This window comes from Odocoileus virginianus, chromosome 9 (genome assembly GCF_023699985.2).
Source record: "Odocoileus virginianus isolate 20LAN1187 ecotype Illinois chromosome 9, Ovbor_1.2, whole genome shotgun sequence".
Classification (NCBI taxonomy): Eukaryota; Metazoa; Chordata; class Mammalia; order Artiodactyla; family Cervidae; genus Odocoileus; species Odocoileus virginianus.
Window position 1 is genome coordinate 27,656,809 of NC_069682.1, and position 144,179 is coordinate 27,800,987.

Consider the following 144,179-nt stretch of genomic DNA (forward strand, 5'->3'; position numbering starts at 1 on the left):
TTGGACTGACTTATCATTTTATAATTATCTTTTGTTTATTACAGTCTTTGTCTGGAAGTCAGTTTTGCTTGATAAAATTTAGTTACCTCAGGTTTTTGTCTTCCATTTGTGCAGAGTATCATTTTATATCCCTTCATTTTCAGTGCGTGTCCTTACAACCCGTGAGTCTGTTTGCAGGCAGCATATCGATGGGTCTTGTTTTTAAATCTATTCAGCCATGCTGTGTATTTTAGAGAATTTAGTCCATATACATTTTAGGTAATTATTGATAGGTATGTACTTACTGCCATTTTGTTAATTGTTTCCTGGCTGTTTTGTAATTCCTCATCCTTCTCTTGATCTTTTCATCTGTGGTTTGATGATCTTCTATAGTGATATGTCTAGATTCCTTTATCTTTTGTGTATCTATTTTAGGTTTTTGCTTATTGTTTCCATGAGGTTTAAATTTATGTCTCCTTTTAAGATAATAATAACAAGTTCGAATGTACTCTTAACTCCTGTCTTTTTCATATCTAGAGAATTTTAAGCAATGTTCCCCTTTCCTTTTTTGGTGTTAATAATTTGTTTTACTTCTCATTTTGTTTTTATCCTTTTTATTAGTTCTTCCCTGCTCGCCTCCCCTCCCAAGAGGTCTTTTGTTGTTGCTGCCTTTTTTCATAGAATAGAACTGTTGTCTCATGGATCTCTCCTTTTATCTTACAATTGTGTGACTTTTAGTACATTCAGTTATGCAACCATCACTACTTTAAACATTTTTACTACACCCAAAGAAACCCCTATACACTAGCAGTTATTTCCCAATTCTGTTGTCCCACTCAATCCCCATCCTAGGCTCAGGCAATTGCTAACCCCTTTTCTGCCTCTATGGTTTGCCTACAGTGGCCATTTCACATAAATGGAATCGTAATATGTGGTCTTTTACAATAGGCTTCTTTCTCTTAGCAGGTGTTCAAAGTTCATCCATGTTGTAGCACGTTTCAGTAATTCTTAATTTTCAAATGGCTTTTCATTATATGTATATCCACTTATTTATCCACCCATCAGTAAACATTTAGATTGTTTCCATTTATGGCTAGTATGAATAACACCACTATAAATATTTAAAGAAAAGTTTTGTGATATATATATTGTTTCTCTTGGGTGTATACCTAGGAGTGGAAATGCTGGGTCATATGCTAACCCTTGATTTAACTTCCTGAAGAACTGCACTACTTTTTCTCTAAAGTGACTTCACCATTTTATATCCCCACCAACAACTGCAGAATTCCATTTTCTTCACATCTTTGCCAACAGCTGTTATTGTCTAGCTTTCTTATTTAAACGTCCTAGGATAGGTAAGGTGATATCTCATGACTTTTATTTGAATTTCCCTAATGGCTGATTTTGTTAAGCACGTTTTCATGTGTTTACTGGACATTTTTTATCATCTTTGGTAGTATCTCTTCCCATCATTTGGCCATTAACATTTTTGTGTGTTAAGATTTCTATATATTCTGTATACAAATTCCTCATGAGATAATGAGCCTTAAATATTTTCTCTCATTCTGTGGGTTGTCATCTCATCTTTTTGATGGTGTCCTTTTATACACAATGCTTTTAATTTTGATGAAGTTCAATATATCTTTGCTGCTACTGTTGTTTTTGGTATTCTAAGAAACACTGCCTAGCCTATTGTGATGGGGAAAATTTCTTTTATAGTTTTAGCCTACAATTAGATCTCTGATCTTTTAAATTTTTATACAGAGCGTGAAGTAGAAGTCTGAATTCATTCCCGTGTATGTGGATGATTCTTTTTGCATTGTTATTTACTTTCAGTTTGTTTCTGAGATGAAAGCATACCTTTTTAATTTCCCAACTTTCTATAAAGTTACACATTTGCATTTAAGCACTGCTTGGTTTCTATCCCACAATTTTTGCTATCTGCTATTTTCAATATCATTCAGCAAAAAATATGTTCTAATTCCCACTGCAATTCCACTTTTGACCCTTGGGTTATTCAGAAGTGTGCTGCTTAATCTCCAGACTTTTGGGGATTTTTCTAGGTTTGTTTTATGGTGTATGGTCTAGGGTTAAGTATCCCACATGGACGTGGAGAGAAAATGTTATCTGCAGTTGTCTGATATCATATTTGACAGTTGTCAGATCAAGCTAAGGTCCCAGTCATGGGAGTTAAGGGGCCTACACTCGCCTAGCTGGGCCTCCAGACTAAGAGGCAGACAAGCCACTCCCATCGTGTTTTGTTCAAACCCCTGAGCCATAGGCTTTATAAAATGATTATGTCATGAAGTTTTAGAATGGTTTGTTATGAAACAACTGTAAGAATAACAGATTATATTGTAGGCTCAATGTTTATGAATAGAATCTATGGTTTTTCATAATCCTTGTGGAATTTAGGAGCAGAGTTAGAGAACTAATTCTATTAATATTTTATATCCATTTGGAAATAAGCAAGATTAACCCAAAATACTGACATTTTACAGCTGTAACTGTAGTAGCTACTATCACACTCATAATACAGTGCTACCGAAAGTTGTTATATATAAAATTTGGGGTTTTCCTATGCTAAAATCTACTTTTTATCATTGTCAATGTATACAAAAATATAAATAAAACCCCCAAGAGATTTATATAGGAAATACCTGTTGTTGAAGGTAAAGTTCAGTTCTGAAATTCAAGAGGCTATCTTGTCTGCCTAAGTGAAGTATTTTCTGGGTATTCACATTTCAAATGGCTGGGCAACAAAACTACTGAAATACAGTAATTGCTCTCAAAAGTACAGAGGAAGGGGCTTCTGTAACTCTGTCCTCCAGATTTTGGTGCTTCTGACCATCTGAGTTACAGAGTTCCTAGGTAGGTGCAAGGTTTGGTCTCCCTGTTGAGGTGCTGTGTGAGTCCAGCAGGCATTTGTTCTGTGCTCTCAAGGCTACTGGGCAGACTCATTTAAGAGTATGTTATTTTGAGCTACGAATGTAAACAAATCAAGGGTAAGGTTAAAGGAAAAAATGTTTATTTAAGCCATCGACTAGGATCATAATAAATAATGCAATATACTAATGTAATAACAGATGTTCTCATGCATTTATCACATTTATAAATATACAAGAAAGCTGGCTTACAGGGCTGTTGGGACAAATTTGGAAATGTGTAATTGGCAATACAGTGAAAGTTAACAGTGTTAAGACTATCAAACAGATTCTCTTCCTCTATATATCTGTGAATAAATGGTAATGTTCCCTTATAGTTTCTACTTTTTATACACATGCCAGAGCTAAGCCAATTGTCAAAGATCCAGGTTGATAATTTGTTATTTATCAATATTTCTAATGGAAACCAGATTTTAGAAATAATGAAGGTAAAAACTCTTTTGCATTTCAATGTGGAGGCTGATGTATTGCATGCCAGAATTACTTAAACAATAAATGGTGCCTGAATGAAATAAAATCCCAAAGTAGAAGTCTATAAATAGTAACCTTGATACTCAATATAAAAATGCTATTGTAATATGATGTCTGTAATTTGGCAAATGACCAAATTATCTGACTGCAACAGTGATGAACTTTGATTAAAGCTTAGTTTTGCTAGTAAATTTCACATAAAGAATTTAAATAGGGTAACCTTTAACATAAAGCTTTAAAACAAATAATTTAAACATATCTTAAACACTGAAAATGTGTCTTTAATTGTTATTTACAGTTTATCAGTGATACCAGTGTATAGCTTCATTGGGCCACTCGCCAGTCTTGCATCCTTTTTTCAACATCTGCTATTACAATCTTCTTTATAAATACTTAGGCAAATCAGTTTAGTGAAGGAGAGCGATCTGTGGTCCAGAGTAATTCAATGTATGGCCATTTGGTTTGGAGACAGCGTTTAATGGGCGTGTCATCTGTCTGTAGCAGGGGGTCTTCAAACCCCATAACAACTGCGGTTCCTTCCACATACATTACCTATTGAACAGAAGCAAGCCACCGAGATCAATCAATACTCTTAGCAAAGTCTTATGAGGGACTTTTTCATAGACTAGCAAACAGGGTACTGTGTTTACAATTCGGGATTTTAAAAAAATCACAAAGAACGTACTGTTTCTGATAAAGACGACGCTATTTCTGAGAAAAGAAAATTCATTCTTCAAATGTTGCCACCTCATTCAAATGCTGCCTTATTTCAGATAAAAAGCTGTAATAAAAATACAGCTATATATTCTGAGAAGGACTTATGATGAAAGCAGAAAATAAAGTGCTGAATTTCCAGAACTGGAAGCAAGTTGAATATTTGTCAATGAAATTTTCTGTTATTGTATTAAATACTTCTGAAGTGCTCTTCATTTTGGTTCAGCCCAAAAAATCAGGAGAAAAAAAGATTTCAGTCAGAAACAGAAATCAAATAGCAGTAAAAGGCTGATGGATAAAAAACTACTGATATGCAGTGGCAGGTGGACATCAGAAAAAGGTTTTATTCTGATTAAAAAAACTTTTAGACATTATTTATGAAGCAACATACTGACAATGAGCATTTATAAGCACTCATGTATACATGAAAGCCTTGTCATTAATGTCTCTTGATATCAGGAGATTCTAATCGCATTAATTTGAAAGACAACAGAATAAGCCTGCTGTGTTGAAAAGTATGTACAGTGATTTTCACACTCAGTGGCTGATACACATGATTGTAATCATGTTCTTCCAAGATAAAAGCTATAAACTTAGCCTTAAGTTGGAGTCTCCTTAAAAAACATTAACTACAGGACTGGAGTATTTTCTATCACTAGGCCAGGTACTTTGGTTTCTTAATTAGGTTCTAGTTTTAATGGAGTTAAGTTTACTATTAAAACCCTAAGTAATCATGCTTTTAACTCTCTAAAGCAAAACTTCTTTTTCTGAAAAATTGTCCACCAAGCATATAACAGGTTATCATAATGAACAAGAAAGACAAGACCTCTTCCATGAGAAACTTTCCTTGCTCACAGTGTTACAGCAGAAGTGCTCGGGGCTGAGTACCATGATCATCTCTGTGGCCTCACCAGCCTGGGCTGCCCCAGTGGGTCAGGCTCCCTTCCACTTGGCCAGCCTTCTCCTGCTGCCAGTTTCCTCAGGTATTTTTAATAGCTCAGAAGTAACTTTATGTTATACCTTTGCAGCTTAATGGTATAACATATGCTCGGCATTCTAATTCTTATGTACTGTTGTCAGGTTAATAGTTCATCTTTGATTTCTGATCTGTTTGTTAGTCATGTCAGACACCTGTCATGAGCATGACTTAAAAACTTACTATACACATATAGCGTGGGCAAGCAGACCAAGGACAGGACTGGGTTTCAGGAACTCAGCTCCAGTCCCTGCTCTGCCAGTGACTGGCCATGTGACCCTGGGTGAGTTGCTTAATCTCCCTGTCCTAGAGGCTTCATTTGTAAAATACAGATAATATTTGACTGATGCACCTTGCAGGGATTGTGTAGGCAAGTAACTACTTTGTGACTACAAAGTACCTTCTAGGACAAGGCTACACAGAATTTACATCTAGATGAAGCACTCATTTACACATTAGGACCAAACATACAAGTTCTCTTATTGACAAATTTCTATTTTTCACAATAGGTATCAATCAATTATCCTCCTATGAAAAGATCTTTGGCCCTAATTTAGTAAAAGTTCTAATTTATATTTTGTTATGAAAACAAAAGTAAATTTTAGGGGCAGGTTTAGATTTGCTCTAATGCACATGATGATCTGTTTTCTGTAGCCATCCTCAGTATATCAGATACACATGAAGTCAGCATGGGTACTTGAGATTAAAAAGGCATGTTAGGCCTTACTCCTTCTAATATTAGCTATATCTACTGTGACTCTTACTGGAATAAATGCAAACAGAGTAGATATATCTTATGTGTCGCCAAGCTCATTAATCAAAGAGGGTGAACTGGCAAGACCAAACTTCTGCTGTAGATGAGTACATCTGGAAGTGAAGTACCGTGGGCCCTAGTCCGGATTCAAGAAGGAAAGATCAGAGCACAGCGGGTGAGCCGCAGGCTCGGAGGGAGACACCTAGCCTTCGCTCCAGCTCTGCTGTTTCCTGGCTGCCTGACCTTGGTAAGCTGCTTCCTTCTCTGTGCCTCAGTTTCCTCCACTGTAAAATGAGAATATGCAAGAATACTTAAGTTCATGGGGTGGGGTGAAACTTTGGAGAAAACAAAGTGCTGATGAACACAAAGTGTTGACGACAATTCTAGGTACATCCTCAATAAATGCTCGCTGTTATGGTTATTAATTTAAATCCTTTCAAATAGTGTTTTTTTTTTTAAATAAAAAATCTCCCTCTTATCCCTTCTTTCTTCATTTAAGTGGATCAGTAACTTCCATGTACTAAACTTGATTCTGTAATATTTGCACATCAAGGGTAACAACATGTATGTAGATGGAGCTACCTTCTCACAGTGAAACCACTGCTCCAAAATTCCAATGATGCTCTCACTGAGTCCAGGTCTCAGATAAGCTGTGACAGTAAAGAGACTCCTAGAACAACCTCCTTGCTTAGGCAGCAGTTTGATGGGACTCAGACACTGTTAATACATACTCCTGTATTTTATCAACTCAGGTGAAGACAAATTACACTGAGTTATCATACCTTTTCATTGTAATTTGACTGTTTCAATCCATTGTAGTGGTAGACAGTAAAAGACTCTGGACCACTGGAACCCTATATTATAAATAACCAACAATTAAAACTGTAAATCTGTATATCAGGCAATTTCTAACTAGCAATTGAAAGTAAAATGGAAGCTTCTTAATTCCACAGACTTTGATTAAGGAATCAGTTGACAAAGCAAGAAACTCAGATTTATGTACTTAAGTACTATAAAACGTAAAAGCTGAAATAGTCACACCTGGGGATGAGACTTGGCCCAGTCCCAGAAGCTCCTGGAACCCACCTTCCAGGCGCTACCTCTTCTATCCCTCAGCTATTCTGAGCTACTCCTTCCTGCTCACGTTTAGTTCACGGTGGGATTTGTAACCAAGAATCCTAAAAATGTAGGACCTAAAAGCTGCTTTTCCAGTCTTGTCACCAACCACTCACCTTTCTAAGTTCTCTAAGACAAGCGTATTCCTCATCTTCCCATGAAAAGACCTTATGTTGTCAGCTCTGTGCACATTTGTGATTTTTTTTTTTTCAACTTCTCTTGTTTTACAAGATCTAGTTCAAATCTTACTTTAAGTTTTCCTTAAATATACTAATTGGACTTCCAGTTGTCTCAATAATTTGTGCATCACATTTTAAAAGAGTTGATATTTTTAACTGTTTTTAACTTTTCATGTCAAGAATCTAAGCTGTTTTTTGTATCCCACACAAAAGCTTTATAAGACATATCAACCATCTTAATTTATACATGAGTCAGTGCAATTACTTAGATAAATGATTTGACTGGATTTTCAGAGTTAACATATTTTAACTTACAAAATAAATATTTTACTGCAGTTCTAGTAACAAGTGGTATAAAATAAATAGCAACAGAAGGTAGTGTAGCAGCGCTAAAATGCTTTGTCTCTGGGCTTAGACAACCTACACTGGATCCTGAATTGGCCTTGTGCTAGCAGTATAACCTTAAGCCATTTTTTAAGTTCTCTAATCTTCAATTTCCTCACTGGCAAAATGGGGGAAAAATAATACACAATTTAGAAGGTACACAGTATCTCATGCATAGTACATGCTTATTAAATGGTAGCTGCTCCTGCTATTCTTACTGTAAACCATGCTGGCATCTGATGAAATGATCACAACACACCTTGCTAAATAATTTGAGGGAGTGGTAAAACCCTGCACTCTGATAGCAGGAAAAGTAAGGGTAGGCTGTAGAATCAGCCAGTGACATAGACATGACTGGAGCGTACTGAGACTGGTATAGATGCTTTAACTGAGCTCAGGTTGCAGCCAGTGGAAGACATGTCCCAACATGAAACAGCACAGTTCCATTCAAAGGGTCTCCTTTAATGCAACTAAAATTCTCCTGGGACACAGGAGCACTGGTAGGAGTTCGCACTACCTACAGGCTACTTTACCTTCTTTGCTAGCATTGAGAAAGTTCTAAAGATACACACCAATCTATTGAAAATAGTTACCTGAGAGAAGTTACCCAGGGGCAGGAGGAGATTAAGAGAATCTTTCTCTTTTTATTCCACATATTTCTGAATTTGAATCTTCCTTTAGAAAACAGTATCAATGTGTCTGTATTGGTGTATATACTCTCTTTCACCACCTCTATCCTTTAATCAAAATTTTACATTACTGTATTGGAACACACATGCCCTTCTAGCCTCTTGGTCTGGGCAAGTATTTACATAATAATGTTTTCTTAGTCTAATATCTGCATGTTAGAACATGGTTAGTAGGAAAAAAAATGCTGAAACAATCATAATATGATCATCCCAAAAGAACAAAACAATAAATGTATTTCTTCAATTATGTTACCTGATCAGGAAAAAATTCTTGAAGAAATGGACCCAATAATATGATTCCTAATCCTTCTGGATCTAATTTATTCTTCATGAGATTTATACTATGGAGAGAGAAAAAAGAAAAACAGTGGATACCACAGGAAAAAAAAGCTTCTTTTTCTTCTTTCATGATTGAATTACTGGTACTGCAACACATCTGACTGCCCAAAATCCCAAGAGCTGTTCTTTTTTAGACCCTTAATGACAAATACACAGGAATGACATCTAATTTGCCAAAACTTGGTTATTTTTAAACCAGAGTAATCTGTTACTATTTAGAATTTAAATTATGATGATCACTTTGGAATATTGTTCCTTATTAGGTAAAGTAACTTAAAAACCCAGGCTCACAAAAGCAGGCCTACAGCCTCCCAAAGGCACATTCCCTTTTCTTCATAGGTATGCCTGAATTTAGCTACCAAATGAGGCATTTAGGCGTAAACATTTTTTTCTTTTACGTTAAAGAGAAAAGGGAACAGTGTCAAAGGCAGTGGTACATCAGGCAATCAAAAACATCTCCTGAAAAGCTTACTTTCAAGAACCAAATGAGGTGGAGGCTTAAAATTCTTGGACAGTATAAAATGAAGGTTAAAAAAGGTAAGACAATTCTCAAAGAGCTAATAAAGTATACTGAATTTCAGGAAGTGGCACGATTGTTGTTCCATGATCAGTTTGGAGCAGCGCTTGGCACAACCCTTACCATTTGGTGTCACTGAGTTTGCTGAAAGTATGTGAAGAAAGAAGGCAGAGAATAGTGGACTGCAGTTTAAAGAGTTTTAAAAACGATAATGGTCTTCTCAGAACATTTTTATTCTCCATATTACCTCTCAGGTTATAAAGATAACTTTTTATACAGCTGACCCTTGCATAACATGAGTTTGAATTGCCAGGGTCCACTTAAACACACACATATATTTTTCAATCAATATATACACATATCATAAATAAATTTCTTTCTTATGATTTTCTTAATAAGCTTTCCTTTAGCTTACTTTAAGAATACAGTAGTACATATATGTCACGTTGTGACATGAAACAAATGAAGACACAGTCATATTTACTATATTTGTTAATCCTTGATAAGGTCCAGTTAGTTTATGGCCATCAAATATTATAAATGTGACTGGACCAGAGGATCAAGTGAGTAACTGTCCAATCTTTCAGCTATTTCTAGAAAAACAATTTGACTCATCTGTGCTAACTTTAATAACTGCCTTTTTCTTCTTTCCCATCTTAAGACTTGCTAGTGACTGAAATTATCCAAGTCAAGTCTCTTTTGCGTAGTACAGCAACGTAAACAAAAAGCTCCCCACTTGGTAATCAGCTGAGAAGAAATACGGTAGTTACTATTATACCATTTATTGGACTGGTTCAACTGTCTCTGAATTTCTCCTCTTTAAGTTGGAATCACCAATTATGTCTACCAAGAAAGGGTAACATCCCAGCTCTAGGTGGTGAGATTGAGACATTATTTCACATGTGATTAGTTTGCAAATGTTTATACATATTTCATAGTTTCAAAGAAAATATAGCCAAACTAACTGAAAACAGAATAGGATCAAATTCTAAACACTGGGTATACCAATATGTTTTGGGTTGCTTTTGCTGAATCCTTTCCTTAAATGTTTGTTAGCTAAAGCTTGTTCACTGTCAGATACACTTTCAGAAGAAGACAAAAAAAAAGGAAATGTAGATCAAAGGTGATTTTTAATTACCTATATTTGATCAATATATTATGTATTTGATTAAAAGATGTGTCCACCTAACTAGAGAGATATCTTCCCATGGATAATAAAGATCCCAAATTTATAGAAGTTATAGATGTAATGATGTACATTATTAATGAAGACGATGGCCACGTGCTGCAGTAAGAGTCCCCCCTCCCTCCCTCCTCACTAAATAACACTTTGTATGTATCTTACTATTCAGGATCTGAAACTAGGTCCAATGCTTTCATCACATCTTCTAGAAGTGAGTCAGGTATGAATCCATTATCTGAGAAAAAATATTACAGAAACAATTTAGATAAAGTTTACTTCAAGAAATGTTATTATTGCTGATCACAGAAGCCAGTGAAAGGTCAGTAAGTGGGACACAAAGAGTTAAGGAATAGCATATTAAGTTTATTTTGGGAACAATGTCTATTATTATTAGGTTCTTTTTTTCTGTTAGTGTTCTTGAGCACAAAGGCAAAGATTTATTTTCAAGGTTAGTTTCAAAAATAACCACATGACTTCTACCTGAGAACACCAAGGAAATCTTAAAGTCAAATTACTTCTTAAACAGGCTTACAAATTTAAATGATGTAAGTTTTTCTACTTAAGTTTATAACAATTATTTATTAATTAGGTATATTTTCAATAAATTATATAAACCTTTAAATTCCCTTTAACAAATCCAATAATCCTTTACCAATAAATTCCTCTTTTTACAATGTTATGTAATTTTTTGAAAGGATGTTCATGATTGATTGCTATTTAGATCTCTAACAATATAAGATCAAGAAAAGATATCTCTTGATTTAAATCAACAGACCTGCCTTAAAGCCAAAGATTTAATAGGGAAAAAAAAAAGTTGGGACGCAGGGTAGAATCAAATGTTGATGAAGACTAGTCCATAGAAAATACTCCTTTTCTGGGGCTCAATGAGGATGGTAAATGGCCCAAACTCAGATGATGCAATAGAGCATGACACACAAAAAAAGCTTGTAGGGCTGTCTGGAATCACAGTGCTTTTAAACAAGCAAGTTGTTGATTCCCTTAAATGTACAATGCTTGAGGTTCCTCTACCCATTTACTCATTCCTGAAGACTGTCTTGGCTTTTGATCAGCTTCCAACACGATACCCTTTTTCAGGGATTATGATAATAATACCACCATACCCTTTTCAGGGATTAGAATAATAATAAAAATAAAAATCTTGTCCTGGAAAACAAGGTGTCCAAAAGTCCCGCTTCTGTCATCAAACCACAAAATAAAGCATAGCTGCTCTTTCTGGATGTAGTGTGTACTGTCTCTACCAGAAAGGAAATAGAGAAGTTATGATTTTTTTAAAGTCTTTTCGTAAACCTCATAAGCACATGCTCATTCATATGAAGACTGACTGGCCTTGACTAAAAGGCTGAGAATCATTTAGGATAATTAAAAATTTCCCTAAACGTAATTTTATAAAGTGGGGGTTTAGAATAATTCCAGTTTGTCAAGTTACCAATAATTTACAATATAGAGAATAAAGAACTTGTTTGAAGGCACCTGTGAAAATATTCCAGCTTTGTAAGCCTAACTTGAGTTCGAAAGGTAGACAAAAATCACTCATTTTGCTTAGTTAGGTCACAGCTAAAGGCTTAGCCTCTCCAAATGTAAAACAGGCTTTATCAGGTCACTGGCAGACAGAAACAGTTCTGTGTTTATGGGTCATCACATGTATCACTCGACACAGGCAGTGTGTATTACAATATTCTTCTGATGCACTGAATGAATGGCAGGCAGCCTTATCTCTTCTTACTGTAACTGAGACTCCTCTCCCATCCTCAGAAAAAGCTAACTGGCTGTATAAGATACAAACAACAACCAGGAAAACAACACAACGACCTCCTTAACTCAAACATCATTCACCTCAAAACTTAACCATTCCGAAACTTTTTTAAGTGGCCTATCAGATTTACAGCTTGTAAACACGCAGCACAGCAGTGACTAGAAGCCAGTGACTCTATTTTTTTTATACATACAGTATAACTAGAGACTGGAGAGCGTTTTTTCAATACCTCACAGACTTTTTAATATACCCAAAATCAGAAGAGGATATTTGGAATTACCTTTTTAAAACACTGATTTTGAAGATACTTTATTCTTTAGCAGTCATTCATATCAAGACAAGTTGTTTAGAAAAAGAAGCCTTAAGTCTAACCAGATGAAACTCATGCCATCTAGGATTTAGTTGGTTGGTTCTGCAGAGAATATGGAAATAGAGACACAATGATAAGATGACCTCAATACCAACAGCAGAGGAAACCTGAGAGTCAATTTGTTGACTTCTCAAGCTATTCTTGCCTGGAAAATTCCACGGACAGAGGAGCCCAGTGGGTTATAGTCCATGGGCTGCAGTGCTGGTGGGTTGCAAAGAATCAGACATGGTTGAGTGCGTGCGTGCACACACACACACACAGCAGAACTGAGAAGCACCAAAGGAAAAAAGGATTATGTGAATGCATCAGTAATTTAACCACACGAATATGACAGACTTGTGCAGGCGTTCTACCTCAGAAGAATGGGGAGGATGAGAGGGGGCACTGTGTGTGTGACAGTGAGCTGGTGAGCAGCTACAGAGCCAATATTCACATACAGTTAGGTTGTGTTTTAAGACATTTGAAAAGGAGGGGGAAAGCTGTTTGTTTACAAATTTAAAAGAGTTTTGCTTTTTAAAAACCAGTAAGTGCCCAGCTCCTAGAGCGTGAGAGGAGGGACAGCATCAAGCAGTGCCGGGAAGGAACGAGACAGTGGAGTAACAACCTGCTGGGTACAATGAGAGTCCATGAGTGAGAAGAAGTCAGAGCTGGACATGAAGGAAAAGGAAGCACCCACTGTGATTCCTGTTGAGAGAACCTGAGAAAGACAAGGGGAACCTGGCAAGTCTGTCTTAGCAGAGGCCGCAGCTGACAGAGAGCTGCAGGAGAAGAGAAGAGCTGTGTCAGGAGTTCAAGCGGGTGAAGGAGAGCTCAAGAGGAGGCAGGACCCAGCATTGGGACTGTAACATATTCAAAACTCTGTAGGTAAGAAGAGTAAAGTTTCTTAGGAACAGAGGAGAAAACCGAGAGCTAGTTATGTTTAGTCACCAAGTTGTGTCCGACTCTGTGACCCCATGGACTGTAGCCCACCAGGCTTCCCTGTCCATGGGATTTCCCAGGCAAGAATACTGGAGTGGGCTGCCATTTCCTAGAAGAGATCTAACTGAGGAGAATGTAAACACTGTTGGTTTTATTCAAGAAATTAATAAATAATTATTAAATGTTGTACTTTAACTATTATTATTATTATTCATGCTTTAATAACATAAACAATTTAGTAGAACTCTTAGTGGAGAAAATATGTGACTTTGGCCCTGAGGCAAGGTCTGGGCGTTTTTGTGGTTGCTTTTGCCCTGGTCTCCTGTCCCATGTCTCCCTGCTGCTTTGCTTCTCCGGCCCCTGGACGGCAGGGAAGACAGCCCCAGGACCAGCACAGGGCTTGACATAAGAAGCTGCTCAATCACAGTTCTGACATTCAATTATTCAAGCTAATCCTAACTTTAGACTTACATAAACTGCTCTGTTCAGGTACCATGGTTCAACCAAAAACAGCTTTGTGAACTGTACCTATAAGTTTGGAAAGAAATGAGTAGTTGATTTCTGGCCTATCTTGCAGAACCACTTCACCTTATGTGATGGGAAAGTTACAAAACAAACTAAACATGGTGCAGAATACAGAAAAGAGTACTATGGTGGGGGTGGGGGTGGGGATCAAATTAGTAAGTTAACTGTTTAGTTTGTGACTAAAAATGAAGAATTTTCTATCTTTAATCCAACTTCCTAGAGTGGACTCTATATAGCTAAACAATAAACAGTGATACTCAAATGGGAAAGTGGAGTTCATTTTCTCCATGGTAAGCTCCAGGAGCTGGTGATGGACAGTGAAGCCTGGTGTGCTGCAATCCAAGGGGTTGCAAAGAGTTGGACAAGACTGAGCAACTGAACTGAACTGAAGGTAAGTAATAGGAAGAGACAGCTTTTCTAAGATGACTGAACAAGTTTTGTTTACTTCTTAACTATTTATAGTCCTGCTAAGTTGTCCCACATAAAACTATATAGATGAAAACTACTTTATATAATTAATAATTTTCTCTAATTAAAAAACATAACAAATTTATTTTCCTATGTATTCCTCAGGACTCCATTCAGAAAAACCACCACTGATCATAAATTGTGTTTTCGTATTGACAATAAGATAGTCTAATTTTCCTTGTAATTTAGTAAAACCAAATGGAGTTTGCTACCTCATTAATGATGGAAAAAATTGAAATTGTAAAAAGCAAACAAATCTACTACTTGTGACTGTAGATACTAAACCTTAGTTTTAGTATCTTTGTATTCCTGATGGCTCCTTCCTTTAAAAACAAAACAAAACAAAACAAAACTCGCCTTCTAAATAACATTAGGCTTTTCAAGTCCAGCTCTCCTATGGCTGTGATACTCCTCATTCTGAAGGCATCTCTCTACACCTTTATCATCTCCTAAAATATTATGTTCAGTTATCTCCTGAAATATTCTGATACTTTCTGTGCACATTTCTTTTCTCAAGAAACTCATTCACTTATAATTTCAGGTCTCAATTTCTCACTAAGGAAAGAAATATATAGGTATCCAAAAAGGCTGAGTACAGAAAACTCATATGTTTGAGGTGAGAGTGGTTTGTGATGGTGGTTACACTGGGATAAGAGTATGCTTGATATCTTGGACCATCAATTCAAATCAAAATTACACAGCACTATTAAGACCTGACTGGAAACCCTGGGAAGATACCCAGTTCATCTGTCAAGTCATCTTACCTACTCCATCCTATAATGTATTCCATTCCAGAAGGAAACTACCTCTCACACAGTGATTACTATCAATCTGGGTAGAAACATGTCACCTAAAATGGCCTGAAACAGAGCGGGCATTTACATGTGTATGTGTCTATACCACTCCACACTTATCCTCCACTGGGATGTGAGGTATAGAAAAGGCAAACATCTAGAAGAGGGGTGAGAGATGGGAGGGAAAAAAACAAAACAAATACCTTAAATCCTTAAGAGGAAGGTATGTAACAGAAAATTGCTTGACTCGTTCTCTGAAATATAGCTCTTTAAAACATAAATCCTCTCAGAGCTCTGAGCTGAGTGTCCTGTGCTACACAGCAGCCTCCACTAGCTGGCTATTTTACACACGATAGTGTATATATGTCAATGCTACTCTCTATTCATCCCCCCTGCCCACCGCCCTGGCTCCTTCCCCTGCCCCTGTATAAAACGTCCATTCTCTCATGTCTGCATCTCTATTCCTTCCCTGGTGCAGGAGGGAGGGAATATATGCATACATAGCTGAAACTAAGACAGCAGTGTAAAGCAATTATATCCCAATAAAAGAAAGAGAAGGAAAAGAAAAACCCCATAAATCCAAGCCTTGACCATTAATTTCTTACCTTTGGCATCACTTTAGTAAATGCTACACGATTATTTTTCTTGTGCCTTGTCTTTGCACTCAAGTCAAACACTTTGCTGGCTACTGCCTGCATGTAAATTGCTATTTCCTACCTTATGTTCACAGATATCACTTTCTCTTCTTTATGCTTCCATTTGCAGCATGACCCTCCCCCCTCAGGTCTTCTTGATGGCTCTCTGGCTAATCTCAGTTCACGTCCATCACATTTCTTTTAATCTTATTTATGTCAATCTTATTTTCATTTTAACTTGCTACAGTTTCCAAAAACTCTATTAAGTTTGATCCCAACTCAAAAGATACTAAAAGCATTTAGGAACATAAATTATTTATTTCCCATCTTTTACATCAAAGGATTCAAAGAGGTAAGAGGATGCTTATTTTTGTCACCCTCCACGACACAGTTCAATGTGCCACACATAACCAGTGATTCCAGTTGAAGTTGTTAACTTATTAATACTATAAAACTGATTTCATTCAGTGGTGGGAAAATATAAAGATGTAAATTACTTTCACTTCTAAAGACTTAGAATGAAATGTTACTGGAAGTTTAAAAGATTATTAATTCCAAGAGGAAAGAAATTTTTTTTTTCCAAGTTAATAAAAAGGCACAGTGGAAGAAACTAACTGTATGTAAACTCACCAGTACCAGCACCAATTAACTTGAGGTGCAGAGAGAAAGGAATCACATTTATAAAATACCTACTACGTGTTAAGCACTGCAGGTGCTTTACACAACATTATTCATTTAATATTCATAAGGACTCTTAAATAGGCTATTATATGATACATAAGAAAGCAGACTTATAGACTGAAAGGTAACTAAAGTTATACGGGTTACCAAGATTCCTAGAATTTGTGTGACTGAAATTTTCAGAGATTAACATCTCCAAGAACAAAAAATTTCAGGACAGAAGAAAATGAATTTATAAAAATAACTGAAAGCATTCAGCAGTTGATAAGGACTCATCCAAAAACATAGGTTCCTATATGGTAATTTACAAGAGAATAGAAGGCACGACTCAGTTTTAAGGTTATCCTGGAAAAGTCAGTGAGTTAGTCGTGACCATCACCTAACTAAAGTACATAAATGCAAAGGTGATCAAAATCACCTAGCTAACAATGGAGTGGACAACAGAGTGATAGCTAAGAGTGATATCTGTCTATCTATCAATGAACTTTTCAAAACAACTTTTGTTAGTGTGGTAGAGAAGCTAAGATCTTGCTCAAAAACAAATTATAAAGATGGTTTTTCTTCTTCTGTATTTCCTTGCACAATCAATTACACAGAAATATTCTGGGGAGTGATGTCAGCAAGATGGGAGGGCTTGGATACCCCAACTCATGTCTCCCACACAAAAACCCAACAAAACAAACAACTAAAAACTGAAGAAAACAGCCCAAGGATAGCACTGGGCTATGAAGCAGCAGCAAAAACCCCACAGAGTTCCAAAACAGATTGAGGATAGTGGTGTAGAAAAGTACACCACTTTTTAAGAAGTATCTGTGTCTACCCATCCCCCAGCCAAGAGCAGCCTGACACCAGGAGGGTTGCCCTGGGAGGAAGTTCACCACCTGGGGAAAGGGAAAACCCCTGCAAGCCTCCCCCACAGCTGGGGAGGGGGGGGACCACGCGCCGCCCCAGCTGCAATGGTCTCCTACCGTCTTCATCAACGCTGCTCCTGCATCTCCTCCCAGAAGGTCTAGTCCCCCGGGTGCCCTGCCCTGTTTTCAGGTGCTGACCTAAAACAGTCACACAGATCAATGGAACAAATAGAGTCCAGACATGAACCTACACATAAATGGTCAATTAACTTACAACACAGGAGTTGTGACATACAATGAATAAAGACCAGTCTCTTCAACAAGTGGTACTGGGAAAACTGGGCCACTTGTCTTACACCACACACGTAATTTGATCCACTTTGAGTTAAGACTTGACTGTAAGACCAGAAACCTTAAAACTTACTAGAAAACACAGGTGATAAGCTCCACGACACTCTTGGCATTGATTTTTTTTGGATGTGACGCCAAAAGCAAAAATAAACAAGCGGACTGTATCAAACTAAAAAGCTTCTGTGTAACAAAGGAAAATGAAAAGGCAACCTACTGAATGGGAGAATATATTTGCAAATCTCACATCTGATAAGGGGTTACTATACAAAACATGCGAAAAACTCACAGAACTCAATACAGAAACCCCAAACACTCTATGATTAAAACAGAGGCAGAGGATCTGAATGCACACTCTCCTATGAAGATATACTGATTATATACAACAAGTACATGAAACAGTACTCAACATCCACTAGTCATCAGGGAAATGCACATCAAAGTCACAGTAAGAAATACCAAGTGTTGAAGAAGATGTGGAGAAAAGGGAACCCCTGTGCACTGATAGTGAGGATGTAAACTGGTACAGCCACTATGGAGTACAGTATGAAGGCTTCTCAGAAAGTTAAAAAGAGAACTACCACATCATCCAGCAATTCCACTTCTGGGTATTTATTTGAAGGAAGAGAAAACACTACTTGAGATGCATCTTCATGTTCAAATGCAGCATTGTTTACAAACCAAGATACTGAAACACTCTAAATGTCCATCAGTGGATGAATGGATAAAGAAAATGTGGTATATACACTAAATGGAATATTATTCAGCCAATAAAAAGGAAGGAAATTTTTCCATTTGCCTCAATATGGATGGAATTTGAGGGCATCATGCTAAGTGAAATGAATCAGACAAAGACAAATACCATATGATCCCAATTATATGTGGAATCTAAACAAGACTGAGGTCATAGATACAGGAACAGATTGGTGGTTGCTAGAGGCAAGGGGTGGGGAAGTAGGTGAAAGGAGTAAAAGGTGTCAGAGGTACAACGTTTCGGTTATAATATGAGTCATGGGATGTGATGTACAGCATGGTAACTAGAGATAATCATACTGTACTGCTTATTTGAAAGTTGCTAAGAAAGTTTAAATCAGAAGTAGTGTTTTTCCCTGTTTAACACCATCAGAAGATTCAAGTAACCATACTTAAGTAGCATGTAAAACAAAACCCTTCTACCATGTGAGAATATGATGATCACCTTTTTTTTGGTTCTCATTTCCACTGTTTCTTATTTAAAATTTTCAACTAGTACAAGATAGATTTCATTCAATAATCCAACAACTCTTTAAAAATAAAACTCAGGAAAGGATCAATGTATTTCAAATATATAAAGATATAAAACAATGCTAGTAAAAAATAAAATCTTTTACCTTCTGGATCATAAGTTTGAAAAACTCTTCTGGCTTGTTCTGAAGGAGCCTCAGGGGCAACTAAAGCCATATCCTGAAAACATAAAAAAACATGCTGTCAACAAGCTGCAATATTATGACATTAAAAACAAAATAAATACAAGGCTAGAGAAATGAAGACATCTGGAATCAAAATACTGTGAATTATGTTAATATTTATATCATAGCTGTATGACTCTCTGGGCCTTAACTTTACCTCTGAAAAATGTCAATACTACCTCAACCACAGAGAACTGCTGTGAGAATGACATATAAAGTTTTATATAACTCTTGAAAAAGTCTAATACTGTGTAAGTAATTACTATAAAACTGAATCTGTAAAAATGATATTTTTTGTTTTATAGTAATATCCAATGAAAAATAACAAAATATACTCTAGTTTTCAAATATCTAAAAATTAAATCGAGAGATATGATAACAATTACATAAGAATTCATTTGAAATTTGTTACTTTAGGAAGCACGTTATATCAATGACCTAGGGACAGATCGATAATAACTTCTGACTGTTTAGAATTTTAACTTTTATTAAAGGAAATATCCAAAAGGCAGGTTTCTTTTTCCTATAAAACTCACTCTCTATCATGATGAATTTCTTTTAAAGTAAGCCACATTACAACTTACCAAAAATAAGCACAAAATTCAATGTTATCTTGGACTCTTCACAAAGCTTTACTCCACATATTTTAACCATTATGAAATTCTACACTTAACCAACATGAAACTAGAATATAGGCTCTAATTATTTTCCTCTATTCATATATCTGGTCCAAGCATCTGCCTATAATTGTGTTCACTCAGACAAACCTCATCAGAGAGCAAAAGTTTCCCAAGCTTCCCTTTATACCATCTTGATTCCTTTTTGAGGAGTAGGTATAAAGGAAACATATCTCAACATGACAAAAGCTATTTATGACAAACTCTCAGCCAACATAAAACTCAATGGTGAAAAGCTAAAAGCTTTCCCACTAAAATCTGAAACAAGACTAGGATGTCCACTCTCAGCTCTTCTAATCAACATAGTCCTAGCCACAGCAATCAAACAAGAAAAATAAAGGGATTCAAAATAAAAGGAAAGAAGTAAAATGGCAATTATATGCAGATGACACATTATATGTAGAAAACCCTAAAGATTTCATATAAAAACTTCTAGAACTGATAATCAACAATATAGCAGGATACAAATTTAACATACAGAAATCTGTTGCAGTTCTTCACACTAATAATGAAATATCAAAAAAGGGAGTAAAAAAAAAATCCTTTTTAAAATTGCATCAAAGTAATAAAATACTTATGAATAAACCTGGCCAAAGATGTGAAAGACTCATATGGTGAGAACTATAAAACACTGATGAAGGAATCTGAAAATGATTTAAAGAGACAGAAAGACATCCCATGCTCCTGGGTGCAAAGAATTATTAAAATCTCTATACTGTTCAAAGCAATCTACAGATTTAAAGCAATCCCTATCAAGTTACCTATGACATTTTTTACAGAACTAGAACAAGGAATCCTAAAATGTATATGTAACCATTAAAGACCAGAACTGCCAAAGCAATCTTGAGAAAAAAGAACAAAGCTGGAGGCATAACCCTCCCAGACTTCAGACAATACTACACAGCTACAGTAATCAAAATAGCACGGTACTGGTACAAAAACAGACATACAGATCAATGGAACAGAATACAGAGTCCAGAAATAAACCCACACACTTGATTTACAGCCACATATAAATCAGTAAACTTAGAATACTCACCTCAGTGCCACACACAAACTCAAAATGGCTTAATGACTTAAATATAAAACATGACACCATAAAATTCCTAGAAGAGATCATAGGCAAAACACTCTGACATAAATCATAGCAATGTTTTCTTCGGTCAGTCTCCCAAGGCAAAAGAAATAAAAGTAAAAATAAACAAATGGGACCAAATCAAACTCTTAAGCTTGTGCACAGCAAAGGAAACTATAAACAAAGTAAAAAGACATCCTGAAGAATGGGAGAAAATATTTGCAAATGATGCAACTGACAAGGGCTTAATTTCCAAAATATCCAAACACCTCATACAATTCAAAAAATAAATAAATAAATCAAAACTACAATGAGGTATCACCTCACAAAGGTCAGAATGGCCACATCATTAAAAAGTCTACAAGTAACAAATGCTAGAGAGGATGCACAGAAAAGGGAATGGTTGTACACTGTTGGTGAGAGTATGGAGATTCTTTTAGAAGCTAAAAACAGAGCTACTGTATGATTTAGCAATCCCACTCCTGGGCAGATATCTGGAGAAAACCATGGTTCAAAAGGATAAATGCACCCCTATGTTCACAACAGCACTATCTGCAATAGCTAAGACATGAAAGAAACAAAGATGTGGTACACACACACACAAATATTACTCAGCCATAAAAAAATAAAGCCAAGCCATGTGCAGCAACATAGGCTGACCTAGAGATTATCATACGAAGTGAAATACACTAGAAAGTCAAATACTGTATGATATCAATTATATGTGCAATCTAAAATATAAAAAAAATGAACTCATTTATAAAATGGAAACAGACTCACATAGAAAACAAACCTATGATTACCGAAGTGGGGAGGGGATTGGGGAGGGGTAAATTAGGAGCCTGTATATAAAATAATCAACATGGTCTACTTTACAGCACAGGGAACTATATACAGAATCCTGTAACAAACCATAATGGAAGAGAATGTGAAAAAGAGTATATGTATTTGTATAACTGAATTACTTCGTTGTACAGCAGAAATACAACACTGTAAATCAACTATTCTTCAATTTTTTAAAAAGTGGGATATAAATGTTAAATAGAATTTAAATTGCTACTTCTCCATAGAAACAAATTTTTTAAGAAATGCACTAAATAACTTTTGTCCTAATCATCTTGCCCTTATCTCAGAGATGAAGGAATAAACTCTTCAGGGTCAGTTAAAGTAGTTCTCACTTGACCATGTCTGAGCACCTTAATAGTATGTCCCATTCAATAGGGAGCAGGTATCAAATGGGTATGGGAATCAAAACAAGGCAATATATACAAGCCCCTAAACAGTTTTAATAAAATAATTTTTAAAAATCTGTTACTTTATAATGTAGGTCTGGTAATGTACAATTATTTCCCTTTTACCATCCCTTGATACCAACTTTTAAGGTCTCCTTTTCCTGCATTTTCAATATTATTTTATAGATAATACACATGTCAAGGCCATGCTTTCATCTGGTTGAACTTTCAATGCCTTTCTGATTTTACAATCCAGTCCTTTACTGCTGGATACTTGGATGGTGGTAACGTTTTACCATAACCACAGCTGTACCAAATAAATTGGGACATGTGATTTCATACATGAACAGTCATATCTACAGGACATGAACAGTTTTATCTGTAGGACAGAGTTCCAGAGCCAAAGGAAAAAGGTGTTTGTAGTTTGGTACTACAGATACTACCTGATTCTTGGGTTAAATTTGTTCATTTAACCTAGTCTGAAGGGTATTTCTTAAAATGCTTTCCTTTCTCTAATACATTACCAGTAGAGCCTTAGCTCTACAATCACCTTTATATCAAGGCTACAGTGCTGGCTCTCAGATTTAGGGAGCATTTAATAGCATTGAGACTATTGTTATTATTATTCCTTAGCTTCCTTTGCCACTCCCAAACCTTAATTGCAAATGTTTCTACATGTATTCCAGAATAAGCTTTCGCCCCCTTAACTGTTTCCAACTCTCCTTTCTTTTTTCAATTGTCCCCTTGAGAACACCTGTTGGAATTTGTGGAGGAGCAGTCACTGAAACTCTGGCGGAGGAAAAGGTATACAGCTCTAGATGAGATCTTATGCAAAGGGGAGGGTTTGGAGGCACAAGATGAAGACAAAGTCATTCTTCCTACTCACCACCTATTGCATTTCAACCTCTGTTTCTAGTAAGTGATCAGGCAGAGTTTGAAATGAGTTTTAACACCTTACTTCAAATTTTCTAAATATTAATTAAAACTGTGACCTAAGTAGAAGGAATGGGCATAATGTTTTTCTTAAACAAACAAAAAGAATATTTTGGGGGTAAGAGGTGGCAGATAATATAAATGAAGCATCTTTTAAATCTTCCTACAAAGTGAAGTTTTGGGAAACTGCCACCATTTATAAACTTTGGGGAAACAAGGAAGATTCCAGTTCTAGTCAGAGGAAAAGGCTGGCATCAAGTTCTCTGACATTAAAGATTTCAGAAAATAAGGGAGTGTGAAAAGAATTTATTAACTATCTGATGCCTCATCTCTAAGTTTCAAGTGCTACAAATAAAAAAATACTATGCTTATGTAAAAAAAAAAAAAAAAAAAATTAAAGTAGACTTAATAAAACATTCACTGCTTATCTCTTGCCTCTGGTTATAAACATATAAACAATTTAGGCTTCAGAAAATCTGTGCTTAATTCTTGTTTGAACAAGCATGGCCTAATATAGAAAGATCAGATGACGCCTGGGCAAAAATCCTGGTGTACTCTGGTTTAACAAGTGTTCACTTAGAGTAAGGGTTGGCAAACTTTTTCTGTGATGGGCCAGACAGTAAATATTTTAGGCTTCACAGGCCATAATGTAGCAAGATAAGACAATGCATAACAGCAAGATAATATAATACATAAACAAGAGCACCTGGTTGTGTTCCAATAAATATTTCACAAAATAGGTATAGGGCTTGATTTAGCCCGTGAGCCACAGTTTACCGACCCATGATTTAGAGAATATATTTTTCCCCCCAATGCTCTAAGATGTAGTAAATATGCCTTCTTTTGACATATCTGGGGATATAATGATGTCTTTAATCACCTGAATAAATTTTACAAAGAAGGTACTCTGGCTCTCATGTGAGAGAGAAAAGAGGCTAGGAAATTCTCACTAGCCGGAATGGAATCATCAAAGGCAGAAACATGTGAATGAGCACAGCACAAGGAAAACTAGAAGAGCTGAACAGGATGGAGAACCGTGAGAGACAGGGAGCGGTTAGGGGAACCAGCTCTGATGGAAGAATAAACACGCAGTTTGGAGGTGATGGTTAAAAACCCAAGTGGAGCACATAGCTGTCTTGACACTAGGGCATCCAGTGGTTGCCAGTCGTAGGCCTCTTACAGGCCAGCAGAAAAAGGCGATGAGGACTAAAGGTGATCAAAGCTGGAGAGTCTGTCAGGTAAAATATGGAAACAGGTGAAAGGAGATTATGGCAAAGATGTCAGAATGGAGTATTTCCAAAAGGGAATTTAGAGAATTTCTTGTTTGACACTTAAAAGTTGAAACAAGTATCTCAAAACACTATGAGGAGACAACGAAAAACCCTCAGAAGTAAACTACCAAAACAGAAATTCCTTTTGTCTCTTAAAATACAACCCAGTGGTAGTGGTCAGGTTCCACATAATAAAACCATCAACTATAACTGTCATTACTAGTGAAGCAAACTGTGTCTTGAACGACTAAGAGAAAAAAAAATCTTGTTTTGCTCCTTTGGTTTCAGTGATATACTAATAGCTAATCTGCCAAACGCCTTACGAATTAATTGTTCTTAACTCATATCACTGATTTTAAGATGTGTTTATACTTGGGGGGGGGAGGAGAAAAACACAAAGCCCCCCCTACCAAAACCACAAAAGATTACCATAAATTCTAAAGAAAACGTTTCAAAAGTTTTCATCCATAAATTAAAAACAGTCTTCTAAATTGATTGTTGGCTTGCTTATTTTGAGTGTTTACAATGCTTTTTAGATTACTGTAGAAAAAGATCTCTTAGTTAAAGCTTGTTTAAATTTGTAATGTTTAAATGTTTATAGATGAAATCAGGACAAGTTACAAAACCACCTTCTATTCCCATTAAAGTGCTTCATGCTGAACTCCAAACTTTCTAATTTGGTTTAAAATTACAAATTCCAACACTCATTTTTACCAATTTATTTAACTTCAACACTTCTAAACAAGGTTCCCTGTGTAAAACCTGGAGTAGGCTGGCCCATGTAGTAATTCTGGCGATATGGTAATATTACATATATTTCATATCTGCACAACAAGTTTGAACAGCAAGTGTAGAGTTCCATTAATTGAGAAAGAGTCCTTTTCAACCTTAAGACAAGATATTTTAGTGAGATATAACTGCCAAATTTTTTTCATTGCACATAAAGGAAATGATTTAATTAGAAAGGATAATATAAAACAGAACTCTTAAAAAACTGTATAAATGTGAAGAATATGAAGAGGATTCTACCCTTAGATTTTCTACATCTACGACTTAAATGTGGCAATAGTTTTTAGACTACATATTTAACATATTTTCCCCATATAACTACCTACATACCCATAATGTTTTGAATACCTGTCAAGCCTATTAGATGACATAAAGACATCACAATCTAGTGGAAGAGAGAGAAATATGTTCCTATTTGTTCCATGAAATATTATTAAAATTCTCTTAAAATTATTTTATAAAATTTAAACACACATATCCCCCATCCTCAAAAAACTGCCGAGGTGCAAATAAACAGATTCCAATGATGTAATTCCAAATTATCTAAGGCAGCAAGGATAACTGTGAGCATTTTTTTCTTCCCCAGTTGCAGTACTTAGGAGAAAATTTCAGTATGTACTGCATCCAAAACTCTTTAAGGTACTCCCACAAGAGAATCTAAACATAAGAGTCAAATATTTTAATTAGCAATACTTTTAAATTCTGATTTATCATCAACATTAACTTTAAAAGTAGTCCTCTACATTAGTTAAATATAATCGGATGCTTTAATCACAGGAATGTTATAGCAAACAACTCCTTCTCAGCCAATTTACTGGTCAACAGAGACTGATAAACAATATAGCTTTTAAAGTTATCTGGCTTCATCCAACTTTCCTTAACCAGTAAAGTACTATAAGAGAAGAAAAAACCACAAAACAAAACCCTGAGGTGTAATGGGACTATCTAATATCCTACAGTCGTGAAATGAATAGCTTTTTTAGTGTAGCTCTGTCTGTCCACCATAAACCTTGTAAAATGTTGTAACATTAGCTATGCTTCTAAAATACCTACGGAAATATAAGGAAGGCCCGTGTTCAGAACAATGCATTAGCTAGATGTAAGTATGTAGCTCATTATCAGAAAGGTCTTTAGAGCTTATTTATTCCACACTTCATCATTATCAAGAGCAATCTGCTGTCATGAGTAATCAAAGAACCCCTGAGAACCTTATCTATTTTCAGGAATGATCACACACATATAAATTACATCATTTTATAGTGTTATTAGGAGTCCTTACACACACACACACACACACACAGTTAACCGGGATATAATTTCCCTTTAAACTTTAAGTAAAAATTTGCTTTAAAAATCACTTTATTATATGTTCCATATTGACTTTCCTCATTAACTACTTAAGGAAAATAATTTGGGACCCAGTAAGAAATAAGATTTTAGTATATGTGCTGCCGAAGCGAGCACAGAAATAAGATTTTAAATCAGTTATCAAATGCTCTCAAGTAGGGGATTCCCTGTGCTCCAGCGGTTAAGAAACCGCCTTCCAATGACAGGGACGCGGATTCAATCCCCGGTCAGGGAACTGAGATCCCATATGCGGCGGAGCAACCACTGAGCCCCCACACTGCAACCATGAGAACAAAAGATCCTGCCTGCCACAACCAAGACCTGACGCAGCCCAGTAACCAATTTGTTTAAAAAAATGCTCTTTAAAGTAGGTAGGAGAGGGGCCTTTGTTCTTACTCTCCCGTGATTGCTCGAACATGCAGCGGTCCCAGCTACTCAACAACAGCTCGCTGCTGTGTGCTGACCTGTGCTGTGTCAGCGGCGAAGTCAGAGTAGGAAATACACAAGCAAGGCTCTTCAAGATTCTTTCCGCACAGAAACACACTCGAAATGTGTGAGCAAAACCAGGCAAAGAAAGGAAAGTCTTCGATATGGTTTGATGCAATCTTTATGATGATTCATATTAACACTGGCTGGATTCTTCTTCTCTGCATCGCTATGACTGTACCACTCACTGCAGGGATCCTTCCAGCCTTCCCCACTGCTTTATGCCGAAGAATTCATCCCTCAGGCCTAAGGCGTCCTGCTCTCCTGGACATCTAGGATAACTTCTGGTTTCTCGTTTACTCTGAAGAACTGGGCCAAGAAAAGCTCTCTGCCCCTTTAACTACTATATATCATGAAGGAAACTGCTAACACAAGCTGTTACTCTCTAGGCACATGAATACCTACAAAATTCAAGAAAAATGATTATCTGGCTTTTAAAGAAATGGTAGATGTTCATATTATATTAAAAATCAACCTGATGGTCAAAAATTCCTCATTTCTAGGTTGACTCTTTATATCCTTTAAACAAACTGAAACTCGGTGACATTAGCTGGCCCCACAGTAGCCCAGGGTGGTAGATAGTATGGTCGATGTCAATTCCTTGCGCTTCCCTGTGAGAGTATGATCACAGCTTGTTGTCATGGGATCTGCAGTAGCTCTCTGGGGCAGGGGTCTACTCCTGAGCCCCACTGACATCACGGTCTGGTTAGGTGCCACTGTTGGCCAAAGAAACAGAGGCAGGAGAGACATTCTGCCAGCTCCCAGAAGAAGCTGTGAGGTCCTCACAGCAGGAGGCAGGCACCTGCGGGCCACATGCGGCCACGCTGGGAATTAAAAGAAGCTTCAGGGTGTGTGTCTGGGGAGAAGGTTAGAGTGTGCCTCAGCGCAGCAAAAAGAGGGTGCACTGTCCCCAAAGTTTAAACATAACAAAATGGACTTGGTCAAATTCCTCTTTATCATCGTCAGATGCAGGCAGTTCTAGACCACTTCAGTGGTCAAACGCCTGCTCTGGCCTGGGGTGACTGTTCTCACTGCCCCCACCCCACCCTTCTTGGATACTGCTGTGTGAATTGTTCAAACTTTAGGATTAGTTGTGACTTCAGGAAGCTGCCAACAGGAATTAAACCGTAACATTCTAGCTGAGGTTTCAGTGTGTTTATGTCACACGTACAATATCTGCCAGTCCTATTCATCCTTGACCTGCTTCTTCCTCTATTCCTCCATGCTACCCATTGATGTGAATTTTAACCACATAAGCTGCACAGAAAGAATCTCCATACAAATAGATACACTTCCTATGTTTCCTGTGAAAACAGAAGCCTAGAAAGATGACTGACACTATCGTCCACACAACACTGGTCATTTAAATTTCATAGTCCTGGATTAGTGTAAGTGCAAAGTAAGGAACATCCCTGACCCTAGATCCTCCCACATCCTCCTTCCTTTTCTACTATTTTAAACAAGGTTTGACTGTGAAATATACTGACAGTACTCAACTTCTAATACTCTGTAATAAGTTTCATCACAGCTTCAGAGAGAAAGTTCTTAAGAAGGTTGTTTCACTTCTATGAGCAGGCTTTACATTCATGACCTGGAAGTCCATGGTGAGCCTTTCATTCAAGATAAGCATAATATAGTGAGATGTCAGAACAGAAATGATTATGCCAGCTGGTGCTGTATCTAATCCCAATTTTTGCTTCCATCTTATCTATTAGCACAATGAATATAGTTCAGCCATCATGAATCAACTATTATTCTCCAAATACAGCAGAGTTTCACATCCCACATCTCTTTTTGCTTACTCTTTTCCCAAGCCTAGAGTACATTTTCATTTCATCTAAGTCTAATATACATTCTGTCCTTTAATTCCAATACCATCTCCTCTGCACACACCTCTCCCCTCTTTCAGTCTCTAGTTCACCCTAGTACAATAATTTGTTTTCCTAAGGGACAGAAGTATGTAAAAGCTCAGTGAACAGAATTCATGCTTTAGCCAGGAGGTGTTATTTCTTACTGGTCCCAGACTCTAAAATGTAGATGAAACTAGTACTTATTTCACAGGGGTGCACTGAGGCCTGAATGAGGAGTGCACATAAGATGCTGAGCATATAGTTGCCATGGGGTTGCAAAGAGTCAGACATGACTGAGCTACCTTTACTTTCACTTTCATCATACATTAAATATATGCTATAAGGCCTTTTCTGCAACCCACTCTATTTGCCACAATTATTTACATCAATTCTAGATGGACAGGTAGAGGTACGGACTTATCAATGCTGATTCTAAATGAAAACTCATAGACTTTACTGATTACAGAATGCCTTCAGGCATATATCAGCAATACTCTATCTTGTATGGACAATTATTTGGGTTCTAATGTAACAAAAAGCTACAAGACACAAATTCAAATGGAAAGAGTTTACTAGTTTCAGTAAACTGCATGATACCACGGACATGACTGAGATAATTAAGAGAAAAAAGATTCATAAAAAACCTACAAAAATATGACAATTATGATTTAAACTACAAACAGTAATATTTTAGCTTTTAAATCCATTTTCCTTTCTGAGGCAAATAAGGCATGAAATTTAAACAAACGCACAAAGCCCTAAAATTAGGATAAATGGATGGGATGACTAAACCGTATTAATACATAGGAAAACCGTATTACAAAATGCCCAACTGTGAATCTAATTATATTCCAAGTCCTAAGACTTTTACCAGTAATGAAAGATACATACATAGAAGTGAATTTTCTTTATGAGAAATAAAATATATAAAGCATCATTTTGCTTCTTTTCCTTAAAATTATGTTAATACACGTAAAGGAATATATTCATGATAAAGTAGAAATGTTCAACTTTTGAACACCCTAAAAAGGTTCCAACATGTAACTGCAGTAGTCCTGCTAATGTTACACCAAAGAGTAAGAACACAAAAAGAGCATGCTCTGTATAAAGAATTCTATCTCGATTCCCAGTAACAGATACCACTGTAAGAAGAGTCAGCTCATGCAGGAACAATTCAATGTTTTGTTTCTCCTTTGCATTAAATTCAGTTTCTCCATATACTTTGCATTTAAACAGAGATGTGTTTTCATGTGTACTTATCTAAAAGGAAACCTGTTTTCTCATAGGAAAGGTCAAAGGCAACACTCTGTACACAGTATACAAGGAGTCCTTTTATAACCATAAAAGAGAACAAAAAGGAATGTAAAACTCATCTTCCTGGCTTCAAAAGAAAGTTTGAAATGGATTACCAAAGAAATTAGTCATTGATCTTCTGAAGATGAAGCTAGATGTCACAGGTAGGTTCCAACTATTTTTATGTTGGATCAGCAGCTTCCATCCCAGAGATTTAAATGCACAATGAAAACAAAAACACTAAATTTATTTGTCTATCATTTTATAGATATAATTCTAATAATATTAAGGCATCATATTGTCAAATTTAGAGCATCATCTTGAATCTGCATTGAAAATTAGCTCCATAATTAGTTCCAATTCAAGAGGAAAACATGAAAGTGAGCCAAATGATTTTAATCTGAGACCACCAAATGTAAAAAAGGAAGTTAATGAGCCAAAGGGAAAACTGAGGATTAAAGAGAATAAAAAGCAAGAAAGTTCCAGAAAAACATCTATTTCTGCTTTATTGACTATGCCAAAGTCTTTGACTGTGTGGATCACAATAAGCTGTTGAAAATTCTGAAGGAGATGGGAATACCAGACCACCTGACCTGCCTCTTGAGAAACCTGTATGCAGGTCAGGAAGCAACAGTTAGAACTGGACACGGAACAACAGACTGGTTCCAAATAGGAAAAGGAGTATGTCAAGGCTGTATATTGTCACCCTGCTTATTTAACTTATATGCAGAGTACATCATGAGAAATGCTGGGCTGGATGAAGCACATGTTGGAATCAAGATTGCCAGGAGAAGTGTAAATAACCTCAGATATGCAGATGACACCACCCTTATGGCAGAAAGTGAAGAAGAACTAAAGAGCCTCTTGATGAAAGTGAAAGAGGAGAGCAAAAAAGTTGGCTTAAAGCTCAGCATTCAGAAAACTAAGATCATGGCATCTTGTCCCATCACTTCAGGACAAATAGATGGGGAAACAGTGGAAACAGTAACTGACTTTATTCTTTTGGGCTCCAAAATCACTGCAGATGGTGATTGCAGCCATGAAATTAAAAGACACTTACTCCTTGGAAGGAAAGTTATGACCAACCTAGATGGCATATTAAAAAGCAGAGACATTACTCTGCCAACAAAGGTCCATCTAGTCGAGGCTATGGTTTTTCCAGTAGTCATGTATGGATGTGACAATTGGACTATAAAGAAAGCTGAGCACAGAAGAATTGATGCTTTTGAACTGTGGCGTTGGAGGAGACTCTTGAGAGTCCCTTGGACGGCAAGGAGATCCAACTAGTCCATCTTAAAGGAAATCAGTCCTGGGTGTTCATTGGAAAGACTGATGTTGAAGCTGAAACTCCAATACTTTGGCCACCTGATGCAAAGGGCTGACTCATGTGAAAAGACCCTGATGCTGGGGAAGACTGAAGGCAGGAGGAGAAGGGGACAAGAGAGGATGAGAGGGTTGGATGGCATCACTGACTCTACCGACTTGAGCTTGGGTAGGCTCTGGGAGTTGGTGATGGACAGGGAGGCCTGGCGTGCTGCAGTCCATGGGGTTGCAAAGAGTTGGACATGACTGAGCGACTGAACTGAACTGAACTGAAAGAGAAGAAAAACACAGTAGGACAAATATCCAAAAATTCTATCAGGTAATATTTGGATATTTAGAGTATATCAACATGTCTTGGATTTTCCTGATGGTTCAGTGGTTAAGAATCCACCTGCCAATCCTGCAAGCCCCAACTACTGAGCCCAGGAACCCCAGAGCCTGTGCTCTGCAACGAGAGAAGCCACAGCAATGAGAAACCCACATACCGCCAACTGAGAACAGCCCCTGCTCGGTGCAACGAGGGAAACCCTGTGTGTAGCAACAAAGACTCAGCACAGCCAAATAAACGAAACTCTAAAAAAATAAAGAACTGACATGTCTCAGTATGAAAAGGCCTGGCTTGTAAAAGAAGGAAAGTTTAATATTAATATATTGTAAAACAAATGTTACACCATCTGTTTTAATGACAAGCTTCTAAGTTCTTTAAGCATCTACTATTCAAAATCATTTCTTTTACCTGTTGTAGTTGGTTTGCAAGCTTTCACCTAACTCATCAAGAGTATCACGGTAGGATTTCCAAATACACTGCCTATGCCCACCAGGCCTGCTCCCACACAACGTACAGATCAAAAGGTTTTATTCTGCCATAGCTCAGAAGGTCTGCTTGGAAAATTCTCCATCCTGTTTCACAGGAATTGTTTCCTTTTTTGAGGAAGTCCATGCATAACACATAATGCATTTCACCTGACCCACATCCTCTTATTAGAGGGTTCTGTGGGACCCCTGCTGCTTGATGTCTTAGTTCCTAAAAGGTCCCTGCAGTTAGATTCTGTGCTATTCCCCCCTCAACATTAAGTGTAAAACTTCTATTTACATAGGATAGCAAGCTATACATTTTTTCCAACCACATCAGAGTACAGTATCATTTTTGTTGTTTCACACAAATTTGGCTAAGATTAAAAAAAAAAGAAAAGACTTTGTCTATACTGGATAGAAAAGATGATTTATAAAACACTGCAGAATTAAATTTAAAGATCTGAAGGTTACATAGAGAAGATGATTATAAATGATCAATCTCAAGTTTTATAACCTATTAGATTTCTTTTCATCATTGATTTTCCACTAAAACTGAATTGTGAAAAATCTCTTCAAATCCTACAAAATGTGTTCAATGAGTCTCCATGGGTTGGGAAGAGGGTTCCAATAAAAATAATAATTATTTTTGGGCCATCAGTTCACTTCAGTCATATCCAACTCTTTGCGACCCCATGGACTGTAGTAAGCCAGGCTTCCCTGTCCATCACCAACTCCTGGAGCTTGCTCAAATTCACGTCCATCGAGTCAGTGATGCCACCCAACTATCTCCTCCTCTGTCGTCTCCTTCACCTCCTGCCTTCAATCCTTCCCAGCATAAGAATCTTTTCCAATGAGTCAGTTCTTCAGATAGCTGGCCAAAGTACTGGAGCTTCAGCTTCAGCATCAGTCCTTCCAGTGAATATTCAGGGTTGATTTCCCTTAGGATTGACTAGTTCGATCTCCTTGCTGTCTAAGGGACTCTCAAGAGTCTTCTCCAACACCACAGTTCAAAAGCATCAACTGTTCAGCACTCAGCTTTCTTTATAATCCAGCTCTCATATTCATACATGACTACCGGAAAATCTGGGGGCCATGGGATATCTCAAATAAGTGATTTTACTAAGCATACAGCTTGGCACTGACATTTAAAATCAAAAACTTATACTTCTTTAAAAAAAAAAACTGCAATTACTTGAGTCCTAAAAATATACTATTCATTTCAAAAAGAAAAAGAAGTTATTTCACTGAATAGAAACAATTTTCTTATCCATCCTCAAACCATGAAGACAGGCTTTTAAATGATTATTTATGACTATTCAAAGAGGTTTTTTTATTCACTCATTTGGAGAAAGAATCTGTGTATTTATGTGTATTTAAGTTAATAAGGCCAAAGAGTACAAGCAAGTTCTTCTATTTTTGTCTCCCTATAGGATACTGCAAGCATTAACAGTTATTTCTTGATTTCAAGCTTAGGGATCTATTGAATTCTTATGATAAAAGACAACTTAGCATATTCAGCTCCATTTTCCCCCTTTATCAAGTACCAACATGGTTTCATCACAATGTGAAATAAATATTCAGTGTATTCTGCTATTTATCTGTTTAACAAAAATCTATAGAGCACGATCACTGAACCTGGCACTGTTCTAGGTGCTAGAAACAGTAAGAGACAAAATGGACAAAAATTCTGCCATCATTGAGCTTACTAGTGAGATAATACCTAAAACAAGTAAGTAAAATATATGTTATGTGCCTAGTAACCAGAATATATTAAAAATCTGACAATTCAATAAAAAGACAAACAGCCCAATTCAAAATCAGGCAAGGGACATGAATGGATAATTCTTCAAAGAAGATATACAAATGGCCAAAGGGCATATAAAAAGATGATCAACATCATCAGTCATTAGGAAAATGCAAATCAAACCACAACAAACACTTAACACCCACTAGGATGGCAATACTAATAATGGGACAGTAACAAGTGTTGGCAAAGATGTGGAAAAACTGGGAACTCTTGTTTACTGCTGGTAGGAATATAAAACAGTATAGTTGCTGGGAAACAGCTTGGCATTTCCCCCAAAATTAAAACATAAAACTGCCATATGACCCAGCAATTCCAGTTCTAGATTAATACCAAATTCCCAAAAGAATTGAGAACAGGGGACTCAAACAGGTCCTTGTGTAGCAATGTTCACTACAGCACAATTCACAGCAACCATAGGTAGAAACAAACCACACCTCCACTGATGAATGGACACACTGTGTTACATGCACACAACGGAATATCATTTCTTTCAGAAAACGGGCTGAAGCACTGAGACACGTTAAAATAAGGATAAGCCTCAAAAACATTATACTCCAGACAAAACGTGATATGTTGTATGGTTCATTTACATGAAATATCCAGTATAGGTAAATTCATCGAGGCTGAAAGCAAACAGGTAGTTGCCAGGATTCCAGGCAGGAAGAATAGGGAATAACTGCTAAACAGATCTGGGGTTTTACTTCAGGATGATGAATATGTTTTAGTACTAGATACAGGTGATGGCTACAGAATATTGTGAAATGTGCCAAATGCCACTAAACTGTTCATTAAAAATGGTTAATTTTGTCACATGAATTTTACCTCAATTAAAAAATGTCTATTTTGAAAATAAGTGGGAGAGAGACTGTTAATGAAAAGGGAGGAAGGACTGAGATTTTTATAAAGGGTCCCAGGGAAGGCCTCACTAAGAAACTGACACTTGAATCCTGATTTGAAGTATGGAGCTCCATACCAAGGTCACAGGTGTGAAGCTTTGTACTATAGCCACAGAGTCCCCCACCAAGGCCATCTGCCAGAACTGACTGAGCCCCACAGCAACCACTGCCATGAGTCCCCTCATCCTTACCAGCCAGTTCCCTGACTCCGTATTAGGTAAAAATGCCCACTCGAGTACTCACCCGATAGCACCCTAACCAATCACCTAATGCCACCCTTTCAGCAAGAATTCTGTCTTGAGGCTATAAAAACTGACTAGTAACCCACGAAAGGGGTCGGCTCTCTCGAGCTGGCCCACAGTTCTAAGTCAGCTCTCCCTGGTCTGCCAGGTGGTCAGTCTGCTGTGCTCACAGTGCCCTCACATTCCTGCTCTTTGTTCTGAATAATAAAATCACTCCCTTCTGAAATGCTGGAGATTCTTTTCCAACCTGCGCTCAGACTGACATGCACGACATGAAGGTAGGGAGGAATCCTTGATACAGATGTCTGCTCCAAGATCCTAAAGGCAAGAGCAGGGGTGGAGGGCTTGCCTCCCTTCGGAGGCACAGGAAAAGCCACTGTGGCCAAGCAAGACAGGAGGGGAGAGGAGCGAGAAACATGCTTCAGGGCAATGGGGAGTCTGATGAGCGGAGGAAGGGCCGAGGGGGTCACTCTAAGGACACTGGCTCTTACTGTTAGTGAAAAGGGAGCCAACGACATGAAGTGACTCCATTTAATGGGCTCATTCCACTGCTGAATTGAGAAGCTACTAAGCTCCATGAAGGGCAACAGCATGGTCGTCAGTTAGGAAGCTACTGCCATGACCTAGGGCAGAGAATTCTCCAATCTGTCTTTCAGTTCTTTCAGGAAGTTTTTGGTTTCTCTTCTGTCCTTCAAACGTCCTTTCCTCCCAGCTTCCATAGTTTCATGGAGTTCATCATAAATTTTCTTATGGTTCTTGGTTTTTTGAAATTTTCTTTTGATGCCTTCATTGTCCTACACTGTCTTTAAACTTTTGAGCTCCTTTTCCTTATTTGTTCTGATTTCTGTTTTTCACATTAACATTTCTCAAATGTCTCATGATCCTTGGCGGTCTGTTAATATGTGAGAGACTAAAAAGCACTGTCTGTGTGGGCAGGCCTTGTAAACCTCACTGTGGCGTTATTTTGACTGGGCCGTCTCACTGCAATATCTTGACCTTGTCAATGTAGCCAAAGAAAAATAAATGGCCTTAATCATGAGTAGGTGCATTTGACAAGTGCAAAGCTGTGGAGTTTTTTGAGGGTCTTTGGTCTAATTATTAAAAACACACATCTCATTAAACTTCTCACTCCTCACCTATCTCAATCTATCACCAAGTTCTGTCAACTCAGGAAGAAATCTCTCAAATTTATATACAGCTGATCCTTGAACAATGCAGGGGATGGGGACATGGACCCTCAGCACAGTCAAAAACTCACAGGAAACTTGATAACTGGCCCTATGTATTCATAGTTCCTCCGTATCTGTGGTTCTGTATCCACAGATTCAACCGACTGGAGATCCACCCAACCAGGAATTGTGTAGTATTTACTAATGAAAAAATATATGTAAAATCAGGTCAAACCCATGTTGTTCAAAGGTCAGCTGTACTTCTATCCATGTCTATCGTTGGTACCTTGGATCAAACTACGCTGTGCTCACCAGGAAGACTACAGGAGTCTTGTTTATCTAATCCCTAGGACACCCCTCAATGTCTGCTTTCTACAGTTAGCCAGAGTGGTTTTTTTCAAAATGTACTTTTAGTCCTGTTCCCTTCCTTCCTCTCTCTCCTCAAACTACTCCCAACACCGCTTGTTAAATTCCAGTGGCTGCCCTTACTCGTAGAAGAGAGCTGCACACGCTGTCTACTTGTGCGGCTTCCTCCTGCCCCCACCTCCAGTTCTCAGGGCTCCCCCTCTTCTCTTTCAGCTGTTCGCACCACAGTCCTTCCTTCTGCAGTGATTTGCTTGCTCCAACTATCTCCCTTGTAGGGAGTGCTCTTTTTTACCTCTCCGTGTAGCTTAATTTTACTGATGGCTCAGGGCTCATTTTCAACATCAACTCCTCAAGGAGACATCCCTAATCTTCCTCTAATCCGCCTTTAGAGACCTGTGCTTTGTCAGCACCCATCACAGCTCCAATTTTTTAAGTGTGACTCTTTGATTAATGCCTCCTCCATGAGAATGCACACATCCATAACAGGCACCTAATCTATTTTTTCCTCACCACTGTATTCACAGCACCTGGCATAATGCCAGGCACATAGTAAATAAACCCTGTAAATATGTAAGAAATGGGTACATACATAAAAGAAGCGAACTGCAACTATAATCACCTCCAGTGTATAAGTCACATGAGAAAGTCTATTGCTTTTCAAAGGCATTTTATTGGGTTGGCCAAAAAATTCATTTGGGTTTCCTGTAATAGCTTATGGAAAAGCCTAACAAACTTTCTGTCCAACCCAACACAATGCCAAATTACAGACTGCCTTTAAAATTATGACCTTAAAACATGCTTTTTAAATAATATTTCATCATACTCAGTACAAAGAAGTCAGCATACACAAAATACTTTTCCTGACAAACACACAAGTTTTGTAGAAAAAAGTATCAATATTCACTTTAAGCTCTGGGGGAGGAAGAGAGAGGGGAAATTGTGTTATTTCAGGTCAGGAACACACAAGTGAGTAAACCCATCAAAAACAAATCAAAAACAATAACATATAATTCACAGCCAAAATCACTTACTCAAGTATATAAATATCCAAGGAAGTATGACCAAATAATAGATCTTATTCTAATGCAAAAACCAACAAAGTTTACAGTATTATCTAAATGGCAAACACTACATGAATAGAATTTTGAAAAATTTAAATTTGGACCCAGTAAATATTACCAAGTATTATTAATACTGGGCTTCCCTGGTGGCTCAGATGGTAAAGAATCTACCCATAATGCAGGAGACCTAGGTTCGTTCCATCCCTGGGTTGGGAAGATCCCCTGGAAGAGGGCATGGTAACCCGCTCCAGCATTCTTGCCTGGAGCATCCCCATGGACAGAGGAGCTGGCGGGCTACAGTCCGCGGGGTCACAAGGAGTCGGACACGACTGAGAGACTGAGCACTTTATTAATATCATTTACCCTTTACATGTTCTTCCAACTGTGTGACAGTTTATTTCAAAGGGAAAAATTCTTTACATGTAACTTTTTTTTAAAGATAGCATGTGCAAGCAATCCAAATCCAACTGCTCTAAAATTCACTGGAAAAGAAGTACCCATGCTCTTAAGAAGCTTCAGAGTGAGTCATGAAAAAACATTTTTAGAAGATATAAACGTCACTGGAACCTAAATGTGGAAAATTTGTGCAAAGGCTTTATTCATGAAATTAATGAATTCCCTATACTGTGATGGACAAGAAAGCCTGGTGTGCTGCAGTCCATGAGGTCGCAAAGAGTCAGACATGACTGAGCAACTAAACTACACAAAGGTTAAGTGTCAAAACAATTAGCACAAAATTTAAGAGCCCTAAAAGAGAGATAAGGTATTTGAAATATACAAATTTTATAATTTGTAACAGCAGAAAGAACCTAAAATCTTAACATAAACTTCTATAATCACTGTAAATTTACATGCACTTTCCTATTAGGATTATCAGTAGCTTTGAGGATGCATGTAAATGAAGACAGATTTAAAAACCTTGACTGGACTTCCCTGGTGGTGCAGTGGTTAAGAATCCACCTGCCAATGCACGGGACATGGGTTGAATCCCTGATCCAGGAAGACCCCACATGCTGTGGGGAAACTAAGCCCATGCGCCTCAACTATTAAGCCTGTGTTCTAGAGCTCGGGCTCCACAACAAGAGAAGCCACTGCAAGGAGAAGCTGGCGTACCCCAATAAAGGGTGACCCCAACTCATCCCAACTAGAAAAAGCCAACATGCAGCAACGAAGACCCAATGCAGCCAAAAACAAACATTTAAAAATATTGACTGATTTCCAGTGCACACTGTGTTTTGAGGCCTACATACAGCTGGTGTTGCAGGGGTCTTTGTTTTTTCTCTATATATGTACCTCATGGCTCCAATTCAACTTTTCACTGCATGTGGCTGAGGTCTATGGATAAGAAAATCAATGAGAGAGTCCCTGCCCCACATAAGGCTCACTACTGACCAGGAGCCATGCAACAAAAGGCGTGAGGAGGAACAACTGTGCATCTCGGAAACAACAAAGGGAACTTCATTGGAGACAATGAAGAAAACCAGGACAGGTAGGGGACAGCGTGTATTTCACAGAGAGGTGCGGATCACTTACTCCTATGGCGCCCTCAACATACCTAATATATCAGTGCTTGAAAACAGAACGTCTGCACTGTTACATAGCTCAACTGACACTGTTCCTTGTATTAATCTCCCATGAAATTTTTTCTACTGTTTTGACAACAAAGTCATTTCTTAAATATCACTCATAAAATTTACGATTTAAAATAGTTTTATCTTCAAGGTCTTACTATAGGACCTTGGTCCTACAGGAGACTCTGTAGGTCCACGGGAAACTCGGCTCAATGTTATGCGGCAGTCTGGACGGGAGGGGAGTTTGGGGGAGAATAGATACATGTGTATGTATGGGAAACTCGGCTCAATGTTATGCGGCAGTCTGGACGGGAGGGGAGTTTGGGGGGAGAATGGATACATGTGTACGTATGGCTGAGTCCCTTTGCAGCACACCTGAAACTATCACAACATTGTTAATTAGCTATATACTCCAACACAAAATAAAAAGTTAAAATTAAAAACCATTGTATCTGCCTTTCATATTTCATAGAATTTAATAGTTTTCCTAATGTTAAAGAAAAGGGCTGTGATAAAAATAATTAATAATTGGCTTGAAAGCACATTTCTGTATGTGAACTGGAACTGATTTCCTTTTCTGGAAATTTATAGCACTTGACACTAAAATAAGTCAAATGATGAAATCTTCAGTCAGGGAATTAGGTGTTTGGTTTCTGCAGGTTATACTTGCTTTTAACTTCTTCCTCTCTACTTCAGGAGGGAAATGAACAGCAAAAGCTGTCAGATGAAATACAACAAATCAGAAAGATCTGTACTTTTTAACTGTATTTATAGCTTTCCCTGTAAGGAAAGGTTAAGCCTGTATCTGCCACTAAACCCACTTGCTGGATGTTTGCCAGTACAATAAAAGTAAATGCAGTAATAAATAATGAAATAGATCCACTAAACCTAGCACTGTCAGTTTAGTCTTTAGTATAATTTATATAATTCATACTTCTTACAACACACACAAATAAAGAACACTAACAAGTACAAGCTGAAAGAGCACGCTGAGTAACCAGCAAAGTGCAACAGGATCAAAAAACATCAAAAATAGAATTCTTTATTTTCTCCCTTTAGTCCAACATCTAGCAAGTCTACGCAGGCATACCAGAATAATGAAAAAGGCAATGATGATGATGATGACAGCTAAGATTTACTGGGCATTTAACGTGTACTAGGTTCTGCTAAATGTTTTACATTTAAGCTTGACAACAATCCTAAGAACAAGACCCTATTACTAAACCCTACTTTAAAGACATGGGCGAAGAGGCTGAGCCATGTTAGGAAGTGGCAAGGCTGGGATGCTAACAAAGGCTTCTGAATTCAAAACTCTAAACCACTCAGTTGTGGGAAGAGAAAGATTATAAAGTATGGGATTTAGCAACAGTTTTCTGGGGGCAAAAATTTTAAACATATTCAAATGTATTTAACCTAGTTCCATGTTGTTATACTATATACACTAAAACTGTGGAAATATTCCATCCTAAAAGAGCAACTGACTTCTAAATCACTGAACTATTAATAAATTTCAAAATATTTTCCTAGATGTTGTAACTAAAACTATTTTATATCACATAAATTAGATTTTTATCCTCTAGAAAATAGTAACTCAAAACATTTAATTTCAGTTATTTTCACCATAACACAGTGATTTCTGAAAAAAATCAGAAGTCAAACTTGTAAAGTTGGTAAAGATAAAGAAATTATAACTAAATCATGACAGACTTGACTGAAATGATTCCAAAACTAGAGCAGGACAATCGTACAAGCAGTATAATCCTTTAGTATCGCTTTTTTAGATTTTGAAACAATCCACCGAACTCTGTATAAAGATTCAAACTAAATATGGACGTAATATTATTTGTTTGCCTGATGTAAAACTTAAAAACAACAACAAAGAGATCCTGCAAAGCGTACCTTGGCAAAAAATACGGTGAGGTGAGTTTCACTGCCAACAATCCAAATAGGGAATTTTGGAGATTTCAAGTAAGAGCCAACCTAGAACAAAGGTAGTAAGATAAGTAAATGAAAATTTTATATTGCCTGTTAGATATTTACCAACAAATGCTTGAAGCATCACTAAAGTGCCTAATTCATATTTAAATGGAATAATGGATTGTGCCAGAAAGCCTTACCCATAAGGGTCAAATGCTAAATGTAAAAATGAGTGTTATAAAGACTGTCAGGGTGAAGCTTATACTGCATCTTTCCACTAGAATAATAATACAGATTTACCACAGCAAAAAAGAAATTAGTTTAACCCTAAGAATCATTTTCATGTTTCACTGAAGATCCTAGATAAAATGACCACTTCTAGAATTTCAGCTTGGTACCTCAAACTCTAAAACTATAAATCTGATGATAATTACTTTACCAGGGAAATAATCATAAATTAACGAGTAGATACATGAATAAATAAGAGAAAAAGCCTTAAGAATATCCTGTCTTCAAAGAACCTAGAGCAATATAATAATTTCTCTAAAGCAAAATACATACTTCCATCTAGGAATATTAAAGAATCCTTCACTTGATTCTTGATGGCAGGAAGTAAGTTCAAAGTTACACAATATTAATTCTCTCTAAAATATATTAAAAAGTTATACCTTATAGCCTGTCTTCAAGGTTACATACTTAACCTATAAAAACAATAGCACCAAAAATTTAAGGGTATGATTTTTGTGTGACAGAGAAAAAGCAAGCTTAAAATTCAACAGGTTAAAAACTGACTTGTGAAATCTGACCATGTTCACATCAGTCACACACACTGTTAGATGGACAAGGACTCTGAAAAACAAGTAACCTTACCAGTAGCATTTGCTGAATTTTCTTTTCTCACACAGACCTTCACCCCTACCCCCACCCCCACTGGAACTGGGAAATTCCAAGTGGCTACTTGCAGCAGCCAGTTAGGGTCAACTATTCATCACTAAGCAGCCAAAAGCCTCACTATGGTGTCCTGTTTTCAACCACATTTGAAATGTATTGTGATCATTAGGAGGGCAGTGGGGAGTAAAACTATCTTTTGACCTGTGATGGAGACATGAGCCGGATGTGCTAATCGCAATGAACAACCAGTAGAGGAGGAAGGGTGATCCGAGGACTACAGAGAAGATAACAGTAAAAGGACAAAGGAGAACACAAAACTTATCAGAGATTCAGAATTGAGGGATTTTAGAGGTTTTCGGCCAAGTCCTTCCATTCTACATAAGGAAACCGGAAAATACACAGGATCAGTGCCTGGTCTGACTTCAAACAGCTAACTAGTAGAGTCAGAATTAAAACTCATGTTTTCTTACACATAATGTGGCAGCTCTCCATCATGCTGCCTCACATCATGATGCTCTCACATCATGCTGCTCTCAAATCATGCTGCCTCTTGTGATGCAAAGTTTAGACATCGTTTAATTCCTCTTCTAGAAAAAGTGTGCATGTATCTGTGCAGGCGTGTGTGTGTGTTTAGTTAAGGTAGAAGTAAAAAAAATGTGGACAAAATTATATACAGTGGGATCAAAGGGTAAATGAGTGAACTCATACAGTGTTTTGTAATAATAAAAATAAATCAAAAAGCCATAAATAGTGCAACCACTTTGGAAAAGTTTCCCAGTTCCTCCAATAATTATGCATATACCATGTGATCAAGTAATTTCATTCCTGGGTACACACCCAAGAGAAATAGAACCATGTCCACAAAACATTAATGTTCACAGTAGTATTATACATTACTATGTTAATATTATAATGTTCATAGCAGTATTATTCATAAAAGTAAAAAATCAGAAACAATCTAAATGTCCATCAACTACTAAAGAGAAAAACAAAATTGATATAAATTGATAAATCATACAAAAGAATATTACTTGGTCATAAAAAAGAAACTAAGTACTAATACACAGGAATGAACAATGGAAACATTATGCTAAGTGAAAGCAGCAGCCAGACATGAAAAGCCACATACTGTAGGATTCCATTTGGATGTACTGTCCAGAAGAGACAAAGCTTCAGAGACAAAAATGCGCTAGGGTCTGGCAAGGAATGAGGATGTGACAGCTAAAGGGGGCAGAGAATCTTCTTGGAGTGAGGAAATGTATTAAAATTAGACAGTGGTCATGATGGCAGAGCTTTCTGAATATGCAAAAAAACCCCACTGAATTATATACTTTAAAATGGTGGATTTTATGGCATAGGAGTTCTATATCTTTTTTTTTTTTAAATATCTTTTTTTTTTAAAGTGCACACCCCAAAGCACTCAGTCAACCTTTCATCTCAGTACACTCTCATAGACACATGCACGCTGGAGATGGGGACAGAGAGAGAGAGCCAGAGAGCCCATGAGAGAGACTGTTTCCTTTGTCTTAATAAATGCATATGATAAAAATAATATGAAATTGATCAGTTTAACTGTAAAGGGCAATTTCCTACACTATCAAAAAGGAAAATGTTCAGACTCCAAAATCCATACCACCACAATTATTTCCTTACTGATGTTTCTCTAAATGTTTGATGAAAAGTATATAATTCCAAGTATATATATATTTTCAGAAGGGTAGCTATAATTATATACAGATGAGCATCACAGTGTAGGAGTTTTATTTTTCTTCTTTTTTAAATGCTTGTCTTCACTTAGTTTTGAGGTCCTCACTAGGGGCTGATCAGCTTCCTTTAAAAAAGGCAGCTGATGAAGTCCAAAACTCCCTGACATGTCTCCCACATTCTAGGCCACCATGCATGGCCCTAATCGCCCTGCAGCCCGGTACCAGACAACAAGGGAACGACTCCTGAGCGCCAGAGCCCACTGAATCTATTCAAGCCGGCTAGCCCACAGCAGGGCCAGGCATGGGTTGCATGTACCCCAGCCAACTCTATCCCAGTCCCCATAAGGAAGCTGCTCCTTGGGGCTGCAGCCTACTGGCGCCTTGTCCATGGGCCTCCTTCTCTCCTTGGCCCTGTCTCAGAGCTTTCTCTTGTTTAGAGCTGTAAATAACAAAAGTGTTCTGCCTTTCATCTATCTGAGCATCTGTGTGCTGTATCATACCATAAGAAATAACTTTAAACCCTAGAAAACCCACAGTTACTGCTAGAGCACCAGACTGGTAACACTAGGGTAGTGCTAGAGCACTAATACTAGGGTAACAGGAGAATATACAGCAGCTAATGACTTCCCACTATGAACTTAGGCAGAAGACAGACATTCCTCTGTTCTACCTAACAGTTAAAGAAAAGCAAATGCACGCATTTAGAAGAGCTCACCATTCTGGTGAAACTGCTCATTCATTCACCAAATGTTTACTGAGCATCTAATATGTACCCAGAAAGCCAATGTGACTGCTTTCATAGAGTTAATATTCCATTAAGGATAACAGAAATATTGATGATTAAAAAAAAAAGATAACTAAGCCAACAAAAAAAGGTCATTACAAAGTGATTATTCCTACAAAATAATGTGAAAAAGAGTCAGTGGGAAATGGTCCTGGAAAAGGCCTTTGAGGTATCATCTGACGTAGGGCCTGAAGGGGAGAGGAGTGATCCATTCAAGAGCTGGAGTATTCCAGGCAGAAATGAAAGAAGTATAAAGGTTCATCAGGTTAGGGCTTGTTGTCCGTTGTTTAGTTGCTAAGTCATGTCTGACTCTTTGCAATCCCATGGACGAGCCCACCTAGGTCCCTCTGTCCATGGGATCTCCTGGTCAAGAAAACTGGAGTGGGTTGCCATTTCCTTCTCCAGAGAATCTTCCCAACCCAGGGAAGGTAAGGGCTTGGCACGTATGAAGAACTGACAGAAGACAGTGTGGCTGGAGGACAGAGAATCCAGACCATCAGGGCGTTAAGGCCACAGGGTGAAGATTTCAGAACATATCACCTTCACACTCTATCCTCCTGCAAAACACACACCGCACACTTTTCAGAAAACAGCTTCACTGAAACATCTTTGACATACAAAAACTAAACATATTTAAGGTGGAAAACTTGATGTTTTGATACATGTATATACTATAAAAAGATCACCACAATCAAACTATTTAACATCCATTATCTCTATCAAGTCACCATTTTTTTATGTGCATACACAGTCACACTTTTTGGAATATGAATGGTTGTTTGTGGGTGTGCTAGGGAGGAGACACGGCTTGATTCTGTGGTCACTAGAATGCCTCCAAATAACTTTCGTTTGTGTAACTAAAGTCACTAAAAATGTACGAGTTGCTACTGTTTGACAGTACAATTACTATTAATGAATAAAGGCAGGATGAAACCATTTGATCATCATGTCCATAACATCCCTGTGCAAGTGTTGTCACAAAAGAGGAATGTTGTCTAATAAAAAAGAAAAGGAAATAGAGGAAGGAGAGGAGGGAGGGAAGAGAGGATGAGGAAAAAGAGGAAGTAAGGCAGGCAGGAAGGAAAGAACTGTTACTGTTACTAAAAATAATCACCACCATTAGAACCACTGCTATGGAACCGCCATTCTAAAATGGAAAAGAATAGGAATCTACTTCTTTATCCAAAATCAGAACATCTTATTAAATGCAAATCATTAATGATTTAAACTCCATTTAAAACTATTTGGAATATCCATAATAATTTCAGATTATGCAGGAAAGTGATGAGATATGTATCAAAAAATGAGAGCTTCATGGTAGCTCCTAATCTGAGCATGTGTTAAGAGTTTAATGCTATGAAATGCTTGGGTTTTTCTTCTTTTAGTGTGAAATCATTTTTTAGATGAAATAGACAAAAGTTAGAATTTCAGGCATTTAGCAAATTGTTTTACTATGCCTGACAAAATATTACCAGTTGTTTTGGTGAAACATACTGTTAGTATGGAAGATCAAATAGGACATTCTTTCCCCTCAGTTTATCAAAAACTTTATTTATATTCAATAATGAATATCTGTTTTCATAAATTATTTCAAAGTGGGTTCTGCCTCTGACCCTCAAAAGGAATGAGCCTAAAAAAATAGGAAACTCAGCATGATCAGCCAGCTTAACTCTATCCTTGATAAGCCTGTCAGTTCAGAAAGGGTGATGAAAAAGGAATTGAGAGTATACACTATCAGTAGTACACTAAAATATGCTGTCATAGGAGAAAAATGCTCTCTATTACAGTGGACAAGTGAATAGAAACCATTCAAACTACCTTAAAAACCAACTTACCTTACAGTATCTTAAAGCTTCCATGAGTGTTAAGAATCCTACAGCAGCTTGTTCATGTATACCAAGAAGTTCTGCAACAAAACAATTAGCAATGTATTAGCATACAGATCTGAAAAGCACTTCAATATAAATACATATGTACACACACACATATATATTCTACACCAAAACTTTTACCCAAAATTGTATTTAAAAGCCTAGCATAGGAGGAGCCAAGATGGTGGAGGAATAGGACGGGGAGACCACTTTCTCCCCTACAAATTCATCAAAAGAAGAACGCAGAGCAAACTTCACAAAACAACTTCTGATCGCTAGCTGAGGTCATCAGGCGCCCAGAAAAGCAGCCCATTGTCTTCGAAAGGAGGTAGGACAAAATATAAAAGATAAAAAGAGAGACAAAAGAGGTAGGGACGGAGATCCGTCCAGGGAAGGGAGTCTTAATAGAGGAAGTTTCCAAACACCAGGAAACCCTCGCAGTGGTGGGTCTGGGGGAAGTTTTTGAATCTCGGAGGGCAACCTAACTGGGAGGGGAACAATAAATAAAACCCACAGATTACGTGCCTAAAAGCAACTCCCAGTAGAAAAGTACCCCCAGACGCCCGCATCCAGCCACTAGTAAGTGGGGGCAGAACAGAGAGGAGCGGGCGGCACTGCTTAGGGTAAGGACCGGGCCTGAGTGCCCTGAGGACAACTGGAGGGAGCTTTTGTGAGTTACCAACTTAAACTGTGGGATAGCAAGAGAGAGAGAGAAAATTAACCGGCCCAAACACACTGCCGGCAGTTCACAGAACAAAGGGTCTGAACAAGTCCAGAGAAGAGCTAGCAGGCTGCGGACCACCCAGCCCCGCTGGGCCAAGGGGAAAGGGGCAGGCTCGGCCCCAAGGACTGCATCCCCTACCGCAATGCAAACAGGCCTCCAGTTTCTAACCAAAGACGTCGTGAGATTCTGGATAGTCAACATCCACGGATGGGGTTGCGGCTAGACACAGGGCGCACGCACTTGACTGGTGCGGGCGGGGACTGGGGCTGGGGACGCGGAGGGGAGAAGGCGCATGCACTCGACTGGCGTGGGCGGAAACAGAGGCTGGGGCAGCGGAGGGGAGAAGGCGCACTGCACCGGGGAGAGTGCGCCCGTCAAGCTCCTGGCTGCCTGAACCACTTGGGTGGGGAAGGCACAAAACGCAGGCACAGCCGAGTCTGCGCTTTTGTGGAACATCCGAGGGCTGGAACCGCGTGCAGCGCAGGGCACGCTCCATATAGACCAGCCGGGAGCCTGAGCAGCGTAGACGGGGAAAGCAGCGCCAGCCCCTCGCCGCAGTGCGACGGAACTAGCAACCTGAATAAGAGTCCACCTCCGCCCGCCTGTGTCAGGGCGGAAATTAGACACTGAAGAGACCCGCAAACAGAAGCCAAATAAACAAAGGGAACCGCTTCAGAAGGGACCGGTGCAACAGATTAAAATCCCCGTAGATAACACCAACTACAAAGGAAGGGGCCTGTAGATATCAAGAAGTGTAAGCTGGAACGAGGAGCTATCTGAAACTGAACCGAACCGACACTGGCCGCAACAGCTCCAGAGAAATTCCTACATATATTTTTACTTTTTTTTTTTTGTAATTAAAAAAAATTTTTTTTCTTTTTTCTCTTTTATTTTCTTTTAAAATTCCCTATTACTCCCCCATTACTCCTTAACTTTCATTTTCATAGGTTTTTACGATTTTTTTAATTAGGAAAATTTTTTTCTTTTTTTTCTCTTATTTCCTTTTAAAGTCCTCTATTACTCCTCTACTACTTAATTTTCATTTTCATTTCACTATAACCTTGAAAAAAAAAAAGAGAAGCCCTATTTTTTAAACCAAACTTCATATATATTTCTAAAATTTTTTGTTTTTGTTTTTAATATTGTATTTTTAAGAGTCTAACCTCTAGTCTAGATTTTTAATCTTTGTTTTTCAGTATGTGATATAAATTTTGGACATTTAAGAATCCAATATTCAGTTCCCATTTTTATTCAGGAGTGTGTTGATTACTGTCTCCCAATCTTGACTCTCCGTTTTCTACCTCAGAACACCTCTATTGCCTCCTTTCCCCTTCTCTTCCCAATCCAATTCTGTGAATCTTTGTGGGTGTCTGGGCTAAGGAGAACACTGTGGGATCAGACAACTGCGTAGATCTGTCTCTCTCCTCTTGAGTCCCCCTTTTTCTCCTCCTGCTCATCTCTATCTCCCTCCTCCCTCTCCTCTTCTTCATGTAACTCTGTGAACCTCTCTGGGTGTCCCTCACGGGGGAGAATCTTTTCACCATTAACCTAGAAGTTTTATTATCAGTGCTGTATAGTTGGAGAAGTCTTGAGACTACTGGAAGAATAAAACTGAAATCCAGAGGCAGGAGATTTAAGCCCAAACCTTGAGAACACCAGAAAACTCCTGACTACATGGAACATTAAGTAATGAGACCGGTCAAAAGCCTCCATACCTACACTGAAACCAACCACCACCCAAGAGCCAGTAAGTTTCAGAGCAAGACATACCACGCAAATTCTCCAGCAACACAGGAACATAGCCCTGAACGTCAACATACAGGCTGGCCAAAGTCACACCTAACACAGAGATCCATCTCAAAACTCATTACTGGGCACTCCATTGCACTCCAGAGAGAAGAAATCCAGCTCCACGCACCAGAACACCGACACAAGCTTCCCTAAGCAGGAAACCTTGACAAGCCAATCGTCCAACCCCACCCACTGGGTAAAACCTCCACAATAAAAAGGAACCACAGACCTCCAGAATACAGAAAGCCCACTCCAGACACAGCAATCTAAACAAGATGAAAAGGCAGAGAAACACCCAACAAGTAAAGGAACATGAAAAATGTCCACCAAGTCAAACAAAAGAGGAGGAGATAGGGAATCTGCCTGAAAAAAGAATTTAGAATAATGATAATAAAAATGATCTAAAATCTTGAAAACAAAATGGAGTTACAGATAAATAGCCTGGAGACAAAGACTGAGAAGATGCAAGAAATGTTTAATAAGGACCTAGAAGAAATAAAAAAGAGTCAATTAAAAATGAATAATGCAATAAATGAAATAAAAAACACTCTGGAGGGAACCAAGAGTAGAATAATGGAGACAGAAGATAGGATAAGTGAGGTAGAAGATAAAATGGTGGAAATAAATGAAGCAGAGAGGAAGAAAGAAAAAAGAATCAAAAGAAATGAGGACAACCTCAGGGATCTCTGGGACAATGTGAAATGCCCCAACATTCGAATCATAGGAGTCCCAGAAGAAGAAGACAGAAAGGCCATGAGAAAATACTCGAGGAGATAATAGCTGAAAACTTCCCTAAAATAGCCACCCAAGTCCAAGAAACCCAGAGAGTCCCAAATAGGATAAACCCAAGGCGAAACAACCCAAGACACATATTAATCAAATTAACAAAGATCAAACACAAAGAACAAATATTAAAAGCAGCAAGGGAGAAACAACAAATAACACACAAAGGGATTCCCATAAGGATAACAGCTGATCTATCAATAGAAACCCTCCAGGCCAGAAGGGAATGGCAGGACATACTTAAAGTAATGAAAGAGAATAACCTACAACCTAGATTACTGTACCCAGCAAGGATCTCATTCAGATATGAAGGAGAATTCAAAAGCTTTACAGACAAGCAAAAGATGAGAGAATTCAGCACCACCAAACCAGCTCTTCAACAAATGCTAAAGGATCTTCTCTAGACAGGAAATGCAGAAAGGTTGTATAAAGGTGAACCCAAAACAACAAAGTAAATGGCAACGGGACCACACCTATCAATAATTACCTTAAATGTAAATGGGCTGAATGCCCCAACCAAAAGACAAAGACTGGCTGAATGGATACAAAAACAAGACCCCTATATATGCTGCCTACAAGAGACCCACCTCAAAACAAGGGACACACACAGACTGAAAGTGAAGGGCTGGAAAAAAATATTTCACGCAAACAGAGAACAAAAGAAAGCAGGAGTTGCAATACTCATACCAGATAAAATAGACTTACAAATACAGGATGTGAAAAGAGACAAAGGACACTATACAATGATCAAAGGATCAATCCAAGAAGAAGATATAACAATTATAAATATACATGCACCCAACATAGGAGTACCGCAATATGTAAGGCAAACGCTAACGAGTATGAAAGAGGAAATTAACAATAACAGTAATAGTGGGAGACTTTAATACCCCACTTACACCTATGGATAGATCAACTAAACAGAAAATTAACAAGGAAACACAAACCTTAAATGACACAATGGACCAGCTAGACCTAACTGATATCTATAGGACATTTCACCCCAAAACAATCAACTTCACCTTTTTCTCAAGTGCACACGGAACCTTCTCCAGAATAGATCACATCCTGGGCCATAAATCTAGCCTTGGTAAATTCAAAAAAACTGAAATCATTCCAGTCATCTTTTCTGACCACAGTGCAGTAAGATTAGATCTCAATTACAGGAAAAAAATTGTTAAAAATTCAAACATATGGAGGCTAAATAACACACTTCTGAATAACGAACAAATCAAAAAAGAAAGCAAAATATGCATAGAAATGAATGAAAATGAAAACACAACAACCCAAAACCTATGGGACACTGTAAAAGCAGTGCTAAGGGGAAGGTTCATAGCATTACAGGCTTACCTCAAGAAACAAGAAGAAAATCAAATAAATAACCTAACTCTACACCTAAAGCAATTAGAGAAGGAAGAAATGAAGAACCCCAGGGTTAGTAGAAGGAAAGGAATCTTAAAAATTAGGGCATAAATAAATGCAAAAGAAACCAAAGAGACCATAGCAAAAATCAACAAAGCTAAAAGCTGTTGTTTTGAAAAAATAAAATTGACAAACCATTAGCAAGACTCATTAAGAAACAAAGGGAGAAGAACCAAATTAACAAAATTAGAAATGAAAATGGAGAAATCACAACAGACAACACTGAAATACAAAGGATCATAAGAGACTACTACCAGCAGCTCTATGCCAATAAAATGGATAACTTGGAAGAAATGGACAAGTTCTTAGAAAAGTATAACTTTCCAAAACTGAACCAGGAAGAAATAGAAGATCTTAACAGAGCCATCACAAGCAAGGAAATCGAAACTGTAATCAGAAATCTTCCAGCAAACAAAAGCCCAGGACCAGATGGCTTCACAGCTGAATTCTACCAAAAATTTAGAGAAGAGCTAACACCTATCTTACTCAAACTCTTCCAGAAAATTGCAGAAGAAGGTAAACTTCCAAACTCATTCTATGAAGCCACCATCCCCCTAATTCCAAAACCAAAGATGCCACAAAAAAAGAAAACTACAGGCCAATATCACTGATGAACATAGATGCAAAAATCCTTAACAAAATTCTAGCAAACAGAATCCAACAACATATTAAAAAGATCATACATCATGACCAAGTGGGCTTTATCCCAGGAATGTAAGGATTCTTTAATATCCGCAAATCAATCAATGTCATACACATTAACAAATTGAAAGATAAAAACCATATTATCTCAATAGATGCAGAGAAAGCCTTTGACAAAATTCAACATCCATTTATGATTAAAACTCTCCAGAAAGCAGGAATAGAAGGAACATACCTCAACATAATAAAAGCTATATATGACAAACCCACAGCAAGCATTACCCTCAATGGTGAAAAATTGAAAGCATTTCCCCTGAAATCAGGAACAAGACAAGGGTGTCCACTCTCACCACTACTATTCAACATAGTTTTGGAAGTTTTGGCCACAGCAATCAGAGCAGAAAAAGAAGTCAAAGGAATCCAGATAGGAAAAGAAGAAGTGACACTCTCGCTGTTTGCAGATGACATGATCCTCTACGTAGAAAACCCTAAAGACTCTACCAGAAAATTACTAGAGCTAATCAATGAATATAGTAAAGTTGCAGGATATAAAATTAACACACAGAAATCCCTTGCATTCCTATACACTAACAATGAGAAAACAGAAAGAGAAATTGAGGAAACAATACCATTCACCATTGCAACAAAAAGAATAAAATACTTAGGAGTATATCTACCTAAAGAAACAAAAGACCTATACATAGAAAACTATAAAACACTGATGAAAGAAATCAAAGAGGACACAAACAGATGGAGAAATATACCGTGTTCATGGATTGGAAGAATCAATATTGTCAAAATGGCTATACTACCCAAAGCAATCTATAGATTCAATGCAATCCCTATCAAGCTACCAACGGTATTTTTCACAGAACTAGAAAAAATAATTTCACAATTTCTATGGAAATACAAAAAACCTCGAATAGCCAAAGTAATCCTGAGAAAGAAGAATGGGACTGGAGGAATCAACCTGACTGACTTCAGACTATACTACAAAGCCACAGTCATCAAGACAGTAAGGTACTGGCACAAAGACAGAAATATAGATCAATGAAACAGAATAGAAAGCCCAGAGATAAATCCACGAACCTATGGACACCTTATCTTTGACAAAGGAGGCAAGGATATACAATGGAAAAAAGACAACCTCTTTAACAAGTGGTGCTGGGAAAACTGGTCAACCACTTGTAAAAGAATGAAACTAGAACACTTTCTAACACCATACACAAAAATAAACTCAAAATGGATTAAAGATCTAAATGTAAGAACAGAAACTATGAAACTCCTAGAGGAGAACATAGGCAAAACACTCTCCGACATGAATCACAGCAGGATCCTCTATGACCCACCTCCCAGAATATTGGAAATAAAAGCAAAAATAAACAGATGGGACCTAATGAAACTTAAAAGCTTTGGCACAACAAAGGAAACTATAAGCAAGGTGAAAAGACAGCCCTCAGATTGGGAGAAAATAATAGCAAATGAAACAACAGACAAAGGATTAATCTCAAAAATATATAAGCAACACCTCCAGCTCAATTCCAGAAAAATAAATGACCCAATCAAAAAATGGGCCAAAGAACTAAACAGACATTTCTCCAAAGAAGACATACAGATGGCTAACAAACACATGAAAAGATGCTCAACATCACTCATTATCAGAGAAATGCAAATCAAAACCACAATAAGGTACCATTACACGCCAGTCAGGATGGCTGCTATCCAAAAGTCTACAAGCAATAAATGCTGGAGAGGGTGTGGAGAAAAGGGAACCCTCTTACACTGTTGGTGGGAATGCAAACTAGTACAGCCACTATGGAGAACAGTGTGGAGATTCCTTAAAAAACTGGAAATAGAACTGCCATATGACCCAGCAATCCCACTTCTGGGCATACACACTGAGGAAACCAGATCTGAAAGAGACACGTGCACCCCAATGTTCATTGCAGCACTGTTTATCATAGCCGGGACATGGAAGCAACCTAGATGCCCATCAGCAGATGAATGGATAAGGAAGCTGTGGTACATATATACCATGGAATATTACTCAGCTGTTAAAAAGAATTCATTTGAATCAGTTCTAATGAGATGGATGAAACTGGAGCCCATTATACAGAGTGAAGTAAGCCAGAAAGATAAAGAAGATTACAGCATACTAACACATATATATGGAATTTAGAAAGATGGTAATGATAACCCTATATACAAGGCAGAAAAAGAGACACAGATGTACAGAACAGACTTTTGGACTCTGGGGGAGAAGGCGAAGGTGGGATGTTTCGAGAGACCAGCATGTATATTATCTATAGTGAAACAGATCACCAGCCCTGGTGGGATGCATGAGACAAGTGCTTGGGCCTGGTGCACTGGGAAGACCCAGAGGAATCGGGTGGAGAGGGAGGTGGGAGGGGGGATCGGGATGGGGAATACATGTAACTCCATGGCTGATTCATGTCAATGTATGGCAAAAAGCACTACAATATTGTAAAGTAATTAGCCTCCAACTAATAAAAATAAATGGAAAAAAAAAAAAAAGCCTAGCATATATTTACTGTTAGGAGTTCACATCAAATCATCATGATAGTCCTATTCATTATAAAATACCATTAGATTAGGTAATAGAGCCTTTGTATATATATTCAATGCATTTATAAAACTTTATATTCAATGTTAACTTTTGATGCACATTTGATATCATCCCCCTCTCCTATAAATAAATACAAGCAGCATGCTTAAGACTGGGGAAATAATGAAGAACAGAACACAGTACCGGCTTTACAAAGGCTAGTGTTAGTAGCTCAGTCATGTCTGACTCTTTGTGACCCCATGGGCTGTAGTCCACCAGGCTCCTCTATCCATGGGATTCTCCAGGCAAGAATACTGGAGTGGGTAGACATTCCCTTCTCCCAGGGATCTTCTTGACCCAGGGATCGAACCCGGGTCTCCTGCATTGCAGGCAGATTCTTTACCCACTGAGCTACGAGGGAAACCCTTATGAAGGCTAAGAGCTTATCAAAGGAGACAGATGAGAAAACTTGTGCTCTTTGTTTAGATGAACACACACATCTTACAGTGGTGTTAAGGGCATCTGCTTACTGTGTTATGGAGGTGCATGTAAGTGGTAACATCTGAGTTGAATCCTGAAGCATCTGTAAGAATTTTCCAGGCCAAGAAGAGGACAACAAGAAAACTTAAAGCAGAAGAAATGGCAAAGAAGTATGAAAAATCAATGTATTCAAGGGGTGAAGAATTTGTCAAAGTTTCCTTAAAGTTTTCTAGCCTGGGGAACCTGGTAAATGGTGACTGACTGAGAGAGAAAATAAAGAATTATGTTCTAAAGTGGTATGAAGAGAGAGTATGAGTTTGGTTTTAGACAAGCTACGACTGAGTGACTTTGAGGACTTCTAGATAGAGATGGGTACATTACTAGAAGTAAGGTTCAGGAACACAGAAAAACAGGTCAGAACTGGATGCAAAGCTTTAAGGAACCACAAGCATGATCATGGAAATGGATAAGAAAGAACAGAAAAAGCACAGAAAATGAAAAGACAGATTACTCCACATCAGAAATGTAACTGTAATGGTAATAAAGTCTTTTCATAGACTACAGCTTTCAGCTAAAGTACGTTAAGTATCAGGATAAAAGTAATTTGGGTAACAGTAATTTGTAATAGTAATTTGGGACCACACATATTTCTAAAAAGAATCTTTTTTCTAGTTAAAAATTATGGTCCACTATACACACAACATATATATAACTCTACATCCTTTTTACTATTTGGTTATGTATCGTCCATTTTCCGGTAGGATATCATGTTTTTCTTATCAATTAATGTAATAATATCAACTTATTTGCTTTGTTGTAAATATTTGACTATGTATCCTTAAGTATAACATCTAGATGGTGTAAACCAAGAACTGGTTGTTTACGCTTTAATTTTTGTAAATTCAAAATTAATAGAAGACATGTATACACATAGTCTGTATTTTTCACTAGCTTCTTATAGAAACAGAGGAGACACAGCCACAGTTTCCAAGTTTTGCTTAGAATTCTTAGGGATGTGTAAGTCCTTTTTAGACTTATTTCTCTATCTTAATTTTTAACAACCAAAAAAACAGTAATCATTATTTTTTTATAAACCAAATAAGCAAAAATTTTTTTGGATCCTCAATAATGTTTAATAGTGTAAAGGTCATGAGACCAAGAAATCTGAAAATCTTTGGCATAGAATTCAGATCAAAAAGAGAGAGTGAGGGTGAAGAGGTGGTACCCCACAGCCTTTCAGATTTTTTCTTCATTTTCATTCTGAAAATTAAGGAGCACTAAATATTCTCAAGTTCAAATAATACATGTTAAGAAACAGTTTCACATTTTAATTTCTAAAATCAGTTACCACCACCTAGTGTTATGACTTGATTACTACATCATCTATTTCCTTACAGATGTCTGGAATACCATATTTATAATATCATGCTACTAAATACACCAAATTAGCTTTCAGAACTCTTGAATAATGAATTATTCAGATGCAGTCAGTATTCACATGTTTAGCCATGTTGATTGAATGGCAGTATTTTTAAAATGCATCACTCCTATGTACTTAAAATTTTTATCTTATTTTGATAGCTGAAGTGCATCATTAATATTTATTGTTGTACAGTGAAGACATACTATTCTCACATATTAAAATTCAAAGAATTTAGTTACACTAACTATACTTTTCTCGGTAAGTCTCCAAGAAATCTGTTTAAGTTTGCAGAAAATTCTAATAATTCTGTCATTATATTTCACAACTTTCTTCTTGTTCTTAGCCTAGCAATTAAGACTAACCATGATTAAGTGTCTATCCACCTTTATGTTCAGTCAGACTGTATCAAAATGTAGAGTTTCATATATTCAAGAGTTTGCTTCTCTATACCCTCCTCTGTTCCCAACTATCACTTCTCACTACTGTCAGGGTGCCTATAGAAGTCCTTCTTATGCCTTTCAAACTTGATACTCACTTGGAAAGCACATACTTGCACTACATTTATTTAACAAATGCACCCTGAGGGCCAAGTATTGAAAAGAACAATGTTAAGCACAGTGTGGGAATACAAAGGCATCACAAGGACTAGGAAGACAAAGCAGAACCTCTCTGCAAACTATGTATCTAATGAGGGGTTAACACCTAAAACATGTAAGAAATTCCTAAAACTCACTGTAAAAAAAAAAAAAAAGTAACTCCCCAAACCAAACAAAATGCTAAAACAAAAAAATCTGGGCTAAAGACTTGACATTTCTCTAAAGAATATATACAAATGGACAATAGTATATGAAAAGATGTTGAACATCAGCATCTCCAATCATGAGGAAATCAAAATCACAATGTTAGGATAACCATTCTCAAAAACAGAAAAGATAAATAAGTATTGAGGAGGATGTGTATTGTTCACTGTTGGTGGGAATCTAACATGAAAAACAGGATGGAGGTTCCCCCCCAAAATTAAAAACAGAACCACCATATGATCCACTAGTTCCACCTCTGTGTATTTAACTCAAAAGAGTGAAATGAGGATCTCAAAGACATATCCACATTCCCAGTTCATTGCAGCACTGTTCACAACAGCTGAGAAATTAAGACAACCTAAATGTCTAGCAACAAATGAATGAAGAAAGTGGGCAACATCCACACAAAGGATTACCATTCAGGCTTACAAAAGAAGGAAATCTTATTGTATGTGCACATACATGACCTTGAGGGCCTTATAACTGACATATGCCAGTCATAGAAGGAGAAACATTGCATGATTCCACTGAGATGAGGGATCTAAAACAAACTCAGAGAAGCGGAAAGCAGAATGGTGGTTGATAGGAGCTAGAGGAGGAGGAAATGGGGAGAGGCTATTCTACAGATATTAGAGTTTCACTTTCAGTTATATAAGATAAATAAGATTTGCTGTACAATCTCATACCCATAGTTAATACCATACTCAAAATTTCACTGCAAGGGTAGATCTCATGTTAAATGTTCTTACTACAATTAAAAAAAACTCAAATTACCCCTCCAGAAAAACCCGACAGTAGGTGACAATCTAGAATGTGTAAGTATGATGAAGGCAAAATGCTCAGAGACCAGATGACCAGCCACTGTGGGACTCAGGGGACTCCTGGAGACGGCACAAGCAGTGGCAGCTGGAGGACTGGCCAAGCAGAGATGGGAGGGATAGAGGTCTTCAGGCACAAGGAGCAGCAAGCACAAAGAAGTGGAAGTAAGTAGCATGATTAAACATAGGTAAGTTCATGAAGACTGAAAATATAAGCTGGGGTGAAACTATGTAAGGTCACTGAGTAAGTAAAGAATCTACACACAATGGAATATTACTTAGCCACAGAAATGAATGAGACTGTCATACAGAGTGAAGTAAGTCAGAAAAAGAAAAACATCATATAGTAACGCATGTATGAGGAATCTAGAAAAATGGTACACCTGTGTCTTATGTGAAAGCAGAAATAGAAACACAGATGTGGAGAACAAACTTATGGTTACCACGGGGGAAAGGAGGGTGGGATGAACTGAGAGGTTGGGATAGACATATATACACGACTATGTATAAAACAGAGAACTAATTTAATGAGAACCTACTGTATAGCACAAGGAACTCTGCTTGATGCTCTGTGGTGATCTAAATGAGAAGGAAACCTAAAAAACTGGGGAGGATACATGTATATGCATGGCTGATTATGATACAGCAGAAATTAACATCACTGTAAAGCAACCATACTCCAATAAAAATTAAAAAAAGAATCTATGGTTTAAAAATGGAGGGGGGAGGACTTTTTTAATAAGAATGCTAGAATATGTAAAATTTTTTAAAAAAATACAAAAAAAGGCTTGGTTCATCTCACTTACAGGTAAAGGTGCATGCACTTTTTGCCATGAACTTTGTGAAATCTATTCTTGAAGAGAAGAGCTTTTTAAAAACCTACTAACTGGTTGTTATATTCCTGAGAAGTCAGGTTGCTACAGAGCTGGCATCTAGCCAGGGTGGCCAATTTCAGTCAGTAAGAACACAAGCTGCCAGTTATATTTAAATTTCAGATACAAAATAAAAATTTTCAGTGTAAGTATACTCCAAATACTAAACAGGACATACTTCCACTAAAAAGGATTGCTTATTGGAAATTCAGATTTAACTGGGAGCTCTGCATTTTATCTAGCAACTTGTATGTGTGTGTGTGTGTGTTAGTCCCTCAGCAGTGTCCAACTCTTTGCGACCCCATGGACTGGAGCCTGCCAGACATCTCTGGAAATTCTCCAGGCAAGAATACTGGAGTGGCTTGCCCCTTCTCCAGGGGATCTTACCGATCCAGAGGTCGAATCTAGGTCTTCTACATTGCAAGCAGATTCTTTACCATCTGAGCCACTAGGGAAGTTAGAATTGGGATATTAGGTAATCCTTTGGGAAAAGGTAAAAAGGTAGATCCCCATCTCATACCACTCATAAATAAATAAAATCCAGATGGATTAACGGGATAAACATTAAAAAGAAATAAAGCCTACCAAAGCATTTGAAGAAAATACTAGGCAGTGCTAGCTTTAACCTTGGGGTGGGAGAAACATAGAACAGATACACAGACAAAAATGTAAAAAAAAAAAAAAACAAAACAACCCAGGAACCCTAACAGAAGAGATCAAATGATTTAATTTCATAAAAAATGAAAGCACTGGTATATGGAAGATAGCAGTGGCAAAGTTAAAGATGACAGAAATGGCAGAGAGAAACTATCTATAACACAGATTTAATACATAAAGAACTAAGAATTTATACAGTACCCCTGGAAATTATAAGTAAAATAACCTTTCCTTCTAAAATGCCAAAAGACAGACAATTCCCAGAAGAAGAAAACACTAATAAAAGTTGACAAACATATGAAAAGATGATTAGGTGCAGGTTCACTAGGAATCAGAGAAATGTGAATCAAATAGCCTACCAGGCGTCAATAAACTGACTGACAAAATATTAAAGAGTGAAAGTTCTGAGTGCTGGTCAGGATGTAGAAAAACAGGAACTACACACTGCAAGTCTAAGTTTATACTTCTCTAGCTGGTAAAGCAAATTTCCCAAGGTAATTTGGCATTATCAACATTTAACAGGTATTCCTCAAAAGGTTAAATAAACACACAGTTATCATATGACCCAGGATTTTCACTCCTGGGTAGATGCTAAGGAAAAATAAAAACATCTTCTCATTAACATTTGTACATAAATGTTATTAACCATATCACTCATCATGGCTAAGTGGAAACAAACCAAATGTCCACCAACTGATGAATGAAAAAAGAAAATGAGAAAATGTGCTATAAGCTATACAATGAAATATTTTTCAGTAAGATGGAGTGAAGTGCTGGTTCATGCTAAAATATGGATAAGCCTTGCAAATACTACACTAAGTGAAATAAACTGGCACAGAAGTTTAGATATTACATGATTCTATTAAATGCCTAGAACAGGGCAATCAATAGAGATAGAAAGCAGATTAATGGTGGCTGAGGGGAAGTGACTACTTACGGGTTTAAGGGTTCTTTTGGAGATGATACAGATGTTCTGAAACTGATATGGTGATGGTTGTGTAACTCAAGAATGTATTAAAAACCAATGACTTATACATTTTAAATGGCAGATGTGTAAATTATGTGAATTATATCTCAATAAATCTATTAGTTAAAAAAAAGAAAAAGAACAGAAGCCTAACTGTAACCTTTACTGGTTGGATCCACTTTAAATAATTCTATGTAACCTCATCTCAGCTCTTAATTCTGATTGCACATTTAAACATTCCTTTCATAATTCATCTTTATACCCCTTCTTAAAGCAGTGGATGCAAACTCTTTCTCCTTTACATGCTTCTAACTTTGTCCATTCATTGTCAGTGGACAAATTCAAACTCTCAAAAGTTCTCCCAATTTAAATATTTGATACCTCAAAATGCCTTTTTCTTTTTCTTTTCTCAATGCATTCTTTCTTCTTGTTTTAGAAGAACTGTGCATCTTTCCAACATCACTGTTACTATCAACTCCATTTACTATCTCTTTTATTAAAAGCAGTTTCCCTCCTAAGAGACAATTTAAGAGACTTCTATCCCTTAAAACAAAACTGGTGTATACCATCTTTTGGTCTTATGAACAGGCAATGAACTCTTCTCTTTCCACCCTTTCACCAGCAAAATGTCCTTGCCTGCCTTCCTGAAATATTTACTCCCTATGCAATGAATTCTATCTCAGTTGCTCTTTTAAGGGAAAGACCTTGCTAACTGCTAAATTCATAGCTTATTTTTAGTCCTCATTCTCCTTGATTGAGGGATTCAGCATGGCTCACTCACTTAACTCTGGATCACAATAAAAAAAAAAAATCTTTGGATTAAATTCTCAATCTCTGCTTCTCTCTATAAATGAGGCAAAAAACTACCTCTTAGGGCTACTGTGAAATTAAATAAAATGAAATTCTTCTATATCGTCTAAGATATTTATTTTCACACTGAAAACTCTGTTAAGTGTAGTTTAACAGGCTATCATGATCATTAAGTATGCTGGTTGTAAGGGAACCAGACGACTGTGGTGTAAACTCCAGCTCTGTCTGCATGAAATACGATACTTAATTTGGTGCCCAGTTTCCTTTATTCTATGACCTTCATAGAGTAGTTTTAAGAAAAGAAGTGAGTAAAATGGGAGAAAAGAAGACAGTCATTAAATATTAAGAACAGAGGCTGGCATTGCTAAGATGATGCTTGTCACTGCTGGATAATGGGCTTTTTGTTGTTATTATTTATTTTTATTTACTTACTTACTTGGCAGTGCCAGGTCTTAGCTGTGGCACACAGGATCAGCATTCTTAATAACTGTCAACAGTTGTTAGCTGCCTTTTAAAGAAAATGAAATACCTGAGGACAAGAACTGTTCTCTGCCACCAAAACAGTGACTTAAAGCGGACTTTCTATGATGTTTCTTGCACATATTCATTCATTCAATAAACTTCATTTGAAAACCTATTGGTTATTTGTACCTTACTCTCATCCATCTAACTCACAGCTGAATTCTACAGCATCTACTTTCCTGGAGGCGCTTCCACAGAGGCAGGGTCCGGTGGACTGAGGACAGGCTGGATGGTGCTCAGGAGCCGGGTGCGCCTGCTGCTAGACATGGGGTGAGTTACAAATGACCTAAGCCTCAGTCTTCTTAACTATGAATTGAGATTGAGAAGATACACATCCAGAACATACTGCTTGGCACAAAGTCCATAAATCCTAGCGGCTCTCTTCCTCTTCCTTTGCCACACCTACTTCATCTTGTTACTTCCCACCCATCTTGACTCCGTGTTCTAGTTTGCGACCTGTCATCCCATCCCATTCCTATGCATACAAGCTGACAGGTTCAAGTTCTTATTTTGTCTTATGTTACTGCTCTGCTTAAATGCCTTCAATGACTCTCTTAGAGCCTAACCTTGACAACTAAGGTTTAAACTTCTCGGTATCAAGATCTTCTGGTTTCTTACCCAACCTTATCTTTATGATCTTTTCTGTCTCCTTCACAGTTGATGCTTTTATCTCCTCAAAGCTGGCTGTACATTCTAATTATGTACGGGTAATTTTTAAATTGCCATGTCCAGGCCCCACTACCTAGAAATTCTAATTTGTTTATTCATTCTCAGCTGGAGCCTGAGCACTGACTTACTCTTAAGTTCCCTATGTGACAACGCATAGTCGGGATTAAGATACACTGCTCTAATCAGACTGGTCTGTCTCCCTGTCTCTAGACACAAACTTGTTATTTTTCCCTCTCTCTCATCTGCCCTCATTAAAATGGCCACTCCTACTTAGTGGCTCCCCACTCATCCCAAGGCAAACAGAGTAGGAAAGGTTTCCTCCTCTCCTTGAACTTCTATCATACTTTACTTCAACTTGTGTTCATTTTGCCTTGCATTATAGCTATCTGTGTGCATGTTCTTGGTTTCCTCTTTTGAGGGAAGGCCAAGTCTTTCCATGGGCTGACGTAGGCATTTTAGAAATTGAATCTTAATCTTCATAATCTAACATTCCTTTAAGGAAGGTATTACCTCCCTGAGTTATAAATAAGGAAACTGAAGACAAGAGAAGTAAAGCAGCTTTCCTAAAGATTTGGAAAACTAGTAATTCTTTAATTTTTCTTTGTATATTACATATATCACAATCTCCCCCCATGTTGTCAGACAGAAAAATATCCAATAAATGCTGGATGAATGTATGTATTTTCATTTTAATTTTGGTGAATGAAAAGAGATTCAACCCTAAGTCAACATTCATAACAATTAAGGGAAAATGCAAGAAATATACTGTGCCTATTTTCTTTTCCAAGATAATATTTTAAAGTCATTGCTTAGTTTTTATATTTAAACTATACTTAAAAAAAAAAACACTGCAAGACAATAGTTTTGAAAGCTAGTATTTCAAGAAACAGAAAAGGATGAATTAGTACCTATCAACAACCTAAACTGGATAGCTGACCGATATCCTCTAAGTATTGGGTTGGCCAAAAAGTTTTTCATAAGATGTAATGGAAAAACCCAAACGAATTTTTTGGCCAATCCATATGTAGCATGAGGAAAAGCCTATGGAAAACTGACATGCTTTTGATTGGCAGGGTTGAATACTTTCAGCTCTCAATCAGAATGAGGGCTCAAGAACAGGATGGGCTCAATTACAAAAATACAGAGCAAGTTCACCTCACTACTTTTTCTGTCAGTGAATTTTACTGTTTGAACTCTGACCTTTACCAGAAATCTCCTAAACTAGGTTCTCATTTTCACCTCATCACTGAGATAATTTTGTAAACATTAGCTAATGTAGGATGGAAGGGTACCTCTCAGATTTCTTAAATAGTAAAGTGAAAGGCTGGATGGTGTTAAGGTGCTTTTCAATTTTGAAATTCATTCATTTTTACTGATTTTTTTCCCCTAATATTATATTCTTTCATGTTTCTATTAACTCCATGTATTTCCAAAATTTGAGAAAACTTCAAATTTAAGATCAAGATTCATTCATTTAAATGGGAGCAGAAAGCAGTAACTAATATTTTCTCAATCATAGTATTGGCTTCTGTCATTTGTTGACAGTTTTATCCAATTTTAGGAGAAAAATTAAATTTCCCTGTGAACTACAGGAGTCATGATGATTTCTGTTCTATATTACACACTTGAAGTATTACATACCTGAGAGTCTGACATGCCTTTAACAGGCAGGATTGAATATGTGGTAGTTATTCAATGTATGTTGAAAGAACAAGTAAGTGAATTCAGACTGACCAAGTAACAATAAGCTACAGGGAATCTTTTTCAGAGCTGTATATCAGCTCTCCTTACTAGATGGATTGGCCAAAGGTGCTTCACTTCAACGTTCCTGGCAACATATGAAGGTATACGAAAGAAATAAAATTGAGACCAGAGATGAAGGTGATGGTGGTTTAAAATTCTCAGATAACCTTAAATTTACCCAGCATTTTAAAGGAAATTACAAACCTTAAAAGTAATACAGGGAAAAAACCACTAGACTCTTAAAATACTTCAAATCACGAAACTTAATTTTTCAATTTTAAGCAAAATTCAATAGTATTTTCAACTTACAGACAGATATCACTGGATATGTACAAACTTCACATATATATATACATTTTAACTTTACATATATAAAAAGACCTATTACTTTTTCTAAGCAAGTTAATCCTATAATCCTAATTTTATACTAGAGAAAGCTAAAGGCTTTAGTAACTTGACTCAAGTCATATACTTGGGATTTGAACCCATTTGTCAGCCTCCAAAGTCTATGCTCTTCACATTATAGTGCTGTGAAAACTGTAAGGGATTCCTCTATACTAAAGCATCTATTTTAACCTCTAAGTAACGCAGAACCATTAAACAGGTGAATTAACAATCAACTGTATTTTAGTGGAATATTCATCATAAACAAGATAAACACAATAAAGAATAAATACACTTACTCATTCCTGAGCATTCTCTATCGCCATCCCATACATTAGAAACAGCGTGTCCTGTCAGCAGGAGGTTAATTAAACTTTGGCTATTAATAAAGATTAAAAAGTAATTAAAGTATGAATATATTAATTTTCAAAACAAATTACTCTTGTGATAAAGCATAAAATCATGACTTTTTACATTAAATTATGTTGTTTAAAAAATAGAAAAACCTACACAACCTTGCTAAATGTATCACTTCCTGTGTCACCACAATGGTATTTGTTGTTCTATATAATCATATAAATTTAACAACTTTATTCAAGACATCATATTTAAATAGATTTAAAGAATAATACTTAGACTGCTAATTTATTTATAATCACTTTAAAATACATATATAATTTTTATTATTTTGTGTTTGATGCAAGACATGTGAATTTAACCTCTGGAGCAGAAAGATCTAAAGGAAATATGTTTTGGAGTGAGTTAACAATCAGTCATTGTGTCATCAATTTTAGCATAAATAGCTATAAAAAGCTTGAAAGGCAGGGTTTTCTCAGAGAAAAATAAAGAAAAAAAAAAAAATTTCCCTCAAAGCAGGAAAGCATTCACAAAAACACATGGGTATACTTATTTCTAAGTTAAAGTGAGCAAATTTCACCTATTAGAAAATTTCATGAATGTACTATCAAGCAAAATTTGTTAAAATATTCCCATTGTCATGCTAAAAGAAAATATTTGCTACAATAAACCCAGTGCATACATAGATCTAAAGTGACCTAAAAGCAATGTATAAAACATAAGACTGTTCATACTCAGAGACTAAGCTGTCAGTACTGACAAACAAAATTATCTGACTTAGTAGTGTTTTATCTTATGTGCATATTATCAGTCCTAAATCCTAAAGTCCATATGAGGAAATAATAGATTTTAGTTAATTACCTGCCATGTCCATACACAGGATCTATCAAAGGCTCACTCGAATCTTCAATTTCATTTTTTATGTTTTCAATGCCCTAAAGAAACCAAGAATTCATTGGCTTATTTTTAAAACTAAAAATGAAAATTATGGTAGTTTAAAAACTAACCAGTTTATACTATGAATTAATAAAACACAATTATATAAGTAACTTTTCTCCCAAAGATTTATCCAGATTTGAAATGGAGGGATTTCAAATGCATTTGAAATGAAAATGGTGAAAAGCAGTTAATTCTTAGAATCTTTTTTTTCTTCTGTGGACTCTACATCAGAACAGGTAACAGATCCAATGTGGGTGTATGTGAGTTAAAGGGGTGGAGGGGAGTGCAAGAGAGGGGGAGACAGAGAGACTATTTAAATTTCAAGAGAAGTGAGGAGAAAATTATTTTATCTGAAAGTTAATACTCATTTAACTTCAGGTGAAATAAAATTTGAACCCAATATACCTACTGAGGCACCTGATGTATTTTCTTAGATCATTAAAAAACTAAATATACACACACAATAAAGATATAAATTTAAATACACAACAGGTATTTCTTGTATATAAGAAAATGGAAGGTTCTCTTCTGATTATGTGTTCTTACATGTTGGTCATTCAAATGTGTGTTGACAAAATAAAATGTAAACTAGGAGGGCAGGAGTTTCTTATTTTCCTGAAAGCCAAATTTCTGGTATTTTTAATCACCCAAAAGATCACCCAAATCCCTAAAGGTCTAGCTATTGGATAAGTACAAGAAGGCCTAGGCATTTTATCTCCAGCAATTTCAAAATGACAAAGATAAATTGCCATTCATTGTGCTATTCACCTAACTTTAACCATTGATTCCATTTGATTATAGGCCATTTCTAAAAATTAAAGAGATGATAATCAACAATCAAAATAGTATTGATTGTGGAAATACTGTAGAAGGACACAAACAAGTTTAAGATTTCACACTGGCCTTCCTTGAAAACAACCAACACAAAATGGACTATCATAAAGTCACAATGAGTAACATAATCAAGTGCCAAAAATCACTAGGGAGAGAGGGGACCTGATTTCAAAGACCAGGTCAAGGAAGAACTAGACATGACAGTTTTCTTGGCTGTGAAGGACAAGACAGAGAGGAGGTATCAAAAGTTTTGAGCATAAAAACTGGGAGAGTACTGAACAGTCATGATGAACTCATTAAGAAACCAGACATCCTCGGGACCTCCATCACTGATAGTCCCCATTGCTAATTGACTACTAACTACTTTTCATTCTTTCTCTTAAATATGCTCCTAAATGGTTTAAAATTTCTAAGTTTAAAACACGCTTCTAAAAAATATGCTCCTTTTCTTTTCCATTTCCATGATCACTGCTCTGGCTTAGGGTCACCTATTTCAGTAACTACTTTTCCAGTTTCCCTGACTCTAGTCTTATTATCCACATACCAACTCCCTCCAGCACAACTCTAATACCAATTTAAAGAACCTTTTAGCAACAGAAAGATCTTGTTACGCCATTGCTCACAATTTTTGATTTGTTCCAATTTTGGCCACATGAAATGAGATTTTAAGTATTTTTGCAAAAGAATGCTTACACATATGCCATTCTCATCTTCCACAGTTGCCCTTTTGGTAGATTATGCTACACTAATACTGAACTCTTATATAGTTTCCAAATGTGTGATACATCCCCAACCGATAATGTCTTTATACCTGCTGTTCCCACAGCTTAGAATTTCTTCCCATAGTTATTCTGTCCAGAAAACTTCTCCCCATCCATCAAATGACACCTACAGGGTCTGCCCTTGATTCCACCATATGAACTGAGGCAAGCCTTCTATTGTCCCACCACGCTTTGTGCATAAAACAAATAAACACCAAAAACACTGCCATAATGGAAGTGACTATTAAGGTGTCTGCTTTTTTGTTTACAACATTGAAGAGGAATGATTAAACAAAAATTGTACCCCACACTGTAAGTTTAGTTCCTAATAAACAGTCAATGCTCAATAAACATTTATCAAGTGAATGAAGTCTGATTCCAAATATGGCAAATCCAGCAGAATAACTCAGACCAAACAGGTTGCTGGAGATGTGAGGCTGGCACTCACAGAAAAGGGCAGGACCAGAAGTATACAGATCAGAATGAACGACGTAAAGGTAAGCTAGAAGATACAAAGGTAAATAACAGAAAAAGATGGCAATGAAGCTATAAGCAGAAAATTATGAGGCATTACAGAAAGAGAACTAGTATAGTGATATATCAGGTAAGCTAAGAAGGGACTGGTGTTAGATACAGCTGTTCCAGAAGGGGTTAAGGGATCAAGTGCTTACTATGATCAAAGAAAATAAAATACCAAAGACCTCACTGTACTTCATAATTAGAACACTACTGATAAATCTCTGCAGTCTAGAAGATCATGGGTGAAGCTTGAAAAGTGGTTAAGTAACAGGTGAATGAAGAAAGAGAGACTGATTCTTCATTACTGGCACAGGAGATTTCAATTCTGAGATTTAGAAACAACAACAGGAGTAAAATTTCTCTCTGCAGCAGGAAAAATATTAAACTCAAATGAATAAAAATCAGAAAAACATCTTCTTTAACCAACCTTTGTCAGTAACACAGAATACAGAAAAAGCAATACTCCAAATTTGTTTCCCCACATTGAATACTGGTCCAAGACAGCATCTCTTAATTCTGCTAAACTTCTGAATGATCTTTTTCTGGGGGGAAAAAAAGAATTAAGTATTAACATGATGTTGAGACTGACCACATTCATAAATGGGGACATTTTTTAATTGTCTTCTACATTAAAATGCATACAAAGAGGAGATTTTTGTGTCTCAAATTTTCAAATATAAATTTAGCCATTAAAAGCCAAAGCTATTGCTGACAATTGTCTTTATATGTAATAGGTATCATTGAAATAGAAAGCCTACGTGGTAGGGAACCTCTTCATCTCTTAGGTGAACTGTCTGACATCAATGACTTCTTTAATGATCATACAGTTATTTAAGGAATTAGGTGGTCCTCTTCTAGGATATTGTTAGGAACAAAGAAACTCGACTTTTTAAAGCTTGAAAATTATTTAACAAATATCTAAACACCAAGGATAAGGTGTACATTTGTGGCTTCTTTTAAAATAACATTATATTTCAAATCAAATGCCACTCGCATTTCTACCAACATAGCTATCCTTACCTTTTATTTCACAACAAAAAATTTAAATACTCCAATCAAAACATGGCACTTTAAATGAAAATTATAGAAAACGTATTTTGACAATAAGCAATAACACAAATATTTGTCATACTAGAAATCTTTATATTCACTTGGAGAAACATTAAGCTAAAATGATTTTTTCATTATATTGATGAAAAAGCCTTTAATGTTATAAAAGGGTGTATTTCCATAGTTAATTTCGGAATCAGAATATTTTAAGAACATATTGACAAATTATTCTTTCTTAAAAAAATCTGAAAACAAATTAATCCTCAAGCATACAAATCTAAGTACCTCTCCACAGTATGAACAGACTTAAAATGGCAATGTGTCCACAAGGTAAGTATTTTAAATGTTCCAATGTTACTTACTGAATTAATGCATGAAATCGCTCAAAGCCAAGCTCTTCGACAGCCAAGGCAGCTATACATAAAAGACACTTTTCAGCACTACACATGGCAAATAAATGACACAAGATACACACAGCAGGCTGTAAATACTTTTAAGCAATCAAAAGTTTCCCTCTTTCCTTACTCCTTAGAATTCTCAGTTTATTTTCCACTTTACTATAACATAAATTTATATTTCAACATCTTAAGTATCATGAATAGAACTAAAATGGATTTAATACTGAGAATGTAGAAAGGTGATTAAATAATAAACATTTTCTTTAAATTCAGTTGTGCTAGAATAGTTAATAACATGTGAGAAAGCATTGACAATCATAGTGCTTCACACATAATTGCAATGTGTCCTGCACTTCTAAATCATCTTTCATTTCTTAGAGCCAAGTCAAATCTTCACAGCTAATCTTCCTCTAATATAAAACCTTTATTTTAGACTTGATGTTTCATTATTAAACAAATGTGTATAAAAAGGCAGAGCACTTTGAAAATACACAGGTTCAACGACAGCTTTAAGTTTGTTTCCTCATTTACTCATATAACTGTTAAGTTTTCAGCATCTTATTTAGATTATATTTATTAATAAAATTATAAAATTTTAAGAAATCAAAGGAAATCAAATAAAGCATTTAAATGAAAAGTAAGGCTTACTTAGCACAGTTCTAAGTTCCAGGCCCCTTTTTAAATGCTCTATGGGCCTTAACCTCATTTAATCTTCAAACAACCCTATTATCCCATTTTACAGAAGAGGAACCTGAGGCCCAAAGGAGAATCCTCCCAAGAGCACAAAGCTATAAACAGCAGAACTGAGATCTGAACCCAGATAGTCTCGGCTCCACAAAGATGAAGTCTTTAAAGAAATCCTATACAGATCAAAATGCTCACGCTAATTAATCACAAGGAACAATTTCATATATACCTTATTAAATAAATGTTAGTATTTTCAAATACTAACACTCATTAGAGAACTGAAGAAATTGTTTCACTATGTATTCAAAAGTGAAATTTTGATTTACAATAAAAAATGTCACATTTTTAAGCCTTTCAAAGTCCAGATTTAATTTTCAAATGTTTTGAATAACTTTTTAACATCTGTAAAAGCCCAAATGGATTCATTTAAATAATCTTTTGATTTGTGTGTGGGAAACAAACTGAAATTGAACCTGAGTATTCACTATTGCAAACAAGTGTGCATTACCAAAAGCCAGAACTACACACCACAAAAGCCAATGAAATTAATGTTTGTACACAATGTAATATTGACAAGGGGGAAAACACTTCACATTTAAAATTTCAAGATAAAATAAAACTTCTACCTAAAATTTTCCAAACTGTACTAACTTCTCTGTGGTGCCTGATTATCTCAATAATTTTACTGAGTGTACACTATGAAAGTTGACATAAATATAGTAATTTAGAGAAAAGAGGCAAGCAAAATAAAAAGCTTAGCAGGCAGGATGGTAGAAAAATATGAAACACAAGAAAAAGAACATAGCTGGGAATAAAGGAAAGAACAGGTAAAACAGATTGTTATATGGAATAAATTTTAATATAAGTTCATTTCATTGTCAACATCTAATGTGAATTTTCAAACTTTCAATTACTAAAACTTCTCAAATTTATATAACATTAAAAATCAGTTTATAAGTTTCATTTCATGTCTATTTTAAAAATGAGACAAAGTAAATTGGAAAATTACTAAAAAATGTCTTTTGGAGGGGGAATCAATATAACAGGCCCACACAGGTTACTGAAGTGCCAAAGTTAACATCATGAGGCCATTTAACCTAGAACAATTTAACTAATCAACACAAAAATGTACAGTACATCCAGTGAGCACACAGTTTACTAAAATACTAATGAAAAATGTTAGCAAAAAACTATTTTCTTATAAAATTAATACATGGGAGTAGTTTTAACCGCATATTCTCTAAAACAACTTCTAACTACTTCAACTATTCCTATTAAGATTTTAATATCCTAAACAAAACTATTAAACATGCTTTTATGCAATCCAGTAAAATCTGGAAAATATTTTAAAACCAGCCTTAATGACATTTTCTGACTATCAACCTTGTGAGCATTTTCCACTTGTTTTCTTCAACTCTAAAAATATATTAAATTGTTTTTGAAATGCTATGTTTGAAAGGCCTAAAAGGAAATGTCATTCAACTGTTTAAATTTTAAAAATTATTCCTTGCAAATATACTATTAGTAGAATCTGCCATTGTAACTGCAAAGGTGAGAGAGAAGATGCTGACATCATAGACATGTTGGCTCAAGGAGACAACTTGCCTCATACACAATCCTATAGGGACAGCAAGACGTGTACCATAGCAACTGAAATTTACTTTTTAGAAATTGGATATCTACAGTTTCCACAGAGTCGATAGTTAATGGATTGCACTATAAGTAGAACAAGTCACTTATTTAATAAAGGCACTTAGAACTATCAATTACCAAAAGCAACCTACAAGCAAGTTAATTTCTAAAAAGAAAACCAGAAAAGCAACTCTTTACCCGTAGTACAATCTTACTAGTTAATTCTGGCAGTTTGTAGGTCAACTATGTAAGAATTTTTAAAAACTAAAGACCATAGAATATATAATTCTTGTGAGTGAAAAGAGCTGTTATTTTTCTCCAAGAGAAAACTTCAAGGTATGAAAAACTTAAATGAACGCAAAATTAAAACTCATAATAAAAAAACTATTTCAAAATAATTCATCTACAGTAACCAAGTCCAAAAAGTTCAGGAGGAAAAGAAACAACACAGAGAAGAAAAATGTCCCCATTTTTGCTTTAGGAAACAGCTAAAGATAATTAAGACATTTCCTAATGTAAAAAACAGTAATAATAATTTCCCTGTTTTTCCCAATACCAAGGAAAACACTGAAGTATTCGAAGCAAAGAAAACAGAAATATGTTCTTTCAGCTTTCTAAATGAGAGTTCTGAAGCTCAAAAGATACTGTCATCAAGCAGAAGTTAACCAGAACTTTTACTAAGTTTACTTTAAGAGATGCATTTCCTATGCTTTTTCCCAAAAAATCAAAGAAAAAATAAACAAATGCAATATCCTCCAGCAATTAAAATCAAGTGAGAAATGAAAAATACTAACAAAGCCCCAGGATTAAGTAAGCTTAGGCTAAAAAACAGATCTTATACAATGTTTAAATCTTGTTCTCTCTTTAAAATTTTCAATAGTTCTATTCAAACACACAGACAAATTACTTCAGGAAATAAAAGTGTGTCTTACAAGAATGTTCCACTTGGCAACTAGACTGTGCAGGGCTCCCAGAAAGACTAGCGGTTTCCTCAGTTGCTTTTCCTCTTAACCATGAAACCAAGCAGTAGGATCCCGAGTTGTCACAACCAGCACTTTCTAAAATATCACACAAGGTATGACAAAGGAGCTCCTTCCGCTCTTCCTCTAAAAATAACCGAAGCATAAGTTACAGTGATTTTCTCTGCGGGGGACAAAAAACTCCTGTCAAATAACAATGTTAAGAATGTGTTAATTTAGTGATGAAAATCAAGCATTTTTAGTGGGTCAGAAATCCATAAGCCACTGATCTTCAATTACAGTTTAGAAAAACAATGTGCTTGAGGGTTAAAATGTCACTGCTATTCAATGTTTCCATTCAGGAGAAAAAGAATCCTGGAAAATGCGCAATTAAACATCAGAGCAAAGAATATGCTCTGTGGAGTAAGCTGATACTGATCACCCCTTTCTTAGGCTGCAAATGGAGCCTTTCAGCCATGAGGATTCCCTTCTTGTAGAACCAGGTCTTGTAAGGGCCTGTGGAGACCTCCGTTTTTCCCCATTTCTGAATTAGTCTCATGTCTTTGATCTCCCAGTCCCACAGGGGGAAGGATAATGAAATAATAACCATCGGCACATACAATGACACAAGTCATTACATTAGCAGAGGCCGCTGCAGTTATGCTGCATGGTACACAAACCACTGATACTGTACTGCGGTGATCTGAGCATCAGACATTTAAAAAAATAGCACAAATGCTTCACTTTGTCCTGAACCTTAGCCACCCTTCCCTCTTCAAGCAGTGTTCATCTCCAGAAGTAGTACCACTTTCTGAAGCTTTCAAACAAAGGCGATAAGATGGATATATACCCCATTATGTATAATTTTATGCTAGAGGGAGGTTTCTCTCTCCCTAGATAGACTAAGGGTTCTTTAAAGGCTGGAACTGTCCTATTCACTTTCTAGCCACCACAGCATTTACAACACTTATGACAAATGCTACAAAAATTTCCTATCAATATGAATGTTTCTGTGCAAGAAATTTTAAAAATTTTATTAATAAACTGTTCATGCTAGTAAGTCTCTTTTGAATATTTATTTCTTTCTTCTCTACTGAAATTTATTTTGCATTTCAGTTATTAATTAAAAATATATGACAGTGACACTTTCTATCTTAAATTTAAAACCACTAGTAGAATGTAACTGCATGGTTTGGAATGGAAGCTGTTTTGCCCTTACATACAAAACTGCGATTATAATACATTCTGCCTTCTTTCAGTAGTCACTGTGAGTTCACATAAAATAGTGTAAGTGAAGAAAATATCTCTGTAAACTGTCAAGGATGCAAATGCAAATGTTTGTTATTATCAGGGAGCACAAACAGTTCTCTGATTTAATCATATTGCGGAAGCCATGAAAGCGTCATTTGCGATTTAACTCATAATTACCTGTAATAGTATTCGAATTGCATACGGTGTTATACTAAAAGATTCAGTAATACAAAGATAATCTTGAGTTTTTGCTCAAAGCTAAATAAGACAATACAACCATAAATGATTCTTCCTTATGGTATGCTATCATTTAACAATGCACCAGATTTTTCCCTTAGTTGTAAAAACCTGTCTTACCCCTCTCAGTTAGGAAAAGCACATTACAAAATACACATTTGTAAGATCTAGAGTCACTGTTCATGAAAATTCCGGGAATATTTAAAAAGTCAACCTCACGAAAAAGTAACTGATAGTTTACTTTTTAAAAACAGATAATTTCAACTGAATTACTGCCAATGAATGCTGCACGAATCACTTATAAAATAAAAGATGGAGTAAAAGTTGATAAAAGACAGCTATCATACCTGGGCAATCCCTCCAAGAAGACTTCTCAGAAGAAAACAGGAGCTTCTTCAAAAGAAATGCCTTTATACAATTAAAGCAATAATTATTAGAATTTATTATAAACATACCTTATATCATTCTTTTATTTTAAAATAAAAAAAAAAAAACACCTAATTTGCACCTCCTTTCTGATCTTTTGAATAGTGCTATAGAATTTCAAATTGTTTCCCTTCATACTCACCAGTAACTGAACATAATTACTTAGACTATACTGCTATAAACTTGATTCTAGATCCATATAATTCTTTTATAGTACACATTTTCTGCCAAATAGAAGAACTGACTCAAAATAATAAACACATAACTGAAAAAGAAATTTACTGCTTCATTCACAGTGTGAAGGCCCTATCGATCAGGAAAAAAAAATCTACGTTTCTCTTTGATTCCTTAGGGAAAGAAAGCTAAATACAAAAGTGGTTCTGTACTAGTTCTCATTTGTGACACAAGAATACCACTGTGTGGGTCACTGATAAGGAGCTCCTAACTTCCTGATTTAACTCAAAAAGCTTTAAGATCCCAAAGAAAAAATAAACCCATTTTTAACCTTTTCTTAAGTGTACCAACTATGTTACGTTGGTGATTTGATATAGCAGTTCTGTGTATAATACTGTTTCCTTCTCAAAGTGTAGTTAACCTGACTTGTTTATTTAAGAGGCAGATCCTGATGCTCCACCTACTTTATCTCCAGGGGGCAGATTCAAGAAAAAGTAGTTACTATGGTGATTCTTATTCATCAGTGTCTGGAAACAGTAGTATACAGATAAGAAAACTACTTTTAGTTAATAGACCTAAAGTTGAATCCTGGTTCCATTATTTTACTAATTAAAAATAATAGTAAAAATTATTTTACTAATTAAAAATAATAGTAAAAATTATTTTACTAATTAAAAACAAACTTTAAAAGGTTGTAATGAGGATTACATGAGATGATCTAGTAATACACTTAGCACAATACCAGCACCTAATAAGCTATCAATCTTAAACATTTTAACAAAAAAATAAGTAACATTCTATGATATTCTCACTGAAAGAAAATCTACAAATACTACAACCAAGTACTTCTGACTTTTCCCCAAATAACAAAAACCATAAAATTGAGTAACATAACTACATTACAAAACTGGAAAAGTGAGGTGGGACAATCATTATTTCACCTCTAACAGAACCACCATTTGCATTTTGATATACTTCCTTCCAGTCTTTCTTTCATACCTGTTTTAAATTTTAAGTGAGAAGCCTAACTGGTATGTGATTGTCTCCACTCTTCAGTTTTCCCACATAAGTCAATCTCTAAATATCTACCAAGCTATTAAAATTTACTTCCAACATTATTCCACGCTTACATGACGTTACTGTGCATTAGGTTATTTGCAATTTTTAAAAACTACTATAAATAAAAAACATATTTGGACTTGCTCTAAAAAAGCTAATTCTTGGATACAACCTTTCCATCTTAAGGATTATTTCTTCAGGAAAGATTCACAGAAGTAAAATTATTCACACCAAAGAATCTGCATTATTTTATCATGGTTTCAATTATAATGTAAAATTCCTTCCCTAGGTCACAGTACAAATTTATACTACATAGAATTATCTGTAGCTACACAGAGTGTGCCAGCCATCACCCTACCCTTATATGCACTGGCAATTATTTTATATCTAAAGATAAGGAAGAGTAAGCACAAGAATCTGTTTAAAAGTTTTATTTGTACTTTGGTGGGTTCCTAGTGAGCTTGGGCATCTTGAGTTTTTGGTTGTGCAGCACCATTCCACCTGCCATGACTGCATATACTTGCCCATCTCACCTCTGAGGTTTCAGTGTTTTTCTAACCATGTGTACACCTTCTTTGTCTAAGAAAGATATTCATTTACTGCTAACATCACTTGCAGATATTTTTCTGAGCCTGGAACTCACCTATTCTCTTAGAGGGTTGGTAACACATTATTTTCAACTTCCTGTGGTTAAGTGTTATATCAGGAATAAACTTGGTACATGGTATGAAACGGCCCAGATTCAGTTTTCCCCCTCAAATTATCAACCTGGCATATCGGTAGCATTTACTAAACTACACTGTATTTCATCATTGATTTGCATTCCTTCTTTTTATGGTATGTGATTAATTCCAGGTGTACTATTTTATGTAACATGGTCTACTACTGTATTTTCTACTTGGTTCCATAATGCCTACTCTTCTAGCAAAAGTGCCATGTTCCAGAGTTCAGTTTTAAAAAGTTCAACATCCAACTTGCACACTTCCCTTCATTACTCTCAGTAACTTAGTTTTGATTTTTACATTGAAATATTAATACAAACAAAATTCTATAATCGAAAACATTTATGTGACTATGAAGCTAAATTACTACTTCAAAGATATATCTTTATTTTGAATATTACAATTATTTTCTGTTACATAGCAACTCCACTTGCAAAAATAACTACTATTTTGGAAATATACTTAATTTTATAAAACATGAAATCCTGTTTATCTTGCATTTAAGTATATTCACAGACTGGCAATAAAGACTCTAAGGTACTATTATGGCCCAAGAGGGTCAGTGGTAATAAAATCTATCTTGTATATGAATAAGACATGGAATCCTCAGATTCAGATAAGATTCCTACTAGCAAATCAAAACCTATCTCAGTTGATCAACAGCTCTAATAACTAATTTATAGTTAAATTTATTTATACTCCAAAATCCCTAGGCAAAGCTCATTCAAATTTTTAATTAAAAAAAAAAAATCTACTAATGAAAAAAATGTATCAACTTTACTTTTTAAAGAGGCAACAATGACCTACAAAGAATATATTTTAGAATCAACCATAAAGGAAAACATTTCTTCAGAAAATGCACTTTAAATTTAACAATGTAAGTGTATGGAGTTTGAGAGAGAAATTTATTTTGCAACCAACAGTTCAGGAAAGCATTCTTTATGCCCAATGAATAACAAATACCATATTAAAAATGTATTTTCAAAATGTGCTGATTAAAACAAGCAATAAATTCAAGTTTCTTTTGTAACAGTTCTGAAGTTATACTGTTGTTTAGACATCGTAAATATCACAGCAAACTGAAAATTCAATTCTCCATTTTAATAATGTAATAGTTCATGGCAAATCAGCCTTTGAATTTCAAACAATGCAACACATAAAGATTCAAAATCAAATACACACACCCTGTCTCATGTGAAAAGAAAAAAAAAATTTTTTTTTTAAATTTTGGGAATTGTTTGAAATCTGCTTTTACTGATTTTAAAGACCAAAAAGCTAGTGCCTAAAACAGTATGTATTGGCAACTTACTTTAAAATCTGATAAAGTTTTAGGCCATGAAAATATTAACTCATTTTCACCTTTTTTGAAGAAACATTTTAAGAGACAAAACACATACAAATGGTACCATGTTTATGGTATAACTACCTTTGGCATAAATTATTATTACTCAATAGGATCACTGTGTAAGATGTTATGGCTATTATTTTCAAGAAAACGTAATAGAAAATTTGGAGTTAAAGTCAGCCAAATGGCTACTGCTGTGTAAGCTACTCATATTCTGAATTCATTTTTATTTCAGACATTTAAAGCAATTTCCATGAACACAAGTTAAAAGGTCACTGATCATGCCTCAGGATCACACAGAGTAGAGGTACCAGAAAACACAAACCAAGTAGGGAGCGTCTGAACACGTCCCTCTGAGGAGCTGGTAAAGTAGGCCATGTTACCTGAACAGGCGCGATAACAGCGCAGGGGCCACCTTCAAACTGTTCTAATGCAGATCCCTCTGAGTCACTAAACACAAACCCTAAAAATGAAAGCAAGCAGCAGAGATTAACATGTCATTCAAGTAGTAGCTAAAAGAACTTTTAATGTACTTTGCTCTGAGAATCACTTATCACAGCAGCAAATTATCTCTAAGTCAGCCCATTGCTGTAGTTCTTAGCTTTTGGGGGGGATAAAGGAACCCTTTGAAAAAAGATATGGAACCGAGGCTCCCTGCCAAGTTCACGTGCACACATACCCACACACACAAACACAATTTTGCACTCAGGGTCCCCTATTAAGAGGACTAAAGAGACACAGTGTAGGCTTCAGTAAAAGGACACTAAATCTGATTTTTAAGTAATTTAATATACTGGAAGAAAGACTAGACAGTTTACCTACTGAATTTAAACAGAAATTTTAGGACTCTTCACAGAGAGTATCTTTTTTAGTTTCATCTTTGAGTCACATTCTATAAGCTCAAAATTAAAGAGCATTATACACACTGACGGCTTCCCTGGTGCCTCAGACGGTAAAGAATCTGACCACAAAGTGGCAGACCTCAGTTTGATCTCTGGGTTGGGAAGATCCCCTGGCAACCCACTCCAGTATTCTTGCCTGGAGAATCACCATGGACAGAGGAGCCTGGCAGGCTACAGTCCAAGGGGTCGCAAAGAGTCGGACACGACTGAGCGACGAGGCACAGCACATACACACCGAATGTGCTCATCCTGGCTCCATCTTCACTGAGGCATCACCAAGCGGCACTGGCTGAGGGCAGCCAGGACAAGCTCCCGCAGAGAACACGGCGCACTGTGGAGACGCTGCGGCCCAAAGTCAGGAGGCGAGTTACTATCTGTACAGCCTTGAGGAAACCACTTCACCTCCCTAGGCCTCAGGGTACTTAGCTTTAAAACAACCATTTCCCACTCCAACATACCTAATGGTTATATTTCAGTCATTTATCCAACAAATATTTCATGACCCTCAGACACTACACCAAACATCCAGGATATACAAATGACATGCATGACAAAGTCCCTCATCTGGAGAAGCCAAGAGTCCAGATGAAGACAGACATACGAACAAATCAGTAAAATAAAGGGATAAATGAATGTTTCAACAGCAGTATGAAGACTGTGTTGAGGAAACTAAAAGGAATGACTTTGCCTAAATCAAGTCGTAACAGGTGACTTGAAGGCTGACCTTGAATGGAACTTTACCAGAGAGGCAAGGGTTGGAGAGTGACTTTCAGGTAAACAAAACATCTTTAGTAAAGGAAAAAGGTGTGGTAAGAACAGGACAAGTTCATGGATCAGAGGGAAATGTCACGCAGCTGAAGGGCTGTATGGGGGAGGATGGTGAGAAAGGAGAGATGACAGGACATTCATACTGGGAAGGGCCACATCATGACAAGTACTAATTAAAGTAACACAACCATACTGGTATTTTGCTTTTGCCTTTAAAGGACCAGAATGGGGAGGAGACCATTTCAACAGACCTATAGAGACAGTGCCAGACTAATAAAAACAACACTAACATGAGAGAAAACACTATATACAAACAGTATTTCTAAGGTAAAAATTAAGATTTGATGAATATATGCAAGTGCAGCAAAGGCTGGGTACATAAGAAATTAGATCTCTGTTTCTACCTTGAGACACTAGGTAGCAAGTGAGTTAAAACAGTATGGAGGACCCCACTCCAGTCCACCTCCTCTCTCTTTACCTTTCAATCTCTTTCAAATACGATTTAAACATGCACCTCCTACTTAAAAACAAAAATTCTCCTTAAGATTCTACCAGAAGGTCCTTGTTTACCCAAAGGAGTTGAAAATTTATGCCCCACCCCCACAAAAACCTACACACATTGTTTACTGCGCCTTTCATAACTGCCACAACTTGGAAGCAGCCAAGATATCCTTCAGCAGGGGAACGGATAAATAGTACATACAGAAAATGAAATATTATTTGGTGTTTAAAAAAATAATGGCTTGCAAGCTGTGAAAAAACCAGGAGGAAACAGTTATATACCATATGATTCCAACTATATGACATTCTGGGGAAGGCAAAACTATGCAGACAGTAAAAAGATCAGAGGCTGCCAAGGGGAGGGGAGTGGGGGATGGGGTGAACACATAGAGCACAGAGGATTTTTAGGGCAGTGAAAATACTCTATGATATTATAACAATGGATACATTCCATTATATTTTTGTCACAACCCATAGGATGTACAAAACCAAGAATAAAAACTGTGGACTTTGGGTGATAATGATGAGTCAATGTAGGGTCAAAATTGTAACAAACACTCTGGTGGGAAATACTGACACTGGAGGAGGCTGTGCACGTTGTTGGGAGCACGAGGTATGGGGGGAAATCTCTGTATCTGCCCGCAATTTCGCTGTGAACCTAAATAACACTGTTCTAAAAGGAAAAGTCTTAATTTAAAAAATCATTTGACCATTAAAAAAAAAAATTTCCATCCAAGACTCCAAACACCACTCGCTCAAAGTATACCTAATTGTCTGTATGCACTGTCTCAATTTCCTTATCTCCCAATAAACTCAACCCACAATAATCTGGTTTTCAATCTGTGACTGCACCAAACTCATTCTCACCAAATTCAACAATGACCTCTCAGAGAATCATCTGAAATGCTCACCAGTGACTTGTGAAAACCTTCTGGCCCTTGCTTTAGTGGTCCCTCCTGTTCCAAGTTTCCCTTTGTTGTTTCTACGCTGTATCAATGTTTATCAGCGACTAAATGCTAATGTTCTTCAGGTCTTGGCTTTTAGAGTCTTTGTTCTTTTCATTCTACATGTTCTCCCAGTGTAACTCATCTACTCCCAAGGTTTCCACTATGGGTTAGTGATTATATAATCACTATCTCCAAATACAGCCTTGACTGGAACTCCAGTCACTGACAGAATCTAAATTTCTTAACATGGTCTTGTATGGTCGGGCTTCTGCCTGTATCTCCTATCTCATCTTTTGATACTTTCCTTCTTTAGCCTCCAGGTATGCAGACCTTCTTCCAGACCCTCAAATATCCATTATCTCTCTGGTTTCTCATGCTTTGAACATGTTCCCTCCACTTGAAACACTTTCTCCAAAAAACTCCCACTTTTCTTTAAGGCTTCACCTTATAAGATCCTCTTGGTTCAAGGGCCCAAAACACATCTTGTATCTGCCCATTTCCACTCCATTTCTGGTTCACCTTCAGGTTCTAACCACCATCATCTTTCATCTAGAACACCATTAGGAATTTCCAATCAGGATCCCCCTGCCCCATTTCACCCACATCCCAACTCCCAACTCACCCCTTACCTATTCACCATAAATTTACCAGAGAAATCATCTAGAAATGGAAATCAGTTTTTCTCATAGACTGCTTAAAATATTCAAATGGTTTCTTACTGCAATTAAAATAAAATTCAAACTCCTTTTTCATTGCCTAAAAAAGACCCTATATGATCTATCAATCCCACCTTCCCTCAGTTCACTCTTACCTTCATCATATACAGTGGTCTTAGTCCTCGGAACATCTCAAGGTCTTTACCTGGGGCCTTGGTGTCTGCTGTTCTCTCTGCATGAAAAGGTCTTTACCCTTCTCATAGCTGAATCCTTCTCATCCTAAAAGACTCAGTTGAGGTATTAACTCCTCAGAGAGCTGTTCCCTGACAAACCTAGCTAAGTAGATCCTTCCTACCATTCCCCAGCCCAAATAGGACTTATCGTCATCTGTAATTACATTATTGTTCATTTGTTTATTATGTCTTGCCTTGCAAGTATCCTGCCTCTCTTATAGACCACTGTTTTCCTAGTGTGTTATTATTAATACAGCTAATACTCAATGAATACTTGCTGAAATTTTGGGAGGAAAGATAATGGGGGTGAGCTCATTCACATCCAACTCTTTGTGAGCCCATGGACTCCTCTGTCCAAGGGGTTCTTCAGGCAAGAATACTGGAGTGGGTTGCCAGTTCCTTCTCCAGGGGATCTTCCCAACCCAGGGATCAAACCCATGTCTCCTGTGTCTGTTGCATTGGCAGGTGGATTCTTTTCCACTGAGCCATCTGGGAAGCCTGACAATGGAAACATTTGTTTCTAAAATTCAGTCCCTAAAATGTGATGGGGGTGGGGGTGGGGGGGTATGGGTCTGGAGCTCAGGGCAGGGGTGAAGATTAAAGATAGCAACTTCAATCACCCTAAACATGGCAGCTAAAGTGAATGGGAACATACAGAACAAAGATAATGAAGCTGGTTAACATAAAAAAAAAAAAGAAAGAAAGAAAAAAGAAACAAGCAGATGCTGAGTCAGCAAGAAGACTGACAAAGACTTGAAAGCTAAGAGAAAAACAGTGTGAGGCCCCAGAAAGGAAAAGCAGTCAGTCACCTGTCTCAAATGCTGAGTGGAATAAAAACATAAATGAAAACCCTGGATTAATAAGCATGTCACCACTGGGAATACTAAAAAAGGGAAACTTAGAATGCCAGGAAAAGCAGTCAAATTTTAAAGGGTTGAAGTGTGATTCACAACACAAGCAGAGGAGAAACTGCAAACTATGTTAAACAAGTGAAGGGACAAAGGATGACACCTTGAAGGGTAGCTGGATAAGGAATTATTATTTTATAGACCAAAGGGCATGAGATTGAAAGAAGGAAAAAAGTGATCAAATGGAAAAGAGAAAGTTTAAGGACGCTGAGTTCTGAGAAAGCTGAGCTGGTACACAGTAGTGGTGGACTGGATAAAGAGGTTCTCAAAGTGTGGTCTACAGAACCCTGGAAATTTTAATGACCTTTTAGGGAACCTGCTAGAGGGGAAAATTATTTTCTACCATAATACAGAGATATCTGCCCTCTTCTCGGTTTGCTATTCACAGTGATGGTACAAAACAAAAAGTGGGTTATGTTACTGTTGCCTTAGCACACATCAAGGCGGTGCCATTAAGCTGCACCAGCAGTCACTGTACTAGGAAACACCCTGATATGCTCTCAAACACACACAGAAAGCCAATTTACCTTAAGAAAGCTCTTGCTAATGCTAATCTTATTAAATCTTGACTCTGAATACAAAGTACTTTAAAAAAAAAAGTCTGTATGACATAATGGGAACCACCCATAAAGCACCTCTGCTACATACCCTGTACAGGTGTCTCAAAGAAAAGCAGATATGTAATTTTTTGAACTGTGAGCTAAACTAACAGCTTGTCTGTTTATTTTTACTTTGAAGAGCTACTAACAAACTATGATTATTTAGACTTTTTCTCAGAAGTAAATGAAGTGAGCCTGATACTTCAAGGAAAAAAAACTGACTACTTTTGCCAGCAATAAAATTTCAAGCTTTCAAGTGATTAACTAAAATTCTGTAAAACTCAGGGCCAGCACTGTGAGCCTGAAGCTTCCCAATATTCAAAAGAGATTTTTCTGACAGGATCAGTGAGATAATAATAAATATGACTTTAGATAGTTTAATAATATGTGTTAACATTTGGAAGATTAGCATAAACCAGTGGACCAATAATTTCCAAACAACTGATGCAAATGGCTACAAATTAATTCACGGGTAGAAGATCCACTCAAGGTACAAGACAAACCAATGGATTTCAACTCAATCGAGTACAAAATGTTCATTAATGTGGCTTCAGATTTCATATTTCAACTAACCTCTAAGAAACTACCACTTGCTGAGTTTCGGTGTAGTATCAAAGAAGAATATCCACAATTATTTGAAAATGCTATTGTGATACTCCTTATGTTACCAACTGCTTACCTGTATGAAGCTGGATTTTCTGCATACACTTCAACCAAAACAACAGACTGAGTGTAACAGAATAAATGGAGAAGCAAGAGAGAATCCAGCTATCTTCTACAGAGCTAGACACTGAAGAGATTTCTTAATGTAAAATATTGCCACAGGTCTCAATTTTTTTTTCATAGTGAAGTCTTCAATAATTTTTAAGAGTGTAATGGGGCCCTGAGTTTAAATAAACTAGAGAAAAAGAAAACTTTAGCAGGTTTTCAACTTAGAAATACGGGCAAAGAGGAAGTGAAGAGATGTTACTGATCCGAGAGCAACAGAATGAGGGGCACAGAAAACTGAGAATAATAATTCCAAAAAAAAATAAGTGTTGACAGGATAAAGAACTAAGGGAAACACTGAGGGCTCAGCTAAGGTTTAATTAGTACATCTGTACTGATGCTGACCACAATTTTCTCCAGTAACACGCAACGCTTTGGGAGAAACAGTATAGAGGAGATGCTAAATGTAGGCTAAAACACAGGCATGATGGATGGGGCAAATTTAATAATGACAGATGAGAACTAAGGGGGCTGATGATCACATCAAGACAAGCAAAACTGAGATCCAACCTGGAAACAAGAAGTGAAGCCAAGGGACCTCTACTTTCATCCACCTCTTTTCCTAGTAGCAAGAAAGAAAGTATCACTGGTGTTGGGCCTAAGTGCAGAGGTGAAGCTAAGCTCTTCTAAACTTTCAGGGTATGTGATAAATAAGTATCAGTAATGGATTCTTGGACTGCAAGAAGATCCAACCAGTCCATCCTAAAGGAGATCAGTCCTGGGTGTTCATTGGAAGGACTGATGTTTAAGCTGAAACTCCAATACTTTGGCCACCTCATGCAAAGAGCTGACTCACTGGAAAAGACCCTGATACTGGGAAAGACAGGGGGCAGGAGGAGAAGGGGACGACAGAGGATGAGATGGCTGGATGGCATCACCGACTCGATGGGCATGAGTTTGGGTAGATTCCGGGAGCTGGTGATGGACAGGGAGGCCTGGCGTGCTGCAACTCATGGGGTCGCAAAGAGTCGGACACGACTTGAGTGACTGAACTGAACTGAATGAATTCTTGCCCTTTCTTAAAATCACTAATAATGTAATTCAGTTTTCAAGGTCCATGTGTGTGACTTTTAGACCATTATGATGAGTTGCTTTTGTACTTTAAGAGATAAAAACCCCAAGGAGAGAATTCTAGGCAGTTCTGCTTTATACCAAATTCTGTTTAATTGCAGCATATATGCTTGAGGGTGTTATCTGATAATGAACAAAGGCTCTTACAGCTTAAAATGTAATAAAGTCAAACAAATGAAAATGAACTTTTCTGTCCTAAAACAGGACTATGCTATGTAGGCATCTCCGTTTATAACAAGGCTTCACTTGAGTTGGAATTTTTTTGGATATAGTCATTTTTCTTGTCAAGTGTTCTCATATTTGTATTATTTCCTAGTTTTAAGAGGAATTAACTTATCACAAAATGACTGTTCTACTAATTAGATCTGAAATTAGCCATCTAACTTAGCATCTGACCCTAAGCATATGATTTTGTATCACACTGGACAGCACTACAAACACAGAAGTCTTTCTCAATTTTATGGCTCATAACTAATTTAAACCTAACCCATGAACCTCTTTGCAATTTCCTAGTCTTTTACTTTCAGATGACTGACTTACATTATTCAAACCAGTTTGACAACTACTGCTTATGTAGTTCTAGTCTTCCACGTAAACAAAAGGCTATACAGAATGACTTCATTTGTCATCATAAATTAGATAATATTAAGTGAAATCTGAACTGAGCCTTAGTCTCCTCATCTATAAACAGGAGAATAACTACATTTATCTCTTGCTGTCTCTTGGGGTTGTTGCAAAGATTCACCAAGATTTTCAGAAACTGTAAAGCATAATACAAACGTAAGGTATTATCATAAATATTTTGAACTTAAAAATACATTACGTACTCAAAGTACCAAGAAATTGACTTTATCACATAGGTTACAAATTGGAGATTTTAAACATTGATGTTTTAGGTCAAATGTGATGTACGTAGGTTTTAGAAAGTAAAATCTATATTGGAAATAAAAGGCTTCCAACAACAACAAAGATCTTTGAAGTTATGTGATCCACAGTACTGACTTACCTTCACATCACACTTTCGGATTTTAACCCAAATGTTTTAACTCCTGACTACATTTTTAAACTTACATTTTTACTGATCCCTTAACTTTTCAAGTTATTTAGAATCATTTTTTTTTTTTAAATCATATAGTAAACACTCTCTCACACAGAAAGCGCAAAACTCTAATTTCAACCACAGCTCCAAACACTCCACCTCCGCCCTAAAACACACTGAACTGCAACAAATAGCAAAACTGGGTTTCTCTTCTGGCTAATCTTTAGGTGAAACAATGAAGTAACTTAAAGCTGGAAGGAACAGGGTAGAGAAAAGGAAAAGATGGGTTCTCAGAGTTTATAAAGTACATCAGGGTTGGCTTGTTTTTTAAATGCAGATTTGGAACACAGCCACACCCATTTTATCAAGGGTAGCTTCTGCTGCAACGCCAGAGACAATAAAGTCACTGGCCCTTTAAAGAAAATATTTGCCAAACACTGGTTAGACAATCAATACTGAAAAGAAAACAAAGTCTCAACCAGCAAAAATGTTTTCCTTTGTATTAAGATTAATATTTACTTTTGTTAGATCATGATGACTCTTATTCTGGTTCTGCTGGGTTAAGGTCAACCTGACCACTTCCAACCATCTCCACCACCACTACTCTCCCGGTCTAAGTCATGGTCTTTTACCCCCTGGATCACTGCAATTCTCTCTCATTTGGTCTTGTCTCACTCTATCACTACGGTCCATCCTCAAATTTAGCAGTCAGGTCAGTCCTTTAAAAATTGTCATGTCGTTGTCTCTCCTTTGTTCCAAACCTCCCAATACCAAAGTCCTAATGGCCTATAAAATCTTAGTTATCTGGGCCATATTGTTTCTTATATCATCTTTATTGGTCCCCTCTTCCCTCATTCCGTCTCCAGCCAAACTAACCTCCTTCCCGTTCCTTAACCAGATGTAGTCTGCATTAAGTCTTTTATGATGGCTATCCTCACTGCCTGGAATACTCCTCAGATATCTGCGTGACTAATGCAGTTCCTTCAAGAGTCTGTTCAAATCTCATCTTAAAATGAGGCTTTTCCAGGCAACTTCACCCTATAATTCCTACTTCTTTACCTTCTAGTATATATACTTTTTATGCCGCATTTGTTATTTGTCATCCCTTGCTCCCTATCAAGTAAGCCTGGAACACTTCAGTTTGAGAGAAAGGAAGGATAAATGATATTTACAAATAATGAAGTAGAAAAAACATTTTGCCTTTAAAAAGCATCAGTGGCAATTGAGCAGGAGGGAAGTAGGCAGGAGTAGGGAGTAAATGTCCAAGTTAAACAACAAAACAACTTCAAATCTTTAAATTATGTGGCTTATTGGCTTTAAAATAAAAACTGCAAAAAAAAACCCCACAAAACACAAAACCTCAAACCAAAACCCTACTTTTCTCTCTTTTTAAAAAAAGTATTCGCAAAAGAGAATTATCTTAAACTGCCAATTGAGTTTTAAAAGAACACACACACACACAAAAACCTATGTGCTACTCCTGCACTTACTGCTTTAACATATTATCTAAAGCTGCCAAATCAATTAAAGGGGGGGAGGGGGAACTCCTAAAGCTGTTTTACATATCAAAGGAATTTAACAGGACCAATCAGTATAGTTTCATAAATGGAATATTCCTGGACATAGTTCTATAAATATTTACGCCAAAGACCTTACATCTATAACTTGCTTCCAAAAGATAATGAGGTTACAGTTGTCAATTCAAAGCACGGCTACATATGATGAAATAAAGCCAAAGCTGATGTCACATTACGAATGCAGTAAGTCAAGTGCAGCAAAGCAGTGTCTTGTGTCATTCCCAAATCATTGCCACAGCAACCTTCAGCAATGATTTCTGTCTCCTCTGAGAAAGAATAAATGAATACAAAGTCAACAGAGCAAAACCAGTGACAACATCCCTCTGATTCAAAAGTGATTAACTTAAAAATACATTATCTGGTTGCCTTAAAATCATGATCAATTTAAGACCTTGAAGAATCAACCACAATATAGCTGCACTCTGTAAAGAGCAAAAAGTAAATAACCTTTCATTTTCAAATGATATTGATTGAACACATCTTGTTAAGGAACTTCCTTCTGACTACAAGATGGTAGAGCATTCTAATGTGCGATTATGAACTGATCTAATTAACAATAATTTCTTGCAACTGTCAGGACATGGCTAGAGAGTGATCTTTGGCTTGATCTATCCTACTATTAAGCACTTTCTAAATTAAGCTATCATTTTCTGAGTGTTTATGTCAGATATTGTGTTAAGTACTTGCCTTTAATCCTCACAACAAACCTGTAAGATTGGCATTAGTATTATCTGCTCTCCACAGCGAAGAAAACTGAGGCTTAAGTTAAAAAACTTGAACCTAGAACCAAAGAATGCGTATCCCAGACTGCTCCTGCTCCTAACCATTATTAGAACTGCCAATCTGAATTCTCCTTGTATCTGCAACACAGTACTAAAATAAATGAGGCCAAATATCACCCTATTCTGTGCTGTATTACTGCTTAATTAACAAAAAGTAAAACCTTTCTCAATCTTACAATCTTGCATGCTTTAGGGCTATTCATTACTAGAATAAATAAGACAAATAGGAAAATAAGTTTTAAAACAGAACTTGCAAATGTGAATGCCCATGATTTCTGAAAAAAATCAGTTAAGTGACAAAATTAGGTTTGTAAAAAGAGCCAAACAAATTACCTGTCTGGTTAAAAACAGAAAGGAAAACAAGACAGAGCTGTGACTTGTAATTCACTCCCAGTTCTATCAATTCGTGCAACTTTGGCCTGGTCATTTAGCCTTCGGGATTCATTTTTCTCATCTTCAAACAAAGAGTAATGGACTAAATAACCTAACTAGCTGTTATACATTATGATTCTGTTTTTACCAGGTCTTAGAAGTATCTGAGAGGGAAGAAGAGATTATTTAAACCCTAAATGTGTGTTACTAAGTAAACATTATGAAGTAAAGACATAGATATACTATGCTAAATTTACCCCAAATTGAGAAAGAGTATTTTCTAAATAAATGTTTTCATAACAAAATATTTTAATACTACTACTAAATAGCTACTATTTATTGGCTTGTGATGTTTTACATACATACATTACCCATGCTTCAAAGACTATGCTGTTAACTTCACTTAACCTCACCAGTCTTTCTTATCACCTTAACCAATGTGTCCGTTTTGTGTTAATATTAAAACGCACGAGTTAGGGATGATTACTAGCATAAAGTGCACAACGCAGAGCCTGGGACAGCTCTGGAATTAAATATGTGTGTGTGTGTGTGTGTTTTCTATTTCACAATTATTCGTAGTATTAACAAAACTTCTTATATAATTCAAAATCCTGTCTGAATAATCATATTGGCGCAGGAAGTTCTCTGAGCCACGAAACAGATACTAAATCACCTCAAAATCAGGGATATCGGGGTGTAGAAAACACTTTGCAGCCGCGTTTCATTTTTGCACCGAGTACCACGCCTAACCGCCTAATTAAAATACAAACTGCACCATCGTTTCGTGGAATTAGCCACAGTGAGTTTCACGTGGATTTCCCTTCTCTCCAAAATTAGACCAAACACCAAGATGAAGCCTCGTTAGGGGGTAAAGACCCAGGAGGCCACAGCAAGTCTTGAGAAATGGATACCAAGGCACAGGGCACACCTTCAGTGTTACGCCCTGCAGCCCGACGGCCGCCCCCTTCTCCTTTCCAGCCCAAAAGGCAGCCCAGGGAACGGCAGGGGCATTTCGGGTCTTTAGCCGCCAGCTGGAACCATTCTCCTACTCAACCTCTACCCCCTGGAAGGGCAGGGCGTTTCTAGAGAGTCCAGTGTCAGTGCAAAGCAGGGGAATTGGGACAGAGTGCAGGGCACGGGAGGGGACTGGCGCGAGAGGCGTCACGGCTCGACTCTCTCGGGGCAAAAAGAAGCGGGGGCTGGAAGCCAGAGTCCAGCCGGGGTACCTTGTGTCCAGCGGCAGAAGATGGTGTCAGAGAGACCGGGGCTGCTGTTGGTGCCCCACACCAGCTCCATCAGCTCTTTAGTCAGTTCGGACATGATGGGATGCCGGAGAGCTGGTCTTGGCTTTCAGGACTCCTGCCCCGGCACATGGGGAAGGGGCGGCTTCCGAGATCAGAGTGGCGGGACGGCGGCGGTAAACGAGCTTGAAGGTCAGACGGGAGAGAGGCAAAAGGAGAGAGACCTACTTGCAGGGACCCCGCCTGTCAAGCCCGGTCGGAGCGGCAGCAAGGAGTTTCCCGTACCGGAAGTACCGGAGCCACTTCCGGCTTCTCTTTCACTACCGCCCCCACGGCCGGAGGGGCAGGCGGCACCTCCCCGGAAGCGGAAGTGGGGGTGGGGCGAGAAGAGCTGCAGGGGACAATTCAGGCCACTGGCCTTTCTGAACTCAGTGCAAGGGGGCTGTGGTGCAGTGGCTGCTTTTGTGTTGGCAGGAGCATCGCATCCGTGGGCGTTGGCATATTTCTACCATTGTAGAATACCTCCTTCTCCGCACTGCTTTGGGCTTAGTCCCCAGGCCCAAGCTCTGGGACTCAGAACATAACCTATACTTTAAGATTTGTAATATTAATTATGCCAAACTACAGCTTTAAGAGTATGGTTGATTCTCCTTGAGGACTCATGTCTGTGTGGAGAGCCGCCCATAAATTGAAGGCTGTCAATCTCTTGCTAAGTCACATTAAGTTAAACCAACTATCAACATAAGTGAAGAATGTGGCCGAGTGAGTGTTAGAAATGCCTGACCCGAGCATAACGGAGAATTACAAACCTCTTCACAGGAAAACAGATTCAAAGCGGCCCGTTTGTAAATGGTAGAGCAATTTTATCTACAATTTTGAAGACTGTAGGGTGTATGGGCAACATGTGAGCTTAAAGACCAGGTTTCAATCATTGACAAGCATTCAGTTAAATTTAGTGGCTTCCCTGAGTTGGTGATGGCTTGAGAATCTTGGCGTGCTGCGGTCCATAGGGGTCGCAAAGAATTGGACACGACTGAGCGACTGAACTGAACTGAAAATTTTCCATTTGTGACACTTAAAAAGAAGAAAATTTATTCTGACTGAATTTGGAATTTCAAACAAAAAGGCAAAAATCTGATAGGCTCCTTCCAGGCAGCAAATAATAGGAGTTTGCTAATTTATACTCTATTTTTGACTTAAGTAACCTTTGCTGTTTTTAAAAGGAATTGCTCAAAATACCTAAACCATATCCATAGACTTCTTCCCAATCTTTAACCCTTGTGAAATATCCTTTATCCTGTTTTTCAAACCAAATCTTACTCATTCTTCAAGATGTATGTTGACTTAAAAAATAAAGCCTAAAAATTAAAAGTTTTTTTTTTTTTTTTAAATTCAGTGAGAATTTTTAGGAGTTTAAGCCTGGGAAACAGCATCTCTAGTAACCCTGAGAGAACTGCTCTGAGGAGGCGAGGGGAGGAGCCAGGTTAATAGAAGTTTTGCAACCAAGGATAGGTAGTCTGAACATCAAAAGATTATTGTTAATTAAAGGAAGCCAGATATCCCACAATCCAATATTCTTGGGCTTCACTGGCGACTCAGATGGTAAAGGATACACCTGCAATGCAGGAGATCTGGGTTTGATCCCTGCGTGCGGAAGATTCCCGTGGAGGAGGGCATGGCAACCCTCTTCAGTATTCTTGCCTGGAGAATCCCCCTGGACAGAGGAGCTGGCAGGCTGCAGTCCATGGGGTTGCAAAGAGCTGGACACAACTGAGCGACTAAGCACATCACAGATATCCCAAGCTAAAGAATTAAGTGCTTTTCTATGTCTGGGAAGATGCAAGAGTCTGGGATCACTGAAATCATTTCTTTCAGATGTATCTCAGCTATCCTGGGCCAGTAGCCTGTGTTTTTCACACCCTGAGCTCCACTGGGGCTCACCTTAGGGAGTAGCTACAGTCCTAGTGGCTGCTAGTCCACTGGTACCCTTCTTCCTGAGTGCCCTTAGGGCTCAGGAATTCACATTGGAGTGCTGTAATCACTGATGACTGTGATATCCCTGTTTACTGATGTGGCAGGAAATACTCCATTTCTTGGTGCTTCCCTGGTGGTTCAGATGGTAAAGAATCTGCCTGCAATGCAGGATCCAGGATTGGGCTGACCCCTCGGCAAAGGGAATGGCTACCCACTCCAGTATTCTTGCCTGGAGAATTCCATGGACACAGGAGCCTGGTGGGCTACAGTCCATGGGGTCACAAAGAGTGGGACACAATTGAACAACTAACACTTCCACTTTTCACTCTACTTCTCACATAGTATAAATGGTACTTTGTAATAAAGCCTTCTCCAATTGCTACAATATAAAAGAAAATTTTTAGCTTCTGAAATTTCACGAAACTGAAAGTGAAGTTGCTCAAGTCGTGTCTGACTCTTTGCGACCCTATGGACTATAGCCTACCAGGCTCCTCTGTCCATGGGATTTTTCCAGGCAAGAATACTGGAGTGGGTTGCCATTTTGTGACTTGCTTATAACAATTACTGTCATTTGTACTTTGCAAATAATTATTTATTCTTCTCCTGTGGTAGATGTTTAAGGAAGATGAGGACCTGTCTTATTCATAGTACCTAATAGAGAGCCTTGAATATAGCTGGATCTCCGTATTAGAATGAAACTTGCCTTTATGGAACTTAAGACTTCACTTATGGAACTTAAGAATTCAAGAAGCGAGGAAATGAGGGGAAGTACCAGTGACTGGTTCAAGTAAATGTCTATTATTTGCACAGGTGATTTATAATTTGCAAAATTATTTCATTTCCTAAAAGACATAGAAGAGCCAATGCTCATAGATCTTGTAAGTGGCAGAACTCTAACGTCAACTACAAATTGGCACTTGCCATGGGTGCTTGCCCTCTACCTTTAATCTACAAGGATTAAGTCATGTGCCACTGCAGCTGCTAATTTTTTAACACCCTTGACAGGACTTCAGGGTGAAGAACAGAAATGTAGCATTCTGTGCTCTGGAAAAAATGGGCAGAACAGGTCATCAGATAGTTAGATATTTTGAGGAGCTGATTTTATGAGCCCAATTCTTGCACCTTGTCATATCTAGAAAAGCGCTAAAATCCTTCATGGTGATGACAGCTTGTTGTGACTAGCAGAAACCTTCCAAAAATATGTGCTTGATTGCATGTACACCCCCTTCACCAGAATCACTTATATACTGACCTTCATCACTACCTCTTTAGAGCAGTTTCTCAGGGCTATCTGAAATGCTATCTCTCAGGCTATAGTCCTCATTTTGCCCCAAATAAAACTTAACTCACAGTTGTCACACTGCATTTTTCTTAAGTCAGCAATAAGTTCAGAGGTGTTTGCCATATTTTTCTCTTTTCATTATTATAGAGGCATAGTTATAGATATAATTGTCCATGAATAGAAATAAATACTTTCAAAAAAATTTTTAATGCAATATTTCTTGATCCATGATTTTTCTTAGTTTTCAGCTGTGATGAAACTGGCAAAATCTTGGGTAGATGTTAATATGCATGATCTTTATACCTTTAGGTTATATTCTCTATTTGCAACATGCTTTAAATCTTTAAATTAGCTGGACATATTTTTAACAAGGAATATTTGATTGTTAAATTATTTATGTTGCTTAATTATTCATTACTTGCTACATTTGAATTGTGATGTTACTTACACTACATTAGAAATTCAAATTAATGTTCATTTAACATTTTTTTAGCTAGTAATTATTTAGAAAAATAACAATAATTGTAACAGTCAAGTTTGTTGCATATATTTCTGGTACAGAAGGATAATGCCTTTTTCATTTTTATAATGACTTGAAAATTATGTAATTTTTCTTTGGCATATTTTTCTTGCTCCATATTTACCATAATATTTTTTTCCTTAGGACCATCTATTAGTCTTAGTCTAAGTAGCTAACTCATGCCCAACTCTTGCGACACCATTGACTGTAGCCTGCCAGGCTCCTCTGTCCATTGGATTTTCCAAGCAAGAATATTGGAGTGGGTTGCCATTTCCTTCTCCAGGTTGCCATTTCCCAACCTGGGGAATCAAACCCAGGTCTCCTGCATTGAAGGCAAATTCTTTACCATTGAGCTATGAGGAAAGCCCAGGACCATCTATAGTTTTGATTAAATTGATGTGTGTCATTAAGATGCACATATACATGAATGCTCAGCGGCTCAGTCATGTCAGACTCTTTGTGACCCCATGGACTATAGTCCACTAGGCTCCTCTGTCCATGGAATTTTCCAGATAAGAATACTGGAGCAGGTTGACATATAGGTTGCATAAATTATCTTTAATCCTAAAAGAGAGTCTTAAAATATCAAAACTTCCTGTTAACATGTTAAATTTTATTTGTAGTATTCTCTTTCAAATTCAAGTCAGGGCACCTCCATAAAGCTGGGCTTAGATTACCAGGATCATTAACTCTCTTTATCCAAATTCACTATTTCAAAGAAACAGAATTATTCATTATCAAATGCTGACTCCATGCTGAATTATTCTGTTGTCTTTCCCCAAGTTTCCCTGTCAAAAAAAAGCAAAACAGCTTCATAACCATGTTCCTAGCAACTACCATGAAAGAACACTTCTCCAACTAGAAGCCCTCAGCTTCTAATTTAGTATATTTGCACCACTTGTTTAAGAGAAATCAATCTTTCAGATTTCCACTCTACAATAAGACAAGTTCTAGGCATGTTACTAAAACAATGCTCTCTGTATTTATTAATAAAAACTATTTCATGTATATGCCCCTTGGCTTCCAATAACAGTGTAAATCTGTCAAGCACATGAAATTCTTTTCTTTGCATCATACTAAACACATCTCAGTTCCTTTTAAATCCACCACTGTCATTCTCAGGTATGACATAAAATGTCATTTCCTACAAACACAAACACGTGGTGGAAAAGGGGTTCTGTCATTAAATGCTGAGTTAAACAAAGTCAGGCAAGAGATGCTCAAAATTCTCCAAGTGAGGTTTCAACAATACGTGAACCAAGAACTTCCAGATGTTCAAGCTGGACTTAGAAAAGGCAGAAGAACCAGAGGTCAAATTGCCTATATCCACTGGATCATCGAAAAAGCAAGAGAGTTCCAGAAAAATATCTACTTCTGCTTTATTGACTACACCAAAGCCTTTGACTGTGTGGATCACGACAAACTGGAAAATTCTTCAAGGGATGGGAATACCAGACCACTTTACCTGCCTCCTGAGAAATCTGTATGCAGGTCAAGAAGCAACAGTTCCAAAGAACTGGACACGAAACAACGGACTGGTTCCAAATTGGGAAAGGAGTGCATCAAAGCTGTATATTGTCACACTGCTTATTTAAGTTATATGCAGAGTACATCATGCAAAATGCCAGGCTGGATGAAGCACAAGTTGAAATCAAGATTTCTGGGAGAAATATCAATAACCTCAGATATGCAGATGACACCACCCTTACGGCAGAAAGCGAAATGGAGCTGAGGAGCCTCTTGGTGAAAGTGAAAGAGGAGAGTGAAAATGCTGCCTTAAAACTCAACATTCAAAAAATGAAGATCATGGCATCTGGTCCAATCACTTCATGGCAAATTAATGGGGAAACAATGGAAACAGTGACAGACGGTATTTTCTTGGGCTCCAAAATCACTGCAGATGGTGACTGAATCCATGAAATTAAAAGACACTTGCTCCTTGGAAGAAAAGTTATGACCAAACTAGACAGTATATTAAAAAACAGAGACATTACTTTGCCAACAAAGGTCCATCTAATCAAAGCTATGGTTTTCCCAGTAGTCATGTATGGATGTGAGAGTTGGACTACAAAGAAAGCTGAGCACCAAAGAACTGATGCTTTTGAACTGTGGTGTTGGAGAAAACTCTTGAGAGTCCCTTGGACTGCAAGAAGATCCAACCAGTCCATCCTAAAGGAAATCAGTTCTGAATATTCATTGAAAGGACTGAAGCTGAAGCTGATGCTTCAATACTTTGGTCACCTGATGCAAAAAAATGACTCACTTGAAAAGATCCTGATGCTAGGAAAGATTGAAGAAGGGGATGACAGAGGATGAGATGATTGGATGGCATCACCCACTCGATGGTCGTGAGGTTGAGTAAGCTTGGGAATTGGTGATAGGGAAACCTGGTGTGCTACAGTCCATGGGGTTGCAAAAAGTCAGACACAACTGAACAACTGAACTGAACTGAGCAAGAGATGGAATTTTATTTGAATCATTTTTTTCTCTGAGTCTCTCACAGTTTATTTCTACAGAAAACTGTTTGGAAATCATTGGCCACAGTATAAAGAAATAGATTTTTTAAAACTTTTTTTTCTTAGGTTATTTGGATGTAGACCATCATTAAAGTCTTTACTGAATTTGTTACAGTATTGCTTCTGTTTTTTGTTTTTTGGCCACAAGGCATGTATGATCTTAGTTTTCTGACTAGGGACTGAACACACGCCCCATGCGTTGGAAGGGGAGGTCTTAACCACTGGACCACTAGGGAAGTCCCTAATGGAATAGATGTTTGGTAAGAATTAGAAAGCCTGGATGTTAGTTTTAATTTGGGTACTGTCACCTTGGATGACTCACTTAACTCAGTATACTGTGCCTTCTCCATTTATCAGTTCAGTTCAGTCGCTCAGTCATGTCCGACTCTTTGCAACCTCATGAATCGCAGCACGCCAGGCCTTCCTGTCCATCACCAACTCCCGGAGTTTACTCAAACTCAAGTCCATTGAGTTGGTGATGCCATTCAGCCATCTCATCCTCTGTCATCCCCTCCTCCTGCCCCCAATCATTTCCAGCATCAGGATCTTTTCCGATGAGTCAAATCTTCTCATCAGGTGGCCAAAGTATTGGAGTTTCAGCTTCAACATCAGTCCTTCCAATGAACACCCAGGACTGATCTCCTTTATGATGGACTGGTTGGGTCTCCTTGCAGCCCAAGGGACTCTCAAGAGTCTTCTCCAACATCACAGTTCAAAAGCATCAATTCTTCGGCACTCAGTTTTCTTCACAGTCCAACTCTCACATCCATACATGACTACTGGAAAAACCATAGCCTTGACTAGACAGACCTTTGTTGGCAAAGTAATGTCTCTGCTTTTTACTATGCTATTTAGGTTGGTCATAACTTTCCATTTATAGTAAAGGCTACATTTAAATCATCTCTTAATATCCAATTTACTTTAGATCATGCCCAGTTCTGATTTTTAAAACTGGCTGATTAGAAGTTAAGGTATATAGGAGTGAGAAGAAAATGAATGTTGAGCAAGTATAAAGAGTAAACAGTTTAGCACTATTCTTCACTAACACATAGAATTAAAGAGGTTGATAATTTACCACTTGTCATTTAGCTGTGCTAAAATTTAAACTAAGATCAACTTCAAACTTGCATATTAATCCAGAAGTAAATATATTAAGTGAGTATATAAGATATACACACTTGGATGTGTCACAAGTACTTCAGACTTAGTATGTGCTAAATCAAATATCTTGCCCCAGAAAACCTTCTCCCCTTTTCATATTTCATTATCAGTGAATGGTGCCATTCTGTATAAACATGCACATTTTTAAATGTTCTCTATTTTGATATAATAAGTAAGCACTTTGAGCCTCAGATGCCACATACAGAAAATACACTTACTAATAATTACATCGTACAGAGATTATGGGATTTAACAGAGTACACAGAAAAAAACACATAATGAAAAATGCTATTCTTATGTTAGCTATATTGATGGTTTGAACCAGGAACCTTGGGGAGAAAGGTGGAAGATGAGCTATTTGATGAGCATTTGAGCTGGAGAAAACATCAGAGAAGTTTGAACTGGACAGAATTTAGTATTTTGGCCACACTGTGTCGCATATGGGATCTTAGTTCTCCGACCAGGGATCGAACTTGCGTCCTCTGCATTAGAAGCAATCGTCTTAACCACTGGACCACTGAGGAAGTCCCCTGAATTGGATAGAATTTTGACTAGCAAAGACAGGGAGGATGTGCATTTAGGCATGAAATATTGCAGCAGGAGCCTGGCATCAGTGTCACTAGAGAGATGAGTGAAGAATGTCAGATTAAGGAGGTGCTATAGACTGAATTGTGCCTCTTCCAAATTCATATGCTGAAGCCTTAGCCTCAATGTGACTTGCAAATAATGCCTTTAAAGAGGTAGTTAAGCTTAAATGACATCATAAATATGGGATTCTAATCCAATAGAACTGGTGCGCTAATAAGAAAAGGAAGAGACACCAGATATCTCCCTCTTTCTCTCTCCCTTCACGGTTCTCTTTCTCCCCCATCTTTATCTTTGGTTTTCTACTGTTCTACTGTGTTATCTTGGTATGGGTCATTTCTATTTATCCTGCTTAGTATTTGTTGTACATTTTCAAATCGTAAATTTATGTCTTTTATCAACTTGGAAAATATTTCAGCCATTTCATTTTTAATATTTTTTTCTCAGTCATTATTATCCATCCCTGGAAATCCTAACAGACATACATTGGGTTTAGCCACTCAGTGTCCCATGCTCAACTTGTCTTCTATATATGCCATTTATTTTCCTCTGCATAATATATATGTAAAATAAAGTCTTCATCTTTTAATCTCTGCTCACCTCTGTCTTTACTGCTTTTAGCAAATTTAATTGAAAATTTAAATCTCAATGGTTTCATTTTTATTTATACAAATCCTTTGGTTGTTTTCCAGATTTTCCAGAAGTTTGATAATAGTATTTTCTAGCTCATTTATTATGAGATGTTTTGTTAGTTCTATGATTTGGATTATAAGCTTTTTTTTCCTGTTTTGGATATACTGTACAGTGTGTGGGATCTCAGTTCCCTGACCAAGCACTGACCCTAGGTCACTGCACTGAAATCCTAGAATCCTAACCACTAGGCCACCAGGGGACTCCCAAACTTGTTTTTAAATTAAGTTTGGTTTGTGGGACTCTGGTATGACTGTATTATCTAGATTGAATATCTGTCCCTCAGAGAAATTTTGAATTTGTGTATTGTGCTGCCATAGATCAGTTTTATGTTGCTTTTTGAGATGAAATATTCCTGGATGACACAGAGTGTGAAAATGATAACTGCAGCCTATGTGGGGAAGATACATCATTACAAATTCTCAAATGTGGCTCTTTATTGATCCATCTAGATTCTGGGTCAAGACAGAGACCCTTACTTGTCATTTTTTGGGAAAAGTTTTCCGCAAACTTTTGCACAGCAAAGGAAACCATAAGCAAAATAAAACGAAAACCTACAGAATGGGAGAAAATATTTGCAAATGATGCAAGTGTTAAGGGCTTTATTTCCAAAATACAAAATGGCTCGTACCACTCAACAACAACAAAAAATAAACAACCCAATCAAAAAATGGGCAGAAGACCAAAATAGACATTTATCCAAAGAAGAAATACACATGGCCAAGAGACATACGAACATTGCTAGTTATTAGAGAAATGCAAATTAAAACTGCAGTGTGGGCCCACTTCACACTGGTCAGAATGGCCATCATTAAAAAGTCTACAAATAACAAACTCTGGTGGGGGTGTGGTGAAAAGGGAACCCTCCTACACTGTTGGTGGGAATGTAAGTTGGTATAGCCACTCTGAAAAACAGTATGAAGATTCCTCAGAAAACTGAAGCAGGATTATCATATGATCTACCAACTTACTCCTGAACATATATCCAGACAAAACTATAATTCAAAAAGATACACGCACTACCATGTTCATAGCATCACTATTCACAATAGCCAAGACATATATGCATTTATACTCAGCCATAAAAAAGAATGAAATACTCTCATTACAGCAACATGGATGCAACTAGAGATTATCATACTAAGTAAAGTAAGTCAGAAAGAGAAAGGCAAATATCATATGATGTCACTTATATTTGTAATCTAAAATATGACACAAATGAACCTATCTATGAAACAAAAACAGAATTATAGAGAACAGACTGGTGATTGCCAAGAGAAAAGGTGTTGGGGGAGGGATGGAATGGGAGATTGGGGTTAGCAGATGTAAGCTTTTTTAATATAGAATGGATAAACAACAAGGTCCTATTGTATAGCATAAAGAACTATATTCAATATCCTATGATAAACCATAATGGAAAAGAATTCATAAAAAAGAATGTGTGTGTGTATGTGTGTGTGTGTGTGTGTGTGTGTGTGTGTGTGTGTATAACTGAATTTGTCCAACTTTTTGAAATCCCATGGACTGTAGCCTGCTAGGCTCCTCTGTCCATGGATTCTCCAGGCAAGAATACTGGAGTGGGTAGCCATTCCCTTTTCCATGGGATCTTCTCAACCCAGGGACTAAACCCAGTTTTCAGTCAGATTCTTTACCATCTGAACCACCAGGGAAGCCCAAACCAGAACTTAACACCTATTGTAAATCAACTATATACTTCAATTAAAAATATTGAAAACTAATTGTAAGTATATACTTATGTTCAAGAAATGATTAGCCCTTAAAGGAATGCTGTGCCATTCCACAGAATGCCAGAAAGTCAAAGAACAATTGGTATAAGCCAGTCAATTACCACCTAACCATCTTATTGATAGATTTCTTCTAATCAGCAGTCAATGATGTGTATATCCATATCTTGATTTGTAATTCCAATAAGTATTTGATATTGTATCTGTAATTTTAGGATATCAATTCTTCAATTCCATCAACAGGTGGTGCCATTGTATTATAGTTTCAATTTTGTGAACAAAAAACCTTTTTGGAATAGTTGCACCTATAAGCATCTTCCCTTTCCCAAAGGCTTCAGTCATTGTTTTTGTACCTTAGGAACCTTGATTTTATGATTTGTTTAAAACATGTATATTGTTGAAATTTATGTCCTGGAATAAACTTGGCTGGATTCTTCTACTTTATATAATACTTCTAGAAATTTCAGGATATAATGTTTGCCATTTTGTTGACAAAGCAAGTAGTAACCAAAAATAGTAACTATGTATTCTGATATGTACAGGACAATGTATGCTTTATAATTTCAGATTATCACAAGTTCTCATTTTATAAAGAAAATTACAGGCCAATATCCCTGATGAATATAGATGCAAAAACACTCTAAAACAGAATTCAGAAGTACATGAAAAGCATCACTCACCATGAGCAAATGAGATTTACCCTTGGGATGCAAGGATGGTTCAACACACAGAAATCAATGTGATCAACCATGTAATTAGAATAAAAAAATTATATGGTCTCAGTAAACACAAAAAAAGCACGTGGCAAAAAACATCGATTCATGATAAAAATTTGTTAATTAGGTATAAAACGAACATATTTCAACTTAATAAAGGCCATATATGACAAGGCCACAGAAAATTTTATAATTTTTAAAATACTCCTTTGCAACCCACTCCAGCATTCTTGACTGGAGAACTCCATGGACAGAAGAGCCTGGTGGGCTACAGTCCATGGGGTCTCAAAGAGTTGGACACGACTGAGTAACTAACAGACAACACTTGCATTTGTAAAAGAACACCTCTGCATTTTTTCTTTTTTGTACTGAGAAAAGCAAGACAACACTCAATGTTTATTTAGGTATGGGTTATTTTTTAAAGACACTATTAAATATTACATTGGTCACACGTCTGTCTAGAGATCTCTTTACAATTCAGTATTCCCAGAAATAATACCACTGGGCGATCTCTTCATGTTGCAGCAAGTTGTGCAGGGTCAGCTTGGAATGGAATGGGCGAACCCCACATGCACTGGCATAAGGAAAGTGAACGGAGGGTAACTGGCTCCGGCCCTTTCCGAGTTCTGCCTTTGGTTCACTGTGTAAACTGGCAAAGCTATTTCCCTCCAGAGAGCTTGTCAAAGTCACAGCATGATCACAGAAGGTGGTAATAAGAAGTTGTGACTCACCAAAAGAACTTACTTTGAGGTTTCTTGTAACTTTCCTCAGTGATTTCAGGAACCCATAGCTTGTCTAAGTTAATTAGTCCTGCATTGTTGGTGTGGATGATCTGAGAAAAAGAAATTGAAAATAATACAGTCCTTTAGCAATACTAAAAATGTATACACAGACAACAAATCTAAAAATGTACACAACACAAATGTCAAGAAATGAAACAAACATACTTAAAATCATTTGCATCAATTTGATGAGCAGATCAGCAGATGGAAAACTCAGCTCAGAGTAGACAAAATACAATTTATTTGGCAGCAGAAATCCAAGTTAGGGGCTACATGTTAAATGATACAATTATCAACACACTGGATACATTTTATTTTATTATAAACTAAGAAATGTTAACATAATTCTCCTTCAGTATAAGTTTTGATATATAATTCTCATTTATTAGCACACCTCTATGGTTCAAAGGCACATTTTCAAATTTACTATCAGATTTACTCCCATTGATTCTTATGACACAACTCTGTAACAATCGCCATTTCATAATCAAGATAAGTTTTCAAAAATTACACTGAAATAAGTATTGGAGCCCACAGTAAGCCAGATCCTTTAAAGTCATGTGTTCTTTTTATTACGCAATGAGGAGTGAAAAGAGTAAATTTTAACAACTGAAGCTGTTTTGTAGTACAGTAAGTGAAGAAGTTTAGAGGAAAAATATATAGAATAATCCAAATGTTACTTTTATTAAATTGTGAGAAGAAATGATATACATCTGATCCTCTCCATGAATTATCCTAACATACTGCAATTCTGTCTTTACTAGGGTTTAAAATGGGCAGGGAGGATCTCTTTGATTTTCAGATCTGGTGCTTTTTCTGGTTGGAGTGGTACGTGAAGAGTGGGGAATATTTTTCTTGGCACAAAAAAAGAGTGAGGGCATATCCCAGACATATTGTGTTAATATTCAATTCCTCTCTGCCATTACGCTTTTTCAAAGTTTGGTTGTAGGTCTTTATCCATTCTGTGAAAAATCATAAAATTTTACATTTGCACTTTTCCCTTTATGTCCAGAAAGTAAATTCATGATTTTTTAGCAAGGGAGAACTTTTTATCTTGTTTGAGATTTTGTTTTCTTTGATAGTAGAAAGTATTCTTATATTTATTGAAAATTTTGCGGCTCAATTTTTTACAGAGAAATTTTATGCAAAGTGACTATCTATTGCATATAACATGTATTATATATAAAAATAAGTTTATATAATTTAAGACACTGGGGAAAATCAAGAAGATTTTGTTGTTAAAAGTTGCAGAAAACAGTTGAAGCTACAAGGATGACAAGATGCTTCTAGGGGACGATACTTTTGGAAGTGAATTTCAAGACATTGTTTGCATCCTTCATAGTATAAAGAAAAAATTCCCTTGATCCAGAAAAGATTATAAGGATAGAAAATACGAAATAAAATGTTAATAGGTAAGGAAAAAATTAGAAATGAATGTTACAAAAGGGATGTGTAGGGATTTTCCTGGTACTCCAGTGATTAAGATTCCTTGTTCCCAATATAGGGGGCTAGAGTTCAATTCCTGGTCGGGGACCTAAGATCCTGCATGCTACCTGGTGCAACCAAAAATGACAACAACAAAATGAATATACATGGGAAAAAGATTGTGAAAAAACCCCAAAACACAAAAGAAGAAAGATTTGAAATGGAGGCAATAAAGAGCATAATTCGTGATGCAGGTAATCAGTTTGGCACTAACGTACACAAATTTGGATAACTCTTCCAGAATGCATATGAAAGATTAAAGCCATGTATAAAGTTATGATAGAATAAATTACACAGAGGATGGAGACTCAAAATAAAGAGAGTTGGATGGAATTAACTCTCTGAGGTGAAGGACATTGTTTCTGCATCGCTCATTGAATTTGGGGGAGTGCCTGGGTCATTGTAGACATTCATTATATATTTGTTGAAAAAATAATTAATTGGTTATTGCATCAGTTAAAATGCTTTTAGGTTTATGTTTTAGGAAACTCAACTGAAAGGGACTTAGACATTAATGAAAACGGTTCACATAATTAATAGTCCAAAAATAGGATGAAGGTCAAGATTGGTTAATCAGTGGCTCAACAATATCATCAAGGACCAATATTCTTACAATTCCTCAGTATACACTTTATTTTATTGTAAATTCCACTTGGAGTTTTGGAATATTGGCTACTTCCTCATTCATGTCCAGTGAAATAAAGAGAACAGTTCTTTAACTTTTGCTCAAATGTCCTTCCTCACTTTCACTAATTTAGTTAATAAATCCAACTCTGTTGCCAGGGGATTGCTCTTCTGTTGATTGGCTTAAGCTTAAAGTTAGAAACCAGTCCATAAGAAGAGTGATGTGACTGCAATGATGAGTTTATATCAATCAGAGATCATTCCTGGAACTCAGGCTAATTTATAATTTACTCCATCCTTTTGCTGCTACGTAGTAGCAGAAGGATAAAACCAGACAGTGAGAGTTTCACCACACATTCTTTTTTTTTTTTTTTTTTTAATTTTTATTAGTTGGAGGCTAATTACTTTACATCATTACAGTAGTTTTTGTTATACATTGATATGAATTAGCCATGGATTTACATGTACTCCCCATCCCAGTCCCCCCTCCCACCTCCCTCTCCACCCGATCCCTCTGGGTCTTCCCAGTGCACCAGGCCCGAGCACTTGTCTCATGCACCCAACCTAGGCTGGTGATCTGTTTCACCCTAGATAACATACATGTTTCAATGCTGTTCTCCTGAAACATCCCACCCTCGCCTTCTCCCAGAGTCCACAAGTCTGTTCCATACATCTGAGTCTCTTTTTCTGTTTTGCATGTAGGGTTATTGTTACCATCTTTCTAAAGTCCATATATATGTGTTAGTATACTGTAATGGTCTTTATCTTTCTGGCTTACTTCGCTCTGTATAATGGGCTCCAGTTTCATCCATCTCATTAGAACTGATTCAAATGAGTTCTTTTTAATGGCTGAGTAATATTCCATGGTGTATATGTACCACAGCTTCCTCATCCATTCGTCTGCTGATGGGCATCTGGGTTGCTTCCATGTCCTGGCTATTATAAACAGTGCTGCGATGAACATTGGGGTGCATGTGTCTCTTTCAGATCTGGTTTCCTTGGTGTGTATGCCCAGAAGTGGGATTGTTGGGTCATACGGCAGTTCTATTTCCAGCTTTTTAATAAATCTCCACACTGTTTTCCATAGTGGCTGTACTAATTTGCATTCCCACCAACAGTGTAAGAGGGTTCCCTTTTCTCCACACCCTCTCCAGCATTTATTGCTTGTAGACTTTTGGATAGCAGCCATCCTGACTGGCCTGTAATGGTACCTCATTGTGGTTTTGATTTGCATTTCTCTGATAATGAGTGATGTTGAGCATCTTTTCATGTGTTTGTTAGCCATCTGTATGTCTTCCTTGGAGAAATGTCTGTTGAGTTCTTTGGCCCATTTTTTGATTGGGTCATTTATTTTTCTGGAGTTGAGCTGGAGGAGTTGCTTGTATATTTTTGAGATTAATCCTTTGTCTGTTGCTTCGTTTGCTATTATTTTCTCCCAATCTGAGGGCTGTCTTTTCACCTTGCTTATAGTTTCCTTTGTTGTGCAGAAGCTTTTAAGTTTCATTAGGTCCCATTTGTTTATTTTTGCTTTTATTTCTGAAATTCTGGGATGTGGGTCATAGAGGATCCTGCTGTGATTTATGTCGGAGAGTGTTTTGCCTATGTTCTCCTCTAGGAGTTTGATAGTTTCTGGTCTTACATTTAGATCTTTAATCCATTTTGAGTTTATTTTTGTGTATGGTGTTAGAAAGTGTTCTAGTTTCATTCTTTTACAGGTGGTTGACCAGTTTTCCCAGCACCACTTGTTAAAGAGGTTATCTTTTTTCCATTGTATATCCTTGCCTCCTTTGTCGAAGATAAGGTGACCATAGGTTCGTGGACTTATCTCTGGGCTTTCTATTCTGTTCCATTGATCTATATTTCTGTCTTTGTGCCAGTACCATACTGTCTTGATGACTGTGGCTTTGTAGTAGAGTCTGAAGTCAGGCAGATTGATTCCTCCAGTTCCATTCTTCTTTCTCAGGATTACTTTGGCTATTCGAGGTTTTTTGTATTTCCATACAAATTGTGAAATTATTTGTTCTAGTTCTGTGAAAAATACTGTTGGTAGTTTGATAGGGATTGCATTGAATCTATAGATTACTTTGGGTAGTATAGCCATTTTGACAATATTGATTCTTCCAATCCATGAACACGGTATATTTCTCCATCTGCTTGTGTCCTCTTTGATTTCTTTCATCAGTGTTTTATAGTTTTCTATGTATAGGTCTTTTGTTTCTTTAGGTAGATATACTCCTAAGTATTTTATTCTTTTTGTTGCAATGGTGAATGGTATTGTTTCCTTAATTTCTCTTTCTGTTTTCTCATTGTTAGTGTATAGGAATGCAAGAGATTTCTGTCACCACACATTCTTTACAAAATTTATAAAGACATTTGAGGCAAATAATACAGCAGATACAATTTTAAAAAGTCTTTTGCTGAAGAAAGATTCATGTATACATATTAGAAAGGCAGTGCTGGGGCTGCCATACAAAATACCACAGATTGTGCAGCTTAAACAAAAGAATTGTGTTTTCTAACACAGCTCTGGAGGCTAAAGGCCCAAGGCCAAAGTGACGGCAGAGTTGGTTTCTGGTGAAACCTGTCTTCCCAGCTTGTACACGAGCACCTTCTCATTGTGTTCTCATATGATCGTTCCTCATGCACAGGCATGAAAAAAGAGAGAGAGGGAGAGATAGAGAGGTCTCTTCTTATAAGGACACCAGACTTATTAGATCAGGGTCCCACTCTCATGATGTCATTTAACATTGTGGTGGTGGTTTAGTTCCTAGGTCATGTCTTTCGATCACATGGACTATAGCCTGCCAGGCTCTTCTGTCCATGGGGTTTCCCAGGCAAGAATACTGGAGTGGGTTTCCATTTTCTTTTCCAGGGGGTCTTCCCAACCCAGGGATCGAACCCTGGTCTCTGGCACTGCAAGCGGATTCTTTACCGACGGAGATACCAGGGAAGCCTCAAGGCCCCATCTCCATGACATTTCAGGTCCCTGAGCACAGTGTCAACTTGGACACTGTGTTTAACAGAATTCGAGAAATGCTGGAAACTTCCCTTTCTCCAGTGCACAGTTACCTGAGTAAAAACCTGTAGGTCCTGTTGGGAATGCACTAAGGGAATCACGACTGTGTGTACATCTGATACATTCTTGCAAGATCTTTTTCCTGGGGGCCCTATCTCAAGTCAATAAATTCCATGCCTAAAACCTGGATTAGGTCTGGAAGCTGGCCTAATTGGGGCAACTGTCTTCATTCTCCAACCTTTGTTTTTGCAAATTGGGAGGTACCTGTGTTGGCTGCCCATCCATTTTGCCCTTAGGGGATGCCATGCTCTTTAAACCATCTCCAACCTTGCTATCTATTACAATTGCATCTACTTAGTTTCCTATGATTATGAGCATTCACCTCAATGCTAAAATCTAGAGGGAACTGTCATCCCCACAGCGACCAGGAGCCCTGGTCTTTAATGAACACTTCTGCTGTCATCCTAAAACACAGGAGATCTAACTCTGAAGTTCTTAGTGATGCTGGTGATCTCTCAACAGTGCATTTTTTATGGCCTGGAAATGGTATCTCCCGCAGGACTTCCCAATGGAACATAAACATTTAACAGATTTTCTTGTCTGGCAGGCACACCCCTCTTAGCCTTTGGATCCCTTTTGCTACCATCATCCATGGCAACTCTGGAACTTCAAACTCCTTTTGTGTGGACCCATTACTTTTTCCATGCTTCTAGGAGTAAACTGCACCATCCTTTTGGAGTCTTTGCCAGGATATTAAATCTTGCATCTTTGGATTGTATATTCAACCAGCTGGCTCAGTGGTAAAGAATCTGCCTGCCATGCAGCAGATGCAGGTCAGTCTCTGAGTCTGGAAGATCCCCTGGAGAAGCAAATGGCAGCCCGCTCCAATAATCTTGCCTAGGAAACCCCATGGATAGAGGAGCCTGGTGGGCTAGAGTTCATGGGGTTGCAAAGAGTCTGAGACAACTCAGCGACTGAACAACAAAAGTAACAAATTCAACCTTACACACTTGCCTCCTTCATCAAAATCTCTCAGAATCTAATCATAAGCAAATTTGCCTGGTTCCTTCTAGTATAAATGAGCTATATCTTGCAGCTCATTTGAAGCACAGGTCTTTTCTTCCTGATGGCCTTATATTGTGACTTTCCCTAATTATGGGCCTGGTCACCTGGTGAGGAGGTGGGGCAGATTTTGGGAAGGCACCAAAAAACTTAGTTACTAAGGAAAAAATAAAATGAGCCTCATGAACAAATACCCTATTGCTCTAGAGATTAAAGGACTACACCTTAAAATAAGATACTGTCTTCTTTCCTACTGATGATAATTTAAAATCTTCATAGATATTTTGATGAATCATCACACACATTATTAGATATTTTGTCAACATGTCTCAAAAGTCTCACAAGAAGTAACTGCCCTTTGATCCAGCATGTACGTTTCTGCATTACTATAAATTCATCCTAAGGCAATTATCAAATTAATGTGCAAAACTATATGTGTGAGGATTTTTTTGAGGGTAAAAATTATAAAAAAATAGTTATTGGTTAAATAAATTATGGAACTATAACATAAAACTACGCAGTAATGAATGCTGATAAGGTAAAACTATATTTATTAGCATAAATATTCTCTTGGTATTACTGAAAAAGAGCAAGCAGGTTATTAAATGTATGTGTACAAGTGCCTGCATGTGTTTGCAAAGGAAACAAACCAATCTGAGCTATAGCCAAAGCAAAAGAAAGGGAATTTATTACAAAAATAAAAGAGATGTCTCAAAGATTCCAAAGCTACATTTTTAAGAGGATCTTCTTAGGAAAAGACTAAACCACATATTAAAAACTTAAAAGCATTCTTCATCTTTCATCTCTGTTTCACTATTTGTATTTGCTTATTCTATGATCCATGTGATGAATTTGTCTATCCTAAAACTCACAGTTTCATATATTATAGTCCAGCTATACCTAGAAACTGCCTGGCATTCTGTAAATCCCAGCTCCAAATTCCTGGAGAGACTCTGGGCTAAGAATCCATGAATATATGATGTCTATCCTTAGTGTATTAACTATGGACAGAGGAATAAAATTGTCAGACAAATGTGACTGCCAGGAACCCACTAGGTTTAGAAAGTTGATGTCATCATTTGAAAGAGTGGAATGATTATGGCTGGGCAGAAAACCCACAGCTATCATAAAATATGTAGATGTATTATTCATATAAAGCTGAATCACCTATTGGTCTTCATTCAAATAAATGACAGTATAAAATTCTCCAAAAATTTGAGAATACATTTTAAAGTGTATAGTGGTATACTCAGCACACATTTTTTAAAGTTTCCTCTGACACCTACAGCCCACATCTGAGGCTATTAATAAAAACTTTATTCTTTCTCTTTCCTGATTACGTAAATACTCTCTCATCACAATCTTCTTTTCTCTCTCTTTTTCATATCCCAGATCTATTTCACTCTCTTCCAATGCTTTTTCCTACGTAAATCATTCAAATCAATCTTGCTTCCTTTAAAAAAAAAAAACAATAAAAACTATGGTAAGAACACAACACAAGATCTACTCTCAACAAACATTTGGTGCACAATATAGAATTTTTAACTCCAGGTGCAGTGCTGTACGGCGGATCTCTAGACCTTATTCATCTTGTGTAACTGAAATTTCATACTCGTTAAACAGCAACCCTTTATTAGTCTTTCCCTGCACACCCTGGCAACCACCATTCTACTCTCTGTTACTGAATTTGACTGTTTTAGATACTTCATATAAGTGGACTCATGCAGTATTTCTCCTTCTGTGAGTGGCTAATTCATGGAGGTATCTATGATGGTGTGTTGAAACACTTAATATTGTTAAAATATCCATGCAGCCCAGAGAGATCTATAGATTCAATGCAATCACTATCAAAATTTTAATGGCATTTTTTACTGGAAAAAAAAACCCTCTAAAATTATATGGAACTTCAAAAGACAATGAAAAGCCAAAACAATCTTGAAAAAAAAGAACAAAGCTGGATGGATCACATTTCCTGATTTCAAAATACCTTAAAAACTATAGTAATTAAAACAGTATGATACTAGTATAAAAATAGACTTATCAATCAGTAGCAGAGAATGCATATACAGTCAACTGATTTTCTGTTGGGTGCCAAAAATATAATTGGAAAAGGATAGTCTCTAAAACAAATAATGCTGGAGAAACTGAATATCCACAAGCAAAAGAATGAAGTTGGGCCCTTACCTTACATTATATACAAAAATAACTCAAAATGGATTAAAGATGAAATTAAGACGCGGATCTGTAAAACTCCTAGGAAAAAAAATAGGGGAAAAGCTTCATGATAGTGGTCTAAGGTAATGATTTTTTGGATATGATAAAAGCACAAGCAACAAAAGGAAAAAACAGGTAAGTGATATGACAATCTTGCTTTCTTTTTGTCTCCCTATCTCCTACAACCGCACTCTGCACCAAGGAACTCCTCTGGCACAGTTTCATTTTGAGTGAAAACAGAAATACTGATATCTTATTTTTGCCCTGCCCAATATGTATGCAGGGAAAATAGAATGATATAAAGTATTAATACTCTTTATCACCAGAAGGTGAAATTATGGATAATTAAAAAATGCATTTTATTTTTTTATCTGTTTTTCTACTTTCCTAAAATGATAAATATGCATTAGTTGTAAAATAATTTAAAATCCATATATGGAAAATAAATGTGCCAATGATTCTCATTAATATTGCTAACATATTTTAATTTTATCTCTATTTTATCTCAAGCAGATCAAAGCCTTCAAGTCAAACACCTAGCAAAATTCTACTTATAATAGTATTTAATAAATAATTTATTTTAAAAACGAACAAGTAAATACGCAAATGCATAAAATAAAACTTAACCCTGTAGTTTACATGGCAGCCAAAAGAGAAATACCTATAAAAATCACATAACCAGGGCTAATATTGCTTGAAGTCACAAAAAGACCTAGTGTAATCAGTATATAAAATTGATTTCTACCAAGAAGCAGCTTCATCATTTTGCAAAATGTCAAAAATTAATATCCTATACTCAGCTGGAGTTGGATAAGAATTTAATAAAATCTATTATTAGAAATTATATAATGTATCAAGTTAGAATCTATCCCCTTACTGCAGAGTTTTTTGTTGTATGTTGTTAAGAAGTTGAATTTCGGGCTTCCCTGGTGGCCCTGTAGTTAAGAATCTGCCTGCCAGTGCAGGGGGCATGGGTTTAACCCCTGGCCTGGGAAGATCCCATATGCTGCAGGGCAACTAAGCTTGTGTGCCACAATTACTGAAGCCCGCACGCCCTAGAGCCCATGCTCTGCAATAAAAGCGCTATAAGATAAGTAAGTTCTGGGGATCTAAAGTACTGCATGGTGATCATAGTTAATACATACTAATACATAGTTAATACATAGTTAATACATAGTTGTACTTGTGAAGATTGTTAGAGGTGTAAATCTTAAATGCTGTCACCACAAAAAGATATAATTTGTGATGATTAGTGTCAGCTATAGCTAATAAAGCTGAAACAAAATGAAGAAAAAGCTAAAAAAAAAAAAATTTTTTTTTTTAAGGCCTCCCATGGTGCGTTGGTATTCCAAGGTTGAATAGAACTCCTAACACTCAACTCTAAACTAGAATCTGACAAGGTGGCTTGTTCTCCATTGTATTGGGTTGGCCAGAAAATTCTTTTGGGTTTTCCATAAGATTTTATGGAAAAAACCTGAATGAGGTTTTTGGCCAACCCAATATTTCCCATGCCTAGTATAATCCTGGCACATAATAGGTTCTCAGAAAATATTTTTTGTTGAATAAAACATTTTTTGAGAAATTTAGATATGTCAGAAATTAATTTTTAGAAGCTGGAAAATTTTCATCTTCTAGTGATATGAATTTCTGGAATTATATCTCCAGGGAAGGTAGTACTATGCTTCTTTAAATTTTTAGTAATATTTTTATTTAAAACATTTTTATTGGAGTATAGTTACTTTACAATGTTGTGCTATTTTCTGCTGTTGAGCAAAGCAAATCAGCTATATGTATACATATATCCCCTCTTTTTTGGATTTCCTTCACATTTAGGTCACCACAGAACACTGAACAGAGTTCCCTGTGCTATATAGTACGTTCTCATTAGTTATCTATCTTACACATAGTAGTACATATATGCTGATTCCAATTTCCCAGTTGATCCTACCCTTCACCAGACTTGGTGTTTATACATTTGCTCTCTACACCTGTGTCTCTAATATTTTGGTTTTTGATCTTTCCTATTTAAAGGGGATCTTCCTGAACCAGGGATCGAACCCGGGTTTCCTGCATTGCAGGCAGATTCTTTACTGTGAGCCACCAGGGAAGCCCATCTAAAAACATTCACCTTTTGTGTGTGTGTGTGTGTGTGTGTGTGTGTGTGTATAATGTCAGGAAGCGTGAATGCTCAGGCGCCTCTGTTTCTCTGCTTCATGGATTTTGATGGAAAACTCCATTCTGGGGAAAGAATAGTTGAGCTGAAACCTCAAATAGAATCTCATGAGTCATACACATGTCTGCTAACAGGAGGAGACAGGGAAAGATGTACAAGAACAGAAGATAATGGGAAGCGAGTTGCTTGATTTTTTTCCTCTCCTCTTAATCAGGAAATAGTCGTTCCTTCCCCACTTTTATTGTTTTGAACAATGCATTTCACCAACAAGAAGAAACTTAATGATGAGTCAATTTCAGGAAGCAGGAACTTGATTTTCGAAATCCTCAGTTCTTTAGAGTAAGCAGAGATCCAACAGTGACATTTAAAAATGATTCTGTTTCTGTAACTTGGCTAGTCTTTAAAATAAAAGGACGATGTATGTGGAATTCTGTACACCTACATGATAATTCATGTCAACCATGCACTTACTACACCCTCTCAAATGCTTCCCCACATAAATCAATTCTGAGACCTAAGAGTTTCCCTCATTAAAATTTACTTGAGATTCCTGTAACCTTTTCTCAGGAAGCAACAGCAGGTATAAAATGTACAGCTCTGTGTGTGTGTGTGTGTGTGTGTGTGTGTGCGCGTGTGTGCGTGTGTGCGTGCAAAGCTTCAATTCCAATCTATAAAAGAAAACCTTTTTTTGGTGGGTAGTTGAAAGCCTGGCAAAGGTGGGCGAGAAAGTCATGGAATTTTGGAAGTATGACATAATAGATTATAGAAATTAGAAATTTGTCACAGAATACTGATGGAGGAGATGCCAGGCTGAGTCAGATTTTCCCAGTGCTTAAGCAAGGATCTGGTTATAAATTAGACTCCCTTGAAAACTGCACTAACATTTCTGGCCACTAGATCAGTTTGTCTGAATTCTCTTCTTCCAGATGCAGCTATGATAAGAGTCGATTTGCATGTGGTATAGCTGGTGGTGTACTATTTATTGTGAGTGATAATTTCATAAGCTGGGTGTCAAGTGTTTGGAGGAATCTCATGTCATTCTTTTGCTTAATGGCTATCAATGACTCTGTTTCTGCTACAAAATTAAGTACAAATCCTGAAGTGTGGTGTGCAAAGCTCTCTGGGATCTGGTATGTTGTTTAGATCTCATCATCTGGTTCTACTATCCACCTAGCTTCTATGTCAAGATTTAGACCCATCTCTTCCTTCTTTATGCCACCACTGTACATTTTAGAGCCTCATAACAGTAAACATTTATTCAGAAGTTTATCTTCCTAAAGGAAGGAACTATCATTTATTAATCTTTTAAAAATTATTTATTTTAATCTTCTTTGGGTCTTAGTTGTGGCACATGGGATCTTCACCGCTGTATGGGCTTAATTGTCCTGAGGCATGTGGGATCTTAGTTCCTGGATCAGGGAACAAACCTCTGTCCCTCTGCACTGGAGGGCAGATTCTTGACATTAGACCACCAGTGAAGCCCCCCAGTTTATTAATCTTTGTATCAGCAGCACCTAGTACATAGGTGGAGTGTCATAAATGTTTGTTGAATTGATGGATTTATGCTCAATCTTTAAAAAAATAAATGATTATTAAGTCATACACTTGACATACAGTAAGCAGATTCTAAGAATAACTCTAGTGACACTCATCTAATGATAATAATCCCCCTGTCTTTTGAATGAGGTGAAATCTCTGCATATGATGGAATACCACTCCCATGATTATATTATTGTGACAATATCAACTTACAAGGCAAAAGGGAGGTGATCTGGGTGAGCATAATCTAAGCTAACAAGCTCTTTAAAAGCAGAGTTTCAACTGACTGATGGGAGAAAATGAAGTCAAACATTCCATGTTTGAGGGACATTTGATGCATCATTACTGGTTTTGAAGATGGAGGGGATCATGTGCCAAGGAATGCTGGTGACCTTTGAGAACTAACAGTGACTTGAAGCCAGCCAGGAAATGGGGATCTCAGTCCTACACCCACAAAGGAACTAGATTCTGCCAACAACCTGAGTGAAATCTAGATTTTTCAGATAACAGATCAGCCTGCTGACACCTGGATTTCAGCCTTGTAAGAATCTAAGTAGAGAACTGAATCACATTCTCCCAGACTTCTGACCTAGGCAGTTGAGGTATAACCAATGGGTATCCTCAAAAGTCAGTTAAGTTTGTAGCAATTTGCTCTGCTGCAACAGAAAACAAGTATAGCTAGTGTGCAACCTCGTCAGATAAAATGGATACATATCTTCTCCTCTGTCTTGATTTATTAATTAAATTAATGGAAAATAGGTGTACCCATGTCCAACTGATGCCTGTTAGCTATTTAAGAACACTTAGGTCAAGGCAGTTTGGTCATTTCAAATAAAGAAACAAACTGTTATTGGATACATTCCGCATTTCATGCACTAGATGGGGTTCTGGCTGGGATTCAGTCCTGAATATAAAATACTTAGTCAGAACAACTTGATGTTCTAGCTCACAATAGCAGGGACACAACTGCAGACAAACATTTTATGTCAAAGAAGTCAACACAATAGCATTAAAAGTTTGAATATTCAGGGGTCTATTGCTGTAGCAAGTATATTAGTTTTCTAATTACTGAAGTTCTGTTTGGTTCTGTGTCAAATATGCCTGGCACTTAAAATTTAAAAAAATTTTTGGATAATATCTTCTCTTATTTTTAAGAAACCAACCCTGAATGTTCCTAATATTAAAAAATCTTCATTTATGTCAATTACAAGACAATTGGAAATTTGAATACTAGATATTTAATAATATTAAGAAATGTTCTAGATGCAATATTACATTTGGTTTTGTTAAAAAAGAAAGTAATTCTTTTCAGAAATTCATATGGGAATGTGTATGGTTGTTGTAAGGGATATTTGCTTTTAAATAATCTTGGATAGAGAGAAGTAGATGGCCGTTTAGATGAGGCCATGGATTGGCTATGGGTTGATGGTTATTGGGTAGGTGATGGGTCCATGGGAGGTTATTTTTTAAAATGTTGTCTTTGATTATTCAAAAGGATATTTGCTAATTTTTACAAATCATCTATAATGCTTTACTGTTGGTATTTTCAGGTTAACTAGTTAGTTACATAGCTAGAAATGGAAGTATTAATAAATTTTTTAGGTTTGGAATTGGTGAAGATGTGACTTTATGTTAAATATACTTCTATTGAAGTCATACACACACACACACACACACACACACACACACACACACACACACATGGCTTCAATAGAAGCATACCTTACTTAACATAAAGTCACTTCTTCACAGTTCCAAACCTAAATTACACACACACACACATGTACTGGACTTCTCCCGTGGCTCAACAGTAAGGAATCCATCTGCAAAGCAGGAGATGTGGATTCAATCCCTGGGTTGGGAAGATCCCTTGGAGGAGGGCATGCAACCGTCTCCAGTGTTCTCACCTGGAGAATCCCCGTGGACAGAGGAGCCTAGTGGGCTACAGTCCATGGGGTCGCAAAGAGTCAGACACAGCTGAAGTGACTTACCATGCATGTACACACACACACACACACACACACACACACACACATACTGTACCATATATAATTATATGCACTGTATTATACATACAGTATTTTGTACATCTATTCATACTATACCCTAGCATCCTAAAATCACCAATATTATGAAAATGCTGAATTTATAGTTCCTTTAATATCTTTGGACTAGAGCTAGTAGGTGACAGACGTTGATGGCTCATGACTGTGGTAAACTCCCCCGTATTTATCACAGACCTGTAGATCAATTATGATAGGTCCCATAGTGTACACAGAAAGTTAAAATATCTGAACAGTTCAGTTGGGTAGTCAAGATCTCTATCTCTAATACACATAGCATTGGCCATGAAGTAGGTTGGCCCCACATCTGTACTCTCACATCTGTAGGTTGTGCAGAGCATCAGAAGAAAATGATTAAAACTGAGAAGATCTTATTACAAGATTTTCTGAGAATACGCACTGTGTGTGGTTGAAATAAATACTTTCAAGTAGCTTGATGGTGAGGGCAGTGGTGAGTCCCTTAGAGGGCACACCATACTGCAGGGCTTGTGCTTTGGGGAGCAGGATGGGAAGGTTCTGGAAACAGCAGAACAGTGGCTGGGCTTTGTGCGCCTGTGTTCTTCCCCCATACCACATTAGCCTCCCCTTTACAAAATGGTTAAACTAATATTTAACTAGAATGAATTAGAAAGTGGCCAAATAATTAGCCTGTTGGGGGTAGGCATGCATGTTGGCCCATAAATTGATAAGAAAACAAATACTCTACAGCAATGATCCCCAATCCTTTTGGCACCAGGGGCCAGTTTTGTGGGAGACGATTTTTCCACAGACCAGGGTGAGGAGGGGATGGTTTCAGGATGATTCAAATGCCTTGCATTTATTATGTGGCTGCTGATCTGACAGGAGGCGGAGCCCAAGCGGTACTGTGAGTGATGGGAGTGGTTGTAAACACAGATGAAGCTTTGCTTGCTCCCCCACTGCTCACCTCCTACTGTGTGGCCCAGATGCTAACCGGACTCAGACCCCTATCAGTCTGTAACCCAGGGGCTAGGGACTCCTGCTCTATGGCATTTTGGAGTGACGCTAAAACATGAAGAACATATAGGATTCAGAGAGTTAAGGCCATGAGAGGCTACAAAAGTCAGTCCAGGAGATGTTAAGACTTGAGATAGACATGGAAAGAAGTGAAGAAGTAACATTTTCCTGCAGGGGTAATTGTTCTGCGGGGAGATGCATGGCAGAGCGGGGACCAGTGAAAGAGGAGCCCAGCTGGCATCAGGGCTTTGGAAGGGGATGTGAGCAAATGAGACGAGACCAGCTGGTGGAGAGCCTGAGTTCCTGCCAGAGAGAGGTTTTAGACTTGATCTAATAGACAATAGGGAACCATTCGCTTTTGTTAAACAGGTGGTGCTAATTAATTGAGAATAATCAGGAGTCAGCTGTTCAGCAACAAGTTAGTAGCGGAAGAGTTTTAGTTTATTAAAGAAGATTTGCATTGGAAAAGTGTTTCCCAAACTGGTCTGAGAAGAATCCCTCAGAGGCAATTGCTTAAAGTGCAGACTGGCAAACCCTTCTTCTGATGCTGGTGTTTTAGCAGATTGGGGATAAAAACAGTGCTTTTATAAGCTTGCAAAGTGAGTCATTTATGCATAACTCTCTTCTAGGTAGTTAGAAAGTGTGTGTAATGACAGATTTAGTGTTTGCTGTGACTTTCAGTGGGATTGGACTTCCCAGGTGGCACTAGTGGTAAAGAACCCGCCTGCCAATGCAGGAGACTAAGAGATGCGGGTTCCATCCCTGTGTCAGGAAGATCCCCTGGAGAAGGGCATGGCGACCCACTCCAGTATTCTTACCTGGAAAATTCCATGAACTGAGGATCCTGGCAGGATACAGTCCGTGCGGTCGCAAGGAGTGGACACGGCTGAAGCAACTTAGCACACGCAAATTAGCGGAATTAGGCAGAAGAGACAAGGATGCTGAGGAAGAAAGAAACTTGGGGAGCTTCATTTAAGAAATGTGATACTTTCCAATTCATGGCTTTAAGGGTTTCCTCCGACTTTTGGAGTCTTTTCTCTTACTAACAAAACTTCTGAATTGTGGTATACAGAACAAAAGAAAACACGTGTTTAGATTAAAAGAATATATTCCAAGACATTGCTGTTATTACTAGGCAGTTTATAATGAAATGTTTTCAGTCTTGTTCTAACATTTATTTCTGAAATCAACTGAAGATTTTCTAGTTTCGACCTGTAGAGGGAGCTGTAACTCTTGCTATAAATAACAGTCTTCCTTTCCCAGGCAGAGTAACATCACCAACCTATAGTATATTATTGAACTATTATATTCTAGAATTTATAATGAATATCCTAGAAATGAAATGTGGTATTTCCTTCATAATTTATAACTCAGGATTTGTACATACTTTGTTTATGACACTCCTTTTTACATATCTCCCAGCACGAACTCCTTTGGCAGTCAAAATGGATAGCATTATAGGGATATTTTTGGCCCTTTCTTTTCCATCCCCATTTATACAGGCTTTCTCTTTCTTTTTGGAACAAAAAATGGTTGTCATTTGTCTAAATATGACTTCCTTGCTTGAAACCTAATTAAGAAACAATTCTTTAATGAATCTTTCTCTGATCCCCCACCTCTCAGCTTGTATTACATGGTATCTTGTAACCCCAACCATAAGCACCTTGACTGCAGATCTTCTATCGGGTTCATATTCATAACCATAGAATATAGTGTCAGCTCATAGTGGTTGTTCAATCAATGAAATGGTCAAAATGTAATATGTGGTTACATTATTATCATACAAAGGATCACTACTTTTGAACACCATGACTACTGGCTTTGAAATGATCTATATCAGTCTTGCACTAATGTGTTGACAGTGAATTTTTACCCATTCTAAAAAAGAAAATAGTTGTAAGAAAGAACTATGTGCTCACTAGAAACTTCGGGATTTAAAAATAAAAGTTGGAGAGAACACTTGAAAGATATTTAAGTGTCTTAAAATAACTCTTTGAGTGGTTAAGAAACATTATGTGGTTAAGAAAATTCTCTTGCAGAATGATTATGGATCCCTTACAAGGAAATATAAGTGTATTATCGTAAAAGATGCACTGCGATTGAAGCAAGAAATAAGTTTCACTTATACTACTCACTGTTTAGAATAATGAGCTAATCCCCACACTTTGCCTTTGAAAAGGACAGAAAAAGTGTTGGGAACTGCATTGTTTGAATAAATGAGCTGCCTGTACTTAAATAGCTATAGGATTGTTTTACCTTGAACCAAAACCTAGGGTACTTCTCCACAAATTTAAGCTCTTTGACTTACCATTTTAGAAAAAATAGAGCATTTCTTATTTTTTTCTCTATCAAAATGTGAATACTGTGTAGTTCTAAAGCTTCCTTCAGACAGCTGAAAGTCATATGTTGGAAAAATCTCATGACAAAGTTCTATTATACTCAGTGTGAGATCACATTAGTATGTGTGGGGAGTACAGTCAATTTAAAAGCATACTAGTCTAAAATAATAGATTCACACATACACATACACTCACAAGTGACAGAAAGTTGAAAACAATTTAAATCTCATTAGTAACAAATAAAAGCACTTTATAATAATGTGATGAAACTCTTCATCTATTTGTTACCATTTACTATTTAAAAAAAAATTATACTGCTCACTATTGGCTATACTTCATAGACTCTTGGTGAGCGTGAGAACTGATACGCACCCTCTCTAGGCAAGATCTTGGATGTGGGTATGTATATTACCTTTAAAATTTCTACACTTGCCCAGTAAGAGCCCTTTAATAAATTCTTACTAAGAGAATATACAGAAACTCATGGGCTTCCCTGGTAGCTCAATTGGTAAAGAATTCACCTGCCATGCAGAAGATCCTGGTTTAATTCCTCGGTTGGGAAGATCTGCTGGAGAAGGGATAGGCTACCCACTCCAGTATTCTTGGGCTTCCCTGGTGGCTCAGATGGTAAAGAGTCTGCTGCAATGCGGGAGACCTGGGTTCAGTCCCTGGGTTGGGAAGATCCCCAGAAGAAGGGAACAGCTACCCACTCCAGTATTCTGGCCTGAAGAATTCCATGGACTGTATGGGGTCACAAAGAGTCAGACACAACTGGGCAACTTTCACTTTCAAGATAATATACAGAAACACATACAAAAGCCCACGTGCAGATAATCCCATTATGTTTTTTAAATTTGAGTATAATTGCTTTACAATGTTATGCTAGTTTCTGCTGTACAATGAAGTGAATCAGCTATAGCTATACATATATCCCATCCCTTTTAAGCCTCCATCCCACACTCTCCCTATCCCATCCCTCTAGGTCATCACAGCGCTGAGCACCCTGTGCTATACAGGAGCTCCCCACTAGCTATTTTACACAGAGCAGTGTATGTATGTCAGTGGCTATTATTTTAATTTGTCCCCTGCTCTGCTTCCCCTCCGTGTCTACAAGTCTGTTCTCTATGTCTGCGCCTCTATTCCTGCCCTGCAACTAGGTTCATCAGTATCATTTTTCTAGGTTCCATATGTGTGTGTTAATATACAACATGTGTTTTTCTGATGCACACTTTGAGGAAGGAAGGGATATTCACAGTTATTGGTGAGGGTGCAAGAAGTGACTCTCAGAGCTCCCCCACCCCCAGTCCCCACTGGTCTGCTGCTGTTCGTGGTCAATCAGCAATATGGGCCAGGGTTTGCCTTTTCATGTGGGATCCTTCATTTCTAGCCATACTATCGCCTCCCACTGAGATCTACTTCCTCCATTGCATATCAAACCCCAGTTCTCCTGTGTGGATGACCTCATGGGTCATAGCACTCCTGGGTGGCTTATAAACAAGTTGCATTGATTTCTCAAAGTTCTGGAGGCTGTAAGAATCTGCAAAGTCTTTGTCTGGTGAGGACCCTCTTCTTCATAGAGGGTACCTTCTCACTCTATCCTCACGTGGTAGGAAGGGTGAGGGACCTCCATGGAGTCTGGAATCGTTTTTTTTGACTGTGCAGCATGCACAATCTCAGTTCTCCAACCAGAGATCAAACCTGCACCCCTTGTAGCGGAAGCACAGGGTCTTAACCACTGAATTATCAGGCAAGTTCCTATGGAATTGTTTTTTAAAAGGGCACTGATCCTATTCATGTGGGTTCCACCTTCATGACCTAATCATCTCCCAATTGCCCCTGCTCCAGATGCCATCACATTGGGGGTTAGGTTTCAACATGTGACTTTTGTGTTGACACCAATATTCAGTCTCTAGTGCCCTGGGCAGGAAGTGGCCTTGAGACCAGCTTGGCTTCTGTTCTCGTGGCCTGGGCAGAAGGATGTTGTCCTTCATCCCTTTTTTGGGTAACAGCTGGGGCAGATTGAAGGCTTCAAGATTAGGAACTACATGTCCATCTCTACTGACCCCTATAGTGGACTGGAGGAAGCACAAAGGGCCTGTGGAAAAGTGGACATCAAAGTGGATTTTCCTAGTATTCAAGACAAATGGCAGTTGATTCAACCTGGTGCTTCTGACAACTCTTATACTCCTAGGTCCTTGATCTACGGGAGACTGTAACTAAAGATTTTTCTGTAATTATATTGTTCTCTGAGAATGAGGCCCACTCCACTCCTTTGCCCACCATATCATATGCAAACTTCTAACAGGTAGACATCCAAATTTGAAATGAGTTTTCAGGAAAATCTTTAAAATGACTAATCTTTCAATTTAAACAAAATTTGGGCCTAGGAATCCTAAATTAATCAATTTCCACACCTTCACAGCCTACTGTTTTACAAATAAATCTTCCCAATTGTATCCGACAATTTTATAGACCTTTCAGTATTCCAACCACTTTTAGCATTCTACCAACATCTTAATTAATTTTTTCTACTATATTACAATAGAATAATTTATATCCACATTATTCCTTATGGTCATTAAAAATTTAAAATATCAGGTATCTGATTCTTACCTGTTTCAAATGAATCCAGATGTTCACCTACTGAAAGGGAGCCAGTATTTTTTTTTTTTTTTTTTGCGATCATAGATTTAACTTTGGAGAATAAATTTGGAACAATTCTGTAGGGACTATTGGTCACAGATGGCTGAGTGATAATAAATCCTCAGATTGAGACACAGTCCTTCTGGATTGTAGCACTTGAACTGATTTTAATAATTCAAATTACTCTGCATCATCCAAGTAAACAAAAGATATCTTTGGCCTAAGTCTTCTTTTCCCCCCACAAAAGATATATAATTAGCTTATGACATATTAACTTTTTCTTACTCTTAATTTCTTTCTTACTCTTAATTCAGTTCTTCGACATCTCCTCCAGGAGTGTTTTTCCTTTCTTCCAAGCCATAAAAGAGTTCAGTCTCTTTCATCTTTTAAAATTATCCCCCTTGCAGGAAACTTCCATTTGTATACCCAGGCTGAGTTTTTGTAATTCTCTTTCTTACTCATCATCATGTTTGCCACATGGCTTACGCATCCGAGCTCCTTAGAGGCAGGGACTGGTTTCTTAACAATTTTTGCATCTCTACAGCTTAGCAGAGTGCCTGGTATACAATAAAGAATGAAGGATAGTCCTTTCAGTGAGAAGTTTTTATCAAGTCATTTATATTATCCAGTGAAGGACCTAATCACCTCCTCAAATCTCACCTAATACCATCACCTTTGGGGGTTAGGATTTCAACATATGAATTTTGCAGGGTGGGGAGACATAAACATTCAAACCATAGAATTAACAGATTATTTAACAGATTACCCTGTACCTCTTAAGAAAAGCACCAATATTAAAACCTTGACTTCGTGATCTATCCCTGTATAGCTTTGGGATATATTTTGCCCTATTTACATAACTTTTGCTGATTAATTTGCACTACCATATTTTGCCTTTGGGGATAAATCCTATGTTCCTTTTATTCTCTGTAGTATCAGCTTCTAACATAATGTGTGGCAAGTAGCTAAATCTCAATATATATTTGTTGACTAGATGAGGTTACTATGGCTGGGGGAAAGATAGATTTCACATCTCATTATTGAGTATATCCTATTCTAAGTGTTTCCATGTTTCTTCTTATGATCTTCCCTTTCAGTGACAACTAAGCAGAATTCTGGTTGTAAGAAATTGTAACCTGGTAAAAACATGGTCATGCAACAGTGCTTTTCTGTTGCTATGACAGTATCTGTAATGCTTATCTTCATGTTTTGATTAGAGTAAGAGATACAGAATAAGCCATTAGACATATCTCCTAGTGCAGGGGTCACCAACCTCTGGGCTGTGAATCAGTACTTCCTGTCAGCTCAGCAGAAGCTACATTAGATTAAAAATAAAGTGCACAATAAATGTACTGTGCTTGATCAATGTTACATGGCAGCCTGGATGGGAGGGGGGTTTGGGGGAGAACGGATACGTGTATATGTATGGCTGAGTCCCTTTGCTGTCCACTCGAAACTATCACAACATTGTTAATTGGCTATACTCCAATATAAGATAAAAAATTTTAAAAAGTGCAATGTGTTTGAATCATCCCCAATCCATTCCCCCTTCCACCCCCTGCTCCATGGAAAAATTATCTTCCACAAAATTGGTCCTGGGTGCCAAAAAGGTTGGGGACCTCTGACCTAGTGGACTTTTGGGGTGGCCTTCATTATCTAAGGCAGATTCAATGTCAAGTCATAAAATGATGAGCATATGGTCCTATTATTAGTTCTCTCTGGAATTCAGTCTCTTTATATATGACAAAAATCTGTTACTAGTATTTCTCGAGCCAAAGAGTCTCTGTAACCTATAAATTTAAATCGGATCTTGACTGTAATATATGCCTCCTGTAGGTAGAAAAGATGTTCCTATTCACACTGGTACAGTTTCTTTGGATTATGATTCTCAGTGTCACATTTTTTAAAATAAAATGTTTTAATTTTCTTTCATCAGAGCACTGCAAGCTTTATTTTTAGGACTAAAGATTTAATTCCAACAGGATATGTTTAGAACACTTATGTACTGGCTTTCCGAAAACACTGAGTTTCATCTTATTATGAAAAGTGTAAACAGGTTATAGCTCAGAAACAGGTGCTAGAGCACTCAGCTTTCTGAACTTCACAGGGATGTCTTCCAGCAGTGCACAGCAGACTGTTCACATGTGATTTCACATAACTCTGCACTTAAATCTCATATCTTTCTGTCATTTTACTCCCTTTGTTAGCTGGCAGGACACAACATAAACTACATTCATATGTTAAATCAAAAAAGCAGCCTCTTCCCAATTTTTTCAACATTTTCCAAAGGAAACCACATGTCAAACGAAGCAGAGTGAAAACTGAAAGTGTTAGTCACTCAGTGGTGACCGACTCTGTGACCTCACGGACTGTAGCTCGCCAGGTTCCGCTGTCCACGGGAATTCTCCAAGCAAGAACACTGGAATGGGTTGCCATTCCCTCCTCCAGGGTATCTTCCTGACCCAGGAATTGAACCTGGGTTTCCTGCATTGCAGGCGGATTCTTTACCATTTTTACCAGGGAAGGCCATAAACTAAGCAAAGGAAATCTCCAAAGGAAAATTTTCACCAGTAATGGCAATTCAGTATAATAAAAGTGTGCCCTCCCCATTTTAAAATTTACATGCCATTTATTTTTTTATTTATTGGCCAATCAGCATGTGAGATCCCAGTTCCCAGACCAGGGATCGAACCCTGCACCCTGGCATTGGGAGCTCAGAGTCTTAACCACTGGACATCAGGCAAGTCCCCACCCTCTCTTCTGTAATAATGTTTGCTGAGCATCTACTAAGTACTTCGTACTATTCAAAAGCTAAGAGGGCAATTGTAAATACTATAGGCAAGATCTCACAATTCATAGCACTTGCATTTTGAAGGAAGGAGATGAGTAAGCAACAAACCAACCAAATAATGAAACAACCAAACAACAAGTCTTTATTGCTAATGACAAATTTCACAGAGAAGCAATACAACACGTGCCAGATAGAGAATGACCTAGGGCTGGGTGCATAGAGAATGTGTGGTAGTTAGTGTAATGACACTCTGTTTTTAATGCTTGTTATTCAAAAGCATTTAAAAGAGACTTACTGATATTATAACATTCCACACATAAAAATAAATATGCATTTCTAAAAAGGACATTACACCATATAGGCAAAATAATGTAATATTATCATACTTAATAAAATTAATAATTATTCCCTAGTTCTATCTCATAGTCAATCCACATTTAAATTTACCCAGTCGTTTCCTGAATGTCCTTCACAGTTGGTTTGTATGAACATTATTGAGTCCAGGGCCACATATTGAATTTCATAAGTCTCTTTTTATCAAAAAATATTTCTTGACACAGGAACCTAACTTTACCTAGTCGAATATTCTACCATTTGGACATTGCCTCATTTTTCCCACATGGTGCCATTTAATTTTATAGTTTAATACTTTGTATTTCTGAAAACCTAGAATTTAGTTTCAAAGTTTTGATTAGACCAGGTTAAACATTTTTAGGTATAATGCATCATAAGTGATGTTGTCTATTTCACAATGCATTATATCTAGAAACACATAATATCTGGTTGTCCTACTATTTTTTAAACTAAAAGTTGGCCATCAGATTAGGGAGAATACAGCCTTGTCCCTTTATTGTACATTAAAGTTTCCTTTTGCATTCAGAAAATAATCTGTGTGGTACACTTCAGCACCGTACACACATCCATTTCTTAATCAATGCTTTATGTAATGGTTTTAAAATCAATTTGCAATCCTTGTCTGAATACGTAATTTCATTGGACTTTGAAAAATGGTGATACTTTTTTAATTTTATCCTTCCTTCTGTGATTATTTGCTGGTCATTTTAAGTAAAGTAAAGGTTTTCCTCATAAACTGGGGTCACATGGTAACTTCAAAATACAGATCCTATTGAAAAGGCAAAGGTACATGCATTTAATTTTTCTCTTTGATATCTAATTTTCAAAGAAAAAAAACTGGCTTAATAGCCAATGTAGAAGGCAGCAATGAGGTATTACCCCTATTTTTTCTCTTTTTGGGGGTATTATTACAGATTAATGGATTTTTACTGATTCAATGTTTTATCAAGTATTCAACAACAATGTCATCTTATTCTTCTTAATGCTCAAAACTGTAACAATTTTGGCTTAAAGCTGGCTTTTGAGTTCTTTCACCATGGCTTCATCACGGGATTGCTTAGGAAAAATTTTCATAGAGAAGAGAAAGAAATCACATCCTTAAAACTAAAAAATTTGGTAAGACGGATTTCCTCAAAAAAACCAAACAAACAACTAACAAATCTTTGCTTATGAAGAAAAAGTCAACAAAATGCAACATCCTTTCATGATAAAAGCCTTGAACACATTGAAAGGAACATAATCTCAGCACCACAAAGGCCGTATATGACTGATGCCCAACTAACATTATATGCAATGGAGAGAAATTGAAAGCTTTTCCCTTTAAAAAAGAAAAAAGACAAAGACATCACTCTCACCACTCTTATTCTATATAGTACAGGAAATCTTTGCTAAGAGAAATTATGCACACAAAGAAATACAAAGCATACAAATGGGCAAAGAAGTAGTAAAATTGTTGCTATTTGCAGGTGATATAATTAGTATATAGAAAATCCCAAAGAATCAACCAAAAAAGTTTTGGAACTAATCAATGATTTCTGTAAAGTTGTAGCATATAAAATCAACATACAGAAATCAGTTGCATTTCTATACACTGATAACAAAACATCTGAATAAATAATTTAAGACTCTTTCTTTCCCTACAGCATCAAAATCAATGAAATACCTCTGAATACACTTAACCAAGGAAGTGAAATATCTGCAGAATAAAACTACAAGACTTTGATGAAAGAAATTGATGACAAAAAAATTGGAAAGATGCTCCTTTCATGGCTTGGAAGAATATTGATAAAATGTTTATACTACCTAAAGCCACCTATAGATTCAACCTAATCCCTACAAAAATACCCTTAACATTCTTCACAAAAGTAGGAGAAAAATTATAAAGTTTTTATGGAACACAAAAGACCCAGAAAGCCAAAGCAGATCCAAGGAAAAAGAACAAAGCCAGAGGCATCACACTTTCTGACTTCAAGTTAGACTACAAAGCTATAAACAGTATGGGACTATCAAAAATAGACATGAAGACCAACAGAACAGAATAGAGAGCCCAGAATTAAACCTCCACATATGCAGTCAACTAACGTTTGACAAGAAAGCCAAGAACGCATAGTGTGGAAGAACAAATAGTTCTGGGAAAACAGGATAAACACACGAAGAACAATGATATTGCACTCTTGTCTTATACCACTCACAAAAATTAACTCCAAGTGGATCCAGGATTTAAACATAAGATGAAATACCATAAAGTTCCAAGAACAAAACATAGGGAAGAAGCTCCTTGACGCTGCTCTCGGCAATGATTTTCTGGATATGACACCAAAAGCACAAACAAGAAGAATAAAAATCAACAAATGAGATTACATCAAACTTAAAAGGTTCGACATAGCAAAAGAATGGAAATGAAAAGTTAAGCCACAGAATGAGAGAAAAGTTTTGTGAGAGATGTATTGGATAAAGGGTTAATAATCAAAATTATACAAAGAACTTGTGTAACTCAATAACAACAAAACACAAAAACAATCTATTTTAAAAATGGGCTGAGGAACTAAACAGACATCTTTTCAAAGGAGATATCCAATGACCAAGAGGTATATGAAGAGACACTCAACATCACTAGTTATGAGGGAGGGTAAATCAATACCACTATGATATATCCCCTCACATGTTAGAAGAGGTAGCATCAAGAAGACAGATTATAACAGGTGGGGGCGAGGATGTAGAGAAAAGGGAACCCTTGTACGCCGTTGGTAGGAATGTAAATTGATCCAACGATTATGGACCATAGTAGAGAGGTCTTTCAAAAAATGAAAAATAGAATTACCATATGTTGTATCAGTTCCACTTCTGGGTGTGTGTGTGTGTGTGTGTGTGTGTGTGTGTGTGTGTGTGTGTATCCAAAGGAAATGAAAATAGGATATTGAAGAGATATATGCACTCCCGTGTTTCAGTTCAGTTCAGTTGCTCAGTCGTGTCCGACTCTTTGCGAGCCCATGAACCACAGCACACCAGGCCTCCCTGTCCATCACCAACTCCCGGAGTCCACACAAACCCATGTCCATTGAGTTGATGATGCCATCCAACCATCTCATCCTCTGTTGACCCCTTCTCCTCCTGCCTTCAATCTTTCCCAGCATCAGGGTTTTTTCCAATGAGTTAGCTCTTCACATTAGGTGGCCAAAGTATTGGAGTTTCAGCTTCAACATCAGTCCTTTCAATGAACACCCAGGACTGATTTCCTTTAGGATGGACTGGTTGGATCTCCTTGCAGTCCAAGGGACTCTCAAGAGTCTTCTCCAACACCACAGTTCAAAAGCATCAACTCTTCGGCACTCAGCTTTCTTTACAGTCCAACTCTCACATCCATACATGACCACTGGAAAAACCATAGCCTTGACTAGACAGACCTTTGTTGGCAAAGTAATGTCTCTGCTTTTTAATATGCTATCTAGGTTGGTCATAACTTTCCTTCCAAGGAGTAAGCATCTTTTAATTTCATGGCTGCAATCACCATCTGCAGTGACTTTGGAGCCCAGAAAAATAAAGTCAGCCACTGTTTCCACTATTTCCCCATCTATTTGCCATGAAGTGATGGGACCAGATGCCATGACTTAGTTTTCTGAATGTTGAGCTTTAAGCCAACTTTTTCACTCACTTCTTTCACTTTCAGCAAGAGGCTCTTTAGTTCGTCTTCACTTTCTGCCATAAGGGTGGTGTCATCTGCATATCTGAGGTTATTGATATTTCTCCCGGCAATCTTGATTCCAGCTTGTGCTTCCTCCAGCTGGGCATTTTGCATGATGTACTCGGCATATAAGTTAAATAAGCAGGGTGACAATGTACAGTCTTGACGTGCTCCTTTTCCTATTTGGAACCAGTCTGTTGTTCCATGTCCAGTTCTAACTGTTGCTTCCTGAACTGCATACAGGTTTCTCAAGAGGCAGGTCAGGTGGTCTGGTATTCCCATCTCCTTCAGAATTTTCCACAGTTTATTGTGATCCACACAGTCAAAGGCTTTGGCATAGTCAATAAAGCAGAAATAGATGTCTTTCTGGACTTTTCTTGCTTTTTCAATGATCCAGCGGATGTTGGCAATTTGATCTCTGGTTCCTCTTCCTTTTCTTTTCTTTTTTTTCCCTCTTCCTTTTCTAAAACCAGCTTGAACACCTGCAAGTTCATGGTTCACGTATTGCTGAAGTGTGGCTTGGAGAATTTTGAGCATTACTTTACTAGTGTGTGAGATGAGTGCAATCACGCAGTAGTTTGAGCATTCTTTGGGATTGCCTTTCTTTGGGATTGGAATGAAAACTGACCTTTTCCAGTCCTGTGGACACTGCTGAGTTTTCCATATTTGCTGGCATATTGAACGCAGCACTTTCACAGTATCATCTTTCAGGATTTGAAATAGCTCAACTGGAATTCCATCACCTCCACTAGCTTTGTTCGTAGTGATGCTTCCTGAGGCCCACTTGACTTCACATTCCAGGATGTCTGGCTCTAGGTGAGTGATCACACCATCGTGATTACCTGGGTTGTGAAGATCTTTTTTGTATAGTTCTTCTGTGTATTCTTGCCACCTCTTCTTAATATCTTCTGCTTTGGTTAGGTCCCTACCATTTCTGTCCTTTATTGAGCCCATCTTTGCATGAAATGTTCCCTTGGTATCTCTAGTTTTCTTGAAGAGATCTGTAGTCTTTCCCATTCTATTGTTTTCTTCTATTTCTTTGCACTGATCACTGAGGAAGACTTTCTTATCTCTCCTTGCTATTCTTTGGAACTCTGCATTCAAATGGGTATATCTTTCCTTTTCTCCTTTGCTTTTCATGTCCCTTCTTTTCACAGCTATTTGTAAGGCCTCCACAGACAGCCATTTTGCTTTTTTGCATTTCTTTTTCTTGGGGATGGTCTTGATTCCTGTCTTCTGTACAGTGTCGCAGTTCACCAGGCACTCTGTCTATCAGATCTAGCCCCTTAAATCTATTTCTCACTTCCACTGTATAATCGTTAGGGGTTTGATTTAGTGCATTATTATTTACAAGAGTCAAGATATAGAAACAAGTGCCCTTCAATGAATGAATGGATTAAAAAACACATATACAATGGAATATTATTTAGCTATGAGAAGGAAAGACATCTTGCCATTTGCATTGACAAGGATGGACCTTGAGCATTTTATGCTGAGTGAGATAAGTCAGATGGAGAAAGACAAATACTGTCTAGTATGACGTTAATATAAAAAACCAAAGTCATAAAAACAGAAAGTAACATGGTGGCTACCAGGGAATAGGGGAAGGGGGATCAGACAGATGTAGTTTAAGGGTACATTCTTATAATGAGCAGTAAATAAGCACTAGACTATAGACAATAATACAGTATTATTATCATCAAACTTAAGAGACATAATGATTCCAAACACTTGAAGGAAAGGATAATTATGTAATATGCTGCTGCTGCTGCTGCTAAGTCACTTCAGTCATGTCCAACTCTGTGCGACCCCATAGACAGCAGCCCACCAGGCTCCCCCGTCCCTGGGATTCTCCGGGCAAGAACAGTGGAGTGGGTTGCCATTTCCTTCTCCAATGTAACATGCTAGGAGATGCTAATTATTGCTATAATGGTAATTGTATTGTATAAATGTATCAAATTAACATATACACCTTAAAGCTATACCATATTCTATATCAATATTTCAATAAAAAATAAATACAAATTTAAATGAGAAAAATCTTGTTCTCCCCAAAACATCAACATAATGTAAACATCCTTACTGAATGGACCTAGAGTCAGAAATTGGCCCACCACCTGCTTTTAATAAACAAAATTTTATTGAAACTCAGACACACTCATCATTTAGGATTATCTCTGACTGCTTTCCTGGTACACCAGCAGAGTTAAGTAATCTTGATGGAGACCTTATGTTTCCTTAAAACTAACATATTTACTACCTGTGCTTTTGCAGGTTTACTGAGCTGAGGCTGGGACTAGGAAATGTTCAAGCAACCTGGTATTTTTTGTTTGATGCTGTTTCAGGCGTTCATCTTGGTTTTTCCTAACCAAAATTTTAGCTACTATTTAAAAAAAGTAGGAATGATGTCTTACGTTTTGTCTGTTTCTTTCATAATCCCCAGCACATAGCTGAACATAGAGCAGGTACTCCATAAATACTTGATTGCTTTGTCTGCTGAAAGTGTACTTTCACATAATTTTTTTGGTTTGCTTGTAACACAGAATATCCATTGATTCAAAATAATGAAGTGTCTAGATACATGTGTTTATTCATTGCATTGGAATAATATGTGAACGTACTGGAATTACTGTTGTGAGTGAAAGAAATCAATTTTCTATACCCTTTATATTACATTACAGAGATAACCCTACATTTCTACCTATTCTGCACATTTGCTTTTTAGAAGAGAATAATTTTTTTCACCAACTCACTGAAGTCATTGTTATTTCACGACTAGGTAATATGAGATGACTTTACTCTTTAGAATGAACTTCCTGTGCTGGAAAAGCCTCTCACTTTGCAGGGGGAAACAGTAAGTTCAGTGTCTGTGGCTCTCAGGGGATTTTGCTCATCTTGACATAGAAAGAATTAAAAAGAAACAAATTCATATTGGAAAGAGCAATAAAAATTAGTGCAAAATTTAGCTCTAAGGAAGACTCACTGGGCATAGACAGAGAATTTGCTGAAAGGTGAATTCACTGAAATCTACCATCGACTTTAAACAACCCACTTTATCTTTCCTTTGTGCAGAGTGTCTGCAGATTTATACATGAACACCTTTGATAAAATTCAGTGCAAGGATGGGCTGTGCCTATTTGCCATAGGAATGTTGGGAGAACTTGAATTTATTTCTGTTGGCCCTTCTGTGTCTAATGCCTTATGGTTCTTGTCACCTTGTTTGGCAAAAAGGACACTGAGGTACAAAAAGCAGTCACTGATGCACATTCAGATTTTCCTAGTGCTGCACTGACCATCTGACCACAGGACTACTGCTGTATCTCTGAGATCCTGAATTTGGTTCTTTTGGATAAACACCCAGAAGTGGGATTGCTTGATTATTTCTTAGTTCTGTTTTTAATTTTTTGAGGCATCTCCATACTGTTTTCCATAGTGGCTATGTCATTTTCTATTCCTACCAACAGTACACAAGGTCCCAATTTCTCCACATTTTTACCAGTACTTATTATTTTGAGTATGTGTGGGGATAGTACTGTATTGTACAATTAAATTTGTTAAAGGTGTAGATCCCATCTTAAATAAAATAAAATAAAATAAAACTTAAAAGAAGTAACCAACATTGGGTGTCTATCACTATGGTTAATATTTGTGGTGTTTGTTTTGCATGTGTATTACAATTAATGTTTGGCTCTGTGAAAACTGCAATTTAGCTTCCATTCTTGAAATAGTAAAATCTGCATGGAACTAAAATCTATTAAGTAAATATAGTTTCTGTGCAGCAAGCAAATTATTTCTTGTGCTACTGTTCATAAATAATGGAGCATTGTGAAATGAATACTTAAAGAAATACAGACCTATTAAAATAATGCACCATTTGCCTAAGTTTATGCAGTTAGCAGGATTTACTATAGCTGCAAATTATTTCAAAATTGACTGCAGTATTCCATAAATTTAATGTGTGGATAATTCGGCAAGCAGCCCATTAACAAAACAAAATGGGAGAAGCACTAACTTGTTTTTATCTAGTAATACTTTCCCTAAGGTAGAAGTATAAACCATTTTTGTCATTTTTGTAATGTTATAGACTTCTGTAGACAGACTAATGTATTTGATACTTCTTAACCTTTCTGTAGAATTATATCTTAGCACCATACACACACACACACACACACACACATGGGTCAGGAAGATCCCCTGGAGAAGGGAATGGCAACCCATTTCAGTATTCTTGCCTGGAGAATTCCATGGATGAGTAGCCTGGTGGGCTACAGTCCATAGGGTTGCAAAGAGTCAGACATGACTGACAACTAACACTTTCACTTCTTCATATGTGTTTATAGATATACATACGTATGTATATGTGTATATATGTATGTGTATATCTGTATACACACATATGACTGTGTATGTATATATATATATGTTTTGTGTGTATATATGTGTAGGTTTATATACATATGAAAAAAAGTTCTTAGATTACAAAGAGGCTTTATTTCTCTTTAAAAATTTTTAAAATTAAGTTTTATTGGAGTATAATTGCTTATTGGAGTATAATTACAATATTGTGTTAGCTTTCATGCTTTTTAAAAAAACTGTTGGTTTGTACATCTTAAAACTTAGAAACCTGAAGTGGATCATGTTTTTATTTTCTGTTGTTGTTTTTTTTTGCCCTGGACTGTTGCTCTTGGGTTAGTTCCATTTTGATGAAATCTGTCATTGATAAAAGAGAGTTCAAGCTTCTCTAAACCAATTAAAATGTTTTTGCCTCAGGAGGTAAATAAAAGCACATGATAGAACTAAAGCTGAGTGGAGAGTGGTAATCAGTATAGTAGTTCGGTATTGAACAATATTGAACACCATAACAATAACACCTAATAAATCATTCTGAAAGGTACATTGGATATACTTTTTTTCAAGGACAAATAAAGTATACTCATGAGGATCAAAAGGATGCCTATGTTATTCTTACGGCCTATTTTAGAAAGTATTGAAGATTTCTCCTAAAGTAAACTTTACATGCCTTTGTTATATGAAACATTCCTCCAAATATTTGAAGCCTGTCATAGTATATTTACACACATGAAGTGAGATGTAAATCAATTTAAAGATTTATGTAAATTTATTTGGAGCCTTTCTTAAATAATTTTAAAACCTGTCTGTTTAAAAAATATTTGTTCTACTTTGATCACAAAGAATTTCAGTGTTGAATTCAAAGCATAGCTATTATTACCTTTTAAGAATATCACAGTTTCTGTTTAGCTTTTGAAAATGGAACTGTTCAACTGTTTTCACAATAAAGTTAACACTAATGGTTTGCTTCTGTCTTTTCTTACTGCCTTTTTTTTGGTAAGAACTTTTCAATTATTTATGACTTAATGATTATAATGGCATGATTAGAAGATGATGACTCTGAAACAGCTTATGCACATAGTGGTTTTTAAAAAACATGTTTGGTTCATTTAATCATTTTCTTATCCATCCATTTATCTGTCTATTCATCCATTCATTCTTCTACCTACTCATCATCTATCCACTCAACCATCTTTCTATTAACCATCTACCTATCATCTATCCATTCACTCTTCTATCCACCCACCCATTCTATCATCTATTCATTCAATGTTTTTGAGCCCCTGCTATTATAGGCACTTTACATATACATAAAAACCATTCACATACACAAATATATACATATATATAATATTACATTTTCTTTATCCATTTATCTGTTTAGGGACACTTAGGTTGTTTCTGTATCTTGAGGACTATAAATAACACTGGTATGAACATTGTGAGTGCATGCATCCTTTTGAATTGGTGTTTTCGTTTTCTTTGGATATACACCCAGGAGTGGAATTGCTTCATTTACGCCTTCATTTAATTTGCTAATACTTTACTTAAGCTCTTTCATGTTTATTCACAGCTGGTATTTGCTTATTTACTCTTTTCTACCTTTGATTGTTTTTTTCTCTCTTTTTAATGGTGAGATGCCTTAATCAATTCAAGCTGCTATAACCGAATACCCTAGATTGGGTGGCTTAAAACAGCAGAATTTTATTTTGTAGAGTTTTTGAGGCTGTGATGTCTAAGATCAAGGCATCAGCACATCCAGTGTCTGGTGAGAGCCTGCTTCCTGGTTCATAGCCAGACTTCTTGTGTCCTCACTTAGTTGAGGGTTGAGGGGGTTCTCTGGGGCCTCTTTTACAAGGGCACTCATTCTATCATGAAGACTCCACTCTCAGGACCTAAGGGCAGTTCAAAGGCTCAAGTCCAAATACCATTACATTGAGGATAAGATTCAGACATGTGAATATGGGGGGGGGGTCACAAATATTCAGTCGTGAGCACAAGGTAATTTTTGTTTTATAAAAGAAGTTGTGATGCTGTTTTTTTCCTTTGTTACTGAGAGCTCCTTACTCGTCTGTTTAGGAATTCCTGTTCCCTCCAAATCCAACATTTTTAAACCTAGAGTTTTGCTAATGTTTCACAGTACATGTAGAACTCAAATGCCTTACTGAAAATACAGTTCTGCCCAACCACGTCTAGAAATATTGAATCCTGCCTCCATCTAACTTGGAATACCAGGTCAAGCTGTATTTGTGAATTCCAAGCACAGGTGGCAACAGTCTCCATTCTAGGGCTACTGGAAGTTTGGTTGAAGCCATCATGGCTGGTATTTACCTGCTGAGCCTGTGCACCTGGCATTTGCTTATTGGTACCTGAGTGGCCAACATCTGCCCAGGCAACACTGTGCATATCACCCTTGCTGAGACCCATGCGGCTTCTAGATCTTGCATATTTGCTAAGGCCTTTGATATTGCTTAAAGAAGGTCACACTCTTGAGTTGTATATTTATAGTCTGGCAAATGCAACCCTGCCTCTATGTAACAGCCCCTGTCTGTAGACAAAAGGCTCAGTGACCCCCAGGGGCAAAAGCACCAGGACACTGTACTAAATACATGAAAAATAAAAGAACCACAACTGTAAAAAAAAAAAAAATAGATACATGGCCCCAAAAAAGTCTCCTAAACTTTCAAGGTCATGTCCTAAACTCCAAATGAAGCTGCATTCTCTAGCCTAATTTGGCTTCTCCATATTATTCTTTCAATCTCTACATTCAAATCTTTATGTATTTGTCAGTGTTCCCTACCCAAAGTATTGGACCATAATATCACCATGGGATAAATTTACTCTCTCCTTCCCCAAACTCCCCATCAAGGGAAGAGCCTGATTCTCTAGATCTTATGGTTTAGATGAGATAGCAGAACACTGGTCTCCTGCAAGTAGCTGGGTCCCTTCCATCTGGGAAAAAGGTATAAAATCGATGAGCAAAAGGTCAGGATGTGCTGTGAATTGGACAAGAACAGGAAGGGAAGCAGCTTTTTCTCTTTCACCTGCTCCTGCCCATGTTTACTGGCTTGCTTGAGTCTGTCTTTCATATCTACTGTATTTTCCCCACTGCACTTATAGTAACTGTTTTCTTCACTACTGCTAATTTTCTGCACCCTGAGTTTTGTCCTTTACTGTTATTTTGAGTATTCCTGTATTCATTTCTTTTAAAAATTTTAGGCTGTTTTCCCCATCTTTGTATGTTCTATTTCCAGACTATTCTGACACCCTATTCTTGTTTCTTAATGGCTATAGCTTCCTACATTCTCTGGGGTTCATAAACAGTTTCACACTTCAATACAAAATTTTGTTGTGTATCACATAGTGGATCAGTGTCAAAGGCACATGGATATTCTTTCTTTCCCTTTTTTTGCAGTTTTTAATTCACAATTTCCTCTTAGCCCTTTCTGCTTCAGCTCCTATTCATGCTCAAGTGAAGAAATCTTTCCTGACTCATTGTTTTTAGACCACATTTTATGGGTAAATTGCATTTCATCTTGTTCTGTGCCTGATTGTTTGGCACTTTAATTCCTCCTCAGATCTATGATTGTAGAACAGATTGAAATGTACAGGTTTTGGTCAATTCTCTAGTTTCTAGCCCAGTTTTAATTCTGTTCAATAGAAGCACCAGGGTCCAGCTCCCTGGTTCTTAGGGACTCTGGTAGGATACATGAAACTCTAACTTCTATTAACTGTACTCAGTTGTACTAGAATCATCCCCCAGTTGCCTTGAAAATATTGCTTTGGCTATACATTATCAACATGAATTTTACTACCAAGGCATTTGCTTTTGAAACTGAGAAGGAGTGGGGCTCTAGGGTACAAAAGCCCATGTCCCTCACTTCTTGATTATAGGAAATAGGCTTCATTCAGCCTCCATGATCTTCCCTGAGCTCCAAGGGGCAGGTTCAAATAATTGTTAATTAGGGAAGGGGGGGCATGTGGAGACAATGGAGGAGCAATCAAAAGGAACAATTGTACAGCCTTGGGGGCAGGGTCCTGGTCCTCACTTCAAGGGATACCTACAACATCCTTGCACTGTTTTGCAGGGACTGAAAACCCCACTAGGTAGGAGAAGTTAATGGAATGTTGTTCACAAGCTTGTAGACCCTAGACTGGTTGGAACCAGAAGGTTGATGATGCTGACTCCCACTGAATATGTTTTGAAAATAATGTGTTAAAATGATAGAGTTCATCTACTACAGAACTTACCAACAGCTTTAAAATGCCAGTGTATATGCATTGTGAGCCACCAAGAGCTATAAGCAAGCATCACACCCTTTACTTGTTTAAGCATGAATCTATGCAATATTATTCTTGCACAGTGTTCCACAGATCACTTGTTTAAGAAAGAGTACACTCACTGTGTACTCTGTATTTAAATGTCCCAGAGTCCTTACTACTCTCTGGTCACAAGGAAGACATTTGGATACACTTAATTTATTCAGCCTCCCTGGTTATCATTTTCTGCACTTCTGCAGAAAGACATTTAGCTCTTGACCTTATGTTAAGCTTATTGACCACATCTTTTAAAAATTATTGTTCAGTTCAATCACACAATTTGATTCAGTTCCAAGGTCTCCATGTAATATATAAACAAAGCAAAGGCTCAATGAATTTCTTTTATTCACTTACATGATCCCGTGTAATCTTCGTATTTGCTTTATCAACTCTAAATAATGTCTAAGACTTAAAAACTTTGCCGTATATAATTAGAAGCACACATATACATTTGTGCCACAGTGTTGTACCTTATAAGAACTTGATACCTACTGATTGATTAATGATACTAACACCTAAAGATGACAGAATTCAATGTCTGGCTCTGGTTATTTTAATATAATCTCTAGAGCTGAATATACAGCAAAACAAACTGGAACATACATTGTTTTATTGTATATATTAATTAAATCTAGACTCAATATTCATTTTGCGAGTGTTATAGAGAAACAAATTAAACATCTGTAGAAAAAAGTGTTATGTCTTTAATAAAATGCTTTAAAAAATAAACTAAAAGATATTCAGGATTTGAAGAACTTTAACAAGAATTTAGAACCATTTCAGTAAAACTAAGATAAGATTATTTTGCATTAAATTAAAGACAAGAAAAGGCCATTCAGGTAATAAAGTGCTTTTATGGTACTGAACTTTAAAACATTAAGTAAAACAAATAAAACTGAAAATAAAAATTCCTTTGTAACTTTTCTCCTTTGACCTCACAAAATGAGAAACTCTGAAATGTGAGTCATGTGATAAGGCTAAGAATTCTTTCAATATTTTTGACAATGAGATCTTTTTAAGAAGTTGCTTTCAAAGTCATTTAAATAAGAAGGCAAATATGTACAACTCAAAATTTTAAACTGCCAAAATTACACCCTGATTTCTCTCCCATATTACATATTTATTTTATTAAGTTTATTTAGCCTGGGCTTACTTCATAACATCATTTAGTTAAATGTACAAGCACAGCCTTTATTATGTACAGGTGGGAAATTATTTTCTGGGCCTGAGATGGAGCCATAATTTCATCTCTTCAGAGGAATTGAAGAAATGTGTCTGGTCTTGTTAGATGCTCAAGCTATCGCAGGCTTCTGTGCCAACATCATCAAACTTGGCAGAGGAACTGACTCTGGAGCCCCTGGTCTGTGACCTGAGCTGGAGCTTCAGCAATAAATTGGAAAGTCAAGGGAACACAGAAAGTATCTGAAGAGCTTTAATTAGCACATTCAAGAGAAAATACTGTATTAGCTTTTTATTGCTTATAGCATATTAACACAAATGCAGTGGCTTAAAACAACACACACTTGTCATCTGAGAGTTTCTATGGGATAGATGTCTAGGCATGGCTTAGCTGGGTCCATTGCCTAAGGTCTCACATGGCTGCAATTAAGATGTTGGAGGAAATGCATCCTCACCCAGAGACTTGACCAAGGAAGAGCCCTTTCCCAAGGTCACTCAGGTCAATGGAAGAATTCATTTTCTTTTGGTTGTAGGACTGACGTCCCTTATTCTACTGGCTGTCAGTTGCCCTCAGCATCCAGAGGCCACCCACAACTCTTTGCCAAGTGGAATCTCAGACATAGTTCCTTAAATTCTTCAAATCCAATTAGGAAGGGAGGGTCTTTGGAATGAGACTGCTACAAAGACAGAATCTTACGTAATGTAACATAATCATAAGAATGATATTCTTTCATCTTGGCCATATTCTGTGGGTTAGAAGAGAGTCACAGGTCCTGCCACTCAAGAAGGGGTTATGCAAAAGTGGAACTGACCACCAAGAGACGGAGATCATGGGGGGACAACCTCTGAGTCTGTTGTCACAAACACCAGGTTCTAACTTAAGGAAGATCTCCTCTAAAAAATTCTTAGCATTCAATAGAGTAGCATCAAGTGTGAATATAAGAAAATGATGACTGTCTCCCGCTCCCTACTCCTGGGCATATACACAGACAAAATTATAATTCAAAAGATATATGCACTTCTGTGTTCATAGCAGTACTTCCCTGGTGGCTCAGATGGTAAGGCGTCTGCCTACAATGTGGGAGACCTGGGTTCGATCCCTGGGTCGGGAATATCCTCTGGAGAAGGAAATGGCAACCCACTCCAGTACTCTTGCCTGGAAAATCCCATGGACGGAGGAGCCTGGTAGGCTACAGTCCATGGGGTCGCAAAGAGTCGGACACGACTGAGCGACTTCACTTTCTTTCTTTCACTTTCAAGACATAAGACATGGAAACAACCTAAATGTCCATTGGTAGATGAATGGATAAAGTGGATGTGGTATGTGTATTTATATATGTGTGTGTGCGTGTATTACTCAGTCATAAAGAAATGAAATAATGCCGTTTGCAGCAACATGGATGGCCCTAGAGATTATAATACTTAGTGAAGTCAGGAAGAGAAAGATAAATACCATATGATATCACTTGTAAGTGGAATCTAAATATGGCACAAATGAACTTATCTACAAAACAGAAACAGACTCACAAACATAGAGAACAGACTTGTGGTTGCCAAGAGGGAGGGGAGTGGGGGCCGGAAGGATTGGGAGTTTGGGATTAGCAGATGCAAATTAGTATATTAGGATGGATAAACAACAAGGTCCTACTGTACATCACAGAGACTATATTCAGTATTCTATGATAAACCATAATGGAAAAGAATATGAAAAAGGATATGTGTGTACAAACCACTTTGCTGTACCAGAAATTAACACAACATTGTAAATCAACTATACTTCAAAAATTCTTTTTAAAAAGAAAGAAAATGATGATTATCACCGTTTTGCAATGTTTCAATGATTTCTTGACCCTGCTTGTGAAACTGAAATTTCTGTTTCCCAAGGGACTTCAAAGGTCAATGATTTAAGTTCTTTGGTGAGATAGTAACAGTGTCTATCACTCAACCAGACTGTTCTTTGCGTGCTACAGTTTCTGTTACTAATTTGCCAGTTTTTTGATCTCCTATGATATAAATATAAATATTTACACTTAGGAAGGAATAAAAGACTGAACTCAAAACTTAACTGTTTGGTAAGAAAAAAAAATTACAACTTTGCAAAATTAATTGAACTAGTATAGGGATATTGTGGAGTAAAATTTTAAACAATGAAGTTTTTAAAATTGAAGGAAAATTTACATATAGTGAAGTACGTTTCAGGCAAATGCTTTACTGTCTGAACCACCAGGGAAGCCCATATAGTGAAGCACCCAGATCTCAAGCACACAGTTTGGTGAGTTTTGACAAATACAAACATCTGACTAATCAACACTCCAGTCAAGAAGTAACATATGTCTATCACCCCAGGAAGTTCACAAACTCCCTTCCAGACAATTCCTATTACCCCTATATAACCATTATTCTGATACTTACCATCATAGACTAATTTTGCCTGTACTTTAAAAATTTTTAAACACTTAAGATAAAATTGAAGTATACTACACACATACTTCAAGTGTACAATGAGATGAGTTTCTACATGTATCTATACCAGTAAAACCATCACCACAATAAAAATTAAAAACATTTCTGTCACTCCTAAAAGCTACTCATGTCTCTTTTGTAAATCTGTCTTCTCTGTATTTCACCATTGTTGCCCCAGGCAACAAATGATTTGCTTTCTAACACTTTAGATTAGTTTGGATATTCTATAATTTAAAAACATGCTCAGCCATCATTGGACATCAAGGATATTCAAGTTAAAACCATAATGAGATATATTATAAACTCATTAGGATGATTAAAAATTACAAACTAACCATGTCTAGAGTTGATAAGAATGTAGAACAGGTGGAATTCTATTGCTGATGGGAATACAACATGGTACAACCACCTTGGAAAATGGCTCAACAGTTTCTTAAAAATGGATATGTTTACCTATTATGGAATTCAACTGTTCTACGGCTAGGTTTTTACCCAAGAGAATAAAAACATATATTTACACAAATGTCCACAGCAGCTTTATTTGTTATAGGAGAAAGCAAAGCTGAAAATAGCCCAAATGTCCCTGAACAGGTGAATGAATAAACAGACTAGAGTGATCACCCAACAAAACACTACTCAGCCATAAAAGTGAATGAACAATTGATACATGTGACAAAATGAATCTCAGAATTCCTATGCTGAATAGAAGTTTTCTATAGTTCTTCTTTCTTTTTTTTTTTTAATTTTGGCAATGCCATGCAGCTATGGGATTAAGATTTGGGAACTAAGGTTCCCAAACCAGGGATCAAACATTTGCCCCCTGTGGCAGAAGGGCGGAGTCTCTACCACTGGACCATCAGGGAAGTCCAGTTTTCAGTTTTCTCTATTTTGAATTTCATACACATGGGAAGGTTGCAGCATTTGTACTGTTGTGTCTGCCTTCCTTTGCTCCACAAAGATTTGTTCACATTGTTGCTAATTCAGTAGGGTATCATTCTTCATTCTCAAATAACTGACTTTGAAATTAAAATACTCTTTAAAACCATACAGAGGTTATATGCACATGTAACAGTAATGTGCATGTATATCAACAACCTCAGATACGCAAGTGACACCACCCTTATGGTAGAAAGTGAAGAACTAAAGAGCCTCTTGTTGAAAGTGAAAGAGGAGAGCGAAAAAGCTGGCTTAAAACTCAACATTCAGAAAATGAAGATCATGGCATCCAGTCCCATCACTTCATGGCAAATAGATGGGGAAACAGTGGAAACAGTGAGAGACTTTATTTTGGGGGCTCCAAAATCACTACAGATGGTGACTGCACACATGAAATTAAAAGACACTTGCTCCTTGAAAGGAAAGTTATGACCAACCTAGACAGCATATTAAAAAACAGAGACATTCCTTTGCCAAGAAACGTCCATCCAGTCAAAGCTATGGTTTTTCCAGTAGTCATGTATGGATGTGAGAGTTGGACTACAAAGAAAGCTGAGCACCAAAGAATGCATGCTTTTGAACTGTGGTGTTGGAGAAGACTCTTGAGAGTCCCTTGGACTGCAAGGAGGTCCAACCAGTCCATCCTAAAGGAAATCAGTCCTGAATATTCATTGGAAGGACTGATGTTGAAGCTGAAACTCCAATACTTTGGCCACTTGATGCGAAGAACTGACTCACTTGAAAAGACACTGATGATGGGAAAGATTGAAGGCAGGAGAAGAAGGGGACTGCAGAGAATGAGATGATTGGATGGCACCATGCACTTGATGAACATGAGGTTGAGTAAGCTCCGGGGACTGGTGATGGACAGGGTTACCTGGCATGCTGCAGTCCATGGGGTCACAGAGTTGGATACGACTGAGCGACTGAACGGAAATGGACAGTAGTGTGCAGAATGCAACAAAGGCAATCTATTACACTTAGGAGATTAAAGGTTGAATAAATTTTAATTTGCCTTTTTAACACTAGGTACATATTTACAGGTCCTATTTTTTGTTACCTTGAACTTTATCTGAAAAGAAAAATGCCTAAGATTCAAGTTACACTCTGTAGGAGTACTGTCAAAAACTTCGTGATTAATTTATTAGTGTTTCCCTTTAGTGCCATTCTAAAATTATCATTTTTTAAAAATTGCACTGATTGTATCTTTGGGTTCCTCTAAACAAGTCTCTATTCATTTCTTTTTCACAATTTAAAAATACCCCTATTATCACAGTACTTTCTTGTTATCATTCAACAAAAAATTTGTATTTATTTTGTTCTCTTCATTTTTGTTTATAGATCTTTATTTGTCTTTATAAATCAGTAATTCTGGGATCTAAATTTTCAGTTGTCGCTTGTGTCTGAATTTCCTTTGTGAATAGTTCATTGATATTTCCTGGTCAGTATTTTAGTACATAAAAATAATGACTAGATTAAAGGAATATTAAGACATTGGTGTTAGCTCATACTCTCATCACAGATTCTGGAATCTTCCAGTTTAACCACTGTGATGCTCCTACATTAAGTAATTTTTAAAAGTTTAAGAAGTTACAAGTATGTTATTAAGCTGAATCATAGATACTATTTTATTAGATAAAATTTTATTATCTTGAAAATCTAAATTTTCAAGGTTCATTTATGTGATCACGGGGCTATCAAGTTAACTGAAAGAGACCTTTTGTTGAGACTTTTATTAATGCCTGAGGTCAAACAATATCCTCTTTAAAAAAAAAAACTTTTAAAATTCTTCAAAGCATACTC

At 37.1% G+C, this 144,179-nt stretch overlaps 1 protein-coding gene across 2 annotated transcripts; it reads right to left on the reverse strand.

Annotated features, from left to right (window-relative positions):
- Nucleotides 1-3,655: 3,655 nt before the first annotated feature.
- MINDY3 (MINDY lysine 48 deubiquitinase 3) lies at nucleotides 3,656-90,516 on the reverse strand. 2 transcript variants are annotated; one of them, XM_020881275.2, is made up of 16 exons: nucleotides 90,183-90,516; nucleotides 78,217-78,296; nucleotides 74,455-74,515; nucleotides 72,593-72,766; nucleotides 69,306-69,357; nucleotides 68,321-68,435; nucleotides 65,702-65,775; nucleotides 64,783-64,862; nucleotides 46,375-46,445; nucleotides 41,141-41,221; nucleotides 18,981-19,053; nucleotides 17,380-17,460; nucleotides 10,409-10,481; nucleotides 8,461-8,548; nucleotides 6,622-6,693; nucleotides 3,656-3,947 (listed from the first exon to the last, which is right to left on the reverse strand). In XM_020881275.2, the coding sequence occupies exons 1-16, from the start codon at nucleotides 90,274-90,276 to the stop codon at nucleotides 3,798-3,800; spliced, it is 1,419 nt and encodes a 472-aa protein (XP_020736934.1). In that variant the 5' UTR covers nucleotides 90,277-90,516; the 3' UTR covers nucleotides 3,656-3,797. The 2 variants fall into 2 exon arrangements, with proteins under 2 accessions (XP_020736934.1, XP_020736935.1); XM_020881276.2 differs by lacking the exon at nucleotides 17,380-17,460 and having other exon boundaries at nucleotides 90,183-90,515.
- Nucleotides 90,517-144,179: the final 53,663 nt, after the last annotated feature.

Bases quoted from the DNA above. Each gene is read 5' to 3' on its own strand.
- MINDY3 (XM_020881275.2), bottom strand. From the start codon at position 90,276: ATGTCCGAACTGACTAAAGAGCTGATGGAGCTGGTGTGGGGCACCAAC. The intron at 41,222-46,374 runs GTAAGTTGGTTT...CCTTTGTTCTAG, and splicing joins AAGCTTTAAGATACTGTAAG to GTTGGCTCTTACTTGAAATC. The intron at 6,694-8,460 runs GTAACATAATTG...TTTATAATATAG, and splicing joins AAGAATTTTTTCCTGATCAG to GGTTCCAGTGGTCCAGAGTC.